The 144,179-nt window shown below is 38.6% G+C and overlaps 1 protein-coding gene across 1 annotated transcript; it reads left to right on the top strand.

The window, feature by feature from the left end:
• The first annotated feature begins 42,716 nt into the window (after positions 1-42,716).
• tafa5l (TAFA chemokine like family member 5, like) lies at positions 42,717-119,394 on the top strand. Its single transcript, XM_022670620.2, has 6 exons — positions 42,717-42,889; positions 44,031-44,797; positions 69,364-69,513; positions 87,874-88,001; positions 113,254-113,297; positions 118,941-119,394. The coding sequence occupies exons 2-5, from the start codon at positions 44,701-44,703 to the stop codon at positions 113,275-113,277; spliced, it is 399 nt and encodes a 132-aa protein (XP_022526341.2). The 5' UTR covers positions 42,717-42,889; positions 44,031-44,700; the 3' UTR covers positions 113,278-113,297; positions 118,941-119,394.
• Positions 119,395-144,179: the final 24,785 nt, after the last annotated feature.

Here is a 144,179-nt window from a genome sequence, read left to right as displayed (position 1 = left end):
CTCTTTCCCTCTCCCCAGTCTACTTTTCCTTTTTCCTCACTTTCTTCCATTTTTCTTTCTCCATCTTTTCTCCATATCCTTCTCTCTCTCTCTTTCTCATTCTCTCCTTCCATGTCTTCTTCACTTTCCCCTTTTCTTATCTTCCTTTCTCTAATCTTACTTCTCTCCCTCTCATTTTGGAACCTCCCACTCTTTTCCTCTCTTTCCATCTCTCTCTTTCACTTCTTCCTTTCTCTCTCCTTCTGTTCCACTGTTCTTTTTCTCTTTCTCTCACTTTTCTTCTTCCCCTTCTTTCTAATCTCCAACTCTCTTATTTTCTTACTTTTTCTTTCTTCTTTTCTCCATCTGTCTCTTCACTCTCCCTTTTCTCCTCTTTCTCTTACTCATCTTGTTTCTCTCCCTTTTTCTTTGTATCCTCATGCTTTCTCCATAATCTCTCTTTCTGTTTTCTTTTCATCTCTCTCTTTCTCCTTTCTGCTTCTTCTTTTCTCTCTGCTTCCTGTTTCCCTTTATTTTTCTTTCTCTTTTTTTCTTTCTGACCTTCAACTCTATTTTTTTCTTCTTCACTCTTTTGCTTTCTTTCCTTCATTCTCCTATTTACTTCCCCCTTTTCTCACCTCATCTTTTCCCATCTCATCTTATTTCTCCCCCTCTCTTTTTCTATTTTCTTTCCATCTATCTCTCTTTCTCTTTCTCCTCCATTTTCCACTCCTTTTTGCTTCTTTCTTTCTCTCTCTCTCCTTCTGTGTCCCCCTTTCTTTTTCCCTTTCACTCACCTGTCTCGCTTCTTTCTATGCCTTTATTTCTAACCTCCAACTCTCTCTCATTTTCTCCATTTTTTCTCCATCATTTCTCTCTCTCTCTCTATCTCTCTCTCTATCTCTCGCTCTCGCTCTGTCTTTCTTTCTCTTCCTTCATGTCCTCTTCACTCCCCTCTTTTGTCATCCTTCTCTATCTATACTTTTTTCCCCTTCCAATATCTTCCTTCCTTTCACCACTTCTTCCTCTTTATCCCATCTGTTTTCCACCTCTTTCTTTTTTTTCCATCCACCCATTCTCCAACCTCTCCTCTTTATCCCTTTTTCTCATGCTCCCTCGCACCCCCCCCTCTCTCTCTCTCTCTCTCTCTCTTTAAGGCTGTTAGATTAGCTCTACTGTTCTTGTCGTCTCTCATTATTTAGTAAGTATTAGAGCTGATGTGATTCTGCCGCACTGCAAACTCTGCTGTGGATCTTCAGCCGGCTCAGTGCTCTCGCTCCTCTCTCTCTCTCGCTCAGTGCTCTCTCGCTCAGTGCTCTCTCGCTCCGGCTCCGGGTGGGTTTGTGCGTGCCGAGAAAAGTGATGCGGTGATCGTGTGAGCGTGTGCACTCGTGTCCATATGAAGAAACATATCAGATCAACACAGCAGATCTAATCGCTCTCCATCTACTCATGCATTCTTCTGCAGCACAGGTTGAACAGGCTTTAAATAACATGGAAAAACAACATTCAACATTCATAACTGCACATTTTAATGCAATTTAATGCACATTCTTTAATATGTATTAATAGCATGACTGGAGTAGGAGTCTATGGGTGAAAAACAACCGATTGTAAAGCTGAGATAGGATGGAAAGTCAATTGGAGCCCATTTAAAAGCTCATGAAGAAGAAAGTCATCACTGGTGTACTGAGGAACAGGTAGACCAGGTAGACCAAGGAAAACCACACAGATATAGCAATCTACTGTTTACAGGAGACTTCATGAACTAAAGTACAGAGGCTTCACCAGAAGATTAAAACCACTAATTAGCAAGATTATTAGAAAAGCCTGGATAAAAAAAGCTGAAATGTTGATCTTTTAAATGATTGAAACCAAAGTTTTTCAAACCTAAACGTCTAGAGCACAAATGAGTGGATTGGCCTTACTGGTCCAGTGCTTTTGTAAGCCATGTTCCTCACCCTCCTGGGTTTGTTATTAATTGCTATTAATGGGAGGAGCTCTGAATGAGTGGGTGGAGTCAGTGGCCTTTTCCAAATTGGGGGAAAAAAACAAATAAAATTAGATTTAAAAAAACTGAAAAAAGAAATCCCAGTACAGATCAGAAGACAAAAGAAATGTTCTGGAACATCCTTACAGTAATTATCTCACTGCGGAGGACTTTAATATTGAAAACACCAGTGTGTGGGTGGACACACACACACACACACACACACACACACACACTACAAAGTCTTCTGTGGATGAGTCATGTTGCAGAGCACTGGACATCCACTGTCCCTCAGGCCAGCACACACACACACACACACACACTGCAGCAAACTTTGCAGAAAGTCTGGTGAGATAACGCACAGTGTCTTATCCGCTGGGGACCGGGGGGAAATTGGACATGATTGGGTTTGTAAATTTATTAAAGACGATTTTCCCTCTGTTTTGAAATGTTTCTCTGTGAGATAGAAAGGGCAGCTCTGTCTCGACCTGTCTCTACCTGCCGTCCGGGGAGCGTATATACGCTCTTTTGGCAGCGGGGATTTTTTATATGGTTGCCCTTTTCAGGGGCTGGACTGTGGTCACTGAACCTGTATTCCTTTTTTTTATTTTTTTCTGATCTGTGTTTATTTTGCTCCTCTTGACAGAGAAGAACTGTACGAAAGAGAAAACAGAACTTCCTGAATTTACTGTTTAAAGCAAAGCAAAGCTGTGAAAATGTACAATATTTTCCCCAAACATAGATTTTTTTTGTTCTTGCTTTTTTATCATACTTCGATTTTTTTTAAGATTAACAAACCTATTTTAATATCAAACAAAACATTCACAGAATACTACATAAAATAAATTGCAATTCCTTTAAATGACCTCCTTGCACACATCTTCACAGTGTGAAAGCACATGTCAAGTTTCTCTGCTGAGAAGTGCAGAAGCTCTGCAGTATTAAAATAGCAATCCGCCAAATACAAAAAGTGCACCTGGCTCTTAAAGGAAATGGTGAGCAAGTGACACACTGATTGATTTATTTCACATTACACCCAAGATTAACCACACCCATGATTGATTAAGAGACTTAGTTCATGCATTTGTGTGTTTTGAGCCGTGCAAGGTGTACTTTTCCAGTCGTTGCGACAGCAAAGACACATCGACACGCCCTAAATCAAGCTGCTGAAATAGGGACCAAAGGTTTTCATGGGGTGTCCTGGTTTTCTTTACATAACTGAAGCAGACTGTGTGTCAGGGTTCGGGAAGGAAGGACGAGGAGAGCGGACGCAAACGCAAGTAAATTTATTAAACAATAAATAAAAGACAAAAATAAAAAAATACACTGGAACGAAACTGAAAACAAGAAACACGGGGAATTTAGAGACGCAACCATAACAGGCTTACAAAGCACAAGAACCGACACGAGGGAAAGAGAGCACGGACTATAAATAATGGAACACACACACGGGAAACAGAAAACACCTGGGGCTAAGGGGCGGAGTCACAAATGAGCACAGGTGAGGGAAAGAAACACTGAGGAACACAGATCACGTGGGAGACACACTCACAGGTACAAGCAGAGACAGGCACAGAAAAGGTAAATAAACACAGAAACACGAGAACAGACAGGGACCATGTGACACTGTGTGTGTTTGTGTAAATGCAAAAAGATAAATATATATATATATACAAAAATCCAAATCCAAAAAAGTCCAAAAACAGGCAAAGAGTCAAAGATACAGATTGACAGGAATAACACTCTTAATAAATCAATGAAGGCAAATAGGCAAGAGACAAAAAAAGAGTTCAACTCATATATTATATATGTATTGCATATATAGTTACCTATTTTAAGCATTTATCTCTTTTATTGTTGATGATTGTGGCTTACAGCCAATGAAAACCCAAAATTTTGGTACTTTTGGCATTGTGACCAGTGTGCTAAATCCTGCTGGAAAATGAAATCTGCATCTCTATAAAAGTTGTCAGCAGCAGAGGGAAGCTGTAAGATATGAAGTGCTGTAAGATTTTGTGGGAAAACAAAACTGCACTGACTTTAGACTTGATAATAAAACACAGTGGATCAACACCAGCAGATGACAGACATGTCTCTGGTGCCTTGATTTCCAAATGAAATGTAAAATATACTGATGGTCATTGATGGACTGTTATTGAGCGAATGAGCTCCAGGTGGGAGTGAAGGCGGAGTCAGAGTCAATAGATTGAAGAAGCTGATCTCAGACCAGTGGAACAAAACTGTGTGTGTATCTGTGTGAGTGTGTGTTGACTCATTATCAGACTGATTTATGATAAACAGATTTGAGTGCTTTGGCAGCGCTGGCAACTGGAAACGATCACGCCAATGAAGCTGCTCTGAGTGTGTAATTGAATTTGAAGACCCTGCCGTGCCATGTTCATGTTTCTGAGTCCAGAAGAGTCTGGACTGGGTGTAGCTGCTGTCGTCCCACTGCTTTAAAAATGTGTGAGTGTGTATTTTTGGTAGATTTAATTATTTATATTTTTTGATCTGTCTTTTTAATTTGACTTTGTTTAGCCGTGGTGGTGGTGGTGGAGGTGGTGGTGTTAGGGGTGTTGAAGCCCCTGAGTGCTGAAGGTCAGGAGGTTAATGAATCTCGGAAGCAGCTGACGGAGGGTTTTAAGGTTGAGCTCTTGCGTTTTGAGTGCTTCATATTGCAGTGCACTCTGATTACCCCCCCCCCCCCAACACCCCCCTCCCTCTTTTCTCATTTATAGTACAGAGCTCAGACATATGCAGGCAGCTGGAAATGTGCTGCATATATCACAGATCATTCATAATATCTTCTTCTTGTGGCCATATTTAGACTTAGAGACCTTACTGAAGCTGCCGTTATCAATGAAGCTGCCATTATAGATGAATATACCCTGATGTTGGGGTTAGTGGTCATTATGGTGGTGATAATGGTAATGGTATTGATGCTGGTGTTGGTGTTGATGGTGTTGGAGGCTTTAAGGAAGTTTATGGAGTTAGTACTGGTGTTGGTGGTGTTAGTGGTCACTGCATTGATAGTGGTGATACTGGTGATATTGTGAATGTTGCTGTGCTGTGATGATGTGTTAGTGTTAAGTTATTGGTTGTTATGGTGTTGATAGTGTTGAGGATGCTAATAGAAGGTTGTGCTAAAGATTGTATTGTTTTTTTTATTTATGATGCTAGTGATGTACAGTAGGTGGTCATGGTGTTGAGAATGCTGGCTGTGTTGTTGGTACTGGTGCTGTTGAGGAAATTGGTGATGTCAAATTTTGAAGGAATTGGTGTTTTCAGTGGTGATGGCAATGGGTTTGAAGTTGCTGGCAGTGTTGATAGTGGTGTTGAGGAAATTGTGAATTTTAAAGGAATTGGTGGTTTCAGTGGTGATGGCAATATTTTTGAAGATGTTGGTGCTGTCAGTTGTGTTTAAAATGCTTACTGCATTGTTGGTACTGGTGGTGTTGAGGAAATTGGTGATGTTAAATTTTGAAGGCATTGGGGGTTTTCATTGGGGTGGTAAGGATGGTGTAATAGATGATGATTATATTGAGGATGTAGGTGCTGTCAGTGGAGACAATGGTTAAGGATGGGATGGTTAAGGATGCTGGCAACATTAATGCTATGGTTGGTGTAGAGGAAATCTATGCTGTCAATAGTGATGATGACTGTGGTGTTAAGGAAAGTGGCAGTGTTGATGGCGTTGGAGGTGTAGAGGAAGTCGGTGCTTGTCAGTGTTGACATTGATGGTGTTGAAGATGCTGGAGGTGTTGATGGCATCAATGATGTTGAGGAAGCTGACAGTGTTGATGGTGTTGGTGGTGTTGCAGAAGCTGGCAGCGTTGATGACGATGGTATTGAGGATACTGGAAGTGTTAATAGCATTAATAATGTGGACGAAGCTGCAGCATTGATGTTGATGGTGTTGAAGAAGCTGGCAGTGTTAATGGCGTTGATATTGTTGAGATAGTCGGAGCTTGTCAGTGTTGAATAGCTTTAGTGGTGTAGAGGAAGTTGTCAGTATTGGTGGTGAAGAGGAAGTTGGTGTTTGTCAGTGTTGAATGGCGTTGGTGGTGAAGAAGAAGTCGGTGCTTGTCAGTGTTGAATGGCGTTAGTGGTGAAGAGGAAGTCGATGTTTGTCAGTGTTGGTGGTGAAGAGGAAGTCGGTGCTTGTCAGTGTTGATGACGTTGGTGGTGTAGAGGAAGTTGTCAGTGTTGGTGGTGTAGAGGAAGTCGGTGTTTGTCAGTGTTGATGGCGTTGGTGGTCTAGAGGAAGTCGGTGTTTGTCAGTGCTGAATGGCGTTGGTTGCAGCTTCACTCAGTTCCGCCACAGTAAAGCGGTTAATCCCATCACGTAAGTCACCAGTGTAAATGAGACGTGGCGGTTTGGGCTGGATTTCGCGGCGCTCTGCTTGCCGCTCTGAGACGTCAGCGGCTGTGGGTGACGCGGGTCGTGTGTATCGCTCACACGCTGGCGGAGGCTGCCGTGTCATGCGCCTGTGAATAGAGTCAGGTTCTCTCTGGCTGTTGCTCTGTATGGTTTATCGCAGCAATCGGCACGTTGCTAGGCAACCCCACACACTTTTCATTTGGTGCCACGGTATTGGTCCTGGCTGTGGCAGATAAGTGTGGGATTTGATCATAGACTCGCTCGACAGACTTCATGCTTTAATTCTCCCCTGCTGTCGATGCGCTGTAATAGTTTTACAGGAGTGTGTAGCTTTGAATAATTAAAGCTGAAGCGTTGGGCTCGTTTGGTTGCACACGACACGTGTGCTGTTGCTGGGAGAAGGCGAGGCTGCGGAGAGCGAGAGGGCCCAGCGGCCAAACCGTGCACATGTAGTATACATGTGTGTGCACCAATTAAGCGTAATATTATGACCACCTCCATTTTTCCCACACAAATCGTCCATTTTTTTGGCTCCATTGATCATAACTCTATAATTCTATAAATCTATTGGTCTTTATTAATGGTCACAGGATTAGGGATGGAACAAAATATCAACATCATCATGATAGATTACCAATATGTGCCGTCAAATATTAATATTTTAATTGATACACAGCCTTCTAAACTCTTCTAAACTTCTAAGACAAACCCCCATATTTACCTGCTGAAGTTACTGCTTCATTACTCCACGTGGTGGTGCTAATCAAATAAATATGGGGTAAACCTGCAGTGAAGAATATTGGTGCACCCATGCTGCTGCACCTAGCCTTAGTGGAAATCTGGAAATCTAAGCTTACTGCAAATAAACTTTAAATTCCCTGCATTTGACTTTAAAATACTTACTTAGATTCACTTAGCTTTATTTAACTTAGTAACCTATCCACCACCACCTCCAGTGGCGAGATCTGGAGAATGAAAATATTGCGATACCACTGTTCCTTACTGGTGTCGCTTAATGCGCCTTATAATTCGGGGCACCTTATAGTGCGAAAAATACGCTATGTAGTTTGATTTTGAACTTCGTGGTGGGTTAAATGTCTTATAATTCAGTCTGACTGATCTACCTGACCACATTTTTTTTTAAATTCCTGGATCAGCCCAGATATATCCTGATATACTGGATCAGATTGGGAAATCCCTTATCTATAATAAAACTCCAGCAACACTGCTGTGTCTAATCCGCTCGTCATATCAGTGCAACACTAATACCTTATACACGACCGTGTCACCATGTACACCACTACAGTGCTGAGAATAAGGACCCACCACCCATATAATTAATAACAATTTAGTGGGCTAACTGGTTGTTAGGACACCCTTTCTCAATCGTGAAATGTTACACTAATAAGTGAGCATAAAAGGGAGCACAGCATTCTAGATTTGATTAGTATCTAAAACAACATTGGCTTGCTTACAGGCTCAAAATAGCCAGAAGAAACACATTTCTTTAGAGACCCATCCGTCCATTGCAAGAAACTCAAAATATCTTACTTTAACTGCTGTTAACTACTCTGTTCGAAGAGCGATAAAAAGAATAAGGCTCTAACAAGAAAGAAAAAAGGATTGGGAGGCCCCGATGCACAACTGTGCAAGAAGATAAACTTGAGACTTTTGAGACTAAAGTGGCCATAATCTTATGGTTGATGGGTGTATGTGTACAGTACATTTTCTTTATTTTCATGACTGATATTTGCATTGTAGATTCTCACTGAAGGCATCAAAACTATGAATGAACACATGTGTGAGTTTTATGTACTTAACAAAAAAAGGTGAAATAACTAAAAAACTGCTTTACACACTCTTGGCATCATTCTCTCAAAAAGCTTCAAAAGGTTGGCCACCTGAAATGAAAAGTTTTCCAACAGTCTTGAAGGAAGGAAGGAGTTCCCAGAGGTGTTTATTAACACTTGTTGCTCCTTTGTCTTCTTCACTCTGTGCTCCAGCTCACCCCAAACCATCTGGATTGGGTTCGGGTCCGGTGACTGTGGAGGTTCAGCTCATTTTTTATTAAGTACATAAAACTCCACATGTGTTCATTCATAGTTTTGATGCTTCAGTGAGAATCTACAATGTAAATATCATGCGTTTGTGCACATGCAGCAGCTTAAGCTGTTGTGTTGTTGCCTTTCCGGTGACTGGCGGTGGCGGCGGCGGAGCTGTCAGCGAGACGCAGCTACGTAAATACGAGCCTGAGTGCTCGGGAGAACTTTCCAGAACAAAAGAAACGCCAGGCTGCAGAAATGCACACAGAGTCGCGCCTCGAGCAAACACAATTACACACTGGAGTCTGCACAGATTACAGCGCTCCAAAACAGGCGGAGGCTCTTGTTTTCTATCTCTCGCCTGTCTAGGTCTCTCTCTCTCTTTCTCTCTTTCTCTCCTGTGGTGAAGCTCCCTTCCCTCGGGATTTACAAATGAGCAGAATGCAAGTGAAATGAGTGTGAAGATAAAAGAGCCCACCGAGGCCGGCCGAGCAGAGGCAGTTTAGGGGGCTCGGTAGCTCAGGTGGAACCACCGGGGAGATAAAGCTGGGCTCTGCTGGGCTACAGAGAGTCAGATCAGGACTCAGAACGAGTCTGAACGAGGAGGATCAGGGTCTTTAAGAGGGCTGTGTGTGTGTGTGTGTGTGTGTGGTGAGGGTGAACAGAAATGTGTGGTGACAAGAAGGCAAGAAGGGTTCTATTTTACGGCTCGAATCCTGTTCATGTTAAGCTTGCCAGCAGCTGCCGGAGCCCTGAGAGAGCACAGTTGGTCTTGCTCTCTCTCTCCGGGTGGGTACAGAACAGTAGATGGTGCTCTCTCTTTCCCCTCATCACTCCTAAAGGGTGATGTGGATCAGCACAAGGCTGCGTCTGTGAGCTGATGTATCAGAGTCGCTGCGCTGCTTTCCTCTGAGCGTTAGCGCACTGTGATGATAATCGCAATGCTACAGCAACAGCAGCAGTTCAAAAAGAGACGGAGGCTAACTTTTACATGTGTCAGAGGAGGCGTGTGCTAGTCTTCTTTACCCTCCTGGTGTTTCGGGGGGCTTTATTATTGGGTATTGGGAGTCCTAAAGAGTGGGTTGTGTAATTGGCCGTGTAAATTGGGGAGAAAATTGTTCATTGCTATCTTAAACCCAACAGTCAACAATCACGCCTTGCATCTTGGAATATGACAAGAACCTCTGTTGTTGGTAGGTACTGTAAGTAGTTGTTTATGGGAGCGTTAAGAGTGTATATGCTGTATACAAATATATATATATATGTATATAAATAAATATATATATATATATATATGTGTGTGTGTGTGTGTGTGGAAGGTGGGTATGTTCCTACAGTTCGTGGAGGGGCCTCATCATTCTCTGAGAGCGAATCACTGGCAATTTTATCTGGATCTCGCTAACACAGTTCCAGCAGTGGCTGATACATTATCTCTCGCCGCACCCTGGAAATGCATCAGATTACATCAGGCTCATGGGAGAGGTACTTTCAGGGCACTGGTCTAGAACCAGTTTTGTGTTTAAAAATTCAACACGTTATTTTCTGCAACAGCTGCATCTTTATTACTGATGCTGCTGATTATGGGCATCACAATTCAGAGGCGGCCATGTTTGGGATTTATCAGGAGAACTGCAATGTAGGTTGGTTGGTGGTATTAACCATTTGGTCTAAATAAAAGAAAGCATCATACAGTTATTCCCAGTGTGAAAAGGTCTACAGTGCTCATGAAATAGTGCTTCTTCAGTGGAAATTAAACTTTATACTTAACTATTGCTTCACTATTCTCATTGGGATGCTCAAATGTTGAAATGTTGATGATTTGAATGATTTTATAACTTTTTTAGAACCCTGCTTTAACCCTTGTGTGGTGTTCATGTTTTTGTTACTCGTTTACTTTGTTACTTGTATTTAATTCAGCAAAAGTAAGCAAATTTACATTAAAATCCTTTACTCATGCTTGCTTCACCTAAATTGCAAGCAATATAAACAAACAGCTTACATGGTTAATATTTACCCTTTACCTTTCTTATGTTACATTTCTTTTAAAAAGTGCTACTCTTTTTTTTTTATTAGTTTTTTAATAAAATGTAAAAGAAAATGAATCAAACTCAAGATATGAGTAGAAAATTTGTTTAGTTTCAAATTTACAAATGAAGCAATGTTTATTAGCCCTTGGTCAAACATACTGTATGTAATATAAATGTGTAGGGGGGAAGAGGGGGGGGGGGTGTACAGTGTGTGTTTATCGAAAATGTGTTTTGATATATGTTTTTCACCAAAAATGAGCCAATGCCAATGAGTTTGAGTTAGAACTCAACACAAGGGTTAAATTTCTTTTCTGCACAACTTTATCTCTGACCTGTCTGGTCAGTTCCTTGGTCTTCGTGATGCTGTTTCTTTACTATAGTGTTCTCTAACAAACTACTGATGTCTTCACAGAACAGCTGTATTTACGTATACTGAGACTAAATTACACACCGTTAATGAACTAATTAATGAACTAATTGCTAAAATTGCTAAATTGCCTTCAGGATCAATAAAGTATCTATCTATCTATCTATCTATCTATCTATCTATCTATCTATCTATCTATCTATCTATCTATCTAATTGAGACTTCTGAAGGCAACTAATTGAACTGGATTTTACTTATGGGTTTTAGATTATCAGAGAGCAGCCAGAGTGAGCAGCAACACTGTTAATCTGGTAAGATTTGAGAATAATTGCAGTAAAGTAAATGTATTGTTATTGCTGTATGTTTGTAAGTCATATTGGGGCCATAATTCAGTCAGTCAAAGTGAATTTTTTCAAAATTTTAGCTCATAAAACATTTTCTGCATTATTATTTTTTTTAAACACACACACTCACACTCACACACCCATATACACACACACACGCAAATTCATTTGGTTGGATACCTCCAGAGTAACAGGAACATGGCATCTTGGCCCAGAAACTCTACAGCTTATGAAAAATGAATGCTGGTCTCTGTACTACCTGTGCTTTAAGAGGAGGACGAGATGATCTGGGGAGGGATCTCCAGGTTGCCGAGGCAAAGCTGCGCCGCTTTTAGAAGAAAAGACTGAGGACATGCTCTCTTCTCCTGGCTCTACTAGTTCTCTTCCTCCTCTTCCTCTCCTCCTCCTCTTCCTCACACTCCCCTTAACGCCTGACAGTCTGACAGTCCGACAGTCCTACACCAGAGCTTCCACATATCACAATTCTCAGACCAGCCTTCGCTCGGTCTGCGTTTTAGAGCACCTGGCAACCGCAAAGGTGCCATAAAAGCACATTACAGGCTCACAAAAGCAGGTATACAGTGTTTTCAGTGGAATATATATGGATATGGATTGTATTAACTCTTAGAACCATACAGATGGATTTTTCATCCAAAATCACACCTTGTGTTCTCAGCTTAATTACTCAGGAATCCTTTCACACATAAACATAATCCATATATGGTCAAAAAGGGCGGAGCTTACTCTTTCTAAAAATAGTAATCACATCCCAGTGCGGTAAAGCTAAATCTACAAGAAACCCATTGAGAAAAAAGTGAACCTAAAAAAGTGAAAAATCTCCTTCCCCAACAAATATTTAATATTTACCTTTAGTGCTTCAAACATATTTATATGATGTTTCAAACCAAATAATAATATCAGTTAAAAAAGTGTGAAACTACCTACTTTACTCAAACTAAAGCTATAGGTATGGTGTGCGCACTACTTTATATAGTTTTTATTTTACTTTTGCAAATTTTTACTAAGTATTTATTTTGCACTAAACATTTTTTTTAATTATTTAGACTAAAAAAAGTTTACATTTTTGTATATATTGTAGTTTTCTTTGTGTGTCCTGATCCTGAAAAAGTACTGAAAGGTATAGGCTGCTCTGAGTGTCAGTTTTTGTTTTGTTAATAAGTTAATCTACATGTATCCTAGTGGTGTGATTATTGATTATCAAGAAAAATAATAATAAAAATAAAAATAATAATTAATAAACCATGCAATGAACTCAAATCATTAATATTCTTATGCTTTCATTCATCTCATAATCACTCTAGTCTAATCTCTAATCTTTATGAAAAGATATCTTAGGTGTAAATATATTTAAAGTCTATACATTCAAAAATAAGTAAATCAGAAAAAAAACAGGCGCTTGGTAAAGTTTTGAGCAAAACACGATCAGTTCCAGGAAAATATAACAATTCTGCTTCCTTTTACATTTTGATGATTATATTTTTGAGCAGCCGTATGGCTTCTGGAGTAAAAGAGATCAGGGCATGTGTCTGTCTGATGTAATTACTGTGTTATAATTGTGTTATAAGACCTGAAAAACACCAAAACAGTCTAGAGTTTAAAGGGTTAATGTTATTAGGGCTGTGTAAACCACGAGCCACAATAAAAGCAGATGCGTCATCCTGAGAGAGAGTTCCTCAAAATCAGGTCATGGTGAAAATGCTGCTGAGTCGCCTGCGCGGAAACAACAAACTCAGTGAAGTCATGCGTGACGTGATGAGATTTCGCGTTGCAGCGCGATGCCGGCGGGCCTATTCAATTAAACTGGATTAAACTAAATTCCAGAGATGAGCCAAAATTCAATTTACAATTCAGATTTGCCCGTGCACTCTTGAGCGGCTTACTGTCGCTAATGAATTGAAATGAACTCGTCTTGCGGATTTTCTGAATGAAGCGGCAAAATGTAACTGTTCCTAACTAACTCAGAACTAACCCAAATCAGGGGAAGCACTGTAAAGTTACAGACTTCGGACAATGAAACTGAAACACCTGGTTTTAGAGCACAGTAATTGATTGTGGTGACGGACAGTTCTGGTGGAAACAGGAGAGTTGAGGTGCACATTGAATTCTGCGTGATTTGATCAGCCGTGGTTTTATGTTTTTTGGATACAATCCGGGTTAGCACCTGAACATCCCTTTCAGACAGCTTCCTCTTACAGCGTCCACAGTTAATCCTGTTGGATGTGGTTGGTTCTTCTTGGTGGTATCTCGCTGACATTACCCTGGATACCGCGGCTCTTGATGCATCACAAAGACTTGCTGTCTTGGTCACAGATGCTCCAGCAAGACGTGCACCAACAATTTGTCCCGTTTTGAACTCTGGTATGTCACCCATAATGTTATAGTGTGCATTGCAATATTTTGAGCGGAAAAAAGCATGAAGTGCTGTCAGATTTTGAAAGAGGAAACTCTTGGTCATTTTTGATTATTTGCATTGCATTAGTGTTGGGTTAGATGGTGGATAAGGGTCTCCACTCAAGAGTTATTGTTAAAAATAAAGTTTAGATAGGATGAAAAAAAGTAATTTATTGTGTATTATAGCTTACAAACATCCTCTGCAACTTTCTTTAAACAATATTTAACATAAACCTACCTCAGGAATATTTGGATACAATGATATTTATATGTCTACAGTTCTGATTTAATTAAATGTTATTCTATTCCTTTAGTACTTTTAACTATATTCTTATCTATTTATTGTTTATTGAACCTTTTTTCATAGTGTTATGTTTGTCAATAGTCTGTGTGTAATGTGTAATTTTTACATGTCATGCATGTGTTGCTCTCACCAAGCCAATTTCATTGTATGGTGTAACATATTAGGCGAAATAAAGTGATTCTGATTCTTATTTTGATGTTTTTTATGTTTATATGTTTATAGACACTCAAATATATAGTTTCAGGTTTCAAGTTTAGGAAATATACAAAAATAAATTAAAACAAACTTTTTGTTGAGAGTTGTTTTACCCTTTTTACCCTTTTATACTGATGAGAGTTACATAGAGTTAATATATAGCTCCAAACAATGTTAAATTAACACATATATAGTAAGTGGGACCATATGTTATCTAAAGATAACATTCCTGGTGAAGAGGTTGAAAAGACCTATTTCTTCTCGGACGTCAGTCGTTAGGTTGCCTGGTTACTGATGCAGGTCCACAGTGGACAAAACAGCAGATGCATGTCAGCTCCCAAACCAGCATTAATCAGCTTCACGAGCTGGAAACCAACCTGGAACACAACATTTAAAGAGGAATTTGATCAGAGCTGGCTGACATATAGATCTATTCCCCGTCCAACCTGTCAATCATTAGGGTTTCTGGTACACTCGCTCACGCTGAGCAGCTGTGTGTGTGTTTGTGTTTATGAGGATATTAATTCTGATAATTTCATAAATACACAGAAGTATTCAGATTCCTGCTACAGTTTCTTTAAGCTGAGCGTCTTAAACATCAGATCCCCAGTCGTCCGGTTCTTCCTCTCAGGGTCACAGCAGGACATGTTTCCAAGCAACAACGCATCTGAATGTGACACGGCCTGATGGAGGAGAGCGATAGCATCATTTTAGTATCTCATTTAAAACATAGATAATGATCAAATGAGGGTATTGTGATTCACACTTATTTTGTTTTTCAGATTTTGATACACGACAAAGATAACCTGAGTAAATATTTGAAAAATATATATATATATATATATATAATTGTAAATAACAATTTCATTTATTATGGAAAACAAACTATCCAAACCAATCTAGCCCTGTGTGAAAAAAATGTTTGCACCCAAAACCTAATATATTGTAACTTGGTTTACCAATAACTGGCAACGAGTCTTTCAAATCGCAAAGAGCACTTCTGTAATTATCAGTTTCTCTGATTTTGCTATTTATAAATATCCGTTTGAGTGAAATGAACATGTTGTTTTATTCTATAAACTACAGACAACATTCCTCCCAAATTCCAAATAAAAATATTCTCATTTAGAGCATTTATTTACAGAAAATGAGAAATGCCTGAAATAACAAAAAAGATGCAGAGCTTTCAGACCTCAAACAATGCAAAGAAAACAAGTTCATATTCATAAAGTTTTAAGAGTTCAGAAATCAATATTTGGTGGTTTTGGTGGTTTTTAATCACAGTTTTAATTTCATGCATCTTGGCATCATGTTCTCCTCCACCAGTCTTACACACTGCTTTTGGATAACTTTATGCTGCTTTACTCCTGGTGCAAAAATTCAAGCAGTTCAGTTTGGTTTGGTTTCATGGTTTGTGATCATCCATCTTCCTCTTGATTATATTCCAGAGGTTTTCAATTTGGTAAAATCAAAGAAACTCATCTAATTTTTAAGTGGTGTATATTGCTATATAAAAAAAACCCACAACCCCTTGAGCTGTGTGGCACATAGTCATGCCAAACATGCAAAAACACAAACCCGTCCAGCTCTCTGCAGCGATTCTCTGCTCCGGCTCCTCGAGACGAGCTGATATTGTTGAGCAAAGTCAGGCAGGAAACCTTTCATTTGTGCATCTACCCTCATCTTCAGCTTCCTTGTCATCATTTCTTGGCCTCTTCAGCTCGTAGCGGACGCCTGCTATTGTGTGCATAGTGCTGACTGAAGCCAGAATTCAATGCATTAGAAGCTCACAGCACTAGCGCAAATTCCTATCGCCGGGAACGATGAAAAGACAGAGTCCGTCTTACATAATACAAAGCATTTTAGTTCTGTTCAATCCTGGAGCCGACAGAAACTAAAGCAGTAACTAAATCTGAGGCTTCTCTTCTACTAAACCCTGACTTGTGAAAGACAGACAGATGTCAAGCCTTAAAACCTTTCAAATGTGTGGATTATTGAAGTAGCTCTACCATAAAAAAAAACATGTGTAATATAAAAATCTAAATTAAAACTAATGAACTAAAAATCTGTATAAAACACTCGTTGACAAGAAAAATCTGTGGTCTGAATAGACAATGCATCTGGCCACAAGAGGGGCTAAAACAGCTTCCCCTGCTTCAATATACTGTATAAAGACTTTCATTAGCTACTTTTGGGTAGTGTACCTCTTGGTGAGAGACTCTGAGAGGTGGCACATCTTTGGAACCAGTTGAACTCTGTTCTTTGGAGTAATGGAAAACAATGATATATAGCCCTTTATAGCCCTATATACAGGGGTTGGACAAGAAAAACTGAAACACCTGTCATCATTTTAACGTGGGATTTTAGGTTTCATGGCTAAATTGGAGCAGCCTGGTGGCCAATCTTCATTAATTGCACATTGCACCAGTAAGAGCAGTAAGAGTGTGAAGGTTCAATTAGCAGGGTAAGAGCACAGTTCTGCTCTAAATATTACAATGCACACTATAACATTATGGGAGACATACCAGAGTTCAAAAGAGGACAAATTGTTGGTGCACGTCTTGCTGGAGCATCTGTGACCAAGACAGCAAGTCTTTGTGATGCATCAAGAGCCACGGTATCCAGGGTAACGTCAGCATACCACCAAGAAGGACCAACCACATCCAACAGGATTAACTGTGGATGCTGTAAGAGGAAGCTGTCTGAAAGGGATGTTCGGGTGCTAACCCGGATTGTATCCAAAAGAACAATCTTTATTTTAGAAGAACACTGAATAAACAAGTGTCTACAAACCTTTAGATGTATTGTGTATTCTTGATATAAAAAAAGATTATATCAACTCCTGTATCATTAATTCATTCAATTTCACAAAGGATTTAAAACCAGCGAACCAAAAATGAGTGCCCCAGTCTGCTACAAAGGAAATAAAAAGCAAAAGCAAATGCAAAAAAAAAAAGACTTATGCATCAACTTTATCAGTCCTAGTGTGCATGTATTCCCTGGAGGACCAGCCTGAGGCATTAATTGCCATTAGACCTTCATTCCTCATTACTTTTTATAATTGCCTGTATATTGAGCTGGGCCAATGCTAAGCTAATCAGCTAATAAAGGTATATGAAATGTGTGCTGATAGAGTGTGTCACTTCCTTCTGCTTGAAATAACTCAATAAGCTGAGGAAATAAATAAATAAATAAATATAAATACAAATAAACACAACATTAACATCACTGGACCTGACAGTGTAGTAGTGGAACATGTGCTTACGTGCCGTTTCCCACGCGCAGCCTGAAGCGTGTCCCTGCTATGTTATGGGCTCAGTGTGTCGAAGCTAATTGCCATGGATGGCATATTTATTGCAGGAGCCACTGGTAATTGTGCTATTTTTAATACTGAGGCGGTTTATTGAGTTTTATTACGGTGTTGACAGCTGGAGAGGCAGGTGTGGAGGCTGTATGAATGAAAGTTACACTTATGCACTTACACACTTTATATTCAACACAATCCACGGTTTACAATTTACATTTTACCCGCCCACACACCACAAGAATTGAGTGGAAGCCACTATCTGGAGTCTATCTGGAGAACTGCACCAATGAGTAAGGAGTATATGCAATAACCCACTCAAATCAAAATTGAACTCATGTTTCAATCACTTCTATGGCCATATGTGTACAAAACCAAGCACCTAGTCATGCAGACTGCTTCTACAAAGTGCTACAATTTCACTACAAATTAGTGAAATTGCAGAGAGTAAAAATATTGCAATGCAAACAACATTATGGGAGACATACCAGAGTTCAAAAGAGGACAAATTGTTGGTGCACGTCTTGCTGGAGCATCTGTGACCAAGACAGCAAGTCTTTGTGATGCATCAAGAGCCACGGTATCCAGGGTAATGTCAGCATACCACCAAGAAGGACCAACCACATCCAACAGGATTAACTGTGGACGCTGTAAGAGGAAGCTGTCTGAAAGGGATGTTCGGGTGCTAACCCGGATTGTATCCAAAAAACATAAAACTACGACTGATCAAATCACGCAGAATTCAATGTGGACCTCAACTCTTATGAGAAAACGACCGTAATCAAGCTTTACTTCTTTACAGAATTGTTTTAACCTTGACTAGGCCACTCCATAACCTTCATTTAGTTTTTTTCTTTAAGACACTCAGAGGTGGACTTGTTTGTGTGATTTGGGTCATTGTCCTGCTGCAGAACCCAACTACGCCTGAGCTTGAGGTCATGAACAGATGGCCAGATAAACAGATAATCTCCAAGATGTTTTATGCAAGATGTAACGAGACACACACCTTCTAAAAAGTTCCACTTTTGTCTCGTCAGTCCTGTAAAGAATATTTACCCAAAGTTCTGGAGATCATCAAGAATAAAGTAAATAGTTGGTTAATGTGAGACGGGTGGTTGTGTTGTTCTATTTTTGGTCAGCAGTGTTTTTTATATTGGAATTCTCCCATGGAAACCAATTTTACCCAACTTTAACTGCGGCGAGTGAGATCCTGCAGTTCTTTAAATGTTGTTCTGGGTTCTTTTGTGACCTCCTGGATGAGTTGGCCATGCCCTTTTGGAGTAATTTCGGTAGGCTGGTAATAATGTTTTGCATCACAATGTTACTAGAGCATTTCTCACATTGTTATGGCTTATGGTTTAGTGTTAAAGTGTTGCAGTGACATTACCAGAACGTTTTTTCAAACATTACATAAAAATGTTCTAAGACCATCCAAAAAAATATATATTTTAAGCTTACGTTACGTTACGTTCAGAAAATGTTCTACTAAACAAAGATTGTTGGCTGGATGCGAATCTGTTAAGACTTTTTTAAGAACCCTTTTCTCTATTCTCTTTATATATTTGACTGTTTTTAATGTGTTCTGTGTCCTGCTGACCTTTTGGAAATGAATATTTAAGTAGCCATTACGGTTGTATTTAATGTCTCGCTCGCCCCGTCCCAGAAGCACAGCGATCTCCACGTCTCGCTCTGCAATTCTGAGAATTACTTCCATCCTTTGATTCTCAATGGAGTCTCTGCTCTGTGTAAAATTAGAGAATCTCAACAATCACAATAACAGCAGGCCAACAAAGGAGAATAAACGCCGGCTCAATCAGCCGTTCAAACAACTGCGGCTGCTGTTATCTGGATCCTTCAGCCGGCTCTTAACCAGGCTTTTTACTCGACATTATTTGGGAAAGATGCTTCATAACAGTGTTGTATAAAAGGGGTAGATCAGTATTATTGTGAATACTGAGAAAAAAGGTCATTTTTATAATCTGATTTTCTTAAGTATTGCTTTTTGAACATTGTTGCAGTCAGGTAAAAAACCTTGTAAACTTGTATAATAAAAAGCATAAAAATATAATTAAGACTTTTTTTCTTCTATGAAGATTCAAACCATTTCTATTTCAATCCATTTTTTCATTAAATGGTGATATATTGTACAGGGCAGGTGCTTTGATTAAATGAATGACTTTGGATAACATGTACACTGTGGTTCTATTCTCTTTTATAATATTTTATAAAAATATTATTAAAAAATACATTAAATAAAGACCAAGTGTCTCAGACTGCCTTCATTGAGTTTATAGCGAAGCCTAAAAGAGCAAAAACATAGATCCCACCTTTCGCAAATTATATATAATATCCAGGAAATCATTTTTAGAGAGAAAGAGAGAGAGAGAGAGAGAGAGAGAGAGAGGGAGTGAGAGAAAGAAACAGAAAGACAGAGAGAGAGAGACAGAAAGAGAGAGGGAGAAAGAGAGAGAAGCAGACTAGGGTTGCCACCTGTCTTGTAAAATACAGAACGTCCTTTATTTATTTGTAATCATATATTTATTTGGTGGGTGTCCCTTATTTTAATTTCTGAAAAGTAGCAACCGTAATGCAGACATAGCATAGTGCTCCAGACACTACACCACAATATATCCGTGCTAGATGTGGTTAGCAGCGCTAGCAGCGCTTAGCGCTACACTGAGAAGCCCTGAGTTGTCTAGTAAGCCAGGGTGCTACCAGCTAGCATTTCATAGCTCCCACATAGCTTGTTTTAACACAGTAAACACGCAGACTACAGTCTGATATACTCACTTCTAAACAGCAAAAGAGCTAGCGCTGCAGTTAGCAGCTAATGCTAATAATACTGCTCCAGCCTTAGTGCTGGAGAAACTTCACTGAAACTCCTGTATAACTCTGTACTTCAGTGGAGTGGCTTTACTGCTCCTTAATACCTGACTGATAGAATTCATACATAAGGAGCATAATGCTGATTTTGAGGACAATTAAAGGTTAAGATTTTAAGTGCACCTTATAATCCAAGAAATACGGTAAAAAGAGTCGTTATGTTCTCCACTGTCTGAGTGATGTGTTTAGAAAGAAAGAGACCGTTAAAGCTGTACTGTTTTCCCTGTAGATTTGATCTCTCTCTCTCTCTCTTTCTTTTCTCTCTCTCTCTCTCTCTCTCTCTCTCTCTCTCTCTCTCTCTCTCTCTCTCTCTCTCTCTCTCTCTCTCTGTGGTCAGCATCTAAACAGTTTGAAGTCTGTCTGTGTTTATTACAGAGTGCAACCAAACCATTTACTCCGAGGGAGCGTCCACAGGGACTATGTATCTATAGTGTGTACAGTGTGTGTGTGTGTGTGTGTGTATACAGTGTGTGTGTGAGGTGGAGACAGCTGCAGTGATGTCGGTGTGTTTCTGTATCTTTTGTTGCATGTTCTTCTCCACTCCACTGAGACTCTCTGCTTTCTTGCCCTTTTCAAATAAACTGGATTCTTTTTTTTTTACAGAACCACATCCAGCACAGGGTTCAGGGGTCTGGGGTTGGTGTGGGGGGGGGGGGGGGGTCGAGCCCTGCCCTGGTCACTGTCTTGGGCTTGGGGTGTTGTTGTCCCTGTGTTATTGTGTAGGTCTTTCACAATAAGTATTTTTGTTTGGACGATATGATGATACGCTCGGAGGAAAGCGCAGCGACTCTGGTGGTTCTGATACATCAGCTCACAGACGCAGCCTTGTGCTGATCCACATCACCCTAGGAGTGATGAGGGGAAAGAAAGAGTGCCATCTACTGTACTGTACCCTCCCAGAGAGAGAGCAAGGCCAATTGTGCTCTCTCATGGCTCTGGTAGCCAATGGCAAGCTGCATAAACAGGATTTGAACCTGTTGGACCACTAGGCACCCTGTCCATCTATAGTTAATATACCTGCTTTATCCATCAGGGTCTGAAGCCTATCCCTTCCAGCTTCAGGCAGAAGCGATTATCATAATAGCGACATATATATATATATATATATATATAAAATAAAAATACAGATAATAAAAAAGCTTCTTAATAGATACAAGCAATAAAAAGTAACATCTTTGTTTGAGAAAAATAAGAATCTGTACAAAAGTTCGCATGTAAACAATTGGTCTTTTTTGGGTTTTCATTGGCTGTAAGCCATAATCATCAACAATAAAAGAAAGAAATAAACGCTTAAAATAGATCATTCTGTTTGTAAAACATCTATATAAGATATTCAGTTCAGAGTTTCACATTTTGAAATTGAATTACTGAAATGACGTAACTTTTGATGTCCTGCACTAAGTGTTTCTGGGTAGTCTCTGGACTCAACGCAGACCTGATATAAATGAAGGAAGTCTTCTATCATATTTTTACTTCTTTTTTTTTTTTACTTTATTCCCTGGAAAATGAGCAGAAAAAGAGGCAAAGAAAGTTTTAAAGCTTTAACGATCAGTTTGCCACAAAAACTCTCTGGCTCTTTTTTTAAAAGGCTCTACCTTTTCCCTCTTTTCCCTCTCGCTGAGAGAATCTGTCCGTTAAACGGCAGCGTGATCAAACGACCAACAGGCCCTCTCTGTTCCATTCTGTCCTCTGTATTTGTCTCATTTTCTTTTCTCTGCTTTTCTCTGCTAGAGCCTTTCAGCTCTCGCTCTGCCTCTCGCTCTCTCGCTCTTTCGCTCTCTCGCTCTCTCTCAGTCTGACAGTAGTGAAGTGCTGATGAGTGGCTAATGGAAGGTTTGAATAAATCACCATGCAGCGCTGCCATCTGCACACACTCTTCTTTTGATTTGGGCCCTGGTCAAATCTCATTATAGAAATCACCAAAGGAGCGCCGGACTTAAACTTCCATCCCGGCTCTGCCTCGACTGTCAGCGCACTCACTCTCTGCCAGAGCAAAGTCGTCCTAATGCCTATTCATGACACACACACACACATACACACACATATACACTCCTTAAGTGTATGATCAAACAGTTAAAAGGCGTTAATATTCATCCGAACAATTCGTTACTAATTAAAAGGCCGTCAGAGATCGTGATGATCATCCGAATCGCTTCGTTTCAGAAGATCAGCACCCTTAAGCCGGGGAGAGAACAGACACGGTCGGATTATGAAAAGATGTGTACGTTCGATAAGCAGCAGGCTAAAGTAAGCTCGCCTGATTCCGTATTGAGGTTAAAAAGTTATTAATGTCAAAATGATTGGCTCTTTAGCACTGACTGTTCTTATCCATTGCCTCAGAGCTCTTTTGCCTCAGAGCTTCTTAGCTTCCCGCTACGCCGTGCAATTTACAGAATGCTCGCTCCTTCCTGTTGAGGTTACAGAGAGTTGAAAGTCAAAAAGCAGTGTAACCCAACAAAAACTTGTCTGAATCCAACTGTAACCCAATGAAAACCTGTCTGAATCCAACTGTAACCCAAAGAAAATCTGTCTGAATCCAACTGTAACCCAACAAAACTCTCTCTGAAACCAACTGTAACCCAACAAAACTCTCTCTGAAACCAACTGTAACCCAATGAAAAACAACAAAAATCTGTCTGAAACCAGTTGTAACCTTACAAAACTCTCTTTGAAACCAACTGTAACCCAATGTAAACCTGTATGAAACTAACTGTAACCCAACAAAAACCTTCTAAAACCAACTGTAACCCAATAAAAATCTGTCTGAAACCAGCTGTAACTCAACGAAAACAACAAAAATCTGTCTGAAACCAATTGTAACCCAATGAAGATCTGTCTTGAACCAACTGTAACTCAATGAAAACTTGACTAAAACCAACTGTAACCCAACAAAAACCTGTCTGAAACCATTGTAGCCCAACAAAACACTATTAACAAACAGGTAAAGGGGGTTAATATTCATCCGAACGATTCGTTACTAATTAAAATGCCGTCAGAGATCGTGATGATCATCCGAATTGCTTCGTTTCAGAAGATCAGCACCCTTAAGCCGGGGAGAGAACAGACACGGTCGGATTATGAAAAGATGTGTACGTTCGATAAGCAGCAGGCTAAAGTAAGCTCGCCTGATTCTGTATTGAGGTTAAAAAGTTATTAATATCAAAATGATTGGCTCTTTAGCACTGACTGTTCTTATCCATTGCCTCAGAGCTCTTTTGCCTCAGAGCTTCTTAGCTTCCCGCTACGCCGGCAATTTACAGAATGCTCGCTCCTTCCTGTTGGGGTTACAGAGAGTTGAAAGTCAAAAAGCAGTGTAACCCAACAAAAACCTGTCTGAATCCAACTGTAACCCAATGAAAACCTGTCTGAATCCAACTGTAACCCAAAGAAAATCTGTCTGAATCCAACTGTAACCCAACAAAACTCTCTCTGAAACCAACTGTAACCCAACAAAACTCTCTCTGAAACCAACTGTAACCCAACGAAAAACAACAAAAATCTGTCTGAAACCAGTTGTAACCTTACAAAACTCTCTTTGAAACCAACTGTAACCCAATGTAAACCTGTATGAAACTAACTGTAACCCAACAAAAACCTTCTAAAACCAACTGTAACCCAATAAAAATCTGTCTGAAACCAGCTGTAACTCAACGAAAACAACAAAAATCTGTCTGAAACCAATTGTAACCCAATGAAGATCTGTCTTGAACCAACTGTAACTCAATGAAAACTTGACTAAAACCAACTGTAACCCAACAAAAACCTGTCTGAAACCATTGTAGCCCAACAAAACACTATTAACAAACAGGTAAAGGGGGTTAATATTCATCCGAACGATTCGTTACTAATTAAAAGGCCGTCAGAGATCGTGATGATCATCCGAATCGCTTCGTTTCAGAAGATCAGCACCCTTAAGCCGGGGAGAGAACAGACACGGTCGGATTATGAAAAGATGTGTACGTTCGATAAGCAGCAGGCTAAAGTAAGCTCGCCTGATTCCGTATTGAGGTTAAAAAGTTATTAATATCAAAATGATTGGCTCTTTAGCACTGACTGTTCTTATCCATTGCCTCAGAGCTCTTTTGCCTCAGAGCTTCTTAGCTTCCCGCTACGCCATGCAATTTACAGAATGCTCGCTCCTTCCTGTTGGGGTTACAGAGAGTTGAGAGTCAAAAAGCAGAAAGCAGTGCATTACCCCATCAGCAGTTAGCAGGGTGCTAAAAGTTCTCCATCACGTCCTCACTTTAGCACTGTACGAGAATTAGCACTTTAACAGTGCCTAAAACCTTGAACTGAACCCAAGTGTAACCCAAGGACGTCCTCTACTCAAATCTAATTCGCAGCACCAAGGTACAAATCTGCACTTCAGCCCAACAAAATACAGTCTGGAGCTTTTACTTTAGCTAAACAGAATATAGTGTGCCCTGACAAAATGTTAATAAAGTCATAACCCAACTGTAACCCAATAAAATCCTGTGTGAACCCAACTGTAGCTCAACAAAAATGTAAAATGGGAGTTTGACTAAATTTCCAGAGCCCAACTGTAGACCAGATTGTAGCTTTACAATTGTGAACGCACCTGCAAATAATTATTATAAAAATGAATTACAGAGGGGTTGTAGTGTACTGAGGCTGAGCTGTGATTATTGGGACGTAACCCCACAAATTAATCCTGGAAATTAATTACACCTATGAACCTGAATCTGACATGATGAATGAGTTGTTGGGTCCGGTTGAGTTGGGTATGAATTAAAGTTTTGATGTAAATCAAACTTTTAGTGGCATCGTTTCCCTTGTAAAATGCTTTCTTTCTTTCTTTTGAAGGGTTTTGTTTGAAGGAATGTGAAGCGTTTGAGTGGCATCAGGGATTAGAGGAAGAGGAGGAAGAGGAGGAGGTGCATGCATAACAAGAAATAAAAAGTGAAAAAAATGTGACTAATCTTGGAAAATGATGATTTCTGTCTAGTCTAAAATATAATAAATATGATAGAAAAGTCAATATTCTGATGATGATCTTTATATTAAAAGTTTTCTTATGAACTCTTACCTCTGGAATCTTCTATTCGCATTATTCTATAGTTATTAAAGCCTGTAGTGCTGTAGTGTCTTGTTTTAAGTAGCCCTTCTTCTTTAAAACGTTAGTTTGGATCAAGTTTCAGACGTGGCGTAAGAAAAGAACAGAACATTGGCTTTCAGTAAATTGCTGGCACCACGAAACTGTTGCATAACAGTCCAAACACTGATCTAAAACACACAGGAGCTCCTCACATTCCTCCTCGCCTGCTGCATTTAATCTTTTAGGTCTTTTCTGCGGTGGAACGAGAACCATCTGCTATTGGATCGAGCACAAAACTGCTCATTTCTATTAAACGCAGAAGATTAAAGAGATCAGAGCCCAAGTTTAGCGAAAGCTCTTTTAATTTCTGGCTTGATGCTCGGCTGCACAGGTAATTGAACATCTCATTACAAGCCTCTCCGTCTCCCGTCTAATTCAGCCTGTGTTTTATCTCGGGCCGAGCGCGCTCAGAGCGAACGCCGCTACACGCCGGCTATTAGCCGAAGCCTGTGTTCTCCGTCCACCTGTCGTGTTTGCGTTAACCTTTCGGATCAAAAACAGCCCAAATCAATATGACAGGTACATTTCACATGACGATCACAGCGATCGCTGTGTGCTGCTGCTGCTGCTGCTGTTGTTTCCTGGTCTGAACTGCAGATCTTCCCATGCTGGAACTCATCAGCTGTTGTGGATGAGTGAGCAAAGCTGTTTCTTTTAATAAGGTCAATCAAAAACTCGAGCTTGAGAAAACAATCCCATGAATACAAAAAAGAGACGCATGGTTCAAGTTTGCTAGATTTTGCTAGTCTTTGCTTTCATTGTTGTGAATTTTCTGTGATTTTTGAGTGGATTTTCTTTGGATTTTTTGTATAATTCACATCTCAAACTTAATTTCTCATATTGTCTCAATATTTAGGTGAAAATTCAATCATTAAAATCATTTTAGGAAATCAAAATGTATCTTTTAAATAGAACGAGATCGCCATGAACTATTCAAAGTGTGGTCCATTGTTCTAAAGCGCTGCCACTATGATTGCAGAAGATCGGAAGATCGCTTGTTCGAATCCCGGTCATGCAGCTTGCCATCAGCTGCCGGAGCCCTGAGAAAGCACAGTTGGCCTTGCTCTCTCTCTCTGGGTGGGTACAGTACAGTAGACGGCGCTCTCTCTTTCCCCTATTCATCACTCCTAGGGTGATGTGGATCAGCACAAGGCTGCGTCTGTGAGCTGATGTATCAGAACCGAGTTGCTGATGCACTTTCCTCCGAGCGTTAGCGCTGTGATGCTACTCAGCAATGCTACAGCATCAGCAGCAGTTCAAAAAGAGGCGGAGTCTGACTTGTGATTTTTGTATGGATTTTCTGTGGATTTTATGTATGATTCTTGTGGTTTTAAAATCTCTTGTTTGCTTGTGCTTGATTTTATGCTTCTGGAATTTTGATTGCAGATTTTATATTTTTGTGTAAAACTTTTGGCACAAAATTAGCTTCATAAAAATCTCCAATACAAAAAAATGTATGTATCATTCTTTATTAATGGAAAATGGTGAATAAAAAATAAATAGTCTTAGTCCTTATCTGTCTCTTTAAATTCAGCCCCCTGAATTCTGCTATATTATAAAAGCTTCTATTATAAATTTCTCTTTCCAGCTCTGTGTTTGAATGTGTTTCTGAGGTTCAGGCTCTGTTATGGAGCTCAGTGGTTGTGGATCCCTGGGGCTCGACGTGCTGCAGATTTCTGTGTTTACGCTGCTCCAACACGTGCCGTCATTATCAACCCCTTCATGAGCTGAGTCAGGTGTGTTATAGCAGGAAAACACAGGAATCTGCAGAGCGAGGGGAGCCCGGCACTGATCTGGAGAAACACTGGAGTAGGCAAAAAACTCAGAGTGTGTGTAGAGGAAGCAACAGCCCTGGAGAAACACTGGGTTAAAAGCTTCGCTCATGGCAAATAAAACAGTGAGCAAAATCGTAGAGAGCTTCCTTTCTAGACTTTTCTTTTTATCTGCGTTTTTAACAAGATTTTTGAGACGAAAAATATTTCCTTTCTGTCCCATTTTCTCCTCAATTTGGAAGGTAAATTACATAATGCACTCATTAGCTCTCCACCTATCACTAGTAACTCTTTAAGGAGCACCAGCAGGGTGAAGACCTGAGCCGGAATTATGTGAGGGGTGCTCCTATAGAGTCTACACTCTGGTGATGTCAACACTATGCAGTGCTATTGGAAAATGGTGTGTACTTTTAAAGACACAGCCTTGGGAGAAAGAGAGTGAGAGAGATAGAAACAGATAAAAGAATAGTAAAAGAAATATAAAGAAAGAGATAAGAGGAACTGAGAAAGAACGGGAAAGAGGGAGAGACAAAGAGAGAGTAGGGGGATTAGAAAGAGGGAAATAGAGAGAAATAAGAGAGAGATAAAGAGACAAAAAAGAAAGAGAGAGAGAGAAAGAAAAAAAAGAAAGAATAGATGAGGGAAAAAGTGAGAAAGAAAGGGAGAGAGAGAGAAAGATCAAAAATGAGAGAGAGAAATAGAGAGCCATGAAGAAGAGATAAACGTATAGTTAGAGAGAGATGAAAAGAGAAAAAAAGAAAGTGGCACACAGAAAATGAGAAAAAGAAACAAAGAGACAGAAAAAGGGACAAAGAGAGAGATAAGATAGAAAGAGAGTAGAAAGAAAGAAAAAAGAGACAGAAGGGTGGTAAGAGAGTGTATATGGGAAAGAGAGAGAGGGGGGGACAAGAGAGATGAGACAGAGAAAGAAAGAGACAGAGAAAAATAAAAAAGAGACAGATGAGCAGTAAGAGAAAGTAAATGAGGGGGAGAGAAAGAAGGTGATAAAAAATGAAAGACAAAGGGAGAGAGAGAGAGACAAAGGGAAAGACAGAATGAAAGAGAGAAAGGGAGAGAGAGGAAAAATGAAAAATAGAGAAATGGAGAGGCAAAAGGGAGAGATAAATATATAGTTAGTGGGAGAAAAAGAGAGATGAAACAAAGAAAGAGACAGAAAGAAAGAGAAAAAGAGAGAGAGAGAGACTAAGACAGATGAGACAGAGAGTAAAATATTTAGACAGAAAGACAGAAAAAGAGGCAAGATTGAATAAAGGAGCGAAAAAGATGGTGAGAGAAAGAAAGAGATGAGAGAAAACAAGAAAGAAGGGAGAGAGAGAAAGAGAGACAAGAGAGGGAGAGAAATAAAGGAAATAAATAAAATAAAGAGAGATAAAGGTAAAGGAACAGAGAGAAAAAGAGAGACGGACAAAAATAGAGGAAGAACAAAGAGACAGAGACAGGGGAGCAAGAAGAGAGTGAATAAATGGAGAGAGAGAAAGAGAAAGTAAGGGAAAGAAAGAGAGAGAGAGAGAGAGAGAGAGAGAGAGGAGCTCAATAGGCCTCAGTGGGCCTTCAAGCAATCATCAGGTCACAATTTCTATTACATTGCATCATTTTTTATTTTATTTTATTTTATATATTTATTAATTTTTTTAGGTAGGTAGTCATGTTTTCACGGTCCCCCTAAAATCCTCCTCTATTCCAGCAGGAAGGTTCTGTTGAGGCTCGGTGGTCCAGAGAGCTGTCCCCACCCCCACCCCCCCCCCCCCCCCTGTGGATGAGAGCTGAGCAGAGGAGGCACTGCATGGCCTCGGGCTTCTTCCAGCAACAAGCAGAGTGAACAAGAGTAAACAAGAGGTACCCGCCACCCGGCCTGCCACCCAGCCAGCCACCCGTCACACTTACCCCCACCCCCCCAATCTGTTCTTTCCTAGTGTTTATACTCGTCCTCCCGGAGACTGGAGAAGAAGAGGAGGGGGTATTCCAGAGATCTCAGCCCTGTCAGATCGTCTCCAGTCAAATCTGAAAATTTGTCGTGATGAAATTTGCGTAAGGAACATCGCTCCTCTTTAGGACCAGCAGGTAAAGTCAATTTACAAAACTCGTCATGATGCAACCGCAGACCAAGAGCTTCAGTGCATAATAATTAGTGTCAATCATTTCACGGCGGAAGGATATTGTGTGTAGAATTGTCGAGAGACCATATGTCCTTACTGATCTGTTTATTAAAAATGATGTGCTGAAAAACTCTAGTTTTTCTTTTTCTTTACTAACTTTAAGAATAAATGTTTGATTTTTAGAGTAGTGCCTCAAATTATCCAAAAAACTAGGCCATGCTCTGCCACTTAGAAGGGCAAGTACTTAAAGTGAACCGTTTAAGACCCTGGAGCCATATTTTAGTGATCTACTATAGCACTGCTCCTATAGAGTCTACACTCTGGTGAAGTCAATAATAAGCAGTGCTAATGGACAATGGAGTTCTACAGTAGCGTGTGGTTTTAAAGAGGCACGATTTTAAGGACACATCCTTAACGTAATTAGGGCGTGTTGGTGTTGGTGTCTTTTCTAATTAGCTTAATTACTCAGGAATCCCTTCACACATAAACATAATCCATATATGGTAAGAAAGGGCGGAGCTTACTCTTTCTAAAAATAGTGATCACATCCCAGTGCGGTAAAGCTAAATCTACAAGAAACCCATTAAAAAAAACTTTTGAAAAAGTGAAAAATCTCCTTCCCCAACCGATATTATTTACCTTTAGTGCTTCAAACATATTTATATGATGTTTCATCAGTAACCAAATAATATCAGTAAATAAAGACTCAAAAGTGTCCACAGAAAAAGTGTGACTAAACTACCTGCTTTACTCAAACTAAAGCTAGGTATGGTGTGCGAGCTACTTTATATGGTTTTTATTTTACTTGCACATTTTTACTAAGTAGTTATTTTCGCACTAAACATTTTTTTTTTATTATTTAGACTAAAAAGTTTACATTTTTGTATATATATATGTTTTTCTTTGTGTGTCCTGATCCTGAAAAAAATACAGAAAGGCATAGGCTGCTCTGAGTGTCAGTTTTTATTAAGTTAATCTACATGTATCCTTGAGGTGTGATTATTGATTATCAAGAAAAATAAATCCACCTGATGCTGTTTCTCCATGTATTTTGTCAAAGTAATAATTAATAATCCATGTAATGAACTCAAATCATCAATATTCTTATGCTTTCATTCATCTCATACAAAAGATACCTTAGGTGTGAATATATTTAAAGACTATACATTCAAAAATAAGTAAAATTTTGAGCAAAACATGATCAGTTCCAGGAAAATATAACAATTCTGCTTCCTTTTAGATTTTAAATGATTATACTTTTGAGCAGCCGTATGGCTTCTGGAGTAAAAGAGATCAGGGCATGAGTCTGTCTGATATAATTACTGTGTTATAAGACCTGAAAGAGGAACTGAAAACAAAAACAAAGAAAACTCAATATATATATATATATATATATTGATATTAATATTTTCCTGGAGTCGTGTGTGTCCAGGCTGAGCTCCATTTAGGAAGCTTTTATTTTTAAGAAGGTTGTGGGATGGCGCTATAAATACACACCGCTCTCCCTCTCTCTGACCTTACACAAGAAGCCATGAATCATCAGATGAAGCCTGAGATTCCAGATTCCAGCCTGTGGCTTCGTTCCTGGACACAAGAGAGAGAGAGAGAGAGAGAGAGAGAGAGAGAGAGAGCGGAACGAGGGCTGAAACATTATTAATAATTATTCTAATAATAATTAGCCAGTTAATGGCTTGAGTAGACAATTATATCTTGATGTATGGACGGCATCCAGACAAAACAAATGTTTGGTATGACCTCCATCTCCTGGAGGAACGGTTCGCGAGCAATGCTAATGCTGCCGATAAGAAATGAAACTAATGGCAACCCATCAGCGTTATGCAAATGAGAGGAAATTGGTGGTGCTTCCTCATTATTAGCCATAATAGCATTCTGATCCATCACAGGACCACTTCCTTTCGGGGTAGGTCGGTCTGATTATTTTTTCGACCACTTTTTTCCAAATTATTTCTACATTATTAAAATCAATATTTTAAGAAGCATTTGAATAGCAGCATGTGCATCCAGCATTAGCATATAAATGTACAGCTTAAAAAAAAAGTTATGTTTGAGTAAAATGAACATTGTTGTTTTATTCTATAAACTACAGACAACATTTCTCCCAATTAAATTCCAAATAAAATTACAGTCATTTAGAGCATTTATTTGTTTGCAGAGAAAATGACCTCAATGACCTTTGCATCTTTCAGACCTCAAATAATGCAAAAAGAACGAAAGAAAGTTCATATTTATAAAAGTTTAAAGAGTTCAGAAATATTTCAATATTTGGTGGAATGACCATGGTGGTTTTTAATCATAGTTTTCAAGTTTTCATGCATCTTGGCATCATGTTCTCCTCCACCTCCACCAGTCTTACACACTGCTTTTGGATAACTTTATATATACCTTTATGCCTGGTTCCAAAGTTCAAGCAGTTCAGTTTGGTGGTTTGATGGCTTGTGATCATCCATCTTCCTCTTGATTATATTCCAGAGGTTTTCAATTTGGTAAAATAAAAAAAATAAAAAAATTAAGTGCTATATATCTCATAGCTTTTACTTGAATTGTTTAAGGTAGTGTCTTCCAAATAGTGATATGTATACACCTGTTAGACTGATAAATCACGTAAAAAATTAAAAGTCTCCTTAAATCATTTGACGTAATCCATTCGTTTTGTAATTTATTCAACTGTATGGAGTATGTTCATTGTTCATTTTTAAGTTCAACGGAAAAAAACACACAAGTACTTAACACTCAAAATGTGGTGAACCTGAACCTTAACTTAATTTAAGTTAAAGTAATAATTAAATCACAAATCATAGAAATCATAAATCACAAGTTTCTGCTTTAGGATTGACGGCTAAATAATAAACCTAGTGTTCAAGAAGATGATGTCACATGCATTGAACTTAAAATAAAAAAAGGCAAATCAGAATGTAAAGTAGTGAAGTATACTCACTGAGCTCACTGATAGGTCTGTTGAGCACAAAGACAGCCAATCAAAATGTGAATTTTGCATATAGAACACACTATGCACTTACCTAAAATTAGGTTCTGTGTAAGTGATTGTTTTTAGGTGATATATGGGAGAATCACGGAAGTCACAGGAGAGGTGGGATGCCTGCATGAATATGCAGTAGTATATTTTCAGGGGGACAGTATATGAACAAAAACCCTGAGAAAAGTACTAAAATAATTTTTAATGAGAAGTTCTAAGTTTAGCTGTGATTGATTTTTGATTAGTGGTGGTGCACTATTCTACTGTGCAGCATTGTTTACACAGATATCCTTATATTCTGCATAATAACAGAAAATCAAAAAGAAACATACTTTTTTTTTTTTTTTAACTGTGACCTCATCACAAAAGTCAATGCCCGAAGTCTGCAAGACAACATCTCTATAAGCCAGAGGCGCTTTGGAAACTTTATTTTTTGGCCTCAAGGTGTTTCTGAAGAACAAGAAGGGGCAGAATCAATGTGTAAGGTTTTAAAATTTAATATCTCAACTTAAAACAACTTTCTGTATCCCTGGGTCAGTTTGAGACATCCCCCGATGCCTCCGCTGCGGGATGTTCACACCTGTCTTCTGATTTGACAGGTCAGACAGTCTGTACTCAGGTGTACCACAAGCTGGAGAATCAGGATCTGCAAAAAAAAAAATAAAAATCACAGATCTCAGTCTGCTTCTGAGACATCCCTGTTGATAAAACACATTTTACGATGATATTTCTTTAAAAACGGCAAGATTTTTACACTTTTTAGAGAGGCTCGCCTCAAACCGTCAGCATGTTTTTGAAAAAAAGTTTTTAGTCAATTTTACAGTGATTTAATGGTTAAAGTTGCCAATTAAAGATTGATTAAAACTTCCAGAAATTCACTGTGAAAAGAAATGATGACATATGACTGTAAAATAAGAAACAATAGTAGTTTACTGTAAAGTAATTACAGAGTTTTACAGCATTTTCAGTACATGTTGTTATAAATGTATTATACATGTATTATAATACTGTAATGTAAATATATAGGGTTTTGAGTTAAAAAAATTAAGCTTTGTCAAATTAACAGAATTGTACTGGATTATAAATTCAGCACAGAGACTCTAAAACTCTTACTGACCAGCCCTTTTTAAAGCCACACTTTTAAATGAAAGAGGCTTCATGAGTTAAAATGATTAAGAAAGTGATGTATTGAACTTTAAACATCTTTTAAAGGGTCTGTGATACATACTTTACCATGGGCTCTTTTGGGCGTAAAATAAAAACATAAAAAAAAACATAAAAAAGCAGATTTTTATTATTCAAAATAGGCTTAAAAGTCTTGAGAACCAAAAAATATAATCCATAACCAGGAAATTAATGAAAATGAGAGAACTATTATTAATATTAAGAATTTTAAAATCTGTCTCGCCCTTGCCCTGTTTTCCCTGTGTTTCTCGTCTCCCCGTGTGTTCCCCAGTAATTTTCCACTCACCTGTGTTCATTTGTAGCTCCGCCCCTCATTAATCAGTCCCCAGGTGTTACCTGTTCCCTTTCCCGCCTAGTGTGTGTATTTAAGCTCCTTTGTCGTCAGTGTTAGTTTGTTGGTTCTTGTGCCTGTATACCTGTATGTCTCGGTGCGTTTCTGTTCTGTTTGTATTCAGTTTATTCGACAAGTTCCTGTTTGGTTCATTGTTTGTTTGTTTTCTGTTCTTTAATAAACATTACTTGCGTGTGCGTCCGCTTTCTTCGTTCGTCCTTTCACGCAGCGTTACAAAATCATGTTTGTAAACTAAATATTTATTATTGAATGGAGAGTTTAATATTTTAATATTCAGAAATCTATTTGCGCTTTCTGTATTTTTCTCAGTTGGCTTTTGGTTTAGATTTGACCCCTTTCTCTTTTTTCGTGGTTATGGATTATACATCTGGTTTTCAAAACTTTTGACCCTATTTTGACGCCATAGATTTGTACCCAATCAACAGTGTTGTGCCAGTTCACAGCTTTTCTGAACTAGTTCGAGTTCAGTTCATTTTACTTTTTTCATGAGATATCCAAAAAAATACTTTTTTTCACACTACAAGCTAGAAATCACTATACGTTCTTTAAACTGCTCATTGTAGACGTTTGCTCATGACACTGCAACTGTGGGTTTCTTACCAGGTGATGAAAATGTTCATAAGGAGAATCGGTGTCTGTCTCCGTGCATCCATTTTTTTTCAATTGCAGCGCTTTCTCTCACTCTCGTCATCGGTCTCTCTCTCTCTCTCTCTCTCTCTCTCTCTCTCTCTCTCTGTATCTCTCTCTCGCCCTCGCGCTCCGTGCTCTCTAGCCAATGTTCATTTACAGGGATGTTCTTTTGAACTCGTTCACACATAAAACTGCCAAACAACCACTGCACTTCAGTTGCTGCAGTATTAAAACTACCAAAGTATTAAAACCAAACAAACAATGAAACAATTTCAGAAAACCTGGCAACTCCTGGCGAACAGTCTACAGTAGGTGAGTAAAAAACAGCCTTACGAAGTTCTAAACTCTCCAATTAGAAGGTTTCTGTACCTGCCTTCTGCCTCAAATCAGTCAAGAATGTGAGTCAGCGAACTGTGAAGCGTATTCCCCCGATTATTCCAGCACCGCTGCACCCGCTGATCCTGGTCTCGGCGATGCCTCCGACCTCTTGACCGCGCCACGCTGCCGGAACTGCACTTTCAGCTGCTGCGTTTGACCTTGCGGCGCAGGGAAACATCATCAATCATATTCCGGCACTGTGGGAGTTTCGGAAACGCGAGGTGGTTTAAATCATGTCTTACAAGCTAAAAACAAGCAGGTCCCTGAAGAATCTGAGAAGTATCTGAAAAGTATCGCACTGTTAAGATAAATCGAACTTTAAGAGCGCGAGTCTCGAGTGATGCTAACGACGAGCTTGGCGCTGCGGCTCTTTAGCTCTTCAGCTCTTCAGCTCCTCATCTCTTCAGCTCTTCAGCTCTGTCGGCACTGTAAATTTCAGTTAATGCATTAACAGGCCGACGCGCGTAATCTGTATATTTGCATGTTCGCTGATTTCTCACCCTGCCCTGTTTTGCATAGCGTCATTAAGTATTTCTTTCACCTGGAAGAAGCTTCTCATTTTCCCCAGCGAATGGATCTTTAATTAGCCGCTTTTAGATAAATCACATTATTCAGCTTCCTCTTTTCCCTCAATAACCAGTTCAGCAAGATTAATGATAGGACGACCATTGTCCACAAAGTACTTCCACTAATCACCGAGAGTGTGATGAAGAAGAGAGCGGGAGACGAGGGGAAAAAAAAAAGACATTAAACAATACAAATCAAACCACATTCTTCAAGCACGCCGCGCGGCGCGGCTCAGGCAGATAGCGCGGAGGGGAAGGAGATGACTCCATTAGCGGCAGAATGAGAATAAGACAATACGGAGCGTATGATGTATGTGTTTCCTCCGGCTGCCGCCTCGGAAAAAAAGAGTTAATTCCTGCTGAAAGAAGCTCTCGACAGAAGCAATTTTACTGTTTTGACAAACACTGTCATTAACGAGCGCCAGATAAGACCAGAAATGATTACCTCCTCCCTAACACTCCAAATCCTCCCGCTCCTACCCCGGCGTCACTAAAACGCACCTTATTGGCTGAATAAAAGCACTCCTGTGACTATCACTTTTTATATCACTCCATATAAAAAGCACTGCATCACTCATCAGGATATCGACCTCAGAACAAAAAACTCTAACTTAAACTCCAAATTCAGCTTTACTAACTTCAGCCTTCATATCCAACAGTGTTTCAGTGAAGATTTACAATAAACAGCAAGAGGTATGATCTATTACGGTACGGGTATGATCTATTACGGGTATGATCTATTACGGGTATGATCTATTAAGGGTATGATCTATTACGGGTATGATCTATTAAGGGTATGATCTATTACGGGTATGATCTATTACGGGTATGATCTATTAAGGGTATGATCTATTACGGGTATGATCTATTACGGGTATGATCTATTAAGGGTATGATCTATTAAGGGTATGATCTATTACGGGTATGATCTATTAAGGGTATGATATATGCCCAAAAATACACTATGATCACAATCAGTGAGAACAGTGTTCATTAGTGAGGTCAGAATGTTGGACGATCATCACCCCACCTTTTCACCACTAAATCATCCCAAGTCATACTACCCACTACTGGATGGAGCACCATCGTTCCAGAGAACACTAGTAAAACTTTACAAAGAGAGGCACAAAGAGTAATTGAATCTTACGGTTATTTAAATAAAGTTTTTGAGAAAATTCTGCATGCAAATTTAAATTTACTAATTTCTACTGAGATATCTTTTTAGTTGGTACAAGGTGAAAAAGAGAAAACGAGAGAAAGAGAATAAGAGAGAGAGCAAGAGAATGAGCGAAAGCAAGAGAGGAAGAATGAGAGAAAGAGAGAGAGAGTTTTCTCACTTTTAACCAGCCTTAATTAGAGAGAATTAGAAAGAAAGAGAGAGAGAGAGAGAGAGAGAGAACCAGAGAGAGTGAAGGATTTTCAGAGAGAGAGAGAAAGATAAAGAGAGAGAGAAAATTAGAGCAAGGCAATGAGAAAGTGTGAGAAAACCAGACAGAGAGTGAATGAAAGACAAAGAGAGAGAGAAAGAGAGAGAGAGATAATGAGAGCTAGACAATGAGTGAGAGTAAACGAATCAGAGAGTGAATGAGAGACAATGAGAGAATTAGAAAGAGAGAGAGAGACAGAATGAATGAGAAAAAGCAAGAGAGAGAGAGAGAGAGAGAGAAAGAATGAGTAAGACAATGAGAGACTGAGAAAACCAGACAGAGAGTGAATGAGAGACAAAGAGAGAGAGAAAGAGAGAGAGAGATAATGAGAACTAGACAATGAGTGAGAGTGAAAGAATCAGAGAGAGTGAATGACAGACAATAAGAGACTTAGAAAGAGAGAGACAGGGAGAGAGAGAGAGACAGAAAGAATGAGAAAGAGCAAGCAAAAGAGACAGAGAGAATGAGTCAGACAACGAGAGAGACTGAGAAAACCAGAGAAAGAGTAAATGAGAGACAAAGAGAAAATGAGAAAGCGAGAGTGACAGAATGGGAGTGAGACAATGAGAAAGAGAGAGAGAGAGAGAGAAAGAGAGAGTGAGAGAGAACGAGGCAATGGGAGAGAGTGAGAGAACCAGAGAGAATAAATTCACCAAGAATTGAGTAACATTTACTTGAATACATGGTTAAATATATTTTGAGTCTTAGTAATTATTATATAATTATAATTAAGAACCGTCCTCTGTTTTGTGATTTTTAAGGAGCTTTCTGTGAGGAGGATCTATGAAGCATGGTGGTGGTTGGCCCAAATAATCTGCTTGTTGCAGTTTCTGGACTGAATTGTTCAAATTTATTTATTAATGTGACTCTGAAGTTTTTATTCCCAATGCAGTGAAGTTTTACACCGCAGAGTCTGATTTTACGAGTCTTTTTCCTTCAGGAAACTTCACTGACGGTATCTGCAGAAGCAGGGAGTCCGGAGAGAGCGTAAAAATGCTGTCAATCACAAAGAAATCACAATTAAACAGAAGAGAGGCCATCTGGCGCAGCGATATGTGAAGCGTTCTTCAGTGAATAGGGAGGGAAATGTGTGCACTCATTACACAAACACTGCCTGGGACTAATAATGGTGTATCATTGATTTCAGCGTGATATAAATCCAGATTAGTGTCGGAATGATCTGATCCGGTCCAGACCTGCTCTGCACTGTCCAACTTTGGGAATTTTGTACATGGGAATTATGTTTTTGGTGGTTTCTGAGGAGTTACATCTGTTACATGATCTTCCCCCCCAGATAAAATCCATTATTCCACACTCCTGAAGGACGTTTTATATAAAAAGCCGATCGTAAAGAAGCGTGCACACTTTATTATCATATTTATAATGGCCAAACACAGATGGCCAATTTAGAATCCTCTTAATCACGAGCAAATTGCTTATTAGATTTAATTGTAAATTGCTTGATCTGTTACGGAGGAGAGTTTCACAGTATCTTCTGTTTAAAGTCGGCTCTGGAGATGAAGCAACTCGGGTCATCTGGGATTTGCAAAATTGCAACACAAAGACAAATAAAAGCTCACTATTGTTGTTTTTTTATTTATTTTCCTCTTCTACTACTTTACATTTTTAATCTTATTTTCTGCTGTATTTTTTTTATGCATAACTCATCCCATAATCTTTTTCTGTAGTTAATTTCTGTGATTTTGCAATCGTTTACTAGCAACCTTTTGCCATTAACCTTTGCTGAAAACGTAAAAAAAAAACTTGTATAACTTATTTAAAATATAAAATAAAATATTTATGGTGCATTAACAGTCTAGTTGTTTTCACTACGGGTGGGACAATATTTGATCATTTTTACTGAGAAAGAATTCACTGCAGTTAATGCTCCACTAGGTAGGATTGAGATTTTGTGCTTGTGGGCTCCCCCTACAGTTGTGATAATAAATGTTTCAGGCTGATTTTAGTCTCTCTTTCTCGTTTTCTGGCTTTCACAGACATATTCGGTCTCTTTCCAGCTTCTGCCAGAGTGTCTGTATGTTGTTAGTTTGTAAAGAATGAACCAGTAGTCCTTGTAGAACTATTTAGAACTAAAGGTCGGAAAGCAGGTCGCAGTTCTCGCGTGCGTTGGTCGCGGCCGCCTCTGAAAACTTACAGAGTCTGGTTTGAGCTCAGAGGAGCTCCGGCACAGACACGAGAGCACCGCTGTTCCTCCTATTACACCTCAATGCAGCGCTGCAGTGAGTTTCAAGCTGTAATTTTACTTCTTTAAAAAGATCATTTAAAAAATTCAAGATAATCCAACCTAGTGCTGCTTTAAAGTTAAACCAGTGCCAGAAGTTCACGCTTACTGTTGCTTGTATTAATGAAAAACAGCAGAAGACTTTCTATTTTACAGTAATGTCCAAAGAAGACTAACTTCTAATGAGTATCCGTCTTCCTCCCGCGTGGCTCTAAAAGCCTAGGTGCTCAGGACGACCCGTGGATCCCGGCAGAAGGCGGTGAACCGGAGCTGCGAGGGCAGAGCGCAGGCCATCTGTGCAGCCAATAAAGCCGCTGTTTGTGGAGCGCACTGTCAGATTTAGCGCCCTACTGATGCCACTCCATCTTCTAAATGACCGTCGTTAAAAACTCCCCGCTCGTACCGCATCATATCAATAATTCAGCGCCCTGACCCCTGGAAGCAGCCTCTTGGCGCTATCCAGCAGCCAGACGGGTGGTCTCTCCAGTCAGGAGCGCCGCGAAAAAGACGGTGGTTCTGACAGACCTAATCATCCAGTCATAACGATAACTCAATTCCGCCGGACGGTGGAACGATGGCCCGGTAAGTCAAGCGACGAAAGCTTAAAGTCAGAGTGAGCGGATGTGCGAAGAGTGAGGAAGACCTCTGGCACGAGAAGCCTAGTGAAAAATCTCTTCAACTGATGGCCAAAACATTTGCACCATAAATCCCCCCCCCCCCCCCTATTCTTAACGGCGGGGCCGGTTTAACGGCAACAGCATTCCTTAACTCGCTTTCTCACTATCTTCTCACTTTTATACTTCTTTAAATGCTTTCCCTCAAGTAGATAATTGCAGGCTTTCAGTTAACAGCTGTGCTGAACTCATCAAGAGTTAATTACTTGAATTTCTTGTCTCATGATAAAGTTAGTTTGAGAGCATCAGTTAAAGTAAAGTAGTGAAGAGGTAGAGTTACAGGTATACAGTGAATAGTGAATATTTGAGTAATGTTCTAATCCAGATTATGAGAAGCAACAGCTACTCAACTAAATAAAGAGAAAAAGTCTTAGGCTAAGAACCAAGAAATGAAAATCGGTTGGTCCGAAAACCTTTTTTAAGTTTCCTCAAGTGCAGTCACCACAAAGACCATCAAAAACATTATGATGAAACTGGCTCTCATCAGGACAACCCCAGGAAAGTAGGAGCAAGAGTTTCCTCTGTTGTACATGATAAGTTCATCAAAGTTACCAGCCTCAGAAACCTCATTTATAGTTTGGATGACTTCAGAGATAATTTAGAATGTAGAAATATATATAGATATATTAAAACATTGAAGAACAAGAAGGTGTGTCCAAAAGTTTGACTTGTACATTACTTATTTAAAGGGTATTTAAATACATTAAGGTTATACTTTTGTCAAATGCTTGCAAGTAAACTTTGGTTACACTTTAAAAAAGAAGGAATATAGTGGGTTTTTTTTTTCAATAAATGCATTACTGTAAGGAATACTGTAAAGTACAATATAGTTCAATTGAATTATTATATTTTTTTAAATGCATGCCCTCAAGTAGATGTTTGCACATTTTCAGAAACTGTATTGAAAACAGACAATACATTATTGGAATTATTTAACTTTCTAAATGGATTGTGAATTGTGAAGTGTAGTTTGGTTGAGGGGGGATTATGGTTTTTTTTTTACCCCTTAGTTCCAGTTAATGCAGTTCATATTTGGTGGAAAAACGCTTGTGGTTTTTAATCACAGTTTTTAATCATGCATCTTGGCATCATGTTCTCCTCCACCAGTCTTACACACTGCTTTTGGATAACTTTATGCTGCTTTACTCCTGGTGCAAAAGTTCAAGCAGTTCAGTTTGGTTTGATGGATTGTGATCATCCATCTTCCTTTTGAGGTTTTTTTAATTTAGTAAAGTCAAAGAAACTCATCATCGCAGCTCTATTGTTATATAAGATCAACAATGGATGGAAGAATACACATTTAAAATCAGTATATTCCAGTTCCAAGTCAGTCTGAACCCAAACACACAAACAACAGCTTTCCTCTTCAGACAAACATTCAGGTTAGCACTGAAGCGTAGGCTGAGAAACATTCCCACCATATGGTGCATCTATGAGCTCATACTGGATTTACTGCCTCAACTGTGAAGAGGAATTAAAGAGGAAGAATTACAGTTACTCACTACGATTCAGCAGAAGGATATTCAGCAGCTGAAATATGTAAAACATGTTGGCTTATCATTTATATAAGAAGAGTTTTACAGTGGGGAGATCCAGGCAACACAAATAAACAATAATAAGCTCAACACACCACATGCTGTCATCATCATCAATCTGCATAAACACATAACACTCAGATACTGTATATGATCATTTACACAGACTGAAATAATGTATTGATTAACTGCAGCTTTGGGGCATCTTTAGAGCTTCCTACTTACATACAGTTTCTAGGTTATTGCTTCCATACCAAAATTTAATATAAAGCTCTGGAATATAATCAAGAGAAAGATGAATAATCACAAGCCATCAAACCATCAAACTGAACTGCTTGAATTTTTGCACCAGGAGTAAAGCAGCATAAAGTTATCCAAAAGCAGTGTGTAAGACTGGTGGAGGAGAACATGATGCCAAGATGCATGAAAACTGTGATTAAAAAACAGGATTATTCCACCAAATATTGATTTCTGAACTCTTAAAACTTTATGAATATGATATATAATATATATATATATATATATAATATAACCCGTAATACTCTAACCCCAAACTGTCCCTTTCTGGATGGATGGATGGATGGATGGATGGATGGATGGATAGATAGATAGATAGATAGATAGATAGATAGATAGATAGATAGATAGATAGATAGATAGATAGATAGATAGATAGATAGATTTCTTTCAAGTACATTTTTTTTGGAATATAGAAAAGTAGATGAAAAAAGAAAATAGAACGAAAAAAAAGATTAAGATGTCCTAACAACCAAAGACAGTAACATAGATAGATAGATAGATAGATATATAGATAGATAGATACATAGATAGATAGATAGATAGATAGATAGATAGATAGATAGATAGATAGATACATAGATAGATAGATAGATAGATAGATAGATAGATAGATAGATAGATAGATAGATAGATAGATAGATAGATAGATAGATAGATAGATAGATACATAGATAGATAGATACATAGATAGATAGATAGATAGATAGATAGATAGATAGATAGATAGATAGATAGATAGATAGATAGATAGATTTTTTTAAAGAAAAATAAGAAAGAAAACAATTAAGATTAACCAAACATTTAACGTCTAAAAAAAAGAAACAAACGAAAATCCAACAGCTTGTTTACAAACTCCCTATTCAAAACGACTGCATTAACATATATATATATATATAAATATATTTAAAATATTACCCACAGTCCTCTAACCCCAAACTGTCCCTTCCAGGTTACGGAAGCAAAGCTCTGATCTGAGAGATACTGTAGATAATTGCCTGCGGAGACGATTTATCTCCCTTTAAAGTGGAGCAAATTTAGTGGAGCACTCCTCTTTTTTTTCTTTTTTTTTTGGGATGGGATGACTTGAAGGAGGAGAGGAGAGGAGAGGAGAGGAGGATCATGTGAGTGAAATGGACTTAATGAGTGTCCAACGCAGGATGGAGGGATGGAGGAGAGTGGAGACGGTGGGCGAGTGACGTTGAGAGAGAGAGAGAGAGAGAGAGAGAGAGAGAGGGAGAGGGAGAGAGAGAGAGAGAAGAAGCAGCAGTCGTGCTTTTTGCTGCTATTCTCACGGTAGTGCTGTAACTGGCAGGAGGAGCTGTCCGCGCGCCGTGGTGCTGAAACCGAAATCCAACGCGTTTTTAAAAGCAAGGTAAGTCGTGCGTATTAACACGTGAAAACGTGCTTTTAAAAAGTTAATTCGTTGCTTATGTGGGCTGTTTGGAGGTTATTTAGATGTCTAGATGATCATGCAGCTTGACGTTCCTGTTGCTGCTCTGCAATGAAGCCGAAGTTGGCATTGCCAGCTTCCTTAAGGGGGGGAATTCTCCATTCCACCTTAAATGGCGCAGCAGTTCCATGGAGCTGCTGCGCCATTTAAGGTGGAATGGAGAATTCCAAAAAGGACGTTTCTGAAAGAGAGAGAGCTAACTTAGTGCATGTGAAAAAAGATCAATCATTTGCATGGTGTGTGACGTAGCATATTGATTACATATATGTATATATATGATTTGCATAACCTTAAAAATTATGCGAAAAGCTTTTTTATTATTTTTATTATTATTTTAATATAGCTTAAAGGTGAGGTTTAACCCCCCCCCCCCCCCCCCCCCCCCAAAACCCCCTAAATCCCACCCCCATCTTTTAAAGCTAAGACTGCAACGACCCTGCAACGTAACCTGGCACTTGTGGTGCCAACATATACATATATATATTTTTTTTATATATATTTTTATTATATATTGCATTCCTTTTGCAAAAGTTACTCTCTCTCTCTCTTCCTGCTACTGTTATATAGGCTAAAAATTTACAGTATAGCATTTACTGTATGTATTATATATTTTGTATATATTTGTACATTTATATACATACATAAATACATTTATACATAATATAAATATGTTTATGATAGCTGTAGTGGTGCAATGCCATAAGATTCATTAGATTTTTCATTTGATTATTAACATACATGATAAGCTTATAATCTTAAAGGAATAAATGAGCTGAAGATGTAAAAGAAAAGCTGTAAAGAAATATATGTGTGAAGAATATATGTAAATATATATATATATATGTGTGTGTGTGTGTGTGTGGGAGCATGTGTGTGTGTGTGGGTGGGTGGTTGAGTTTTGAATGCAGCCAAGCATTAAGAAATGTCGCTCTCTCTCTTTCTCTTTCTCTCTCACTCTCATACGCTCTCACTTGTCCTTCTTTCTTTCTCTTGCTCTCTCTCTCTCTCTCTCTCTCTCTCTCTCTCTCTCTCTCTCTTTCTCTTCATCCTTTCTTTCCCACAGGGTGAACAAACACCTCTTCATCGTCAATATGAGACGAACAGAACGCCACTTATTGAAGGAAACGGAATAAAAACAAGCTCCTTTTTTATCAGTTTCATCCCAAGCTTTCTTTCCGTGCATTCCGAAGCATTTTGGTTGAATACTGTAGTGGATAACCCTGCAGGACCACAGTGCAAGGTGGTGTTTTTTCCAGCTTTACCAGCTTTTCTTTTTGGTATCATTCCTGATGGTGCCATTCCATACAACTGTTCCATATTCAGTACTCAGCTCTGGTGGTGGTGGTCTTCTTATTTGTCCTTTTCTTTTGCATCATTTTCATTGGGTTCAATGGAAAAATGACTAGGGGTTGAGAAGTTAAAAAATAAAATAAAAAATGTTAAATAAGGAGGATAACATCACTACAACTACTGCGTGACCCAGATAACGCCACGTAAGGTTACGAGCACACGTTTAACCCTTCTCTGCCACCTTGTGCCCCCTGGAAATCCTTGGTAACCCCTTGGAAACCACTGGAAACCCTTGGAAACCACTGGAAACCCTTGGAAACCCCTGGAAACCTACCCATGGAAGAAGCGGCAGCTGCAGCATCCGCAGCATCAGCAGCTTCAGCAGCCGCAGCCTCAGCATCCCGCATGCGGGGAGCTCGTTAGTGCGCGGGACCGGCCGCAGGATGCAGTCGGGGACGCGGGCAGTCTGCGCCGGAGGTGGCGCCTCGCTCTGTTGCCTGCTCCTGCTCTGGCTCATCTACACTCACCTGCTCAGAGAAGGTGAGTAAAGCTGGAGGTTCCTGCTTAAAAGCTTGCAAAATGCTTTCTGTAATGATAACTCATACTGGGTACATTGGGTACTTTGGGTTCATTGGTATACAGTTTATCATTGGACGTAAATGAAGCTGATTAGCTGAGATGCACTTTAGTAGCTTGGCTGATTTTTGTAGATTTTGTAGTTCCGTGCTGTGGTGAGTTGTGGTGAAGCTAAGGCATGGTTAGCATGGTGCCCAATGGTGCTAACTTATCTATCTATCTATCTATCTATCTATCTATCTATCTATCTATCTATCTATCTATCTATCTATCTATCTATCTATCTATCTATCTATCTATCTATCTATCTATCTATCTATCTTTTCACTTAGTAATCCTTATACTGACTTTCTACTCAGCTGAGGTAAAGCTTGAGTTAAGCTGTCCATCCTGTCACGTTAAAATATCATGGAATTCAATTTTTTCTTTATAACAGAACAAGAGCAGTTACAATGAACAATTCAACATTTGCAACTCATTAGCTCAACCACATTTTCATCAAATGCCAGTTTTTTTGCTCAATTTCTTCACCCTGTAATGCAACTTACCATGACAGGATGGATGCATGCATGGCTGGAAGATAAATGTGATTTATAAAGTAAATTGAGCTGGAATTTAGCTGGGAAATATATAACAAATATTTTTTTGTGTAGTCTGAAGACTTAATGACGATGCAGTTTGTTTCAAAGTGGAAAAATATGTGTTTTAATCTCAGATTGACTTCCTAAAGTGATTTCTGACACAGTTTGACAAGCTTGTGTCTATGAAACTGGACAAAAGTAGACACTGATACTTAAAAACAGTAGTAAAAGTCATGTTTGGTCTTAATCTGTTTTCTTTGGTCCATATTTTCCCTTTCTGGCAACACTTGAAATCAAAGCATCCTCTACAGAATTGCATCTATAGGACTGGACAACAGATAAAATGTAGAATTAGAGTTAAATTGAAGAGAGCTGACCAATCCAATCCAACCACTGTGCAGCGTCCCCTGTTGATGACATATGATGTGAAGTTTTGACGGTTCCACTAGAACTGGTAGAAATACCGGCTGATTGGCTAAAAACACCATGGTTCTTATAATCCTGAACAAAACTGGTTCAAAACCCAGAGTCCTTTTGGTGGAAAAGTGCTAAGTGAGGTTTCTTAATCTCTAAATCCCCACTTAAAGAGATTAGCTGATGTAGTTTCTATATAAATGGACAAAAGTAGAGATAAAAGGTTAAAAACTGTACTAGAAGTTGTTTTAGTAACACTTTTGGGTATTTGGATGGTCCATAATGTAATTATAGACCTGTGTTCAAAACCTCCAGCAGCACTGCTGTGGCTGTATGGTGGTGCTGTGGGGTCCTGATTATCAAAACTGATCTAAATCTTTTGATTACTTTCCTTTTCTATATTACTGACTAAATGATAATAAATCTGAGGATGAATGAAATTGAATGAGTAATAAAAAGTTAAATTACAATAGAATAAGGTCTGTATTAACGCTCTTATGATGCAGTGTTGAGTGTTAAGTCTATGGGTGCAGGACGTGACTCTTATCTCGTTGATTCACCTGAATACTGACAGACACGTGGTGTCATTCAGCTCAGCTTCGGACTGAAACCACAGCAGGGAAAACAGAGGATATGATAATGTCACGGGGTCTCGCCTCCATCCATTGAATTTCAGTGGGACGTAATACTCGGCTCGGGGTTGTGGGCCATGTCTTAACACACTCGGGGCAGAAACCACAATGCCGAGCGGAGAGTTGCCGGGAGAGACCTGGTGACCTTGTGGTATTGATATGGAAATGCAGAGCAGAATATTGAGAGCAGAATTTGCACCTGCATTCAGAAGCCCCCCGTGCTGAATGTCAGATTGCTGGTAGTGCGAGACTGCAAATCCCAAGCCTCTCTGAAAGGGACACACACACACTCACACACACACGTCCTCATATGGTCATACAGAAGGTCTCTGTGTGTGTGTGTGTGTGTGTGTGTGTGTGTGTGTGTGTGTGTGTTTGTGTGAGTGTGTTTGTGTGTGTATGCTTCTGTGCGCTTGTGCATTCATGCATGTGTGCATATGTGCATGAGCACTCCCTGCCCAGATATGTGTGTGTGTGTGTGTGTGTGTGTGTGCATGCTCGTGTGTGTGTGTGTGTGTGTGTGTGTGTGTGTGTGTGTGTGTGTTTGTGTGAGTCTACACACAGCCTAATAAAAAGCCTGAGAGAATTAGAATCAGGGAAAGTCTCAGAATGGCCTAAAAAAGCCAGTGAAAGCTAGAACTGCATATATATAACTATATATATAACTATATATATATATATATATATATATATATATATATATATATATATATATATATATATATATATATATATAGTATCAGTGTAAATTCTGTACACACCTCAAATTCAGTGTTTTTTTATTATTTTAAAATGTTACGCTACCTCATTCTCCCTGACTCTATTCCACTCTACCAGACTCTATAATACTCTACATCATTCTACCTGACTCTATTTCACTCTACCAGACTCTATAATACTCTACCTCACTCTACCTAACTCTATTTCACTCTACCAGACTCTATACTATACTCTACCTCATTCTACCTAACTCTATTTCACTCTACCAGACTCTATACTACTCTACATCATTCTACCTGACTCTATTTTGCTCTAATTTGCCCTATCTCACTCTATTTCAATCTACCAAACTCAAGAATACTCTACCAGACTCTATAATACTCTACCTCACTCTATACCTGACTCTATTTTGTTATACTTTGCCCTATCTGACTCTATTTCACTCAAAACTCAAGAATTCTCTGCCTCATTCTACCTAACTCTATTTCAATCTACTTTGCTCTATCTGACTCTATTTATTTCTACCAGACTCTATACTATACTCTACCTCATTCAATCTGACTCTATTTTGCCCTATCTGACTCTATTTTACTCTACCAAACTCAATAATACTCTGCCTCATTCTTCCTGACTCTATTTCACTCTACCAGACTCTATAATACTCTACCTCATTCTACCTGACTCTATTTCACTCTACCAGACTCTATAATACTCTACCTCATTCTACCTGACGCTATTTCACTCTGCTTTGCCCATTCTGACTCTATTTTACTCTATCAGACTCTATACTATACTCCACCTCATTCTTCCTGACTCTATTTCATTCTACTTTGCCCCATCTTACTCTGTTTCACTCTACCAAACTCTATAATACTCTACCTCATTCTATCTGACTCTATTTTACTCTACCTGACTCTACTTCACTCTTCTTCACAGAACCTCACTCTGTTTGCCTTTCTTTCACTCTGCCTCGCTCTGCCTCGTAAGCACAGTCTGCAGAGATCTGCAGAAGCGCTCCCTCTTTTGTAGTTTTCTAATAATGCAATTTAATTTTCTTTTATTTATTATTTCATAATAATAAAAGTTGTTATTGTAGCTCTTCTGATTTGTCTTGCTGCCCTGAATTATACTACATTCACTAAGATAAATACTGTTGTCCATTATACTACAAACTTTTAAAACATATTTTAAAGGCAACATCATTTGACAATACCCTGATTTAGTGTCTCACAGAGGAAAAGGTTTGGAATAGTGCTGTATTGTACGTTAGCTGGCTTCACTGTTGGATGAGTAATGGAAGCTTCACCTGTACAGGAGCTAATGAGGCAGTGCTATTAAGCAGTGCAGCGCTGGATGCTGATGAGGACTCATCATATTGTATGTGAGGTTTTTTTGTCTAGCTAATGTGCCAATATGTTCTCTTGCCAGAGAAATATATATATATATATTTTTTCAGTGTTTCTGAAGCAGTCTAACAACTAAAATAATCACGTCTGCATTCTCAATCACGTCTTTAACAATCCGGCCTTGGCAAAGCTCTCACAATAAGCCCTTTTGTGTGTTTGAGAGTAGAAGAGTGGAAATGAATAAACAGATTTAATCACTTCCAACAGTTAACCAAATACACAAGTACCTAAACTCACCTGAGAGCACTATGATGTTCATTTTAAAGGAATACCTTCTTTTATGTGAGACATATGAGTGTATAAAACCATGAGAATGTATGTATTATCTTCAGAAATTCAACTTTCACAAATTTTACTTATTTATATTGTGTGAAAGCAGGATTCACGTAATTTCCGTTAAAGAAAATCAGTCTCCAGCTGTCATTATGAATGTTTTAACCAATAACACTGTGAAAAAAAAGTCGTAGCTGCGCCGTTATGATAGCAATGCGCCAAAGTCAGAGCTCACCTGGCTCTTAAAGTAAATGGCAAAAAGGTAAATGGCACTCTGATTGGTCTAAAGCATGTTACACCCACAAAACACCCATAATTATTTATTAAAAGAATTAATACATTTCTTTTGCACGTTATGAGCCATGATACAAGATACAAGCCAGGTGTACTTTTCCCATGGTTATGATAGCAAAGGCATGAATCAAGCTGCATGGTGCACGGTTAATGAATACGGTAAAATAAGACCCAATGTCTTCATAGGACAAGCCTTCAAGCACCCGATACGTCATCAGAAGCGCTAAAGTTCAGCAACCGAACTGCTGCTACTGCTGGATTACTAGTTAACGTTAGGGCATATTTTATTGTATATCTTAGGAAACGAGGGAGATGGTGCAGAAATTCTTCTAGTTATTATAGTTAATTGCTTAATTCCTTTGTGATGGGGATCTAAAGTTAGCTTTGATTAGCTTTTTTAATTTTTTTTTCCTTCCACCTTAAAAGCTGCGGACCCTACTGTCTTTTGCACTATTTAAGGTGGAACGGAAAAGTTATTACAACTAAAAGGGAAGTTGATTTAACTTTTTTTTTGTATATTTTTGTTATACTGTAAGACGGGATAAATTGAGTTTACTTAACTTTTTTTAAGGCAGCTGGTTTGCTTCATTTTTTTAAGTAATGAGGAATTAAAAAAACTTGAGTTAGCATAAATTAAAACATCAAGTTCATTTAAATTTATTACAACTAAAGGGGAAGTTTACTGATTTATTTGTAAGGTAGCCCAGGGGGCGGAATCACTACACACGGATGGTGAGTGTTGTGGAGAAGCTGTTGGACACACCCTGTATGCAAATAGATTGTGATGGTAGCCAATGGAAAAGAAGCTGTTAATGGCAAAACAGACTAAACTCAGTTATTATAAGTTATAAGTTGGTTCAACTCAAAGATCTCAGTTGGAATATTACAGTATATGTGCCCACAAATTCAGTTCAACCAACTCAAAATAGTAAAATAGTTGAGTATTGGTTAGAAATATCCAATTTTATGTAAAACAGGCTTAAATCACATGTGTCTTCATTACTCTATTGTCTCCAACTAATAGCCATTAGCAGAAGCAGGGAATACTGGTAGTAGCATTGACAGAAATGAACTGTGTCACATTTTAGTGTCCTCCCTCCCTTTTCTAGCACATTCCCGGCACCCAACCGCGCAAATCATCACTCCAACCCGGGCCTTTCCCACCCTAAAACATTATCTGACATGAACTGACTTCAGTGGATCAAAAGCTTAGCCGAGACCCCCGCTGAGACTCAAAGGCAAAAAAAAAAAAAAATTCTGGAACTCATCTATGTGTTGTACACACACACACACACACACATACACACTCACACAATCCCCATGGTTCCACCTCTTCAAAAGTTCACCCACTTGCTCAAAGTGACGTTCCCCCACTCCCGAAATGTCAGAGTGGAATCAGCAACAGGCCCGGCAGCTCCAGCCAAAAAAACACTCATTAACTCTCAGGCACTTTTCATCCGGCGTGAAGGTAATTTCACAGCAGGGCGCCGCGAGTGTTTCGTTTCATAACTCTCTGCGATATTGTTCCACTTCTGTTGTGACTGTGTTAAGCAATTTGCCTCTTTGCCAGGCCAAAAAATACAAAATACAAAATAAAACAATAAATAAAAAAACAAAGGCAGCGTGGATCGTGAGCTGGAGAAAGAAAGTTATCTGCTTCAGTAGTGCAAGAAGAACACAGACTCTATTCTACTCTTTTCTGTTCTGTTTTATTTTTTTACTTTTGCATATAAACAAGGTCGCAGCTGAATAGTTTTAAGACAAGTTGTAGATTTATTCCAGTCTGTTTTTGTGCATTTTTGCACGTGAGTATGATTCATTTGCCGAGTTATACAGCAGTATTTAGATAGATAGACCAGTGATAGCTCCAGAGCTCCAGACTCCAATACCCAGAATGCACCACATACTGACATCTGATCACCTGACGCTTCCTTGAGCACAATCACCGGAATATTTATTTCACCTGTTCACCTCAATATATAATGTATGTCCCTTCACTTCACTTTAAGTCGCTGCCGAGTATTATTTCTGGTTACGTCCGATTTAAGCAATTCGTCTCTTTGCCAGGCCAAAAAATACAAAAATAAAATAATGATAAGAAAACAAAGGCAGCGTGGATCCCGAGCTGGAGAGAGAAAGTTATCTGCTTCAGTAGTGCAAGAAGAACACAAACAGACTGTATAATTTTTTTTTTACTCCGTTCTGCATATAAAGCTGAATTTTAACACAAGCTATGGATTTATTCCAGTCTGTTTTTGTGCATTTTGCACGTGAGTATGATTCATTTGCAGAGTTATACAGCTCCAATACCCAGAATGCACCACACACTGACATGATATCACTAACTTACTTTCTCTCATAACACACCACACCTGGTCATCTGATCACCTGACACAATCACCGGAATATTGATTTCACCTGTTCACCTCAATATACAATGTATGCCCCTTCGCTTCACTTTAAGTCGCAGCCGAGTATTTGTTCTGGTTACGTCCGATTTAAGCAATTTGCCTTTTTGCCAGGCCAAAATAAATAAATAAATAAATAAATAAATAAGAAAACAATAGCACTGTGGATCACGAGCTGGAGAAAGAAAGTTATCAGCTTCAGTAATGCACCACACACTGACATCACTATTTAACTTCCTCCCATGACACTTCTTGGAGCACATTCACAGGAATGATGATGATTTCACCTGTTTAATTCAATATATAATGTATGCCCCTGCACTTCACTCAGTCGCAGTCGAGTATTAGTTATGGTTACGTCCATTTATACAAAGCGTTTCGCTTCTTTTTGTGTATGACCTTTTTGGATGTCTTAACTGCAGTTGTTGCCTTTCCCTATTATACTGCCTGGACTGTTTCACTCTTTCAGTTGTGGAATAAGATCATGGTAATCGTGAATATATCTACACTAATGGGCATGGTGGTCTCGAAATGAGGTGTGTTCAGGTACGTTTCTGCTATGTTGCATATTGGCGTATCTTGGCAACGAAAAACAGGTGAGACACTGACTGAAAAAACCTAGACAGATGTCAACCATCAGATGTTAATTGCTATCTTGGCGATAATTTGTTTTATTTTTTTATTTTTTTTATCTTGGCAGTAAATAGAGTAAATAGTCAACAGCCACATCCCCATTGCACATTCCCAGTGTACATTCTTGCTTGTACTTTTATAAACTTTTACATTTAAAATGAACAGAATGAATGAGTGCAAACGAGCCGTTCAGTTTCCTCTGGTGAGAAGTGTTGGAGATAATCAGGCAGCTGCACCATTAAAATAGTAATCTGCCAAAGTCAGAGTGTGTCTGGCTCTTAAAGTAAATGATAAGTAACGAGCTGATTGGATTCGTTCATGTTTTCGAAAGAATTAGTATATACCTTTTGTTTGTTTTGAGTCGCCAGATCTTCTACTCACTTATCAATTCATGTCCCAACTATCTATCCTTTATCTCCTCCACTCGTTTACTGTGTTCTATTCTATAAGCTCCTCTCTTTGGCTGGATGAAACAGCAGGTTGTTAAGTACAGAAATCATGACTTCAGCTGTACTCCGAGATCAGAGACGACATAATCAATAGGATTGTCCTTTGGCCTCACAGCCAATCATTCACAAGAGTCATTTACAGACCTGCGGAGCTCTCCAAGACTGCCACTCATCACTCTTGTCTCTTTAAGAGGCTTTTAAAAGCTGATATATGTATCTACATATCTTTTTATACATACTTATTATGATTAATGTGTGTAATTAATCTATCTATCTATCTATCTATCTATCTATCTATCTATCTATCTATCTATCTATCTATCTATCTATCTATCTATTCATGACAAAATGCTGCTAATGAGTAGAAGATCTGGGGCTCTATTTTAGTGATCTTTATGCAAGTGGTCTACAGCTTGTTTTACAGTGTGTCAGTGTGTTTTTGCTGTCATAACATCGGGAAAAGTACACATTGGGTAGCTCCAAACCAACAAAAGACATGTGCTGTATTATAGCACACTCTGTCTGTCTGTCTGTCTGTCTGTCTATCTATCTATCTATCTATCTACATTACATTACATTACATTTCATTTGGCAGACGCTTTTGTCCAAAGCGACTTACAATAATGAAGTACAAAAGTAATAGGAATTTAGATAGCCCATTTTTAGATAGGGCTTAAAGGAGGTAGAAGGGAAATAAAGGGATAGAGAAGTGAAGGAGGGGAAGAAGGAAATGGGGTTAGAAGTAGTTAGTGTGTTAGAGGTGTTAGGAGAGTAAGTGCTCTTTGAAGAGCTCTGTCTTCAGGAGTTTATTAAAGATAGTGAGAGATTCTCCTGATCTGGTAGTAGAAGGTAGTTAGTTAGAGGTGTTAGGAGAGTAAGAGCTCTTTGAAGAGCTCTGTCTTCAGGAGTCTCTTAAAGATAGCGAGAGATTCTCCTGATCTGGTAGTAGAAGGTAGTTAGTTAGAGGTGTTAGGAGAGTAAGAGCTCTTTGAAGAGCTCTGTCTTCAGGAGTCTCTTAAAGATAGCGAGAGATTCTCCTGATCTGGTAGTAGAAGGTAGTTAGTTAGAGGTGTTAGGAGAGTAAGAGCTCTTTGAAGAGCTCTGTCTTCAGGAGTTTATTAAAGATAGCGAGAGATTCTCCTGATCTGGTAGTGGAAGGTAGTTAGTTAGAGGTGTTAGGAGAGTAAGAGCTCTTTGAAGAGCTCTGTCTTCAGGAGTTTATTAAAGATAGTGAGAGATTCTCCTGATCTGGTAGTAGAAGGTAGTTAGTTAGAGGTGTTAGGAGAGTAAGTGCTCTTTGAAGAGCTCAGTCTTCAGGAGTTTATTAAAGATAGTGAGAGATTCTCCTGATCTGGTAGTAGAAGGTAGTAAGTTAGAGGTGTTAGGAGAGTAAGTGCTCTTTGAAGAGCTCAGTCTTCAGGAGTTTATTAAAGATAGTGAGAGATTCTCCTGATCTGGTAGTAGAAGGTAGTTAGTTAGAGGTGTTAGGAGAGTAAGTGCTCTTTGAAGAGCTCTGTCTTCAGGAGTTTATTAAAGATAGTGAGAGATTCTCCTGATCTGGTAGTAGAAGGTAGTTAGTTAGAGGTGTTAGGAGAGTAAGTGCTCTTTGAAGAGCTCTGTCTTCAGGAGTTTATTAAAGATAGTGAGAGATTCTCCTGATCTGGTAGTGGAAGGTAGTTTGTTCCACCATTGGGGAACTCTGTATGAGAACAGTCTGGATTTACATTAAGAACAGTCTGGAATTATCTATCTATCCCTATTGTTTTACATCGTGTCAATGTGTCTTTGCTATCATAACGACGGGAAAAGTACATATTGGGAAGCTCAAAACCAACAAAAGGCATGTGCTGTATTAAAACAAAGAGCATCGCAACACACCTTGCATAGAGTGTAAGACCAAGTGTAAGGCTATCTATCTGTCTGTTTGTCTGTCTGTCTGTCCTTCCTGTCTATCTATCTATCTATCTATCTATCTATCTATCTATCTATCTATCTATCTATCTATCTATCTATCTATCTAAATGAAAGTAGCTGTTGAAGAAAGTCCCTGTCTCTCTCTCTCTTTCTCTCTCTCTCTCTCTCTGCTTGTCTTTCTACTCGCTGGAATGAAGAGTGACCCGAGATCAATGTTTTAAAGAGGGAAAATCCGAGCGGCTCCAGATTGAATGGCCCTGATTTCCTTTAACTTTTCCGAGTCTCAGAAATCCTCAGTTCTCCCCTGTTTCTAACTGGGTCTCTAACCCGAAACGCCAGAAGACAAAGAGAGTTTTATTCTAGGAATCCCTTTTTTAATGAAACACTGAGAGAAATCCCTTTTCCACTCGTTATTTTATGTGCGGCTGAGGTCGTCTGTGCGTCTTACTGCCTGTTCCTGTTCAGGGTTCGGTAATTGGGTCTGGATCTCTGCCTAATTGTTACTGGGATTCATTGATGCTAACAACACTGGGAATCTTACCTTCCAGTTGTATGAGGGTTGCCTTGTTTCCATGTTCCAGGCACTTTTGAAAGGCTCAGGATTAGACAGGTTGAACTCTTAGGTGGACCAATTTTGTAGTTGTAAAGATGATGTAGAATTCTTGACCATCCAAGTGGCAGAAATGAACCTTTAGCAGCAACTACATTGTTTAATATTTTCCAACCCTGGATATATAAATATGTACAACCAATCTAGAAAAAGCTGGAATGGTGTGAAAATATAGAAAATAGAACATATATGAGATATTGACAGTAAGACATTTTACCATTTGGTAAAACACACCCTATATTATAAATAATATCATCAAAAAATTCAGAGAATCTGAACAAGGTCGACTTTCAGCATTAGTATTGTATACCACCCTATATACACTACACTTCAATACTACCATTTTTACTTTCCCATACTAACTTATACTTCCCCCATATTAGCTTATTCTACCCTATATTACCTTATACGTCATACTATCATATACTAATATTTCTTTCATATATATATATATACCCCCTTATTACATTAGATTACCCTCTATTATCCATACCTACCATTTACTACCTATATTACCCTAAAGTAATTTATACTCCCTACACTACTCTATACTATCCTATATATTCACAATATTACCATACACTATACTCTCTATAAATCCTACACTACCTTATACTCCCCTATACTGTTTTATACTACCTTAACTGCTCTATACTACCCTATACTATGCACAAGTGTCTAGCAGGTGCTTCTCAATAGTGATTTTTTATTAGTTGGAATGGGCTGTGGCCAGTGACTGGAAACAACTGGAAACGACAATCGATTCATGACACAATTTGTAAGAGGTCGCTATAGACTTTCTAAAATGCAGAATTTTCTGCCAAAACTACACATAATTAGATAATTACACTTTACTTTAGTATGCTTTTACATGTAATTCCTTAATTCTGATGGAAACCAAGCTGGTGAGTCCTCCTCATTGGTGTCCGATTACAATATATTTGACATAAACAATATATTTAGAACAAACAGCTCTTTTTGGATGGTTTGTAAGTTCTGTAAGTGTACAGATATGTGTGGGCCTGGTTTCTGGGTCTCTGAGAGTCGCCCTAAATCCTGCCCCGCCGGCTCCCCCACAAAGCCGGCCATCCGTCAAACAGCCGACAGGAAATCAAAGAGCCTGGCTGAAGGCCTGAGAGCGGCCAGATGGATGAGCTGTCATCACCCGCACCGCTGCCACTTTATTTAACAATACATTTAGAAATGTCACGCTGCCGTCTGCACAGTCAGCCACACACACACACACACACACACACACACGTACTGCTCACCACCATCATACATACCACACACACCACACACCCTGTCATGTCTGCATATGAGCTCATGCATGTGTTCATGCAGAAGCAGGAGATTTGTGAGGGGTCCTAGAATAGAAAACACTACTGTCCTTGGTTTAGTTGAATAATGAGAGTTTGGTATATTATTAATATCTTTATTAATAAGAAAATCCGGCATAATACAAATAGAGCTATAAAATAGGTCAATTCCAAAAGCCTCAAAACTCTTACATAACAGTAAAGTAAAGTGTGTTTACCTGCATTTAATATTCTACTACAAAAATATTTCTGCAGTTATTTTATAATTCTAATGGTCATAAAAACTAGTTTTTTAGATCATTATTATTGTCTGATAATGAGACCTGGATTAGAACCAGTAATCAGATTTCTACTCCTGAGACTCCTGAGACAAGAATAAAAAAAAACAAAAAACAAATATTTACATTTTTTTTGGTTTGGTGTCAGAAATGATATGCTTCTATGACCAATTTGGACGGCTCCCTTATTGGGAAGTCACAATAAGAAAATCAAAGATCACCACCCTGTAGATAAACTGAAGAAACAAAGAAACATTATTACTGTCACTTTGGTTGAGAAGAGCAGAATTAGCCAGCAGACTTCGTCTGAGTGAGGGATCTGCACCTACTGTCTGTAGCAAGTCAGCAGATGATTAGGTTTAGCTTGAAGTAGCTTGTTTGTTTGTGCTTTGCTATTAAGCACAAGCTATTACTTGCAGGTGGTAAAAGCTCAGAATGTACACTGCGTGGCCAGCAACAGCTTATTTGCATAAAATAAACGGCTCATTCTGAAAGTGATGGAAACTGGTAAGTACAGAGCTGATGAGATCTTTATGTTTATGTGAGAGGGATTTCGTGCAAATAATAAAAATATATACCAGTGGAATAATCCACTTTCAAGAATTAAAAATAGGTTAAAAATACAATCAAAAGGTCATATTCTTACAAAATCTTGACAGCAATGTAAAAATGAGATATGACTGATGTTTCAATTAGATTTATAGCTTTTATTGTGTTTCTTTTTTAAATATTTACACAGTGTATGTAATGTATATTTCTGTGTGTGTTTGTGCATTTGTGCAAGAAGACGTGTTGTGTGGGAGGGGTGCTAAAGCACGGCTGTGTGGGTGACTGTGTGTGATATATGTGTTTGTGAGTGTGTGGGAATCTCATGCATGGAAGACTTTATGTGTTATGTGTGTGTGCACAAGTGTGTGTATGTTAGTGTGTGTGTGTATAAAAAAGAGTGAAAGAGTGAGTGAGTGGCAGTCACCCCTACAGTCCATTTGTGTTTGGACGCACACACACACACACACACACACACACTCTGTACAGCAGTGTTGAGGATGTTGGGTATGAATAAAAGATGAGGTGTGGCGTAGCGTCCTCTCTGCATGTATATTGTGTTGTCATTATATAACGCAGGTGAGCTGGAACACACTTTCTTCCAGCAGCGGCGGCTCGCAGCACGGGAGCTCTAATGGTGGACTGTGTCAGGAACGTGGCATCGTGGTGGGGTGGCAGGAAGTGTGTGTGTGTGTGTGTGTGTCTTTGTGTAGGACTCGAGATAATGAATCTCACACTGAACAAAAATCATGCATAAAATTTACTTAAAAAAATTTCCACAACTTTCTGCATTTGCTTTTTTTTTAAAGTATATTTTAATTTCTGATAAATCTAAGTAACTTCAACTCGTTTTTTTAAGACTTAAATGTTACACAGAGTAAATAAGTAAACTTCATTTATTTTTACTGAATCAATCCTTTCTTTTAGTAAACTTGACTTATGACAGAATGGTCCTGTATTTGGCTCCATCCATCTTCCCATCAGTTTTAACACTTTTCAGTTTTTTATTTCTAAAAAAAAGTTGTAAATATCCAATGAATTTCGTTCCCACTTGTTGTTGATTCTTCACAAAAAATCGCAATTTCATATCTTTATGATCGAAGCCTGAAATGTGGCAAAATGTTGAAAGGTTCAAGGGGGCCAAATACTTTTGCAAGGCACTGTAGCTTAAGTCATAAGTAAGTCGCTTTCGATAAGAGCTTAAGCTGGATGTCATAAATGAGATTTTAAATGTTAATAGCAATAAGAGCTGAGTGTGTGGGAGAAACAATTATTATTAATATTAATTATTGTTGTTTATTATTGTCTATTCTTTAATTCTTCTGTTTTGGGGAGCTTAAAAATAGCTTTTTATTTTATTCTATTGTCTTCAATAGAAGAAAAAAGTGTTCCACCTTAAATTCTGCAGCCTCTGCTGTCTGTTGCACCATTTAAGGTGGAACAGGAAAGTTGAGACAAAGTAATCGTGATTTTTTTTTTGTATGCTTGTTGTAAAGAAAATGACCATAAAACATTGAAATGGAGCATTAAAATCTTGTAGAGGTTATCTTAACCTGTTTGCCTCTTAATGCTGGAGTCTTTGGTTCAAGTCCCTACCTGGGGACTGGATGGGGTCTCTGTTCTCTGTAATATTGTATGTATTTGGGTTCCTCTGGGGAATTTGATTTCTTTTTTTTTCCTCATGGAAAAATTAGCTCTGATTTGTGTAAATAAATGATATTGGCGTTTTTTTTCTTGTTGAGAGTACACTGTCCTGCTGCTTCTGCCGCTGGTGTGAGCTGGTTGAGCACTGAGGGTGAAGGAGAGAGAGTGAGTGGAGTGCTGATTGTAAAGCGTCCTTGAGTACAGAGTATGAGAGAAAGCTGCTGTATACGTGTAACTTTCATTCATTCAAGATATACAGAATAAACAGCCAGAGGGTTGTAGGTACTCCCACTCACAGGCTGCTGTATTTACTGCATGAACTGTGCGTGGCTTGAGTTAAGGATTTAACTGATGTTTTTCTAAGGAATGGTCAGGTCATCGTAAAACTCTACTAACCTGAAAAACAGGCAGCACCAATCAAACGAGCCAAAAATCTCCCAAAGAGAAGGAAGCAGAAATGAAATATTTAAATATGCATGGCTGCAAGTGTAGCTTCTTTATTTATTTATTTTACTGAATGAATTGCGTAGCTACATATACCGAAATGGGCATCTAAATGCATGAGAGGATTAAAAAATTATAAAAGAAATAACAATTTTAGAGTTGTTTTGGCCTCCGTCATTTGATAAGCCGTGGTTTTATGTTTTTTGGATACAATCCGGGTTAGCACCCCTTTGAACATCCCTTTCAGACAGCTTCCTCTTACAGCGTCCACAGTTAATCCTGTTGGATGTGGTTGGTGCTTCTTGGTGGTATGCTGACATTACCCTGGATACCGTGGCTCTTGATGCATCACAAAGACTTGCTGTCTTGGTCACAGATGCTCCAGCAAGACGTGCACCAACAATTTGTCCTCTTTTGAACTCTGGTATGTCTCCCATAATGTTATAGTGTGCATTGCAATATTTAGAGCAGAACTGTGCTCTTACCCTGCTAATTGAACCTTCACACTCTTCATGCTCTTACTGGTGCACCAGGATGCTCCAATTTAGCCATGAAACCTAAAATCCCACACTAAAATGATGACAGGTTCAGTTTCATTGTCCAACCCCTGTACATACAGTTAATATATGACTTTATACAGTGTGGAAATTTTTACTTTTGCGGTAGAGTCATTTTAACATGAGTACAAAGTTAAAAAGTTATCCAAAAGCAGTGTGTAAGACTGGTGCAGGAGGAGAACATGATGCCAAGATGCATGAAAACTGTCTGGATCACTGATTCTTTCTGCTATAGTTTATAGTTTTATTCGTGTAGATTTCTGGATTTATGCTCGGCATGATGACGCCCACTACCGTTTTTACCACAGGGCTACAGCATCTGCCGTTTTTTACTGCGGTAACGAACCTGATTGGGCTGATGAAGTGTTCGGTAATGAGCAGGAGAGGCTCTAAACCTGCCGGTGCTTTTTCACTGCCTCTAAAGAGTTGAGGTGGACAACTCTGAGCTTCATCACTTTCAATCAAGTAGGACTAAAACGGAAAGAGAGAGAGAGAGAGAGAGAGAGGAAGAAAGAAGTGAGAGTCCACCATCTGGGGCTGAAGCTTATTGAAGCACTCCTGCTCTCTCTCTCTTTCTCTCTCTCTCTCTCTTTCTCTTCCATTCTTTTACATTTTTTATTTTTCATTTTATTTGTAAATATTTTGTTCTGAATTTCTCCCAAATTTACATGGCCAGTTACCCAACCCACTCATCAGGACTCCTATCCCCTATCACTAGCGATGTCCCTCTCTCGGGGCTCCGATAGCCGATGGCAAGCTACATGAACCGGATTCGAACTAGGATTCAATCTCCTGATCATATAGTGGCAGCGCTCTTTATCCTTAAAAAAACGTTCTTTAATATTCATAGATCCTCAGATGAAAAGGCCCATTGCATGAGGTGTTTCTTGGGGTGTTAGAACAATATACCTGAGAGTATAAAGTTATAAAGTTATACAAAAGCAGTGTGTAAGACTGGTGGAGGAGAACATGATGCCAAGATGCATGAAAACTGTGATTAAAAAACAGAGTTATTGCACCAAATATTGATATATATGTATATATATATATATGTGTGTGTGTGTGTATGTGTGTGTGTGTGTGTGTGTATATTCCCTACATGATCTGAGTGCTCTCGTTGCCCCAGTGCATGTAGATTCCAATCATCTGAAAGAGAGACAAGCCTCCAGTGCTGACGCCACACACACACACACACACACACGCATAAACACACACACACACACACACACACACACAGGAAGCCCTCCTGTCACAGCAATTAACTTCACACACACTGACAGACTGACTGTCATAGCTTTGGGCACATCAGAATCCCTGTCTGTCTGTCTGAATCTCTCTCTCTCTCTCTCTCTCTCTCTCTCTCTCTCTCTCTCTCTCTCTCTCTCTCTTTTTCTCTGTGGGCTTTAAGGCTTATCTCACTCGGCCCATTCATCTGTTTGTTGTTGAAACATGGGAAGGGTATCTGATATCTGATGCTGCAGCTTTCCAGGCAGACACAGCTGGAAAGCACACACACACACACATATACACACACACTTACACACACACACACATATACACACACACTTACACATACACACACAGCAACAGCTGTGCACTGCTGTCTCCCTTCAGGACCATGTTTACATGTTAATGTGCATGCGAATGCGTCTGTTCAGCGCTCCGCCGCGCGCCTTATCGCATCTGCGCATTCGCGTTCTGGCGTGTGAAGGCGTGAGAGTGTGTTTTTGAGTAAACTCAAATGAAACGAGACGAACGGGGGGTCCTCAGTGGAGATAAAAGGCCTTTTAATGCTCTTATCTAAATTGTGAGTGCTGGAGGATTTGGAGGACATGGGCGACGGTGGAGAGGTTCATACTGTCGGAGTCAATGGGAGAAAGAGAGAGAGAGAAAGCGCGAGAGAGAGAGAGAGAGAGAAAGAGAGAGGTGACCTTCAGCTGGTCCTGCAGCCTCACTCTGGTTCCCGTCTTCACTATAATGATGTCTGGTGGGGTTTCTCTCTCTTTCCTCTCCATAAAGACGCCCCCATCAGCGAGGAGGTTAAAACAATTTTAATAGCCTCCTCACAAAAGCTTGTGGCTGGAAAAACGCCATTATCTACGTCTTGTTCACGGCCAGAAGAGGTGGAAACTACGAGTCCTCTCAGCCAATTGTTATGCTCTTTATGGTTATTACCTTTACACATGCTATCATCACACCGTTCACACTGTAAAGCTCCAGAGCCCATGCGTTCGGCCATATAAAGGGTCTCATAGAACAAGGCTTCTCAACTGCTCTCAGTTTAAGACTCACATTTTCTTATCTCATAGTCATTAAGATTGATTTTTTACATCTGTAGTAGAATCCTTTGGTTTCTATGGTCCAAATAAGTTGAGGAGTTGTTTTATTTGGACCGTTTCTACCTCTGTTTGGTTTGTTTTCACACAGGCATTAAAACCTAAAAGCACCAAAATACGCACCAACAAACCACGCAATTGGTTGGTCAGAGCTGTCTGGTGCGTTGGGAGCAAGAAAGTAAATCTAGCAAGAAGATACTGTGTTCCAGCGCAAATATCTGTGCAGTGTGAAGCTGCTTTAACACATAATGCTGAAAATTTTTCGCTGTGCTTTCAAAAACACCGTTTTTAGCAAAGAGTTGTGTGGCTGTGAGCAGTGAACACAGCACAGACTGTGCTCAGTGTGTAAACAGCATGGAGCAGCACAGCGAGCGCTTGTTTATCACTGTGGTCATTAGTATTACCACCTAAAAATAATGAGTTTCTTTGATTTTACCAAACTGAAAAAGATGGATGATCACAAGCCACCAAAGTAAAGGCAGTAGTAAAGGCATAAACGTATCCAAAAGCAGTGTGTAAGACTGGTGGAGGAGAACATGATGCCAAGATGCATGAAAATCGTGATTAAAATCCAGGATTATTTCACCAAATTTTGATTTCTGACTACTACAAAAGCTGTAGTACACCAGATTACAGCATTAGTCCTTGTCTCAGCCATTTTGGTAGCTTTTAACTACTGCTAAAGCTTTAGCACTCTGGATAACAGCATCAGTCATTGCTTTAGTTGGCTGGATTTAGCTTTTAGCCATTACAAAATGTCCAATTCACCAGATTACAGTATTGGTTCTTGGTTCTGTCATTGTGTTAGCTTTTAGCCACTACTAAAGCTTTAGCACTCTGGATAACAGCATCAATCATCGTTTTGCTTGGCTGGTTTTAGCTTTTAACCACTAGTAAAGCTCTAGCGCTCTGAATAACAGCATTGTTCCTGTTATCGCTCACTATTATCCACAGTGCTAGATCTTCAGTAGTGGTTAAAAGCTAACACAATGACCGAAGCAAAGCCCAGCTCTATGATCTGGTTCACTGAAGCTTTTAGCTGATACCAAAGCTCCAGCACTCAGGATAACAGCATTACTCCTTACCTTTGTCCTCTGGTGTTAGCTTTTAGCTGATGCTAAACCTTCAGCACACCAGATAACAGCATTGATCTTTGCTTTGGTTTCGTAGTGTTAGATTTTATCTGCTCCAAAAGCTCCAGAGCGTTGGATAACTGGATCAGTCTATCCTGGATTGCTTTACTTTCAGCCCATTTTGGTTCAATTCCATATTCTCTAGAAGAAGCCAATGCGTTTAGCCTCTACACGGGTAATGGCCTCAGTTTATATACATTTTAAAAAGGTATAAACAATATATTCACACTATAAAGTGCACCTAAAATCCTTTATTTACCCAAAAATCACCTTATGTATGAATTTTACCAGTCAGGTATTAAGCACAAAGAATATATTTTATTCTAGAGTTTAGTTCTTGAGCACTGAGACTCGAGATTGAAGCAGTATTAGCATTAGCTTCTAACCTTGCTAAGCGCTAGTTAGCTCTTTTTGCTGTTCAGAGTTGAGTATATTGACCTGCAGCTTGCTGCTAACCCCGGCTAGCATTGTTGGAACAGCATTAGCATTCCCTGCTAACCGCTTGTAAGCTCTTTCGCCGTTCAGAGGTGAGCATTAACAGCATGTAGCCTGCTCCTAACCCTGGTTAGCACTGCTGGAGCAGCATTAGCATTACCCACCAACCTCGCTAAGTGCACTTTCGCCATTCAGAGGTGAGAATGTTAGACAGTAGCGTGCTGCTAACCCCGGCTAGTACTGCTGGAGAAGCATTAGCATTACCCACCAATTGCTGTATGTGCTAGTTATTTTGTGCTAGTTTGGGAAGCATTAGCATTATTCGCTAATCGTCCTAATTGCTAGTTAGCTCTTTTGCCTTTTAGAGGTGAGTATATCAGTAGCTTACTACTAACCCCGGCTAGCACTGTTGGAACAGCATTAGCATTACCCGCAAACCAAGCTAAGCGTAAGTTACCACTTCAGGTTCAGAGGTGAGTGTATTGGACTTCCTGTTTATCATCTTAAAAGAAGCTAGTGCGAAAAATATGTTACATTTATGTTAACTTTTTTGACATATTTTAAAGGTGTTCTGTCCCTCTAGCCATCTTTTTTTTCTTACAACACATTTACAACAAGAACTTACTGTTCACTTGCTGCCTAATATATATATATATAGATTACTTTTGGCAGATGCTATTGGAAACTCATTATCATTGTTCATTTTTATTCCATTCATCTTTAATTTCTGTTGTTGTTATAACATATACTGTATTTCCACAATTAAAAATTAAGCTTTTTACCTTTTTTTAAACATATTTACCCAAACACAACTAATGCATGTCCAAAACTTTTTTGATGAATAATGTAAAAAAAAAAAATAAATCCCAGAGCAACTTTCCTTATATAAAAAAGCCCCCATCCCATCATGAAATGCTTTGGCTTTTTTATTTGACTCCCAAAAAGCAGAGTAAATTGATGTTCAGCTTTAGGTCTTTCACTCTGCTCCAGCAGAACTGCTTCAGTCAGTATCTCAGCTATCTGTAAAAGTGCAGCTGTCTACATCAACTTACCCTCACCCCCGTCTCACTACAGACGTGTGAAACGTGGCCTAAATCTGCACACAAATAAAATCTTTAATGAAATAATCCCTCCGATTTAACATGACCCATTAGCTTAGCATAGATAAACGTTTGAAACTTGCTATAATGCTATATAAACAAAATGCTAAAAACAGTTTTCCTGGCAAAGTTTGCTCAGCTGACTCATTTGCTGATATTGCCTTGTGTATTATACTTTTATATCATATCCTTTATAATAATTATGTGCATCGTGAATTACATTTATTTCTTTACTTCTTGTGTCCTTGCCGTTCTGTATAAAATGCAATGCTGTGTAAAAACTGACATGCTTTCCTGAAAACTGAAAAGTGCAAATCCATCAAAATTGTACTTGGAACTGAATAAATGCAACCAGTTCAGTTATAGTTGCTTCTCGTGTTTGTGAAGCTGCCCTGTCATCATCACGTATGTGGGCTGCTTCTCTCTATATACTTAACATCTATTGGTTTGTAGAATTTTGTTAATTGGTTATACAAATTTTGTATATATATTGTGCAGTTACTATAGTTGCTTCTCAGTCATGTGGAGTTGTTTTTCGTAGTTTAAAGGGTGGATGAGTGTGATGAGAGTTTCTATAGATGGGACTGTGCGTCGGCCTCAATCAGCCTCTGTGTGAACTGTTGACCAAGCATCAGCAGTTATCCTCTTCATCATCATCATCATCATCATCATCATCATCATCGTCATCATCTGCTGCATTCACTCTGCTGCCTTTGCATTTCAGCAGAGCCTTGAGCAAAAGAGAGAAAGAGAGAGAGAGAGAGAAAAAGAGAGATAGAGAGAGGGGTAAAGGGGGGCCAGAGTGATGAGAATGAGAAAGAGAGAGAGAGAGAAAGTGAGATAGAGAGAGCCAGAAAGAAAGAGAGAGAGAGACAGAGAAATAGAGGAGAGAGGGGTACAGGAGGGCCAGAGTGATGAGAGAGAGAGAGAGAGAGAGAGATAAAGAGAAGGATAGAAAGGGGTAAAGGAGGGACAGAGTGATGAAAGAGAGAAAGAGAGAGAGGAGAGAGGTAAAGGAGGGCCGGAATGATAAGAAAGAAAGAGAGAGAGAAAGAAAGAGAGAGAGAGAAAGAGAGAGAGGGGAGAGAGGTAAAGGAGGGCCAGAGTGATGAGAGAGAAAGAGAGAGAGAGGGAGAGAGAGAGAGAGAGAGAGAGAGAGAGGGATGAATGTAAAATGTGATGAATAGCAATAAGCTCGGCGGCTCTGCAATCAGCCTGTGTTTAAGCGAGGGATGAGGAGTGGCGTGTGAACGGACGCAGTGATTTCTGACGCTGGGTTTGGGCCGCAGGTTGATTAAAGCTGTTAGAATACACCGGGTCACACTGTGGGCTGTGGCCTTCTGCGCGCCGCCGGCTCCTTCTGTCTGCTCTCCGGCTGGAAGCGAGGGATCTGATTGGGGCTTTATTCGCACTGATCAGCCTGAATTACGCTGCCCTTGAGAGTAGCGTCCTCTGAAAGCCAATCTCCAAAGTATGAGTTTTTTTGTTTTTTTTGGGTGATTCATCGCCGCTCTCCGCTCTTCTATTACAGATATAAAAATCTATTTTCATCACACCTCTCTGTTGGCCCTTCAACCGGTATCAGAGAAGATTAATTAATGCTGTAAATCAGCTTTTTTACCACCGTCTTTAATGGCCAGGCCATAGAAAGAGACCCACTCGAGCCCACTCGTCTCCAACACTGAGAAAAGAGACGAGGAGAATCAACTTCGGACAAGAGGCTTTTTAATTCGGGGCTGAATTACGACCCCCCACCCACACCTCGCTGGGATCACTGAATCATTTTAAACTTTTAGTTTCTAATCACCATCAGAAAGCCTTTTTTCTTATTTTAATTTTTTAATGATTTTATTTATTTTGTTTATTTATTATTACCTTTATTTATTTATTTTTATTATTTTTTTATTTTTATTTCATTTATATTTATTTTAATGTTTTACATTTTCATTTTCATTCTTGTTCTTAGTTTTATTATTCATTAAACCACTTCTTATCATTTTTAACATTTTACTTTACTTTTACTATTATTTTACTATTATCTATTTACTTATTTACAAATTTGTTTCCTTTTTTAAAAGTATTTTAGATTTTTTTTGTTTTACATATATATTTTTATTAAATGTTGATTTAAAATTAGTACTTTTTTATTTATTTATTTTTTACTATTTATTTTTTTATTATTTCTAATCTAATTTATTATCAAATGGGTTCAATCCCTTTGATGTTGTAAGTGCTCAGCAACATTGTAAATGAGGGTCACCCTCAATGTTTTTCCTGAGTGAAAATAAAGGTTGATTGATTGATCTATTTATTATTACTTTTACTTATTTTTTTTTATTTTTTTTTGTATTTTTATTTTATTCGTATTTTATTTTAATGTTTTTCATTTTCATTCTTGATCTTGGTTCTATTATTCATTTAATCACTTCTTATCATTTTTAACATTTTACTTTACTTTTACTATTATCTATTTACTTATTATATTATATTTTATACATTTTTTACTTTTTATGTGTCAAATTTTCAAGTTTTCTTTTTTTAAGTATTTTAGATTTTTTTACATATATATTTTTATTAAATGTTGATTTAAAATTAGTACTTCTTTTATTTATTTATTTTTTTTTCACTATTTTTTTTTCTATTTTATATCTTATTCGCAACTCCGCTTACTCTTGAAACTTTATGAATTTTCTCATTTTCTGCAAATAAATGCTCTAAAAGACAATAATCTAATATTTTTTATTGGGAATTTGAGAGAAATGTTGTCTGTAGTTTATAATATAAAACAACAATGTTCTTTTTTTACTCAACATATACCTGTAAATAGCATAAGAAACTGATTTGATGTAAAACGAAAAGAAAAACTAATTCATCCAGCATTAATTGTCTATTCAATTAATAGAATCTATATATATATATATATATAATACTATATAATAAAGGATCTCTTCAGCTTATCTTATTCAGAGACTGCACTGGAAGCGTCGCTTGAGATATCGACACATGCGACCTGTAGCAGCTGCTTGTGTTTAATGGTTTTATTGTGTCACAAATTATTACTGCAGGGCTCACAAACAACAGTTTATAGTCAGCGAGGACAAGATAACCTGCTCATCTCGCTGTATTGTTGCATCGGAGACCCTTTGTTCTGAGCTCCGTGAGTCACTCTTTAATTTTGTTCTTCGCCTCAGGTATTGTCTCTGCATTAGAACGGCACAATATATTGTTAGTTAAGCATTATTGCAATATTAGTCTCTGCAAAACGAGTGCTAAAGTGATAAACTGTGGAGATCTGCATGTAGTGGAAGCTGAGCGAGGTTCCTGTGTGGTGGAGGATGTGATGTTTTAGCAATGTGTTTGTTGTATTTGCCTGAGGGGCTTTTTTATTTGTAGCTGCTTCAGGATGGTGGAATTATAGCCAATGAGAATTTCACTATTACCCTGAAATGCTAAAAAATAAAAAGTCATTTTCATTTCCAGCAACTTTAGTTTTTGAATCAGTTTCTATTCTATAAATGAAAAACAACATTTCTCCCAAATTCCAAATAGAAATATTGTCATTTAGAGCATTTACTTGCAGAACACGAGAAATACCTTAAATAATGCAAAGAAAACAAGTTAATAATTATAAAGTTTTAAGAGTTTAAAATCAATATTTAGTGGAATAACCCTGGTTTTTAATCACATCTTGCTGGTTTTCATGCATCTTGGCATCATGTTCTCCTCCACCAGTCTTACACACTGCTTTTGGATAACTTTATGCTGCTTTACTCCTGGTGCAAAAATTCAAGCAGTTCAGTTTGGTGGTTTGATGGTTTGTGATCATCCATCTTCCTCTTGATTATATTCCAGAGGTTTTTAAAGTTGGTAAAATGAAATAAACTTGTTTTTAAGTGGTCTCTTATTTATGTAATATGTATAAAAATAATATATATATATATATATATATATATATATATATATATATATATATATATATATATATATATATATATTTATACCACAGTTCCATTATCGCTGTTTATTAAAAGATTTAAAGAGTTAAAGAGGGGGAGATATATAGGATATACAATCTGTTTGGTTATAAACACTCTGCCAGTTCTGTTTGTAGCTGTCCTGTTGCTGTTTGGCTTGTAAGCGCTGCATCCTTGCTAGGTTACTTGGTTACCTGTATGTGGCGGAGTAATACATGTAGAGCTTCGGTTAGTTACAGTGCATTACTGGCTGATAATGGTATTTATAGGACACCTCTCAGCCAATCACATTGCAAAACTAAAAAATCGTTAAGTTTACACTGAAATGAATGACACCTCTTTTAAGTTTATGGCTTCTTGAAGTTTCTAACTGCTCATGTATCTTTGTGTGTGTGTGTGTGTGTGTGTGTGTGTGTTTGGTCACTCACAGGTCAGCTGGCGGTTGGCACGTGTGAGATTGTGATGTTGAACAGAGACAGCAGTCAGCCTAAGCGCACCATCGCCAGGCAGACCGCCCGCTGCGCCTGCCGGAGAGGGCAGATCGCGGGCACCACGCGGGCGCGGCCGGCATGTGTGGACGGTGAGTTAAACAGAACAGTGCCTACAGTAACTCACTGAGATCTGCTTCTGCTGTCAGAACCTTCAGAACCACTTAAACCCTTTAGATACCAGACCTTAGGAGTAGCTGTTAGCGTCTGAAGCTAAAAGCTTATTGCTATAAACTAATGTGCATTATTTTTCAAATTTCTTTTGAAAAAGTTCGTTTTTTTTAAGTAAATTTAATTTCAGATAAATTTAAATAACTTCAACTCGGTTTTAAGACTTAAATGTTACACAGAGTAAATAAGTGAACTGAACTTCAGTCAATCCTTTCTTTTAGTAAACTTTACTTCATTTCTGCATACAATATTAGGTAATAAACACAGATACCACAGCAGCACCTTAACAACCACATGGCAACAAGATAGAAACCAACATGGACACCATAGAAACACCTAACAACTTAGTGCTAACAAGCACTAACACTATTGGAACAACCACAGACACCACAGCAGCATGTTAGCAACCACTTAGTGAAACCACAGCAACAACCATGGACACCACAGCAACCATCTAGCAACACATTAGCCATGACTTAGCAACACTATCGCAACTACCACAGCAAAACCTAAGCAACCACATAGCAACAACCACAAATACCATAGCAACCACCTAGCAACACATTAGCAACGACTTAGCACTAAAACTATCAGAACAACCACAGATACTACAGCAACACCTTAGCAATGCCATCACAACAACCACAGATACCACAACAACACCTTAGCAACCACATAGCAACACTATAGCAACCACCATGGACACTGTAGGAGCCACTTTAAATAATAGGGTATTTACAATATAAAACACAAGATTAAAACTATGCTAGTTTACCAGTATAGAGCCATTTTTTGTATGAATGACCAGAATTTTTACATCTTAACAATCAAAATCAACCAATCAGTGCAAACCAAACTCAAACATGTTGATTTAAAATATGAATCAGTATTTAAACGTATTTCAGTTCCGTGCAGTTTGCTATTGATTAAATGCATTTAAATAATAACATGATTATTAAATGTAAAGCGACTTTATTTGCATTTATACTGACTTTTACATGAAGACATAAAGTATCTAATGCATGCATTTTATTCTCACTGGCAAATACTGGCATTCACCCACTTTTACCCACATCACTATCTTCTGTTAGACTTATTCCTGTAAGCATTAATCTCTGAATGAAGATTAAGCCTAGTCTGGGATTAAACCGCACTGTAAACGGAGATTCAGGTCTGAACAGCCCTTTAAATACAGGATTAGGCTTAATCTGTGTCTGAAAAGCCACATTCATTACCCAGTTAAAGCACAGAGCTGCCGAGTCGGGGTTTACAGGGCTTTTGTGAAGCACAGAGAAGCTAAAGCTGTGCAAATCTCTGCGCTCTGTAGTTCAGGACCGTTTAATAAACAGAGTGAAATTTATTAATTATTAATGTCAGCATAAATCAGGATATGAAACGAAGGCAATCTGTTTAACTAAGGAGAACTAAAGGTGAAAGCAATATCAGTGTTATTTAAAAACACAGTTTTCATGCATCTTGTCATCATGTTCTCCACCACCACCAGTCTTACACACTGCTTTTGGATAACTTTATGCTGCTTTACTCCTGGTGAAAAAATTCAAGCAGCAAAAATTCTGATCAACCATCTTCCTCTTGATTATATTCCAGAAGTTTTCAATTTGGTAAAATTAAGAAAAAAACAAATTTTAAGTGTTCTCTTATTTTTTTTTTTCAAAGTTTTAAACTCAATTTTAGGTATAATGGCCCAAAATAAATGGCTGATAATTCGTCCAGTCTACTTTTTTCTATTATGTTCTGGGATCTTTTGTGACCTCCTGGATGAGTTGCCCATGCCCTTTTGGAGTAATTTCGGTAGGTCACTCCTGGGAAGATGATGAATGACTTTTACATTTTTTTATACAATTAAAGTATAATAAATATACACAAAAAAAAAAACACAAAAGTTGTTCTATTTTATCACTCTTTAAATATGCTGATTAATAATAATGTGGCTACAAGTTCACTTTAGTGCACTTTAGCGTAATAATGCTTAGTGTATTTTAATCTACTTTTTTTTACTAGGGTTTATTTGAAAGTGGTACATTGAATTGTTTTAAATTTATTAAATGACAAATTATGAACAAGTTAAGAACTTTAACTTTGTCACAATAATATGGTAAATTGATTTCAAATCCTAATTAAATATCTTAATATCTTATATTTTGGGTCTAGAATGAGTTTTTCTGCTTTTTTCAACCCAATTTCTCCATCTGTTTGAGCGGTCTCTGAGTGAGAAATGATTAATATCACATCTCTCCACGGTTTTGTTGTTTTCCTGAGATAACTGCCACTTCCGGGGGAGTTAATTACGGCACGCTGAGAGGCGGGAAGGTGTAAAACAGGAACGGATAAACAGGAAGACGACAGACAGGACTGATGGTTCTGATGCTCTGATTTCAGTATTATTATTATTATAGTCCTCGCACAGAACAACCAAACCCACACACTCTCAGATTAGACTCCTTTACACACACACACACACACACACATGCTTCACACCCCTCACACCTCAGCCTCACACTCAGCCGAGCTTCTAAAAGTCACTGTCGGATTGTGTTGTGTCTCGTAGCGTCACTTTACTTTGTGCTGAAATTCACTGAAAAGTTACTTTATTTCAGTAATTCAGTTCAAAATGTGAAACTCATATATTATATAGCTGTATTAAAAACACAATGATCTATTTTAAGCATTTATTTACTTTATTGTTAATGATTTTTGTTTATTATAGTGTCTCAGAACATTAGAATATTATATAACACCTCTTTTTGGTTCTTTTGGCAGTATGGGCACTGTGCCAAGTCCTGCTGGAAAATGAAATCCCCATCCGCTGGTGTTGATCCACTGTGTTTTATTATTATTTGTCTAAAGTCTAAAGTCAGTGCAGTTTTGTTTTCCCACAGAATCTTACAGCACTTCATATCTTACAGCTTCCCTCTACTGATGATAACTTTTATGTAGGATTATTTGTGGATTTCATTTTCCAGCAGGACTTGGCACAGTGCCCACACTGCCAAAAGCACCAACTGGTCTCATATTATATTTTAATATTCTAAGACACAGATTTTTGGGTTTTTTTCTGAATCACTATTATACAATTATATTATATTGATATTAAATATATTTACATTAGAGTACAAATATACATGCTTATTCTTCCTGTCTTTTGTAAGTAGCACTCTTCTAGTATATACTTCGCTGGGTATAAAAATATATTTTAATATACTGTGCTACAATTTTTAGCATGTTACAATTTACATTTACTTTCATTGTTTTAATTATTATTAGTAATTTATTTACTTTCTAAAAAGTTACACGATACATTGTCCTTTAAGTGAACTACTGTAACAGTAGTTTTTAACACACTTTGCTAAAAATGTACAAAAGTATATTTGGAATTAAGTATTTTAGAAGTATATTGAATTACATTAAAATGAAAGTGTATTTCATAGTATTTTTTTTTTAAATACGCTATATTGTACTTTTTAAAAAAGTACAATCAAAGTTTACTTTCAAACATTTGATGAAAGCATGATATTAATGTATTTTTAATATATTTTAAATTTTTATACAATTATATTATATCGATATTAAATATATTTACATTAGAGTACAAATATACATGCTTCTTGTTCCTGTCTTTTGTTAGTAGCACATTTCTAGTATATATTTTGTTGGGTATAAAAATATGTTTTAATATACTGTACTACAATTTTTAGCATGTTACAAATTTACTTTCAATTGTTTTAATTATTATTAGTAATTTTATTTACTTTCTAAAAAAGTTACATGATACATTGTCCTTTAAGTGAACTACTGTAACAGCTGTTTTTAACACACTTTGCTAAAAATGTACAAAAGTATAAGTATAAGAATTAAGTATTTTAGAAGTATATTGAATTACATTAAACTGAAAGTGTATTTCATAGTAGTTTATTTTTTTTAAATACGCTATATTGTACTTTTTAATAAGTACGGTCAAAGTTTACTTTCAAACATTTGATGAAAGCATGATATTAATGTATTTTTAATATATTTACATTAGAGTACAAATATACATGCTTCTTGTTCCTGTCTTTTGTAAATAGCACACTTCTAGTATATACTTCGCTGGGTATAAAAATATGTTTTAATATACTGTACTACAATTTTTAGCATGTTACAAATTTACTTTCAATTTTTTTAATTAGTATTAGTAATTTAAATTACTTTCTAAAAAGTGATATGATACATTGTACTTTAAGTGAACTACTGTAACAGTTGTTTTAGCAAACACACTCTGCTAAAATGTACAAAAGTATTTTAGAAGTATACTGAATTACATTAAACTGAAAGTGTATTTCATAGTAGTTTATTTTTTTAAATACACTATATTGTACTTTTTAAAAAGTACGATCAAAGTTTACTTTCAAACATTTGATGAAAGCATGATATTAATGTACTTTTAATATATTTTAAGTAAATACATACATCTGTTAGTATATTTACAGCATGCTTAGACATTTCTCAGTATGTTTTAAATACAATTAAATATATATATATTTTTCACCGTGGTGAGCAGCGAAGTGATGCTGCATTCATTAACCTGTTTACTTTCTGAATGAGTTTGTGTTTTTTTGTGCTGATTTATTTTCAATTCACAATCAACAGAAACCCGGCGCGACGTCATTTGCATATCATGAGTGACAGGGTAAACAATGTTTAATCCGAAACAGCAAATTTCCATGAGACGAAATCAAAACACATCAAGCTGTTGAGACCGAATCATCACAGGAAGTCAGGGAGGCGTTTTCCTGCCTCTGGAATTATAGCTTTTATTTATAGGCACCTGCAATTTCACCAATTAGAAGCATTGTTTATAACTAAACAACTTAATACAAATTACATACAAAACATAACACAGCTCAGGGTACATGCAGGTATTGAGAAGCTTAATTTAAGATTTTCTAAAGCTTTTTAGGATGTTTTAATTCCATTCAGAGACTAAATGAGCACTATTTAAAACACAACGTTAATATTAATAGATAGAGGTGGAATGACATATCGATATTGCGGTATATCATATTGTTTTCAATACTGTATTGATTGTCAAAAACTAAAAAAAAAAAGTATTTCTTATGAATTATTAGCTGACATCTAAAAATGTAAGTCAGACATTGATTCATTTTGTGTTTTGTTTAAACTCTGTAAACTCTGTGTTGTATTGTGAGATTCCCCTTTTCTGATTGGATAAAAATTAAACTTCAAAACACAATATATTGCCTTGCTTAATATTAGCGCATTCAACGAAATAGTAAAATTAAATCAATGAATCTCTAATTAAACAGATTAAACAGTTTTACAGTAATATATGTGTGTTCAGGCTCCAAGTGGTCTGGCAGACTAAGGTACTGCCACTATGATTGAGAGATTGCTGATCACTGATTCGAATCCTGGTCATGCATCTTGCCATCAGCTGCCGGAGCCCTGAGAGAGCACAGTTGGTCTTGTTCTCTCTGGGTGGGTACAGTACAGTAGATGGCGCTTGTCTTTCCCCTTATCAGTCCTAGGGTGACGTGGATCAGTGCAAGGCTGCATCTGTGAGCTGATGTATCAGAACCGAGTCGCTGTGCTTTCCTCCGAGCGTTAGCGCTGTGATGTTACTCGGCAATGCGTGCTAGTCTTCACTGAGTTTATGTTGGGGGGGTTCTAATGACTGGGTTGGGTAATTGGCTTTGTAAATTTGGGAAGAAAATGGATTAAAAAATTGGCATAAAACACTTTACATCAAAAAACATATCAGACTTTTTTATTTGAGTAAAAGAACATTTTATCACATAACCAGAAATTATAACATATTGAATAGCATAGAGCCTCACAGTGAGTCACTCTTTTTCAGTTCTTCAGTTCCTCAGGGCGTTCTTCTCTAGTCTGCTCATGTTCTGTGGACCTATTATCATTATTGCTTAATCCATCATTTGTGTTTAACACGTGAAAAATAGAAGCTTATTCTGAAAGGAGATGTTTTGGAAAATGGACTTTTGTGGAATGATGATATATATAATCATTAGGAGTGAAAAGGGGGGAAAACTATATTTCAGCCGTCAGAGCAACAAAACATAATTAGAAGTGCCAGCATTTGATAAAGAAATATAATGGTCTGAAATTAAGGGTTACGGCGGAGGTCTTCGCCCAGTCTTTCTCTCTCTCTCTCTCTCTCTCTCTCTCTTTCTCTCAGTCTGATCACATGATCAGGGCCATCGCTCGGTCAGACAGGCGTATACTGCCTCCATAACGCCGCTCCTTTAGCTCCTCAGTGAGGACGTTAGCGGCTCTTTGTAACGCCAAGACCAGCGTAATTAACTAAGAGACCAGTATAATTACAGCAGGAGGAAATTGATTTTTATTGGCTTTTACTGCTGTCTTCATGCTCCATTAGGGGAAGGCCATTAAAGCCTGTTGATCACATGGTCTTCTTCTTTAACAACACACACACTTACACACACACACACACACACACTATTCTATACAGTGTCATATGAGGTCAGTGGCATTCAAAATGAGAATATCCTTGTTTCTACTGTACATCTACTGAACATATAGGACACTATCTGTATCTGTTTCTCAATAATACATACATTACTATCCTTCTTTCACCCTGTTCTTCATTGGTCAGGTATTATTTCTGTGGCCGGATCAGACACAGCAGTGCTGCTGGAGTTTTTAAACACTGTGGACCCTATTTTCACTGGATTATAAGGCACACTATCAATAAACATCAATTTTCTGGTCTATTTTCTGGTATACTTTTTGCAACACTAGTAAGGAAGAAGGTTGTCGCTATTTTTGCCTTATAATTCAGCTGGTCTCGTCGTTGGGTAGTGATGGGGGGGGGGGTACTAAGTAAACTAAAGCTAAAACTAAAGTTAAGTGAACAAAACTGTAATTCGTATTTTCTTTAAAGTCAACCGAGCTCCTGATGTTGATCTATACTCTAATTTTCTCTCCTGAGAACTATCCTGTTTATTTGGGTATTTGAGCAAAGCGCTTCCATTAATTTACAGTAAGCTTAGATTTCCAAATGTCCACTAAGGCTTGGTGCAGCAGCATTAGCAATAGCATTAATGACTAACCGCATGCACTAGCTATCGTACTGGAACCCTGAGAGTTCCGGTAAGCCAGGACGATATTAGCTAGCTTGTTTTAACATGGTAAAGTAGCAGGCTACAGTCTGATCTACTCGCCTTTGACTGGTGAAAGAGCTAGCGCTTAGCATGGTTAGCGGCTATTGCTAATATTGCTCCAGCTTTGTGCTGGAGAACTAAACTGAAACTACTGTATAATGCTGTACTTAAGTAGAGTGGCTTTACTGCTCCTTAATACCTGACTGGTAGAATTCATACATAAGATGCATCATTTTTTTAAGTGCGGGAAATAAATGTATTATATATATGTGTGTGTATAGAGATTGGGAGAAATCTCACTAGCGTCTGTCTGTCCACCTGTTTGTTCCGGTCCGTTCGTCCGTCCCGTTTTCCCTCATTCCCCGAGTGTTTTTAGGTAAGGGTTTAGCGTGGCAGATGGTGCCAGGGGACAGATGGCAGACTCAGGGCCATGTCTCAGGGGGTGGGGGGTGTAGGAGGTGGGGGGGCTCTGGAGGGGTGCCTGGTTTTCCTCCAACAGGACTGAGTCAGAAGGCATAGCGGTGGAGGTGTGCAGGAGAGAGAGAGAGAGAGAGAGAGAGAGAGAGAGAGAGAGAGAGAGAGAGAGGGGTAAAAATGAGAATAGGAAACTGTGGGAGGCTAAGAAAAAAAGAGAGACAGGAAATGTGTGAGAGAGACAAAAAAAAGACAGAAAGAGATACAAACATAATATACAGCTCCGGATTTTTTTAAAAAGAGAAAAGAAAGAGGGAAAATGAGACTGAGAGACAGAGAAAAAGAGCGAGAGACAGAAAGAGAGTGGGTCAAACAGGTAGGGGTGGGAGGCAGGGAGAGAAAGAAAGAGAGAGGAAGAAAGATACAGAGAAAGACAGACAGAAAGAGAGAGAGGAAGATAAAGAGAAAGGCAGACAGGAAAAGATAGAGAGATAGAAGGAGAAATGGAGAAAGAGACTGAAAGACAGAAAAAGAGAGATAGACTGAAGTGTGTGAGAGAGAAATAGGGAGAGAGACAGATAGAAAGAGAGAGACAGAAAGTGTGAGAGAGAGAGAGAGAGAGAGAGAGAGAGAGAGAGAGAGAGAGAGACAGAAAGAGAGTGAATCAAACAGGTACGGGTGGGAGGCAGAGAGAGAAAGAAAGAGAGAGGGAGAAAGATACAGAGAAAGACAGACAGGAAAAGATAGAGAGATAGAAAGACAGACAACAAGTGTAAGAGAGAGAGAGAAAGAGACAGATAGAGACAGAGATGGAAAGAGAGAGACAGAAAGTATGAGAGAGAGAACAGAGAGAGAGACAGAGATAGAAAGAGAGACAGAAAGTGTAAGAGAGATAGAAAGAGAGATAAAAAGAAACAAAGTTTGTGTGAGAGAGAAATAGGAACAGAGACAGAGATAGAAAGAGAGACAGAAAGTGTGGGAGAGAGAGATAGAGACAGAGACAGAATGTAAGACAGAGAGAGAGAGAGAGAAAGAGAGAGAGGTATATATAGAGAGAGAGATGAGGTGCTGTGTTCTCACAGAGGTGGATTTAAGAATCTGCTGTGGATAAAGGAGTGAAGCAGGAGATGAGCAGGGAGACGTGGGCGGGGCTATGACTCAGATCTTTCTCAGAGCTCCTGAGATGTTCCTCATGATTGGCTGAGGCTCCAGCGGTGGATCAGGATCAGTGGGAGGGCTTCCCTCCTCTGAGGAGCATTTTTATATTCATGCTGCGTTAGTCTTTTATCCCTGAATGACTTTATTTGCTTTATAAATAAATAAATATTTCTCAATCAGTCTTTTTTTCATTTCATCTCTCAAGATGAAATGTTCTTTAAATTGGTTCTTTTTCAATCACTTTGTAAACTATGTGGAAAAGAGAGGAGACAGAGAAAGAGAGGATGATAGAGAGACAGACAGAAAGAAGGGAATGTAAAAGCGAAATTGATGGTGGGAATCCCAGTCAAAAGTTTCTACAGCCAGTCCGGACAGAAAAAGGACAGGTAAAAATTCGTATCCATTTTTTTTTGTTTGAAAGTAGTTTATTTATTTACAATAGAAAGCTTTTTTTGTTTTTGGACTGATTGTGTCCTTCTGATCCCAAATAGCAAGGATAATTTTTAAATGTTAAAATAGACTACTGTCTCCATATAAGGAAATTGTTTTTTGCAAAAAAAAAAAAAAAAAAAACTTCCTGTAAAAAGATAAATTTTTGTTTTTATACTTGTTTGCTTCTACTAATCTTAAATAACTATATGAAATTAAATAAAATTAGAAATACAAAATTTGATCACAAGCCATTAAACCAAACTGAATTTTTGCACCAGGCAAAAGCAGTGTGTAAGACTGGTGGAGGATAACATGATGCCTAAAGATGCATAAAAAACATTGTGATTAAAATCAGGGATATTACACAAAATATTGATTTCTGAACTCTTAAAACTTTAAATAAATGAATATGAACTTGTTTTCTTTGCATTATTATTTGAGGTCTGAAAGCTCTGCATATTTTTAATCTGTTATTTCAGACATTTCTTATTTTATGCTCATAATTAAATGCTCTAAATGAGAATATTTTTATTTGGAATTTAGGAGAAATGTTCAACAAATGATCAATTATTCAGTTCATTTATTAAATTGAATTTATGTATAAATCCAAAGCTCTTTAGGTGTAAGAAGTAAAGTAAGGGTTGTTAACGGTCAGGTATAAATGAACTGCAGCTGGTTTTGGGATAAGGAAAGGAAAAACGCAGGAAATGAGTCTTTTTTTAAACAGGCAGAATTCTTCTTCCATTTACACGTTTGGAAGTAGAGCACGCTGCCTGTGTTTGCGCCGGAGGCTCGTATCTCCCCGGGAGCTGCACACTAAACGCTAAACTGGCCGGTCCTGCAGCAGCAGGAGCTTCACCTCCGCAGTGCTGGGATGAAGACGAGGTGATGGATCAGAGCCTGCGGTGCATTCTGAAATCTCCACACCCTGCAGTTCCTGTGACATGATTAGAGCTCGCTGAAAACCCGAGGACGACAAGGCGAGCATGTAGTCCATCATATGATAAATCTTATAAAACAGGAAAACCCACGTGACCTGAGCATCTGGCAGAGTAGACAACCAGGCCCGGCAGCAACAATGTGTAACAGTGTGTAATAAGCTATTAATAAAGTATTAATAGCTGTTAGTAGTGTTTTTCACAGCATTGTTTGCACGTGTTGATGTATAATTTCCAGAAAATGTATTTTTAAGCAATATGCATTAAATTATACTTTAGTGTGTTAATAGAAAATGTACTGCTCTGGAAAAAATAAATAAATAAAATAGTGTCATTTAGAGCATTTATTTGCAGAAAATGAAAAAAGACTAAAACAACAACAACAAAAAGATGCAGAGCTTTTAGACCTCAAATAATGCAAAAAAAAAAACTTTATTCATAAAGTTTTAAGAGTTCAGAAATCAATATTTGGTTTTCAATTACAGTTTTTATGCATCTTGGCATCATGTTCTTCTCCTCCACCAGTCTTACACACTGCTTTTGGATAACTTTATGGTGCTTTACTCCTGTTTTAAAAATTTAAGCAGTTCAGCTTTTCATGTTTGATGGTTTGTGATCGTCCATCTTCCTCTTGATTATATTCCAGAGGTTTTTAATTTGGTTAAATCAAAGAAACTCATCATTTTTAAGAGGTCCTTAAGAGCTGTATATGTGTAGTGCCAAATATATACATGTTAAAACATGTTTAAACAAAAATATATAATACAATTCATGGTGTTGCAGCATTTATGTTAGTCAGTAAATTAAAAAAGCTTAAGTTTAAATCCTAGTTTAGGTGCTTCCGCTGTCTGTGGAGTTTCAGTGAAGTTTCTCCAGCACTAAGGCTGGGTGCAGCAGCATTAGCATTAGCTGTTAACTGCAGCACTAGCTCTTTTGCTGTTCAGAGGTGAGCGTATTTGACTGTAGCTTGCATGATTACCATGTTAAAACAAGCTCAACTCAATGGGAAGAACTGGTAGCTCCCTGGGTTACTGGAACGTTTAGGCTTCTTCAGTCTAGCGTTATCGAGAAAGCATTATTTACGCTAGTGCTAATGCTAATGCTGCTGCACCCAGCCTTAATGCTGGAGAAACTTCACTGAAAACTCGCGCTTAGACAAAATATTAGAAATCTAATCTTACTGTCAATAAATGGAAGTGCTTTTCTCACCCAAATAAACAGTTTTCAGGAGAGAAATCTGTGTAGATTAACATTTAGTGCTCATTTTTAAGAATTACAGTTTTGTTTACTTAGGCGCTTCCTCCAGATTTCCTATTAGAAATGGAAACATGGCAAAACCCTTGCTCACTTTAATGTATATATTAATAATCCTTAATAGTGACGCTTAATAAGGCTTATAATTTGGTGCACCTTGCAATATTAGTGTGCCATCTTTTAAAAATAAAACATTCAGCGTTAATTCAACCTTAATATGATGTTGATTCAACTGAATTATATTTCATCACTGTATTCGCCCTGGAACCGGCCCTGCAGATTCTCTCTCTCTCTCTCTCTCTCTCTCTCTAGTGTTTTATAATTGGACGCTGGTAGTTATTTCTCCCGTCTGCCGTCATTTAGTACATATTGTTCCTTAAGGTACAACCGCAGAATAAATAGAACGTTCTCAGGACGTTGCGCTATTCGCTATTCTCATCTGAGACCAGCGATGGGCTGAGCAGAAGCCCCTTAACCGCCACTTAGTGTCTCTCCTGCAGCCGAACAGCGGCGTGTGTTCTAGATGCTTAAGTAAATCAGGCCCGAGGAATCCAGAAATATCCCCTCCACCAGGCGCGGCTTCAAACCGCTGATCTGCGCTCCCCAGGTGGCCTAGATGGAGATGTATTTTAGTCGCAAACCTGTTCAGGGCATGTTCAGGAGAATGTGCTAATTAGGCTGATTTGAGACACCCAGAAGTATTCAGACTCGTCTTCTAATGAGTGAATTTAAGCTATTTTAAGGTCCCGTTACTGAGACTAAAATAACATCACAATATTTAAAGGTATTTTTGCAATAACAATACTCTTGGGCGATATGACAAAACACAGAATTAAAAAAAAAATCTAGAATATTCTACTGCAAAAATTGTATTATTGCATCCAGTATGATATGGCAAACCCCATAACTGAGGTATTAAAAATACAAGAATTTTATCAGATTTGTTTGATGATTTTTATCATTTTCTGAGCTGCAGTAACTTTAAAATTTTCCATACGTATTTTTAAATCTATGTTTTACTTAAATCAAATTAAGAATATCACTAAGTACAGATAAATGTGCAGTAAATGTGCAAATATAAATAAAAACAATAAATCTAATTACAATAACTAAACATTTTAGTTACATTAAAGTTGAATGAACTCTTTTTAAGATTCCATTACTTAAACAATTGAGGTAACAAATTACCTTAATTTTTTTAAAGTTAATTCACTTTAGTCAGGCTAGCTCTTTGCCTTTCAAAGATAAAAGAGTATATCGGACTGTAGTCTATGTGTTAAAATTAGCTACATGGTTTAAACGGCTTACCAGAACACTCAGGGTTCCTCAGTGTGGCACTATTGGGTGGCATTTACTCCCCGCTAGCGTTGCGGTTAGCGTCTATTGCTAATGCTAATGCTGCTGCACCTAGCCTTAGTGCTGGAGAAACTAACTAAAAAACTCACCCTTAGACTGTTAGAAAATTGGATATCTAAACTTACTGTAAATAAACAAAAGCTCTTTACTCACCCAAATAAACAGATTTTAGGAGAGAAATTTGAAAAAATTATTAACATCCAGTGCTCTGTTTACTTTTGCAAGTTTGTGTTTTCTCTTAGGCCACTTGTTCTAGATTCCGGAAGATTTTACATTACATTACATTACATTACATTACATTTGGCAGACGCTTTTGTCCAAAGCAACTTACAATAGTTGAGTACAATGTAAAATAAGTTTAAAGGTAAAACATCTTTGGATAGGGATAAAAGGAGGACAAAGGGGAATAATAGGATAGAGGAGTGAAGGAGAGATAGAAGGAAATGAGGTTAGAAGTAGTTAGTGTGTTAGAGGTGTTAAGAGAGTAAGTGCTCTTTGAAGAGCTCTGTCTTCAGGAGTTTATTAAAGATAGCGAGAGATTCTCCTGATCTGGTAGTGGAAGGTAGTTTGTTCCACCATTGGGGAACTCTGTATGAGAACAGTCTGGATTGCTTTGTGTGAGTGTTTGGCAAAGCGAGGCGACGTTCACTGGAGGAGCGCAGCGGCCGGGAGGTAGCGTAAGCCTTCAGGAGCGAGTGCAGGTAGGAAGGAGCCTGTTCTGTCATCACCTTGTAGGCGATTGTAAGAGCTTTGAATTTGATGCGAGCATCAACTGGTAGCCAATGGAGCTCAATGAGCAGTGGGGTGACATGTGCCCGTTTTGGCTGGTTGAAGACCAGACGTGCTGCTGCGTTCTGGATCATCTGGAGTGGTTTTACTACACAGGCCGGGAGGCCAAAAATATAAAATATTTTAAAATATAAACAATTATATATTAAATACTATTACAATAACTCAACATTTTAAGTGTAATTAACTCAAGTAATTACATTGCTGAAACAATTGATGTAACAAATAAGTTCAAATTGAACTTATTTAGACTAGCTCTTTTGCCTTTCTGAAGGGAGTTACCGGGAGACTCAGGTCTAGCATTATCAGGCGGCATTTACGTCCTTCTAATGCTAATGCTGCTGCACCTAGCCTTAGTGCTGGAGAAACTTAACTAAAAAAACTCACGCTTAGACTATTAGAATATTGGATATCTAAGCTTAATGTAAATGTAAAAAACAGAAACGCACATCCACGTTCGTGTTTACTTTTGGGCCCCTTGTTCTAGTTTCTAGGGAGATTTTTTTCTAATTTCTGGTCATCCGAGGGCCATAATTGCTATGTGGTTGCTATGTTTTAAGTACAATTAAGTTTTTTTTTCACCTCGGATGCCTCGGGATGAGTTGCTAAACTACTATATACTGTACTCTTCTCAGAGCAGTGTTCTGTGACAGGCATTCTCTGCATTTAGAGTAATGGATGCTGTACTGCTGCTTGTTTTAGGACAATAACTCTGCAGCCAAAATGCTTCTGAAGCTTCTAAAGCTCGCAGAAGATTGAAAATAGTTGTCTCAGTTCAGCCATGCATGCTGTATGAGTCTTATAAGAAAAGGCCTGATAATGCTGCTGCACCTAGCCTTAGTGCTGGAGAAATTTAACTAAAAAAACTCACCCTTAGATTATTAGAATATTGGATATCTAAGCTTAATGTAAATACATGGAAACATATGACCCAACCAAATAAACAGTTTTTTAGGAGAGAAATCTGAAAAAATGATTAACACCCAGTGCTAGTTTGACTTTTGATGTTCTGGATTCTGGGAGATTTTATCAGATTTTTTATTGTTTTATATTGTTGTCAAGCTGAGTTGCTAAACTACTATATACTGTACTCTTCTCAGAGCAGTGTCTTAAGACAGGTATTCTCTGCATTTAGAGTAATGGATTGGATGCTGTACTGCTGCTTGTTTTAGGACAATAACTCTGCAGCCAAAATGCTTCTGAAGCTTCTAAAGCTCGCAGAAGATTGAAAATAGTTGTCGCAGTTCAGCCATGCATGCTGTATGAGTCTTGTTCTAAAACACATGTACAGACAGAGATAGAGAGAGAGAGAGAGAGAGAGAGGGAGAAAGAGAGAGAAAGGGAGAAAGAGAGAGAGAGAGAAACACACCGTGTAGTGTGGGCTGGTGTCCAGGGAAAGTCATGTTAACTGTCTGAAATCGCAGAGACAGGACCATCTGTCCTTATCTGGCCCTGGATTTCCCGGCGCTGCCGTGTCGAGGACGGCGTCTGCGCCTGCGGCTCGGCAGAAATGGCGTCTGCGCTGATGGAGGTTAGCTCGCAGGACATTAAGGTTAGAGAACTGTGGCCTCCTCCTTCTTCCTGTCTCTCTCTCTCTCTTTCTCTCACTCTCTCTTCTCGCAGCGTAAATGAGTCAGCAGGATGGGGGGATGAGGTTTTTCCCGAGGCACAAATTACACTTTAAATGATTTTCAGTGAAGAATTTCTGCTTTTATCAGGACTGAGCTCAGTCAGCGCCCACAGAGACTACACTTCCCTAAAGTCAGATCCAATAAGCACAGCTAAAAGCTATAACACAATATAAAAATATACATTAAAAGTCTCAGAGGAGCACAGAATAATATGCTAAGAGTGGCTGTATGAAAGAAAAACGTGTTAGCTTTTGGTTATTTGTGGTTATTCTGCTTCAATTTGATAGCTTCTGGTTAAGCTGATTGGTTCAGGTTTAGCCTGTTAGCTTAAAGTTATGCTGGTTGGTTCAGGTTTAGCCTGGTAGCTTTTAGTTATGGTGGTTTGTTCAGGTTTATCTTGTGAGCTTTTGGTAATGCTGATTGGTTCAGGTTTAGCCTGTTAGCTTAAAGTTATGCTGATTGGTTCAGGTTTATCCTGTTAGCTTTTGGTTTGGTAACTCTCATAGAAACACTGCGCAAAATGCTAAAAGTGGTTGTGTGATGCAAAAATGGACATGGTTTCTTTTGGTTTAGATTGTTAGCTTTTGATTTTATTGTGTTATTCTAGCTATTGCTTATGCTGTTTTATTCAGGTTTAGCCTGTTAGCTTTTGGTTTGGTAAGCCTCATAGGATGCTAAAATGCTAAAACAGCGCAGAAATGTTTGTTAAAATTGGTTGTATGATGTAAAAATGAACATGAGTGAATTGGTAAAACTGTGAATCTGTTAAACTTTAACTTTTACGCTAAAAGTATCCACCCAGCGAGAGCAAGACCAATTGTGCTCTCTCAGGGCTCTGGCAGCTGATGGCAAGCTGCATGAACAGGATTCGAATCAGTCATAATGGCAGCACTTAGCATGCTGGATCATCCAAAGTCACGTTACTTTTTGAAACATCTTTAAAGTGATTTTTATTTGTATTCTTAACTGTTCCTTTACCTTAGAACTGATACCATCACAGATGCTAAGATCCGAACCGCTGCCCTCGTTTTCACCTCTCACGGTTTAGTCTTTATCTCCCGGAATTGCGTGACATTCATGTTCTGTTAAGGATATTTAAAGATCAGATTGCTTCGCTTTGCTCCGCTGTGCTTTGTTGTCTTTCATGACTGGCCCAGTTGTGTTGGTGCTTTTTGAATAGTGTCCCAGTGAGAAAAGCCTGTTTGTTCGATGCGGAGCTGCTTCTGATGGATCTTCTTTCCCATGAGTCTGCAGGGCTCGGACTGCTCCCGCTGTACCGGCTGAGACGGCTTTGTTCTGCGCTCGTTTAAAGACGAGCGTCTTCGTCTCACCGTTTCAGCTTCCTGTCTTACTTTGATGAACGGAAGGCTAAAGCGGCAGCGACAGCGAGAGATCACCCTCACAGTCGTGACAGTCATGCATGAAAGGACTTGTCTGAGATCAATAGACAGGCTGTAAACAAGGTCCTGAAACATATGCTAAAACGTAATGAAAACATACAGACGTTTTCTACACAATCCACTCAGATGGGGGTTGACCAATCTCATTAATAAGCTCTAAAATGGATTTAACAAAATGAAACAAGGTTTAAAAAATGGAAGAAAGCTAAGTAGGCATGCAAACCTGTTAAACCCCAAACACCAGCCGAGAGAATCTGTTCAAATTTCTATGCAGAAGCAAGCATAACAGAACTGTGAAGCTCTGCTGATACTCACTGCACTAAGTTTAGTAACACACTCTTGAGAGGGGTTTCTGGTTAGTGTTGTTAAAGCTCAGCATAAATTTAAGAGGGATATCTCGAGACTCTCGAGAGGGGAATCCGGTTAGTGCTGTTAATATTCTTTGCTCTAATCTCTGAGTCAAACTCTGAGTAAAACTTTCTTTAAAACAACGCTCAAAGTTCAAAAAGTTATTTAAGTAAAGTTAACAGAGTAAATGACGCACATTACTACCCACATCTGATTTTGGTTGTTATGTAGGGGTTTTGCCCTGCAGGGGAATTGAACCGTTGTCTGCCACGTGAAGAGTGGTAGGTGTTCTTATCCACTACCCTACACCAACTGATTCACCAATTCACACGACTTATTAAAGACTTATTCACACAGGATAAAGTAGGTCTGCCCACTTGCTCAGAAGGGTAGTGCATTTGTGGGTCTTTAAAATTGCACCAGAATAAATCCTCCAGTTCCGTGGACAGACTGTGCGAACCCGTGAGTTTTATTCCACCCTGCACGTCTCCAGCGTTTGTTCTGACCCTGCCACCCTGTGAACCACGGCTGAACTGGAGCTGTAGTGCCTAGAGTGCAGGCTTTCCAGAGCCAAGTACAGTCCGGCTGAAAGCTAAGAGCCACAAGCATGTGTGTGAGAATGTGTGTGTTGGAGAGTGTGTATATGTGTGTGTGTGTGGGCTGGACGATTGGATGTGGTTTTCTAGCAGAATAAAGTTGGTGTTTAGGGACAGGAAGAAATTGAGGTTAGGACTGAGAAATAAAGAAAGAAAATTAATTATATATTTTTTTCTCCCACTCAATTTTCTTAGAGCCTGCTAGAGTAGTTAAACAAGACATGTCCTTTTAGCCAACACGTTAGCTATAGCATTTAAGGTGGAAGAGAAGCGTTTTCTCTTCCACCTTAAATTCCACCTTAAATGTGGCAGCTCAACCAGCAGTTCCAAAACAGGCTTTTTCGAATTTTAGTCAGGCTAAACCCAATGTTCCTAGAGCCTCCTAGAGTAGTTAAACAGGATTTGCCTCATTTTACTATATATATATACCTCACTCGAGTTTAGCAATAGTAAGGAACAAGGGTGTCACCATGTTGTTAATCTACAAAGATTTCTCTGCTGAAAAAAATGTTTATTTGGGTGAGTAAAGTGCTTCCATTTATTTACAGTAAGCTTAGATTTCCAATATTTTCAACAGCGCAGTTAGCAGTTAGCAGTTAGCAGCAGCGCTAGCCGTGGTTAGCAGCACTTATTGGTAGTAAATGCTGCATTTACAACTGCCCAACCAAATCACATTGATTGTGAACTAAAACTAGAGTCAGTTTTAACAAGGCTAATAACTGCAGATATGAAAATGCACAAAAAACAGATACTGTAGCTTAATGGGTCATTCAGTCAATGTGTTTCTGTGTGTTTCTGTGTGCAGCGAGGATAGTGAAGAGCAGGCAGTGGTGTGAGATGACCCCGTGTTCAGAGGGAGAGATCTGTGGGCTGCTGTTCAACCACTCCGGCTGGACCTGCACTAAAGGAGGAGGACGGATAAAAACTGTCACGGTAAGATATCTGCTCTCTGCTTCCATTATAAATCCGGCTATCACAGTGTTTACCCTATGTATTTTAAATTTTTTGTGTGTTAAATTTGGGTCTGATTCATTTTTGGGAAAACCCTGGAGTGGATTTTTACTTTCTGGACCTGGACTACTATAGGTGTACTATAGGTTTAAATAGGATCTCCGGTGGATTTGGTGTTTTACAGAGACTCTAAGACTAGCAGAGCTTTCGTTATTAAACATTATGCCATAGTTTTAATAGCAGGGTTAATGATGGTAGGCTATGTGTTCCTTACAGTAAAGTTTAAAACATACAACATTAGTGAAACAGTGTGAAATATTAAATCAAATGCTGGAAATCAAATTTAGCTTTTTTCCTTGGCTTTTTTATCTGATTAATAATCAATTCATTGAAAAACATAACAAACAGATTAACTGAACAGTTATCAGAATAACTGTTAGTCCCTGTCTGTAACTGTGTGTGTGTGCACAGATACAGGGGTTGGACAATGAAACTGAAACAGGTTTCATGGCTAAATTGGAGCAGCCAGGTGTTCAATCTTCATTAATTGCACATTATTGCACCAGTAAGAGCTGTAAGAGTGTGAAGGTTCAATTAGCAGGGTAAGAGCACAGTTCTGCTCTAAATATTACAATGAACACTATAACATTATGGGAGACATACCAGAGTTCAAAAGAGGACAAATTGTTGGTGCACGTCTTGCTGGAGCATCTGTGACCAAGACAGCAAGTCTTTGTGATGCATCAAGAGCCACGGTATCCAGGGTAATGTCAGCATACCACCAAGAAGGACCGACCACATCCAACAGGATTAACTGTGGACGCTGTAAGAGGAAGCTCTCTGAAAGGGATGTTCGGGTGCTAACCCGGATTGTATCCCCCAAAAAAACTCCATAAAACCACGGCTGATCAAATCACGCAGAATGTGTACTCAAAGTGCACCTCAACTCTCCTGTTTCCACCAGAACTGTTTCATTGTCCAACCCCTGTATGTCTGGTTAAAGTGTCCTTCACACTTTATATACTTTGTATACTGTAATTTTCATTAAGCTCACATAAATGACAGCATCATTTATGAAAAAAGAAATTATGAATAATCATAATTGTGATCCATTCAATCAACAAATCATTGCAATTATGCTCTCAGCGGTACTGAGCCGCGGTACTTCACGTCGGTGTTGTAGGATCTAGTTGCAAAAACAGCTTTACAAAACCAAGAGCTCTCCAAAAACCAGACACATCAGAGGCACTGCCGGGGAGCGGAGACGGCCGAGACGAGCCGAGACGAGACGACGGCGTATCAGAGACACTGTGTGTCTGTGATCTCCAGGCCCCGGAGAGTGTTTATTCACAATCAGACATGCCGTGGAGGTGGAGGAGGGCGTGGGTGATTGGGCGTTTGCGGTGCTGGAGGTAGAAGACGAGTGGTTTTTAGGCAGCTGGTGGGGATAACCAACTGGAGGAGGGGACAGGTGGGCAGGTGTGCAGTGATTAGGCGATGAGTCGTCTCTCCGCACTCTCTCTCGTCTCGACTCGTCTCGTCTCGGGGAATCTGTGGGAAAATAGAGTAGAGAAGAGGAGAGGAGAGCTGGTTGTTGAGAGAGTCGGCGAGAGGTTTGATTTGGGAGTCTCTCAGGGACTCTCTGAGTCACTCCAGTCCCCGACAAACTGCCTTTTATCCTCTGTGTTTGCTGTGGCTGGAAGTGAAACAGGTGGAGTCTGGTACTTGTTGGCAGCAGAGGCTCTTCTTTTCTTCTTCTTTTTCCTTCCACTGTGTTCACTATTAACCTTTCAAACTCTACGCTTATTATACATGCATCCATCAGCCAGTTCTTAAATCAGTTTCTCTGATTTTGCTTTTTTTTATAGGTTTATGTTTGAGTAAAATTAATATTTTGTTTTATTCTATAAACTACAGAACAACATTTCTCCCAAATTCCAAATAAAAATATTGTCATTCAGAGCATTTATTTGCAGAAAATGAGAGAAATGGCTGAAATCACAAAAAAAAAAATAATAATGCAACGAAAACAAGTTCTCAAAATATTCATTAAGTTTTAAGATTTAAGAGTTCGACTTTTACGGAGATGTGAATTTTATTTTCCAGCAGGACTTGGCACACTGCCAAAAATGTACACTGCTAAAAATGGACCAATTTGGTAGTTTAATATAACAATCTTATTTTCTGATACACTGATTTTTGGGTAGATCACACTTTTCAATGATATTCTACCATTTTGAGAGGATTTAGAGCATTTATTTGCAGAACATGAGAAATGGCTGAAATAACAAAAATAAAATAATGCAAAGAAAACATGTTCAGAAATCAATATTTGGTGGAATAACTCTGGTGGTTTTTAATCACAGTTTTCAGGCATCTTGGCATCATGTTCTCCTCCACAAGTCTTACACACTGCTTTTGGATAACCTTTTTACTACTGGTGCAAAAATTTAAGCAGTTCAGCTTGGTTGGTTTGATGGCTTGTGATCATCCATCTTCCTCTTGATTATATTCCAGAGGTTTTTAATTTGGTAAAATCAAAGAAACTCATCATTTTTAGTGGTCTCTTATTTATTTTTCTAGAACTGTATATCTCTTTTAGTTGTGAAGAGCCCAAATACAAGCAGTGAGAGCTGTAATTCATTTAGCTGCATAAGCTAGCCTCAACAAATATGGTTTTAATATGAATATAAAAAAAAAACTTCTATCAGACATTCATATCACACTGTGAAATGCTGTCCCAGGGTTTCTGAGCTATATACAAATGATCTTTCACCAGCTGTGAGCTGTGAGGGATGCTGGGAGTTGGGAGTCGTTGCATCGACTGAGCAGAAGTGGTCTGGACTGCTGTGCTCGGCCGACAGGGCTTTAAATGTCACAAGCAAGACCTTATATAATATAAAAAAGTATTTTGTGCTGTCATCTTTAGCTCATCCTGTAAAGTTACCATCCTGAAGATAGATGGTTTTGTTCAGACAATGAATAAAATATATATTCCAACACCAGCAGATAGCAGACATGTCTCTCCAAACCATCACTGATCATCAGTAAATTTTACATTTTATTTAAAGGAAATCAAGGGATCAGAGTCTGGAGGAAGAGTGGAGAGACACACAGTTCAAGCTGCTCGAGGTCTAGTGTGAAGTTTCCTCCATTCAGTGATGGTTTGGATAAAGGGACATGTCTGCTATCTGCTGGTGTTGGTCCACTGTGTTTTTTTTTTATCAAGTCAGTGCAGTCTTGCAGCACTTCATGCTTCTTTCCTCTGCTGACAACTTTAATGGAGATGCGGATTTCATTTTCCAGCAGGACTTGGCACACTGCCCACACTGCTAAAAGTACCAATTGGTCTTATATAATATTCTAATTTTCTAAGACACTGCTTTTTTGTGTTTTCATTGGCTGTAAGCTTCATAATCATCAGCAATAAAATAAATAAACGCTTTAAAATAGATCACTCTGTTTGTAATACATCTATATAATATATGAGTTTCACATTTTGAACCGAATGAATGAAATAAAATAACTTTTCAATGATATTCACATTTTTTAAGATGCACTAGTTACACTGCCTGCTATATTTAGTTTCATTTAATGAAGTATTTTATGTGACTGCTGTCCATGGTCCTGAAATATAGCTGTAGTGAATAGACCAATGTCACTGGTGGACCAGAGCCATGCATATATTTGGGGATACCCTAATCTAACTCTCTGATTTACGCTCATAATGGTCTAATGAGTAAAATCAGGTGGGCCACCATCACTTGGCAATGGGTTACTGATGAAACTGGCCCTCACACAGGCTGCAAATCCCTCTGGAGCATCACGAGATGCTTCGCCAATGTCTATTTAGATGCCACCCACACATGCAGTGCTGTCCCCATTATTCTGCATGACAACAAGCAGGGAGCCACGTTTGTTTAATATGTGTTAGAACTTCCGGCATGGCAACAGACCACTGATATATATATACACAACCACTGTAATGATAATCCTACAGAATGAGAAGTAAAATATACTCAGAAATTTAGAGAATGTGAAAGAAATTGGAAGAAAATGAGAATTAAACACAGCACACTGAGTTGGAGAAACAAGTAGCCCTTTTTATCAAACAGTGACAAGAAAAAGTTTGTGAATTTCATGTTTTTCTGCATAAATTTGCTATAATATGCAATCTGCTATTCATCCAGGAGAAGGGAATTGACAAATATTGTGTCTAAAATGTACACAAGTACACGAGAAGATACACAAAAGTACACAAAATTGTGCATGCTTGTGCAAAATTATATTTTGTTTTAAATTTAGCACTTTTAACCACAGACACAGCTCCTCTTCTTTGGATGGTGGTAGATATTATTACCCTATTTTAAGGCGCACCATCAATGAAGGTCTAATTATAGGTGCACTGGATTCTAAAATGCATTTTAGGCAACAATAGTAAGGAACAACGGTTTTGATTAGCGCTAGTAAAAGCTCCTAGCACTTCATATCACTACACTACACTGTCTGAGTGTTTCAAGTAACCCAGGGCGCTATTAGTTAGCGGTTCATGCCATGCATCTTGTTTTAATATGGTAAACACGCAAGCCACAGTCTGATATACTCACCTGTGAACAGCGAAAGAGGTAGTGCTGTGGTAAGCAGCTAATGCTAATGCTGCTCCAGCCTTGCTGCTGGAGAAACTTCACTCACAGTAGTAGTACTGTGTGTCCACAGTAGTAGTTTCTTTACAGTACAGTTACTTTAAATGCAATACAATTAAAAACTATTTAATATAAATTGACCAGAAATTCAAACTAAATGCAGTAGAAAGAAACTTTTAAAGGTGGGCATTTAAAAATATGGTAAATAGCAGGGAAATAGTTGTAGCACTTTGTCCACGTACTACTGAAATATCTATGGCGCCTTAAATAGCCCAAAGGGCAGGATGTGATACTCACAGAGGCCTTTTTTGAGTGTGCAGAGTGCAGTATTGTACCCAGCCTTGGTAAAGAGTCAGGCCAACAGCTTTTAAAGAGGTTGAGATTGGAGAAAAAGCACAACCTCTCGAACAAATCTATTAGTTTCTTCACCTGTAGCAGGAGTTAATGAACTCGGTGACCTCGTTCAGCTTCTGGAAGTCTTAGCCGAAATGCTGACTTCTATATCGGCTCCGGAATAACAACAATGACTCCGGGCGACAGATCTGTGACTCTTCAATTACCCCCAATTCCAGCATTTACCTTGCTTCTTCTGCAGTGCTCCATATGCTCTCTGCTCTCAGAGATCCTGAAATGTTGCTCTGCTCTAGAAACAGCAGCAGCATTAATCTCTATTAATCTCTTAAACTCATTAAAAATTTAAACTAATCAAAAGTTTCTAATTGTCGATCCTCTAAAAGCTATTCTTTTTTTGCAGAGCTAACTCCACACCTCCAAATGAGTTAGCTTTTTTTACGTCATTTACACACTCCAATTTATGTGATTGATCCTTACGATTGGTTAATTCAGGGCTTCTCCAAGGTGTTGATTGACCTCTATGAGTGGTTCATCATTAAGCAGCTCCACAATTATGCAGTTGTGTCCCCATTCTATCATTATTTAAACCACTACTGTACATTTCACTTTTCTTTTTAATATTCTGAAATCCACCCTCACATATACAGCTCATGACAAAAATACGATACACTTAAAAAACGATGAGTTTCTTTAATATTACCAAATTGAAAACCTCTGGAATATAATCAAGATGAAGATGGATGATCACAAACCATCAAACCACCAAACTGAACTGCTTGAATTTTTGCACCAGGAGTGTAAAGCATAAAGTTATCCAAAAGCAGTGTGTAAGACTGGTGGAGGAGAACATGATGCTAAGGTGCATTAAAAAACCTGTGATTAAAAACCAGAGTTATTCCACCAAATATTGATTATTTTTGAACTCTTAAAACTTCATGAATATGAACTTGTTTTCTTTGCATTATTTGAGGTCTGAAAGCACTGCATCTTTTTTGTTATTTCAGACATGTCTCATTTTCTGTAAATAAATGCTCTAAATGAGAATATTTATTTAAAATTTGGGAGAAATGTTGTCTGTAGTTTATAGAATAAAACAACAATGTTCATTTTACTCAAATATAAACCTATAAATAGCAAAATCAGAGAAACTGATTCAGAAACTGAAGTGCTCTCTCATTTTTGTCCAGAGCTGTATATTAAAAGGATAATGATGATTATGATGATTATGATGATGACGATGTTATATTTTCCAGAGTGCAGGTGTTTATGGTCCATTTTAAGTATTGTCTGTTCCAGCTTCTCTTTCTCTCTCTCTTTCTGGGAGTGTGTTTGTGTGTGTGCACTTGTGTGTGTGTGTGTGTGTGTGTGTGTGAGTTTTGTGTGTGTGTGTGTGTGTGTGTGTGTGGTTTCTGGGAGCCTGCAGCGTTGTGTCTCACAGCCTGTGGCAGCTGCTGGAGATTTTATGCTCATGTTTCCAGCACCACGTAATCCAGCCTGACAGCGCAGAGGAGTGTGTGCAAGTGTAGCTGTGAGTCTGCGAGTGTGTGTGTGAGTGTGTGTGTGTGTGTGTGTCTGCGTGTGTGTGTGTGTGTGTTGATCGTCCGTTCTAATGCTGCTCTTCTAAATGTAATGCCACTCTGACAATAAGTAAGATGCTGCTGAGTTGTGTTGTCTGGGCGAGCTTAACCACCAGAGCTGTGAGAGAGAGAGAGAGAGAGAGAGAGAGAGATACAGAGAGAGATAGACATGGACAGAAACACAGAAAGAAAGAGAGAAATAGCGAGAGACACAGAGATACAGAGAGAGATACAGAAAAAGATAGAGAGAGAGACATAGCGAGAAAGATAAAGAGAGAAACACAGAAAGAGAGAGAAATAGAGAGAGAGATACAGAAAGAAAGAGAGATACAGAGAGACATAGACAGAAAGAGAGAGAGAGTAAGAGAGAGATACAGAGAGAGGTGGTGGGGTATCTGAGGCAGTGTTGTTGTAGCTGGGTGAAGCTGAAGCTGTGAAACGGGGGATGAAGGCATATTAGAGCGAGGTTCGGTCCCCCGAATTTAATCCAGGTCAGACTGAAGAGCATTGATTTGTGCTCTAATGGAGAATAATCTATCTATCTATCTATCTATCTATCTATCTATCTATCTATCTATCTATCTATCTATCTATCTATCTATCTATATATCTATCTATCTATCTATCTATCTATCTATCTATCTATCTATCTCCTGACAAAAGCCGTAGCTTATTTATCTATCAAAACATAGAAGTATATAAGTGCAGTCACTGCAAAGACCATTCAAAACTTTATGGTGAAACTGGCCCTCATCAGGAGGGCCCCAGGAAAGGTAGAGCGAGAGTTTCCTCTGTTGCATAGGATAAGTTAATCAGAGTTACCAGCCTCAGAAACCACAAGCTCCCCAAATAAGAATTTTGGTTAAGTTAATACAGGATTCATTATGTGGTTCTGTATAGTCTGGATTACTTCAGTATTCATTTACAATGTAGCAAAAATATATATTAAATTAATGTCTGTCTGTCTGTCTGTCTGTCTGTGTCTATCTATCTATCTATCTATCTATCTATCTATCTATCTATCTATCTATCTATCTATCTATCTATCTATCTATCTATCTATCTATCTATCTATCTATCTATCTATCTATCTATCTATCTTTGTCCTGAAAAAAGCCGTAGCCTATTTATTAAAGACGATGCTTAATGTTATAAGCCTTTATAAATGTTGGTTTATGTGTGTTTTTATGTCAGTTGCCGTAAAAGGAAATAAATACAGTTGTTACGTAGCTGTCTGTGGTAAACTTCTCCATGGAAATGTAGTGTGTGTGTGTGTGTGTGCATGCCTGCACTGTATGAGTGTTATGTAAAGATGCTTGAGCAGCAGATGCACCACAGAGAGGCACAGCATCCAGAGCAAAAAACACACTGCATTGTGTGCAGTGGGATGCAGTCCAAAGAGTGTGTGTGTGTGTGTGTGTGTGTGTTTGTGTATAGGCTTTTTTCCCTCTTTCTGTGTGGTTCGGTGTGTTTCTGTGAATGTGTGTGTGAGAGAGAAGTACACACACACCTGCACCTGCAACCTTTCTAAATCCAGCCCCCCCAGGGTGTGTATGGGAGGGGTGGAGGCAGAGCCAGGTTCTGACCCTCTAATGGAGTTAGCATATGCAGGATGCTGAAGCTGTGCCAGACATTAATATAGATCAGTCACCGGGGCCCCGAACACGCCGTGCCATTTGTCTTCACTAGTGAACTGCTGAAAGGTTCAAATTTGCTGTATTCTCTGGAGCCGCGTGCCATGGCACCACACACGCCGGAGAGCCTGCGCTGGAGAGCCTGTGCAGTAGAGCCTGTGCAGTAGAGCCTGTGCTGTGCTGGAGAGCCTGCAGGTAGCAGCAGCATGAGGTCCAGAGTGCAAGTTTTGCTTTAGCAGAGCCTGTGCAGTAGAGCCTGTAAAGGAGCCTGTGCAGGAGAACCTATGCTGTAGAGCCTTGGCAGTAAAGCTGGTGTAGTAGAGCCTGTGCTGGAGAGCCTGTGCAGTAAAGCTTGTGCTTGACAGCCTGCGCTGTAGAGCCTGCGCTGTAGAGCCTTGGCAGTAGAGCTGGTGTAGTAGAGCCTGTGTAGTAGAGCCTGTGCTGGAGAGCCTGTGTAGTAGAGCCTGTGCTAGAGAGCCTGCACTGTAGAGCCTTGGCAGTAGAGCTGGTGTAGTAGAGCCTTGGCAGTAGAGCTGGTGTAGTAGAGCCTACGCTGAAGAGCCTGTGCAGTAGAGCCTGTGCTAGAGAGCCTGCGCTGAAGAGCCTGCGCAGTAGAGCCTGTGCTAGAGAGCCTGCACAGTAAAGCCTGTGCTAGAGAGCCTGTGCTGGAGACTCTGTGCAGTAGAGCCTGTGCTGGAGAGCCTGTGCTGGAGAGCCTGTGCTGGAGAACCTGTGCTGGAGAGCCTGCACAGTAGAGCCTGTGCTAGAGAGCCTGCGCTGAAGACTCTGTGCAGTAGAGCCTGTGCTGGAAAGCCTGTGCTGGAGAGCCTGTGCAGTAGAGCCTGTGCAGTAGAGCTTGTGCTGGAGAGTCTGTGCAGTAGAGCCTGTGCTGGAGAACCTGTGCTGGAGTAAACACGACGTAACCGCACGGTCTTCATCCACATGGTTGGGCACGTGCTTGTGAACGCATGTGTTGAAAGCTGCGCACCTCAGTCCAGCACAGTTTTACGGCGCAGATATTTCCAGTTACAGCTGAATTCACGCTTTTAATCCAAAAAAAATACGCTCTTATCATGCTCTTAGCATGCTTTGTTAAGATAGCTTTGTTGAGGTTCTTAGTATTGACACAAAACATCTTATCTTGATCCAAATTCATACAATTTATACAATTTTATGATGTCTATAACCTTGTTTATAATGCTTTATGAATGCATTGTAAAAACATGACATGACATTCATAGAAAGTGGTACCAAACATACTTACTACAGTTCTGCAGCAAAGCGATGCCCTAATAACTGATCACACATCGTGATTATATTACGATTTAGTACTACTCAAAAAATATTATACGTAATGTTCCTGTAATGAATAGGTGCTTTATGAGCTGTTATAAGCCTTCAGAGCTTTAGGTAGGTTTAGTAAGCTCTGTGGTTGATAAGGGCTGTAGATTATTGGAGCAGCTGTAGTCAGAGGTGGGCTGCAGCAGTATGAGTCAGTGGACTGTAGTCAGGATTTGAAGATTTGAGAAATGCTGCTCATAAAAATGTTCAGATATTGAGCAGGTTCAGGCCAAGTTCTGTTCATTATATTTATGGCGGTAAATTGCAGCAGGTGGGCGCAGGTTCTATTCTTAGAACCGGGAGATGGTCTGCGTGTCACTGGGGGATTTGTACTCAGCGGAGAGAATGGAAAGAGGGGGAGGGGCCTGTGAAAGAAAATGCTAAATATAAAAAATGGTTCATTTTCATTTTGTTTACAGCAAAAGGTGGGCACACAAGGTAGAGTTAGGAGTCTTACCCAACAACTATTATTGGAGTTCATACAAGAGAAAAAAGGACGAGAGAGGAAGACTCATCACTCGCATTAGTGACAAATCCTGAGCATCTTGATTGTCCTCTCCTCGCACATAGTTGGCCAATGAGGTTTCAGTATGGGTGGGAAATGGGGGTGCCAACAGTACACAGTATAGCACAGTTAAACAAAGGGCTAAAAAATGTATATGAATAGTCAGGGACAGGCAAGGCCCATAACAGAACAGTTCAAACTGAAAAAACAACATACCAGAGTGAGCAGACAAGGAAGTCATACCCAGTAAGTAGACAATGATGTAGAAGGGCAATGCAAAAGGGTTAGAATATGACAACTAGATTTGATACCAGGCACTGAACTGGGAAAAAAAAACGGAAAAAACAGGGGTATTTATACAGCGGAAGACAGGTGTGTGTAATCTCAGTAATCAGGTGAGCCAGAAGCCAAAAGCATCACGTTATCCAGCATGTTCGGGAGGCTAGATGCAGGTGCATCATGGGAAATGGAGTTTTTAGTGTAACACAGACAGATAGACAACGTTGGGAATCATTAATTGGATTTATTGGTTAGATCTTATAGCAATTTGTTACAGTATTATATTCTTAGTTGTGGTTCATGTTAATGTTTATAAAGCAGGTTCAGTCCAGATTCTTTATGTATTTTATGATATTTCAGGCTGTAAATTGCTGCAGGTGGGTGCAGGATCTTTTCTTAGAGCCGGGGGATGATCAGCATGTCGTGACACCGGGGGGAATTGTATTAGTGGAGAGAGAGAGGAGGGGGCGGGGCCTGTGGGTGGCCTGCGGTGTCTACAGTAGGAGCTCCTCGGAGACGTTAACTCAGCAAAAAGAGGCTGGCGTGAAAACGCTGAGTCACCCTGTCAGGTGTTTGATGGTACCTGCATGAGCAGAGCGTGGGGGGGGGGGGGGGGGGGGGCTGGGAGAGAGAGCGAGGTGTCCTCAGGAGTTACATCTTTATAACGACCCCGACTGAGAGAGTTTACCGTACTGCTCTCTATATCTCTCTCTCTTTCTCTCTCTCTCTGTTCACTATTCTCTCTCTCGCTCTGTAATGCAGTCCATAAATTACTGGACTGAACTCTCTGTTTTAGTTGCTGTTGTCTTCACAGTCCTGAGCACTGAAATGGAAAGATGGAAACAAAACATTGTTCTACTGTTCCATTTTCATTCCAAGCAAGCTGTAGTGCTCCTCAGTCCTGCCAGGTTCACACCAGTCTGCGCGAGAGTTCTCGTGAATTCTCGTGAATTTCTTTTAACTTTGTGCTTTCAAGCACTACATCACATTACATTACTGTATTTTTTAATTTTTTTAAATACATTAAAATGAAAAAAATGTAAACAATACAAGAAAAGATTTTGATTATTTTTCCTTGTAAAAAGAAATCAATAAACAAACGATTGAAAGATTATAAGTCACACTGTATCATAAGGCAAACTATCAATAAATGTCTATTTTCGATTATAAGTCGACACTAGTAAGGAACAAGGGTGTCGCCATGTTTTCCTTCTAATTCAGCTTAGCTAAGCTAAGCAAAGTAAACAAAACTGTAATTCTTTAAAAAATATATAAAACAAACACTGGATGTTAATCTACACAGATTTCTCTCCTAAAATCGGTTTATCTTGGTGAGTAAAGCGCTTCTGAGTAACACTAAGGCTGGGTGCAGCAGCTTTAGCATTAGCTAATTAGAAATTAGCATTAACGTTAGCTAATAAATAATGTTAATGCTGCTCCAGCAGTACTAGCTGGGGTTCGTAGCAGGCTATACACTGGTAATACTCACCTCCGAATAGCAAAAGGGCTAGAGGTTAGTACAGTTAGCGGCTAATGCTAGTAGTCTTCCATCAGTGCTAGCTGGGGTTAGTAGCAGGCTTTTCTTCCAGGATTGCCCAGTATTTGTCTCCATCCACCTTCCTATCAAATCTGACCAACTTCTCTGTCCCTGCTGAAGAAAAAAATCATCCCCACAGCATGATGCTGCCACCACCATGTTTCACAGTGGGGATGTTTTTTTAGTGTTACTTTTCCGCCACACAAAGTGCTTTGTTTTTAGGCCAATATGTTTAACTCTTGGTCTTATCTGACTACAGCACCTTCTTCCAACTTCTTGTTTGCTTGTGTTCCTACATGACTTGTGGTTAAAACTGCAAACTGTACTTCTTATGTCTTTCTTTCAACAATATTTTCCTACTTACACTCTTTTATAAAGGCTAGATTAGTTATTAATTAGTCACATCATATTATGACATATATAGGCCACTTCTTTTTATGTTTTTTACATCAGTGCTATTTTGTCCGGTTAAAATGCATGGTCTGTGCAACTATTTCAGCAGGTGTAAAAACAGTAATTTTACTTGGGTACAGAACAAAACAAACCGCACTAAGACCTGCAAGAGGAAGTGGTCTCAATCTCCAACTCCAAAAGGGTTTGTTTGTGGTGAAAATGTGATCTGGCCTCGCTCCAAACACACCTATCAAATATTATCTTCATATGTGAGCTACATTGCTGTTCAGGTGCAGTTTAACCTGATTTATTACCCACATTTTTAAAAATACAGATATGAAAAAAACACAGTCTCCACTGCTTCGGGACGCTAAGCTCGTTATCACACTGAACTCAATATGTGCACAACTTCAGATAGTGATGTGATTGCACAGAGACTGCACAGGGATTTGCACAGAGACTGCACAGGGTTTTGCACAGAGACTGCACAGGGTTTTGCACAGGGTTTTGCATCCCATTGAAAGTCGAGGTCCCATGAAAAAGTCAGAAGGTCCGGTCCAAAGAAGGCACATGAGAAAGCAGGTGCAGAGATCCAGATCCCTATCAATTTTAATAGACGTGATGTAACACTGGGACACTGTGACTCATAAATTCAGTAGACTAGTCCTCCAGTTCTGAATCTGAATATATCAGGAATATCCTCACGCGTCCTCTGAGCTCAGGGTTCGCCTCGTTCTGGGAGAAGAGAACTGAAATAGACTGAGACAAGAGAATAGAGCTAATCCTGACCTGGCAGGACTGCTGCTGTTATTAAGGCAAGGCGAGGCATCGCATAAACGCTTCACATAAAAGCTAAAACTAAAACTGAGATAAAACTAAGCTTCAGCTTTTACCGTTTCAGTTCAGTCTGCTGAGAAACCAAGCGGAAGAACTGACGTCTGTCCAGTTACCGTACATTTCTCTGCACTTATCCTCTTTTCGTCTTCTTTCTGCCAGTCGCCCTCACTCTCTGACTCTCTGTCACTTTTAGCCACATTATCTCTTCTCTTTTTTACTGTCTCCCTCTATTTCCTCGCTTCCACACCCCTCCTTCCCCCTCTCCCTCTCTCTCTCATCTCTGTGCCTCATTAATGGCAAAGCTCTGTCAGTGCAGAGTCATCATCAGGAACCAGCGGAGAGAGAGAGAGAGAGAGAGAGAGAGAGAGAGAGAGAGAGAGAGAGGGAGAGAAACATCAGGGACTGTAAAAGAGAAAGAGACAGAGAGAGAGAGAGAGAGAGAGAGAGAAATCAGGGACTGTGAAAGAGAGACAGAGAAACATAAGTAACTATAAGAGAGAAAGAGAGAGAGAGACACTGTAAGAGAGAGAGAAACATCAGGGACTGTAAAAGAGAGAGAGACAGAGAGAGAGAAACATGAGGGACTGAAAGAGAGAGAGAGAAAGAGAGAGACAAGGGACTGTAAAAGAGAGAAAGAGTGAGAAAAAGACACCAAGGAATGTGAAAGAGAGAGACATTGTAAGAGACATCAGGGACTGTAAAAGAGAGAAAAAAAGAGAGAAAGAGACAGAAAGAAAGATACAAGGGACTGTGAAAGAGAGACATAGAAACATCAGTAACTGTAAGAGAGAAAGAGAAAGAGAGAAAGAGTGAAAGAGAAAGACATCAATGAATGTGAAAGTGAGAGAGAGACAATAAGAGAGAGACAAGTGACTGTAACAGAAAGAGAGAGAGTGAGCGATAAACACTAGGGAATGTAAAAGAGAGAGTGAGAGAGAAAGTGTGAGACAGAATGAGAGAGAAAGATAGAGACAAGTGACTGTAAAAGACAGAGAGAAAGAGAGCGAGAGGGAAAGAAACACCAGGGACTGTAAAAGAGAGTGAGAGAGAACGATAGAGACCGGGGACTGTAAAAGAGAGCGAGATAGGAAGAAGGAAAGACACCAGGAAACCACTGAATGTAAAAGAGAGAGAGAGAGAGAGAGAGAGTACATAATATCAATGCAGCAGAGACATCCATTGGTATTGTAGCCCACAGAGAGGAAAGAGGGAGAAATGAACGCTAAGCGAGCGGGAGAAGAGAGAAGTGAGAGCGAGAGAAAGAGAAAGAGAGAAAGAGGAGTGAAGGTGGAGTGGTGGAGTGGTGTTGGGGACTGGAGGCAGTGGATTCAGTCGGGCGTTTTATTCTGGACGGCGTGTCTCGCTCAGACTGAGGCTGATCTGACATCCCCTCGCTCGCTCCCTCCCTCCCTCCCTCCCTCCATCCCCCCATCCCCCACGTTCCCGCGCTCGCTTTCCGCTCACGTCTGCCTGCGTTTGCCCACGCGCCGCCCGAGCTGTTAGAGGCCACTAAATATCTGCGGCTCGGGGGAATTGGCAATCCTGCGAGAGTCTGTAGCCTCTCCAGCCTCGCGCTCTGCTCTCTTTTATCGAATGCATTTATGAAGCCAAACACTTTTCACTCGTCGGGTCGGCTGATTTGATTTGCGATTCGAGGGGAGAAGAGATGGATCCATATGCGACTTTTCTCCGGAGCGGGAGGGAAGCTGCAGAGCCTTTCTGTCCTACGTGACTGAAAACCTCATGTTAGAACCAGCCTCTCCGTTCTCTCTGTTTAGCCATGCTAGCAGTGCTAGCGTCCAGCGGTGTTACTCTCCAGATGCTAGTATTGGCTGGCAGTTTGGTTAAAAATGACTTACAGAACAGTTAGACCCATAAATATTTGGACAGTGAGATAATCTTCATGATTTGGGCTCTGCATGCCATCACACTGGATTTAACCCTTGTGTGGTGTTCATATTTTTGTTACTCGTTTACTTTGTTTAAGCAATTTTACATTAAAATGCTTTACACATGCTTGCTTCACCTAAATTGCAAGCAATATAAACAGCTTACATGGTTAATATTTACCCTTTACCTTTCTTATGTTACATTTCTTTCAAAAAGTGCTACTCTTTTTTTATTAGTTTTTTTTTTAAATAAAATGTAAAAGAAAATGAATTAAACTCAAGAAATGAGTAGAAAATTGGTTTAGTTTCAAATTTACAAATGAAGCAATGTTTATTAGCCCTTGGCCAAACATACTGTATGTAATATAAATGTGTAGGGGGGCGGGGGGGTGTAGGGGGGGGTGGGGGGGGTGGGGGGGTGTAGGGGGGAAGAGGGGGGGGGGTACAGTGTGTGTTTATCGAAAATGTGTTTTGATATATGTTTTTCACAAAAAATGAGCCAATGACAATGAGTTTGACTTAGAAAAAATATTTTTTTAGTATCATTTGATGAAAAATGAAAACGGGTCCCACAGACCCGAACACCACACAAGGGTTAAGAAGAAGCTAATGAGATGCAATTAACCCTTACAACTCTACGCACAGATTTTCCGTCCAAAATCACACCTTGTGTTCTCAGCTTAATTACTCAGGATTGCCTTCACGCATCAGCATAAAGCATATATGGTTAGAAAGGGTTGAACTTAATCTTTCTGATAAATAGCATCTAGATCTCAGTGCCATAAAGCAGCTGCAAGAAATCCATTGGGAAAAACACCAAAGTTCCTTCGTTTTTAGTTTTTTCATACAGAGACTTGATTACGCACAGGTGGATTCTATTCATCATCATCAGTCATTTAGGTCAACGTTGGATCATTCAGAGATCATCACTGAGCTTCTGTGAATTTCTAAAAAAAAAAGTTTAAAATCCAATAAATTTAATTCCACTTCACAATTGTGTCCCACTTGTTGTGGATTCTTTACAAAAAATGCAATTTCATATCTTTATGTTTGAAGCCTGAAATGTGGCAACAGGTTATAAAAAAAAAAGGTTCAAGGGGGCCGAATACTTTTGCAAGGCACTGTATGTAAATTGATCATGACGTGTTGCCTCCGAAGAGGGCTTGGGGCTTGGGAACGCCCACATTTGTGGAAGTTGTGAGGTGTGATCTTGTGAGAGAGGATGAACATTGGCCAGCATGCTCATGGTTAGGTGACGTGAATTATGGGAGTTGGAGCACATACACATTCTACCACATGTATTGGCTATTAGTAATCCTAGTTCCTGTTCATTGGCTTCTGGCATGTCAGTGTAGTATTTCCAGTGCTGTGGTCCCTCCTCCTCCTCCTCCTCCTCCTCCTGCATGCTGAATACTGCCTCTGCTGCTGTGATGTTTCATTAGTAAAATCAGACTCTGCTCCTGACTATTCCACAGCTCCCCGCGGTACACAGGACTGGACACATTTGTCGGGTAGATAACTAGTCTACAGAACCGCTGCTGCATTTTAATGTCTAGTTGTAGACTGAATTTTTCTTTAAAAATGGAAAATTTCCATTTAAAAGTGCTGCATAGTCCCAGACTACGCTTAATTCCGTTCTGGAAAACGAAAAAAGCCCATAAATGCAGTAATTAAGGCTCCAACGATGTGGGAATTCTGGACCTGTGCCGATATTCGATATTACACTTTTTCTGCATTGTAGATTAATACTAAATTACAGAGCCTCTAAAGTAACATCATGTTAAAAAAATAATGAAATAATGCATGGCCACAACTTATTAAGGCATGGCAACAAGAACCTAATGCTTGGGAACAAGATATAAGATAATAACTTTAATTAACATATCATTAACTGAAATTATTGAAATTGAAATTATTACTGCTTATTACTTATGATTTATAAGTTTTCAAATTCTGATGAGCTAATGCTAATGATTTCATTGCTGACAACTAATTATCATGTGCAAAAATGTGTTGAATAAACTAATGCTTTGTTCACATCTACTTATCATAAGTTAAAAATATATTAATGAAAGTTATTATGACGTGTTACCACAGGATAATTAAGGCGTGGGAACAAGATAATTAAGGTGTGGCCATGACTTATTAAGGTGTGGGAATGAGTTAATTAAATCATAGCCATTAAGGTGTGGCCACACGTTTCTTTTGTTTAACAGTTAACAAAGCCAGCAGAGACCAGAGTCGCAAAGACCACCAAAAACATTATGATGATGAAACTGGCACTCATCAGGACCGCCTGAAAAAAAGGAAGAGCAGGAGTTTTATGAAGGAAAAGGGAAGTAATGCCAATATATAATAAAATGATAACTTATGGGGAGAGACTAGACATCCGGGTTTGAAGTTTATAACTTAAAAAAATTAAAGCAAATAAATAAAAATGAGCTTAAATCAATACATTAAAAAAAAAGGTGCGGCCAGTGTTGGCCAATTGAATTTGGGTGGCCAGCATCACTTGTTGGTTGCTTTCTGCCAAACAATAAATACAAAAAACACAATAAATACGAAAAATAAAGCAGATAATGATATAATTCCATTATCCAATCATCATTAGCATCCCTAATCCCTAAAAGGAATGTGCAAAGGAATGACATTTTGTTGGCTGGTGTAAAAACACAAAACAAAATGAAGGACAAAATAATGCGAACACTTGAAAACTGCACAGTGGTTTTAAATGGCTAAGTTGACCTGATCTCTACGCCAGAGCTTTATCTCAAAATCCAATTATTTCAAGAGCAGATGCTGTTTTTTGTTACTGCGATGCTTCCTACCCTCGCAATTACGGTTTAATGCGGAGACACAAGTCAGAGCCGGTGGACGCTTTATTAAAAGTATGCACACATAAGCCCTGACAGTGTAAACAGCTGGATGGTGTAATGATGAAATCTAATGCGGGGGGTTCAGCTCTCCGCTAAGCTTTTATACTCTTCACATCAAGTGTTTACAGACTTCGGAGAGTAAAGCTGCTCTTCGCTGGATGAAAGTAGATCAGTAATTACTGAAGTAATTCTCTTCAGGCGACGGCGGATATTTTCTTTTCTAATGCAGGCCTGTGTGACCAAATGAGGCAGAAAAAGGCCTTGGATAAAGTGGCTTTATGCTGATATAGGATGCTCGCTAAGTGGAGGCACATGCTGGCGTCTGTTAACGAAATGTGCAGTTAGCGCCAGGGTTCGTACGGCCATGAAAAACCTGGAAAAGTTATTTCCAGGAATGGATAAGTTTTAGAAAAACAAAAGTAGCCAGAGAGTTTTGGAAAAGTCCAAGAAATTTGGTCTAAAAATCTTTGTGTTTCATTTTATTGATGGAGAAATTTCTGCATATTATAAAAGCAGCCATTGGGGGGCGCTGAGTGGTCCAGCGGTCTAAAGCGCTGTCACTATGATAGAGAGGTCAGCTGCAGGAGCCCTGAGAGAGCACAGTTGTCCAGTACAGTAGATGGTGCTCTCTCTTTCCCCTCATCACTCCTATGTATCAGAACCGAGTCGCTGTGCTTTCCTCCGTAGCGCTGGCGTAGCGCTGTGATGCTACAGCAGTTCAAAAAGAGGCGGAGTCTGACTTCACATGTCACATGTGTCGGAGGAGGCATGTGCTAGTCTTCTTCACCCTCCTTTACACTCGTGATAGGAGGAACCCTAGTGAGTGGGTTGGGTAATTGGCTGAATAAATTTGGGAGAAAGTAGGGGAAAAATGGAAAAAAATTATAAAAAAAAAAAAATTGAAGATCAAGGAAATATTTTTCTTAGAAGTTTTCAATATAAAACGTTTTTCCTTAATTAGTATAATCTACATATAATATAAAAAAATGGATCATCTCACATATTTGCAACCCCCTGAAACAAATGCAAAAACTAAAACAAAATTTCAGTGTTATGTTTCAATTTTATGTGTAAAATTATTGTGTTTTTTATATGTTGGTGTTTTAAAAGTAAGAGTAAAAGTAAAGTATTGAAACCTTAAAAAAAGTTTGAACATGTATTTTTTTTTTGTTTATAAAAAAACGAATGAATTATCCTAATTGAACCATTACCTGTTAGAGGAAAGAAACATCACTGCAGTAAAAAAATAAATATAAAAATATATAAATATATATAATAATTAGCTCTGGAGTTAAATATGCACACCGCTTGTTAGATTTTTTTTTTCAGATATCTCTTGGATAATTAAATATGCGACAGGTCAATATGACCCACGATTACCATTGCTGGTTCTGAGAATTTAACATAATAGGAGGGTTAAACTATAGTTAAAATAATAATAGAGAATTTCTGCATGTTATAAATGCAGTCATTAATAAGATGAGATGAGAAAATAAAAATAAAAAACTGCTTGTTTGGGTCACGTAGCACTGATACTGCATTACTAAACAATTTTACAGCATTATGTTTGTTATAAAATACAATATATTTGTATTTATAATGCAATATGAATGTAGAATTCATAAAAAAGTGTGACCAAAATTATGATGAGTTTTGTGTGATAGCACGTACAGTATATCCTCTTGAGACCCAGTGTCCTCATATGGGGACATTACATTTCTTCTTCTCTGCATAAACTCTTTGGCCTCATATGGAGATACTGCCCGTCCCATCTAGTGGTCACATGACAGCATTACACTCGATTGATTAAAAACAAGGTGTCGGGAATCCCAGTCAAAAGTTTTTACAGCCAGTCTAGACATTCTCAGAAATTCTCATCCAATTTTACATTTAATTTAGTTTTTAGACTAATTGGGTCCTTCTGATCCCAAATGACAATGAATCATTTTTAAATGTTAAAATAATAAATGACTTCCTGTACAAAAACAGAGTTTTTATACTTGTTAGGTCACACTAATCCCAAGTTAAATTAAATTAAAAATGCACACCAAGCAAAAGTGTGGGTCTCAGGAGGATATATAATAAGTGCAGCATTCTCCACCAGCGTTCTGCACTCTCTCTGAACAGGTGAATTAGCGTATTGCGGTTCTGGTAATCGGCATTCAGCGGGAGTTATCTTTACAGAGTGCTGCTCCATCAATCAGAGCTTCATTAGCCGCTCGGACCACCTCTGCTCCTACGGCAGGAGTAATAATTACAGCCGCGGCTCGGCTCGCAGCATCGCAGTAGATAAATCAATCTTTAAATGGTTAATCTGGCCAAGGCGTACGGAGAGGAGCCGCTCTCACACTTGGCTCACAAAACTGCACTTAATTCGCGGTTGCCGTGCCTACAGTTACCGTGGAGATGGACACCGGCATGGGTTGCAAGCGTGCAAGAGTGTTTCTCGGGACTGACACAACCTTCGCTGCGTAGCATTAAAAAGCTGTTCGTATTCAGGTGTAAATTGTTATTAAGAGTGAAATAAAAAGTGAAATAAATACAGAACCAGTCAAAAAATTAGTTTTTTTTTACTATATTGTAAATGTGATCCAGATGTGATATGAAAGAACACATAAGCAAATCTTATCTGGGGAGCTGTTTGTTAACTAGTTGTTTTGAGGCTGGAAACTCTGATGAACTTATCCTGTACAACAGAGGAAACTCTTGCTCTTCCTTTCCTGGGGCGCTCCTGATGAGTGCCAGTTTTATCATAACATTTTTGCTTGTCTTTGCCAGTGCACTTCTTGAAATGTTTCAAATGTTGTATGTTGTATGTCATCTGAGGTAGAGGAGCTACTACAGAATCTAAAACATAAAACATATTCTGGCCACCTAAAAATGACGAGTTTCCTTGATTTAACCAGATTGAAAAGCCTCTGGAATATAATCGAGAGGAAGATGGATGATCACAAGCCATCAAACCACCAAACTGAACTGCTTGAATTTTTGCACCAGGAGTAAAGCAGCATAAAGTTATCCAAAAGCAGTGTGTAAGACTGGTGGAGGAGAACATGATGCCAAGCTGCATGAAAAAAAAACTGTGATTAAAAAACCACCAGGATTATTCCACCAAATATCGATTATTTCTGAACTCTTAAAACTTTATGAATATGAACTTGTTTGTTTTCTTTGCTTTATTTGAGGTCTGAAATTTCTCATTATCTGCAAGTAGTCTGTCTGTAGTTTATAGAATAAAACAACAATGTTCATTTTACTCAAACATAAACCTATAAATAGAAAAATCAGAGAAATTGATTCTGAAACTGAAGTGCTCTCTTCGTTTTTTTCAGAGCTGTATATTCACTAATCAGCTACAGACTAAGACTTGTTGTTGCTCGTTGACACTGCATGTGTCAATCTGGCAACCCGCGTGAGTTTTGCGTCTGGGGCAGAGAACTCTAAATAGTGTTGGAGATTTAAAAAAATGGATTCCTGTACTTATTTTACACATTTGCACTCATTTATAACTGATTATTACTTAAAAAAATAAGGCTCTAGTGTGGGTCCACTGTTAAACTGGTGCTCACTAGTTTCCTTGTCTAAATGCTGAAAAATATCATCATTCCTGCTCTCTTTGTCATGAAAGGCATGATTTAATTGGACTCAATGCAACTGCTGATTCAAGCCAACCTGAGCGTGACCCGATATGACGGCAATTAGAGGATGGATGTTGCTGAGCTGGCAGGAACAGCGATCGACGCATCGATTGAACGGACGCGTCGTTATGCCTCTAATCAGCGCAGATATGACAGAGGCATATTTGCCGCGGCGCGGAGTAAACAGTAAACACTGTCGCGGTTGGAGGACTTTTGATTGGAGCCTCTTCCACCCCCTGCGAAGCCGAACACCTGGAGCCTGCACTTCATTTGCACTAATGAAAGCTAACGCACTCAATTAGCGGAGTACACATTAGCAATCTGGGCCGCTCTGCTAGCGAGGCAGCGCACCTATTCTTCATCTTCCTGCTTCAGACAAGAGCCCAGAGGCATCCGTACTACAATATTAACACACGGCTTCCTGCCGAGCCGAGGAAGCAAGACGGCTGTTTCAGCCAATTGTTTGCAGAAGCAGCTAGCGGTGCGCTACTCGCTACTCGCTACTCCAGTTCTGTCTCTCTCTTTTCCCTCACTCTCAGCAGATCACTCTCTCTCTTTCATAACTTGTTTTCTTTTTCTATTGAATATCATTAAAGTTGAAACTAGTTTTTTTTTGGGTCATAAAAACACATCTGCTTACTTCCCAGATGGGATTTCATTTTTTTTTAAGTTCACTTTATTGCTAAAAGTATTCGCTCATCTGCCTTCAATCAATCAATTAATCAATCAATCAATCAATTAATCAATCAATCCACCTTTATTTTTACTCTGTTAATACATCGAGGGTAACCCTCATTTTTAATGTAGCCGAGCTTACATAAAGTGAATTAAAGGGATTGAAAATTAAATTTAATGATAAAAACAAGCAAAAAATGTAAGATTTAATTATGTAAGAAAAAATAAACTAATTCAAAATGAAAGTATATGCAAACAGGCTAAAATATAGAACAATAAAACAAAGAAATAAATATGTAGAATAATACAATATAAACACAGTTAAATAAATAAAGGACTTAAATAACCACAATTATAAAAAAAGCAAATGATGAAACTAAAATAAATAATAATAATAATAATAATAATAATAATATAAAAATAAAAGGAAGAATATTACTTAAAATAAAATGTAAAAGGCCAAAAGTAAAGGCAGTAAAAAAACAAATAAAAGAATGAAATGAATAAAATAAAATAATAGTGCTAAATGGTTAAACATAAACTTAGATAATAACACATAATATATTACAAATAACACATAATAATTACAAAGAACTAAATTGGTTTGAATATATTTTCTTTTTCTTAATAAATAAAATCATCAATTAAAAAGTGTTTTTTTATATTTACTCAGGTTATATTTGCTTGATATTAATGATTATTTGATCCTCTGAAAAAAGTAAGTATGAAAAAATGCAAAAACGAAAGAAATCAAGAAAGAAGTCTTATAACGAATAATTATGAAATGTGAAGGGGACCCATCATCCTTAGGGATTAATGGTGATTAAAGGTGTACCTTTCTTACCTGCCTGATACCTCAGGTGGCAAAAAACCAAATCTTTATATATATATATATATATATATATATATATATAAAGGGGGTGGTTCTCTTTCTCAGAAAAAGTACGTCTATGATGTATCTGGCTTTAAAAACTCTTATTTTAAGAGTCTATGTGTGTATGTACGTATTTTTATGTCCCTCCCAATCCTCCAGTCCATTCTGCATTAGGAGAACTCACTTACCTTGTTAGCCTTTTAGGCTAATTAGCAGGAACAGTTAATATTACTTCCCCCCGAGCGCCGCTTCAGCGTTTTTTCTCCAGCGCTGGTGTCGACCAATCGATCGCCGGGCAGGCGTGAGGCGGCAGCACTCTATAAAAGCATTTTCCCTTCGAGGCAAACGAGCAGGAGGAAAAAGCTGGCATTTTTGATGCGCTAACATGCCTTTTTTTTTTCGTCTGTTTCATTTACGTCATTTAAAACTCCTTCTGCAAGCTTTTCATATTTTTCCGAATGGAGAGAGAGAAAGAAATATAAAGGCAGAGAAAAAGAGAGAGAGAGAAAATCACATAACCATACACGAACACATATAGCAGTATGTACATTATGTCTATATTTATATATACTATCCTTTAATTTGCCCAAAAAACTACAGTGCGTCCTATAATTTAGTGCTCCTTATGTATGAATTCTACCAGTCAGGTATTAAGGAGCAGTAAAGCCACTCTGCTGAAGTGCAGCGTCATACAGGAGTTATAGTAAAGTTTCTCCAGCACCAAGGATGGAGCAGTATTAGCATTATAAAAGCATTTTATAAACCTTCGAGGCAAACGAGCAGGAGGAAAAAGCTGGCGTTTTGATGCGCTAACATGCTTTATTTTTTTCGTCTGTTTTATTTACGTCATTTAAAACTCCTTCTGCAAGCTTTTCATATCTTTCCGAACAGAGAGAGAGAGAAAGAAAGATAAAGGCAGAGAAAAAGAGAGAGAGACGAAATCAAATCAGAAAGCCGAGGCCTCCTCGCAGGGTTCTCTTGTTTGCTTACTCCGGCCCTTATTTTTTTCTGTTTTGATTTAACGATGCAGCAAGGGTACTTAGCATTTAGATGACATGTTTGAGGAGAGGAGCTATAGATCAGGCTGGCTGCGTGCACTGTTTCACAGATAGCACCCAGAATCCCTGGGCAAGGCGGGCAGACGGCCGGAATACCAACCAACCATCCATCCATTTCACCATCCGTCCATCCGTCTATCCATCCATCCGTCCGCTGGGCCTGCAGGCGCTGCCAAGGCTGCTGTGATTGACAGCGCGCCGAGCCAATCAGCACGGATCTGCTGCCAATAAGTGGCACAGAGGGTCATTGGCATTCCAACGAGTACAATACGTCCAATCGGCTTCGTCGTGCCAACGAGCTAAAGCGCTGAGAGAGAGAGAGTGCAGCGCTGGGATGCTCACAATCTTACACTTGGGGTTTAGATAGAATTTAAAAATGGCCGCTTCATGCTTCATCATATTGTCGAATAACTTCAGCAATCTCTATCTGATACCAAGAAAAAAAAAGTGATTCGTTTTTTAAGGGGTAATTTTCTCTTTTATGGGGTGTTTTTATCCTCTGTGATTTTATTCCCATCCAGAATGACCATGTAAGTTTTTTTCTCAAAAAAATTATCTTCTGTTTTTCTCTGAACTCTTTTCGTGGTCCTCCAGTAATTTTAGTCCCGTCCGGAAGCACATCTCTGAGTTTCATCTCCTCGAGTTTAATAAAATACTGTAGCTTTTGGTGCACGTTTCCATGGTGATCCACGTTAAAAAACACAACAGCGAGTGGAAATGGAGGAGCTACTGTACGCCGTGATGTCATGTGACCGAGAAAGCAAAAAAAAAAACCCTCACTGGTCCTCCTGTTTTTTTTTTTATTGCATTCTGGATGCAAGAGTTTTATCACTGAGTAGAAGAGTGAAATATTTTATATTGTCCACAGGTGTCCCCCTGAGAAACTAATCCGAAGACTAGACATGCCAATTGGCCACTATTGACGCTTATGACCAGTATGATACATATCACTAAAATAGGGCTCTTTGTCCTTTTTACATCCCAGGAATACTACTGCTTTCAGTTTAAAAGAAAAAAATATATATTCCCTGCTAAATCCCTTCTGTGTTTATTCAATTTCTTGTTGCATGAAATTAACAATTGAACATTTCTAACTATTTTTTTCTCTCTCTTTTGTCTTTTAGCCATTGCCAAAGGAGCCATCTTAAAGGACATCAGCTGAGAGGAGGTGAGAGCAGCTCTGTCTCATAACCACATATAAACACATTATAAACTATCAATTAATTTTCAGAAAAATCGACAGTGCGCCTTATAATCCGATACACCTTATATATGAATTCTACCAGTCAGCTTGTAAGGAGCAGTAAAGCCACTCTGCTAAAGTACAGAGTTAAACAGGAGTTACAGTAAAGTTTTTCCAGCACCAAGGATAGAGCAGTATTAGCATTAGCTGCTAACTACATCTCTAGCTCTTTCTTCATTCAGAGGTAAGTATATTGGTGTTTAAAACAAGCTACGTGGGATGAACCACTAGCTGATAGCTCCCTGGCTTACCAGAACACCCTGGCATTTACTAGCGCTAACTGCTGCTGCTAACTGTGGTTAGCACTGTTGAAAATAGTGGAAATCTAAGCTTTCTGTAAATAAACGTAAGAGCTTTACTCACCCAAATTAATGGTTTTTAGAAGAGAAATCTGTGTAGATTAACATCCAGCACTCGTTTGACTTTAAAAGGAAATTATTTTTTTATAGAATTCTAGTTTTGTTTATTAAGGCATTTCCCCCAGGTTTCCCATTAGAAAGGAAACATGGCAACACCCTTGTTCCTTACTATTGTCGCTTAAAATGAACTTCATAGTCTGGTGTGCTTTATGTATGAAAATAGATCAAAAAAATCAATCAAACAGCATATTAGCCCCGCCCACTGCACTGGAAAATGTAAAGCTAATGAGGCAAAATAAATATTATTTTTCCTATCATGTATTTAGTTTCACTGAGCAGGGATGATTTGGGAAATAAAAGAAGGTTTATAAAAGTTACACAGGATAAAAAATAACAATGTTCATACGTTATTTTTATTTTATTTTATTTTATTTACTGTATCTTGTTTGTAAGTGCATTACAGAGAGAAAAAGCAATTTCTTTCATCACTGAAAAATAATTAATGTCTGAAAGAGCAAATTTACACTGTTGTGAACTGTGTACAAGCTGACTACTTTACATTGCATTATCCCATGAAAATGTGAGGGGTGTATTCATGTTAGTGAGTAACTGTATGTGTCCAAAAACGTTTGCATAAGACGTATATCCTCTATTCTCTTTTAGCAGAAGAGTGTATTTTCTCACTGTAGTGGAAAATATAAGCACATCTACAGAGAGCAGCGTAACAGAAGAGCCGAGATAAAGAAAGAGGAAATCTTATCATTTATCCGACCAATTCTGCTCAGGCAGGTCTGATTAAGCTGTCTCAGGAAGGACCCACCTGCTCGGCAGGATTAAAGGGCAGCCGTGGGCCACGGCGACACCGGGGACGTGGAGATGAAGGGAGGAGATGACCGTTTGGGACGTGACCGGCAGCCCCGAAGCCCCGAGCCGCTCGCTGCAGCAGCGGCTGTGTCTCTGTAGTCGCGCCCTTCATCAGCGGAGGGAGGAAGGGAATGAGATGCAGCCATATTTAACAAGATATATTCACGCGCCAGCTGTTGTTTGTCGCCGCTTCTCGCTTCTCGCTGCTCCCTGTGCGAGTGTGTGTCGGATGGGAAGCGGTGTGTGCTCGCTCCGGCGCGAGAGAAGACGGGGTGACGCGAGGACAGAATCGAGCATATGTTTGTGTTCAGCCTTGACGCAATTAGCACCCGTCAGTCAAGGTGCTGCGCGCCCGTTTCCTTCACTTCTTAGTGCGTAAACATGAATTTTAGAGCCTCATCAGGGTGTTTCTTTCACGTGCTTCGATTTATACTATATGTTTTTGTGTTGTTTTTATCATTTTATTATACATTTTTCCCATTTTCTACCCAATTTACGCGGCCAATTACCCAACCCACTCACTAGGACTCCCCCTATCACTAGTGATGCCCCAACACACCAGGAGGGTGAATACTAACACATGCCTCCTCCGATACATGTGAAGCCAGCCACCGCTTCATTACTGAGTAGCATCACAGCGCTAATGCTCGGAGGAAAGCGCAGCGACTCGGTTCTGATACATCAGCTCACAGACGCCCTGTGTTGTGGACATCACCCTAGGAGTGATGTGGGGAGAGAGCGCCATCTACCCACCCGGAGGGAACAGGGCCAATTTTGCTCCCTCTGAGCGCCGGCAGCTTGATGGTAAAGCTGCATAAGCGGGGATTCGAACTGGCGACCTTCCGCTAATAGTGGCAGCGCTTTAGACCTGCCAACATTTAAAGATGTAATTGCGCTATAAACTATTTATTGCTTATTTATTACTGATGTCAACCTGCAAATTAGGAATCACGGCCCCGCCCCGCTTGCAACTGCCCAATGCAGAGCTGTCGAGATATCGCCACAGTGCTGTTAGCCAATCAGATGCGATGCCTTTGCATTTCATGAATATTTACGAGTAAGAGCCGAAATCCTATCATTATTCCCCATCCACTTATACTAGAGACCACTGCTAAATTAATGAAAAAAAAAAACACAAAATGAGTCCTTTAACATTTAAGGCCCTATCGTCTTTGCTATCTTACACCCCGTCAACGAGAACCCTGTCTATTTTCACGCCTTGTGCCCACACTGTTATAATAGCATCAGAGTTTAGAGGAATAAATCTACACTGATGGGCGTCTGATGGGCATCTGTAAGTGAGGTGTGTTCAGGTAAATTTCTGTCTTGTGTTTTTGTCTTGGTGATGGAAAAAACACAGGTGTGGTTAGTGGGTAATGCTAATGATGCTCCAGCAGTGCTAGCCGAGGTTAGCAGCAGGCTACAGTCAACTCAGATCAACTCGCCTCTAAATGGTGAAAGAGCTAGCGCTTAGCGTGGTTAGCGGGTAATGCTAATGCTGCTCCAGTCTTGGTGCTGGAGAAACTTTACTGAAACTGTATAACCTGTATAACTTTGTATGTACTTCAGTGGAGTGGCTTTACTGCTCATTAATACCTGACTGGAATATAAATATACATAAGGAGCAGCGGATTATTATAAGGAACACTGATGATTTTTGGGAAAATTAAAGGATTTTAAGTGCGCCTTATAGTTTGAAAAATACAGTACATCAATCAATACATTTCACATCACTTAGTGATAATGTTATAAGTGATCAGTGTACATAACAGATGGTGATAAAATGAAAAATGTAATCTCCGATTTTTACACAATACAGTAACAGTTTTTACTGTATGTGCTTTAGTTTATAGTTTATCTCAACTCATCTTAAGATGCTTTCACGGCGAGGAGAAGCATAAAAATGCATGAAAAGCATGAAAAGGATGGAAAACGTCAGCTTCAAAAGACAAGACAAAAAAAAATCATTATGGAGTCGTCCCCTGCTCTGGAGTTCTTGACGTTGAGAACACATGATGGTGCACACTGGTGAAAAGCAGCAGCTCACGCTCAAGAGGCAATTAAGTGGAGTTTGACTGGCAGCTGTCTCTCTCTCTGAGGGCCATTAAAAAAAAGCCTAGGCATAAAAATGAGCTTTTAAAAGAGGGTTGCATAAGAGCGGCGACTGCGTGACTCCCTCAAAGCTTACTGCGGTTATTTTATGTGTTTATTTGTGTTTGCGTTTGCTTTGACTTAGTTCACTTTGTGATTTGAGTGCGGTAGCATCGTAAAAACGTAGCTCAGGAGGCGTCGGGATACAAATTAAGGCCGTCAGGTGGGTTGACAATTTCTTGCGTCAATAAAAGAAATTGATGTGGAAAAGAAAATTAGTTCCGGGTGCATTTCTGAGCTGCGCTGGGCCGGGATCAGAGCGCTGTGCTGCGGCTGGGGTGAAGCCTGTGGCGCTGTTATCTGCATTTCCACTGTGTTACAGCCTCGTCGTCCCGAGATTGATTTCTCCGGCCTAGACAGAGAAAGCCACATGAATCACAGGCAATTACAGAGCGTCGGGAAGAAACGGAGGGAAGTCGGGATGTCATAAATATTTATTTGCGAAAGGAGGGCTGGAATTTATGAAATTCTGTTCCAATCTTTGGAAATTATATTTAAGTCTATTAAAGATTCATACAGGCAGCGAAATTCGCGAAATTCCCGCCTTGAATTATTAATTTATGTTGTAAAGCAGGTTATGGAGACTGTTGGTTGCACGCCGTTGACTGTAGCTGAATTATAGATTCTCAAACAGAAGAGGAAGCTTGAATGAGGAGCTGCAGGGATTATGCTTGAGAAAATATAGCTAATTTAGCGTCCGACGACAGAAATCATGGCATGCAGATATAAAAAAAAAATGCATAAAACATTATACATAAAATAAGGCGCACTTTATGTGACTAGTAAGGAACAGGGGTGTCGCCATGTTTTCCTTCTAATTCAGCAGGTCTCGACACTGTTTGTTGGTGGTTAAGTTAAGTAAAGCTAAGCTAAGCAAACAAAACTGTAGTTCTAATAAAAAACGCTTTATTTTAAAAAGGGTGTTAATCTACCTAGATTTCTCTCTTTAAAATGGTTTAAAACGGGTGAGTAAAGTGCTTCTATTTATTTACAGTAAGCTAAGGCTGTAGCATTAGCATTAGCCGCTAACCATTAGCGTGAGCAGTTAGCAGCTAACACTGAGAAACCCTGAGTGCTCTGGTAGGCTAGGGCAGTATTAGCCAGTGGTTTAAATCATGTAACTTGTTTTAATATGGTAAATGTGTAGACTACAGTCCGATATACTCGCATCTGAAAGGTGATGCTAATAATGCTAATGCTGCTGCACCCAGCCTTAGTGCTGGAAAAACTTTACTGAAAACTTACTTTTATAATGCTGTACTTCAGCAGAGTGGCTTTACTGCTCCTTAATACCTGACTGGTAGAATTTATACATAAGGTTCACCAGATTATTATTGGGAAAATTAAAGGATTTTAAGTTCGCCTTATAGTGCAGAAAATGTATCACTTATAAAATGCATTATATATAGTGTTAGCTGGTGCCTCCTTTATAATGCTGTACTTCAGTGGAGTGGCTTTACTTCCTGCTTCTTAATACCTGACTTATAAAATTCATACATAAGATTACACTGGATTATAAGGCACACTGATGATTTGTGGGAAAATTAAAGGATTTTATGTGCACCTTATAGTCCAAAAAATAAAATACATTACTTATAAAATACATTACTAGCGCTTAGTTAGGGATAATGCTAATGCTGCTCCAGTAGTGCTAGCTGGTGGCTCTTTTATAACGCTGTACTTCAGCAAAGTGGTTTTATTTACTGCTCCTTAATACCCGAATGATAGAATTGAAACATAAAGATTTTTTTTATTTTATTTTAAAGGATTTTAAGTGCGAAAAAAAGGTAAAATAATATTTTCAAAGTCAAACGCATGATCCGTTCGTTTAATAGAAGCAAAACCCAAGCTCTCTAACTCCTCCTCCTCTAACTTCTCGACTTTTTTCTACCTACCTTTACTCAGGATTGTTCCCGTATAAAATATGATCTGCAGCCTCGTAATGGAATTTTATTGCGAACCGCATGAAAACAAAATAAGCGAGAAGATCAATGAAAATGCAAATGCGGCGCAGTGAAGGGGGGCAGGAAAAGCGTCCGGCAGAACAGAGCGCTGCATGCTGCCTGTTTCACTAAGTCTGCTTTGATCATGCAGCACAGTGTATTTTCCTCTCATCTTAACACACACATCCTCTTTCTCTCTCTCTGTTTCTCTCTCTCTTTCTTTCTTCTTCTCTTTGTGTGACTTTGTGCAGGTCTATTGACATTCATGGAAACATTGCAGACCAGAAGTCATTCATCAAACCAACACATCCTCTCATCCTGGAGCTAAAACAACAACTCAACTCAACTCAACTCCGCACCAATCAGAATTACAACCAATTGCACCAGTTTCAAATTCAGCCCAACCTCAGCTCAACTTCAACCAACCTCCAACTCCATCCCCAGCCTCAAACTCCAAACTCCAAACCCCAAACCAAACCAGGAACCAGCAGCACCTTCAGGCGATTGGTCATCCTCAGCGAACAGTCGGTGGTCATCGTTGAGTGAACTGGAATGAGGTCGTGATCCAGAACATCTCCACAATCCAGAACCTCCACTTGACTTGAGACGCTCTGGAGATTCGCTTTTGGACTCCATTCGCCTGGATTGCAATTGCAGGACTCGAAACACAAGAAGAAGAAGAAAAAAAGCTCATCCGAAAAGACTTAGAGCGGATGGAAGCTTCATATGTTGATGCTCTAAAGACGCCAAACAAGCTGTTAAATTGGATTGGATTATCCCAGCAGAACATGATCGTGTTCGGGATTTTTACAGAGCTGATGGCTCCAAACAACCTGGACAACGACATAAACCACTAATAAAAAACACAACTCAAAAACACTACTATAAAAAAAAAACGATGATGCCTTGTGATTCATTCTCTCTACAGCATCAGAGGACACAGGACTGAGGACAGATCTGGATGTGAGCTTTGGAGCTTTTGGTACAATTTGCATTGATTGCATTGATTCAAACTGATGAATAAAGACATTTTAGACATTTTAAACCATGAAGGAAAAAATGACTACAAAAAAAACTTTGATTTTGGACTTTTGGCTCGGACTGACTTCATCTTCATTGAGATTTTTGAGTGTACCTCGATTTCCATTTGAATAAAACAACAAAAAAAGAGATAATACAGTACCAACGTCAACACAATTACATAATTACACAATTACATCATTACACAATTACACAATTACTGCCAAAAGAGCTGAAGGCCTGTTTTGTTTCGTTTATTCACATGGAAGTCAATGTATATAAAGTTTTTTTTATTTGTATTTTTTATTTTTTGTTCAACAGAAGAGCGTGGACCATGTAGACTTTATAATATGACCTCTATCCCTCTTTTTCTCTCACTCTCTCTGTTTCTTTATTTTTCTTTCTTTTTCTTTCAGGAACTTTTTGATCGTGTCATTTTTTTAATGTTTAAATTTTTTTATGTTTTTGATCCCTAATTCTTTGTTTTTTTGTTTTTGTTTTCTCTCTTTCATTTTATTAGAGTTAAAAATGGCGCAAATCCAGTCGTCTCCAGCTTTCTTCGCTCCCTTTTTTGCCTTCATTTAATCATTATTTTATTTAATTTTTTCAATTGTCCTACTATCTGCTCCTGTCTACATAGGATGCAGTACATTAATGCTGTTTCTCTATGAATACTCTGCTTATTTTATTATTTTATGGCTGTGAATCCATCTGGCTTTGGACTTTTGGCTTCTTCATTGAGATTTTTGAGTGTACCTCGATTTCCATTTGAATAAAACAACATAAAAAGAGAGATAATACAGTACCAACGTCAACACAATTACATTATAACACAAGTACAGGGGGTGGACAATGAAACTGAAACACCTGTCATCATTTTAGTGTGGAATATTAGGTTTCATGGCTAATTTGGAGCAGCCTGGTGTTCAATCTTCATTAATTACACATTATTGCATCAGTAAGAGCAGTAAGAGTGTGAAGGTTCAATTAGCAGGGTAAGAGCACAGTTCTGCTCTAAATATTGCAATACACACTATAACATTATGGGTGACATAACAGAGTTCAAAAGAGGACAAATTGTTGGTGCACGTCTTGCTGGAGCATCTGTGACCAAGACAGCAAGTCTTTGTGATGCATCAAGAGCCACGGTATCCAGGGTAATGTCAGCATACCACCAAGAAGGACCAACCACATCCAACAGGATTAACTGTGGACGCTGTAAGAGGAAGCTGTCTGAAAGGGATGTTCGGGTGCTAACCCGGATTGTATCTAAAAAACAGAAACCACGGCTGATCAAATCACGCAGAATTCAATGTGCACCTCAACTCTCCTGTTTCCACCAGAACTGTCCGTCACCACAATCAATTATTGTGCTCTAAAACCAGCTGTTTCAGTTTCATTCTCCAACCCCTGTACGTCATTACATGATTACACAGTTACTGCCAAAAGCTAAAAAAGAAAACGGGAAGGCGTAATTACAGCAGCTACAGTACAGTATATAAGTCCTGTTTTGTTTCATTTATTCACATGGAAGTCAATGTACATGTAACGTTTTTTTTTTTTCAACTCTTTCTCTCTCTTTCTCTTTTTCTTTCCTGTTGATGAAAACAGGACCTTTTTGTTCGCATCATTCTTCAGTTTTGATTTTCTTGTTTGTTTGTTTTCTCTGTTTCTTTTTCTTTGAGTTAAAAATGGCGCAGATCCAGTCGTCTCCAGCTTTCTTGGCTCCCTTTTTTTTGCCTTCATTTAATCATTATTTTGTTTGTTTGTTTTTTTTTCAAGTGTCCTACTGTCTGCTACTCTCTGTCTTCATAGGACGCAGTACATTAATGCTGTTTCTCTATGAATACTCTGCTTATTTTATTATTTTAAAGGCCGTGAGTCCATCCGCAGTGACCCTCGAGACGAAGTTCAGAGGCAGATTGATAATAATAATAATAATAATAAAGGACGCGTGTTGGTGCGCCGTTGCTTTGTTAAGCCACATGTGGAAGAGGAGGTCAGATTGCATCATGGTTCTGTTGTCTGAACATCTATTATTATGTAGATTTCTATGCCTCCGGCTTCCGCCGAGCGAGAAACACTTACTTCTGTTAGCTTATTGTTAGCTTGGTGGCCTGGACGGAAAGAAAGAAGGAAGGAAGGAAATAAGGATGAGAAAACGGAGGGGTGTTGTATTTAAGAGTGAATCGAGTAATGGACGGAGAGGATTGTAGCCGGTAAGGACTAACAAGCTTAGATAAAAGGCGAAGAAGAAGAAGAAGAAGAAGCAGAAGAAAATGGCCACTTTCAGTGAACGGTAGGCTAGTAATTTATCAGTCTGGAGGGGTAGGCAGAGCTCCCTCGGTTGTGAATTTTAATGGTGTTTTATGGTTCCTAATAAAGTCTGTTATGCTTCTGGCAAATATGCGGAGCACAACATCTCTCGCTTCCAATTACTGCGAAACTCAAGGAGAGGCCATTGCCATTCATCATGGAGCAGCACTGTTGTTACCCTGAAATAATAACAGGAGAAAACTCCCTCTCTCTCTCTTTCTCTCTCTCTTTCTCTCTATTTCTCTATTTTTTTCCTCCCTCCCTTCCTCACTCATTCTATCACTCTCTCCCCTATCTCTGAAACACACACCGGCCTTGTCTTAAGGTTGAGCTACGCTAAGGAGATGCGACAACTCAATCTGCTCTAAAAAAAAAAAAAAAAAAAACTCCTCCTCGACAGCAGCCGCTTCCATGCAATTACTTACGCGATTATGGTGTAAATTGTCTTCTCGATATCTCATTTATTACCACAATAATATCAGCCCGTATGTTTCTGTTCAAAGAGGTTGAATCAAACAAACATCATTCATTTGTCGGCCCGTTCCATTAAATTCCGAATTGCACGAAAAAAAAGAGCGATTCACAGCATGTCGCCCAACGTTGAGCCCATTCGAGCTCTTTAACAACAGGCTTCCTCAAAAAGCGGCTTCCCTGCTAGGAAATGTGGGTCTGCATTAGAAACTAAACTCTAAAAAATGTTACAAAAAAAAAAGGCGTTTAGAGTAAAATAGGATTAAAAAGTACCAAGAACCCAACAACAGCAAGGCTAATTGTAATGGAAATGTTTACCAAAATCTAAATGTATGCATTACTAACTCAAAACCTAAAAAAAGACCAACTAAAAATTGGGTCAAGGTTTTTTTGTTATAATAGAATACAAGTAAACAGCCACACATGATCTGAATACAAATACAAAGCTCTAAAAATGATACGTTTCTTTGATTTTACTAAATTGAAAACCTCTGGAATATAATCAAGAGGAAGATGGATGATCACAAACCATCAAACCAAGCCAAGCAGAATGCTTGAATTTTTGCACCAGGGGTAAAGCAGCATAAAGTTATCCAAAAGCAGTGTGTAAGACTGGTGGAGGAGAAGAACATGATGCCAAGATGCATGAAAAAAACTTTGATTAAAAGCCAACCAGGATTATTCCACCAAATATTGTTTTCTGAACTCTTAAAACTTTATGACTATTTTTTTTTTTTTTTGGAATTTGGGAGAAATGTTCATTTTACTCAACAAAAAAAAACTATAAAAAGCAAAATCAAAGAAACTGATTCAGATACTGGTCAGAAAGTGGTCTCTTAATTTTTCCAGAGCTTATATATATATATATTATATAGATGTATAAAACACAGAGTCGTCTATTTTAAGTGTTTATTTCTTTTATTGTTGATGATTATGAAGCTTACAGTCAATGAAAACTCCCCAAAAAATCAGTGTGTCAGAAAATTTGAATATTATATAAGACCTCTTTTTGGTACTTTTGGCAATTTGGGCAGTGTGCCAAGTCCTGCTGGAAAATGAAATCCGCATCTCCATAAAAGTTGTCAGCAGAGGGAAGCATGAAATGCTTTGGTATGACTTGATAAAACACAGTGGATCAACACCAGCAGATGACATGTCTTTTTATCCAAACCATCACTGATCATCAGTAAATTTTACATTTCCCACAATTCCCATTGTATTATAGATGAATTCCTGGATCTGAGCATCATTAGGGAGTGGAATGATGGAATCCATGATTTCTACAGTCATTATCTCAACATGGACCGAATTCTCAAGGACACCAATCCATAATCTAAAGAACCAACGTTCTTCTGAAAGTTAATAGAGGTGCTATGCAGTATTAGTAAGCTCGGTAACACTTTCTTTGAATGTCATATCTATAAGACTCTATAAACATACTCATAACACATTATAATGCATTCATAAGTCATTATAAACATATTTCTAAAAATGTGTAATTCATTATAGCCATGTTTATTATGCATTTATGAACTGTGATTATAATGCAGAATTTATCATGACTAAAAAAAGGTTTCAACTTATAAACACACCCTCAATAATCCTATAAATATATTTTTAACAACTCATAAAGTATTCTTGTCTTGAATATACTATTAGTTATAGTCAATTATAATGTATTATAACAGGTCTTTGTGCGCTCTTAGTAAAGTGACAAACTTTCATTGTAGGACTAGATTATAAATGATAGAGATATACTATTTTAACATATATATATATGTTTTTATTTTATCATATATATATAATGGGTTATGCATTATGTTTATAATGCCTTATAAATGCATTATAATATGTTATGAATGTGGTTATAGCGTCTAATAAAGATGACATTCATAGAAAGTGTTACCGTAAGCTCTTCCTAATAAATTGTTCAGTGAGTTTACAGTGGAACACCAATAAGATTCACCTGGAAATCAATCAAGCGCCGCTGCACCCGAGCAGAACATCCTACTGTACTCAGCCTTTTAAAACTGCAGCATCTCACCATTCAGCTCCCTAAATTATCATTTATCAATACTGACAAGCCTCAGGAGAGCGCAGCCCTGTGTTATCCCCACACCACCATCTATCCCCCTGTCATCTGCCTGTCATCTTTATGTACATATTTGCTCACTGTAAGCACAACTCGCTGTTATTGAATCAATAGAGCCGCGACATCAATCCCAGCGCCAGGCAGCGGGTCGCCCCGTGGTTACGGTGGGTTACGGTCAAGGTTTTTTGTTGTAAAAGAATACAAGTAAACAGCCACACATGATCTGAATACAAATACAAACACATGTTCACAGTGTCATATACATATATTTTACCAAATTGAAAACCTCTGGAATATAATCAAGAGGAAGATGGATGATCACAAACCATCAAACCACCAAACTGAACTGCTTGAATTTTTGCACCAGGAGTAAAGCAGCATAAAGTTATCCAAAAGCAGTGTGTAAGACTGGTGGAGGAGAACATGATGCCAAGATGCATGAAATAAAACTGTGATTAAAAACCACCAGTGTTATTCCACCAAATATTGATTTCTGAACTCTTAAAACTTGACTATGAATATAGTCTGCAAGTCTTTCTCATTTTCTGCAAATAAATGCTTTAAATTACGATATTTTTATTTGGAGTTATAGAATAAAACAACAATGTTCATTTTACTCAAACACAAACCTATAAATAGCAAAATCAGAAAAACTGATTCAGAAACTGAAGTGGTCTCTTATTTTTTTTTCCAGAGTTGTATTTAATGTTTAGTTTTTTTCCCCAATTCCAATGAAGTTGGGACGTAAAACATAAAAAAAAAAAAAAAATCGAAATACAATGATTTCCAACTGCTTTTCGTTACAGGAAAAAGAGGTGCTGGGTCTAAATGCAGAGCAAAATTGAAGTTTTTATTTTAATTCAATATGTTTATTTAGGTATATGAATAACTATTCGTTAATTTGATTCATCATTTATATAAATATGCTTTAATATTATTTATATTGGGGTGCTTGAGTAACTTTGTGGAATTGATTCTCCACAGAGAAGACTGGACAATGGGTGGAAAAAAATAAATGTCTCAAAAGATGAGAGGTGTAGAAAAAAGGCGGGAAGGAGAACAAAGGAAATGGCACAATACAAAAGGCGAATACAAACACAAGACAGCTTTCTCAACAAGAAACCAAAGTTAGTACTCTCTTTCTTTCTCTCTCTCTCTCTCTCTCTCTCTTTCTTCACTTTGCTTTAAGAAAAAGAAATTAAATTACTCTTCTTTTTTGCTTTCTTCTCAGATGACCTTTTTTTCTTTTACGTTCTGTTACTCGTCACTCCTTTACAAAGGTGCGACAGAGAAATGCGATTTGAACGGGGTTTATATAGAGTGGTGCACAGGTGCAGCTGATTGCCACTGACCACCGCCGAGGATTCTGGGAATTCTGGGAGTTTCTGGACCCAACTCCACTGATATTTTCCCCTCCATTGCTTAGCTCCTCTGCTGGTGGCCAATGGTGCAGCACTATTCATCACTTTTTTTAAGATATAATCAGTTAATACACTACAAAATAGACAAAATACGTAACTTTCAAACGGATACATTTTGTGGTGGATAAAGTTGTGGTGGTTCTACTTCTAGAAGTGTTACTGCTGAATCACTCTTGTGGTGTTGGTTTGGAGGTTGGATAATTCAATTCATATTCAATTCAATTCAATTTGAATTCAACTTATTGTCATTATACTGGTTGTACAGTAAAACGAAACACTATATATAAGGATAAGGTTCTCCACTATTGAGCAAGCATCCTTTGGAAACCATTTAATAAAATTAAAGATTATCTTGTTGCACTCTAGTCTATATAGTCACAAAGTATAGCATACGTCATATTATATAATTTTATGTATTATATAAATAGATTTTAACAGTGTATATTTGGTTATTCCTAATATTAATCCTAAGGGCAATGATTTTTGTGTTACACTAGAGCGAGGGAGGGGGGGTTATTCCCTGGCATCCCTCCACAAATTGAGCACTGCCTATTTCTGTTGGCCGTTTCATCAGGTACACCTGCCACATAAGTGCAAACCCCAGCAACACTGCTGTGCCTCATAGCCGTGACAAACACAGCACCATGCCATTACTCTGTCAGCGGCACTGCTGCGCTGAGAACGGTTCACCACCCAAATAATACCAGCTCTGCGGTGGTCCTGCAGTGGTCCCATGGGGTAGAGAGTAGCTGATAAGATGTTCTACAGAAGATGGGCTACAGTTAGGTCCGGTAAACCTGTTTTTCTAAAGAAATGACCAGTGATTTTTGGTATAAAAACGAAACTCATTTTCTACTCAGTTTATGAATAATATTCAAGCTTTCCTGTCTGATACCTTTCTCAGTCATTTCGGACTGTGGAGGACATCTCCCAACACTGCATTTTCATTTTGCGGTGTAGTCCTTATTACACTTTGATTGGACCATTGTAGAACCAATCAATGAACTAGTTCTTAAAAAAAAACACTATGCAGCTTTGGCACGGTGCTTAGGATTGTACTTATAAATAATAAGGTGCCGAGTTATTACTAAGGACTTAAAGCATCCCCACAACATGATGCTACCACCCCCAAGCTTCACTGTTGACATATTAAATGAACTATCATATTATTACCGGATTATAAGGTGTCTATTTTCATACACAGAAACCTTATTATAAAATGCTGTAGAGTAAACAATATTGAGAGCACAGCCAACACGGAGTTACTGCAGCATCTCAGAAAATGATGCTTGTTCTTACAGCCTACAACAACACAGAGCCCAAGCAGTTAATCACAATATACAGTATGATCTTCAAGTTTACCTAAGGTAGCCTGGGGATTGAGTAACTACACGCTGATGGCGGGTTTAAAAAAAAAATGGAGGACACACCCAGTATGCAAATAGTTTGTGCCAGAAGCCAGTGGAAAAGAAGCTGACAATGGCAACCGATTAAACTTATTTACTTATTTAAGTTGGTTCAACTTAAAGATCTCAGTTTGAATAGTACAGTATATGTGCCCACAAATTCAGTTAAACTTACTCAAAATAGTTGAGTATTGTTCAGAAATATAACATTTTATGTTAAACAGACTTAAATCATTTGCGATCAAACTACGTATGGGTTTACAGTGTGGTCATGTCTGGACCCAAGTCCTGTTAACCTCTTGAGACCCAGTGTCCTCATATGGGGACATTACATTTCTTCTTCTCTGCATAAACTCTTTGGCCTCATATGGAGATACTGCCCGTCCCATCTAGTGGTCACATGACAGCATTACACTCGATTGATTAAAAACAAGGTGCCGGGAATACCAGTCAAAAGTTTTTACAGCCAGTCTAGACATTCTCAGAAATTCTCATCCAATTTTACATTTGAAACTAGTTTATTTTCTTACTGTAGAAAGCTAAAATTTAGTTTTTAGACTAATTGGGTCCTTCTGATCCCAAATGACAATGAATCATTTTTAAATGTTAAAATAATAAATGACTTCCTGTACAAAAACAGAGTTTTTATACTTGTTAGGTCACACTAATCCCAAGTTAAATTAAATAAAAAATGCACACCAAGCTAAAGTGTGGGTCTCAGGAGGTTAAGCATACTTTAGATGGCAGGGGGGTGGAGCCTGATCCATCGTCCACAACCTCCACTGACTGCGGAGAACACTGCCGTCCACCACATCTCCCAGCACTTAACACTGGTGTGTGTGTGTGGAAGTGGGCTGTGTAATCCTCATGTATATTTCAGGCGAGTGGAGCGCGCTGCCTGTAGAGACCTCCGCATGATGTAGCTGTTAAAGGGCGGCGATGGAAAAACGGGAGGGGTGGTCAGCTCGACACGTGTAGAGGTTTAGTAGGAGGACAGAGAGTGAGTCAGAATTCACCACAGGCATGACTGCTGTGGGATTTATGCCAGGAATACTGGGTTATAACAAATTAATTAAGTCAAATAAATCATTATAAGCTGGAAAAACATGGAAGCTTGTTTTATTGATTTACGCTGAAAATCTCAGCTTAAATAACTGAAAAAATAAGTGAATTTATTTGTTAAAGATCACAATAAAAACAGACAAATATATTCCTTTAACCTGAGATTATAGAGGTTTTCAGCCACTGATGCTGGTTTGAATCCCGGTCATGTAGCTTGCCAATATAGGTGAGTATATTGTATATTGACTGTAGTAGTCTGCATGTTTACGGATTTAAAACAAACTACGATGGCTGAACACCTAGCTAATATCGCCCTGGCTTACCAGAACACTCTTTTTTTTTCAGTTTTTATATTACAGTTTTGTTTACATAGCTTAGCTTTACTTACCTAACGTAAACCACCACCAAGTGGTGAGTCCTGCTGAATAATAAAGACACTTCCTTATAGTGTCTTATAAAATGTGCCATATAATTCAGTGCGCCTTATATATGAAAATAGACCAGAAAATAGACATTCTAGAGATTGTGCACCTTGTAATGTGAAAAAACAGGGTGGTAAATAGTAAAAACACAAGTGAAGCTCCTTCTTCTTCTTCTTCTTCTTCTTCTTCTTCTCAGTAGTAGAGACATAGTAGACTAAGAAATGGAGATTTGGGTAGAGGTTGGGTTGGGGACTTCATAAATATCTTTCTCTCTCTCTCTCTCTTTCTCTCTCTTTCTTTCTTAAGAAAGCCTCAAAGGGATTGCTGACCTATGAGACTACACACTGGCCCATGGGTTTTCTGTGTATATGTGTGTGTGTGTATATATGTGTGTGTGTGTATATATATGTGTGTTTGTGTCAGGAGGCAGCCTATTGCCTCTAAGCGCAAAACATACTACAGAAATCCTCAGTTTCTGCTTGTGTAGAGAATGAGACCGGACACACACCTGAGGGGGAAACAGAGTCGGGGACGTACCGCGGGAATCCGGCCCCGGCGCAGCTTATATCAAATTTATCCTCACATCAAAGACCCTGTTTACAAAACCCTCCATTTCCTCTGTGTTTAAATAATGCAGCAGCAGAGATGAGTCAGTGTTTGTCAGGCTGAATCAGACGCAGAAGAAGACACTCGTCACGCCACCGCATTCACGACGCTACTGTTACAGAGGGGAAAAGAACGAAAGAACGAAATAAATAAAAAGAAAAAAGAAAAGGAAAAACAAACCAGACGAACCAGACGAACCAGATGAACGAGACGAAGCCAAGAAACGCAAACACACGGACCTGTTGAGAACCCACGGGGCGAGTCCTCCAGCGGCATGGCGTCAGTCGCCGGCGAATTCATCAGCGAGAGCACTTTCATTCCATTATTTATGTCGCCCGGCGCTAACTACGCGGGCGCTAACCGGCGTAGCGGCCTAGCCGTGCATCAGGAGCGGGTAGCCTCAGGACATCTCTCAAAACACATTTCTCTGGAAGTGTCGGCGCTGTGTTTAATGTTGTTTGTCCCCTCCAGGGTACGCTGCCGACTTTGTACCGGAATGCCAATTTGGATTGTTTTGTGAGGCTCGATTACTTTTCCCCTCGTCCTCGCCGGTCCCTGCCGGTCCCTTTCTGATGCCAATCTGACGCTGGCCTCAGAGGCCGAGATGAAACAGCGTTCCTCTTTTGATAATAATTTGTCACAATAGCTAGAAAGTAAGCTGTTTGAACAGGTCTTTACTAACACGGCAAATTGGATAAGAGTACAGGATTAAACAGGCTGTGTATGTGTAACTCTGGCTGTGTGCAAGTGTGCTAAAAATGTCCAGAATTACCTAAAAAAGTTTCCTTCCCCAATCTATTCTATTAAATACTAGGGCTGTTTGCAATATTGTATACATTTTTTTATTCATTACCATATTTTTGGCACTATAAAGTGAACTTAAAATCCTTAAATTTTCCCAAAAATCATCAGAGCTCCTTAACATAATCCGGTGCTCCTTATGTATAAATTCTACCAGTCAGGTATTAAGGAGCAATAAAACCACTCTGCTGAAGTACAGAGATATAAGGGTGAGTTTTCAGTGAAGTTTCTCCAGCACTAAGGCTGGAGCAGTATTAGCATTAGCCGCTAATTGCAGCGCTAGCTCTTTCGCCGTTCAGAGGTGAGTATATCGGTCATTGTAGCCTGCGTGTTTACTGTATTATATAATACAGTATAAATAATGTTAAAAATTAAATGAAATCAGTCATTTTTGCTGATTTCATAATGGCCCATTATGTTTTTTGGTTGTTTTTTTTGTTAGGAAGATGAGACAGTATGTTGACTTTTTTTTAAGATTTTATTTATTGATAATATTTTAAAACTTACGTTCCCACTTAGGAACTTACGATTTCTTTCTTTCTTACCGAGAGTTTATTTGTTAATTTATGTTTTAAGAGGGTGTTATTGTGCTATTATATTACAGTATCATTGAATCAGTGACTTAAAGTAAAATGACCTAAAATAAAGTTAATTATTATTGGTCTAGCAACCAATCAACAAGGCTGGCGAAATGCAAAAAAAAAAAAAAAGATTTATTCCTCACATTATTCCTCTAGAGGTCCTTCTGCGATGTCCTCCATGATGACGTTAGATCATAGCAACCTATGCAACCAGACGCTCACATATTACCCCCACGGGTGCCCATTTGTGGGTGTTTCTAAGGACCATCACGCCCATATGTGTTGTGCTCGCATCTAATGGACCCATTCGCCGCGAGAGTGAAACGACTCACATGGATTAACACTATAACTGCATGCTCCATAATAGATTTCTGAGGTCACCTCAGGCTCATTAAATTCAATATGGTCCTACATATTGTATTATAAGAGCGCCTGGCTTCAAGGCCTCCCGCAGACGGGTGAGAAAACGGACGTAAAGCGCGGAGGAATGAAATGGGAGCGCTGCAAACACCAGAAATTGAATTCTCAAGCAGCGCTTCACAGTTCAAAGCCTGCAAGCCCGGCTCTGATCGATAGTAATCATTTGTAATTGCTGTTTCTCCCTCTGTTATTTCCTTTCTGAAGTAAACTATTATACATATGTGCTTTTTAGGGGTTTTATTATTTAATAATGTCCGTTTTGCTCCTGGTTTGATCATGACCGGCTCGCAGCGCAGGCCATTTCTCAGCAGGACATCAGGGTCAATATGTGAGGCTAAAATCCCTTTTCTAATGCAGAACTCCCAGCATCCTTTTCTCCAAATAACAACGTAATGGAGTGGACGGTACATGGCACAGTCTTTTCTGTACTAACAGAGACCTTTTTTAAAGCTGCTCACTGGGTCACACCTAAATAATAGCTGGATAATGACAATAACATACAATTAAATGTAAAACACAGATGCAAACAAACGCAATCATCACCCAAACTAGTGCTGTAATACGTACTTCTGTTGCAAGACACATCCTACAACCGAGAGCCCTCCCAGTAGAACAGAAACTCCAATCAGATTTCAGTCTAACGATTCACAAACTGCCATGTGAAAAAGAATTGAGAAAACAGTGTCGCTCTAACTTACTTGGTTAGATTTAGGTTAAGATTAAAGAGATATAAACATTGTTACAATATACTGTAAGTAGATAGATAGATAGATAGATAGATAGATAGATAGATAGATAGATAGATAGATAGATAGATAGATAGATAGATAGATAGATAGATAGATAGATAGCCAGTTTAGTGTTAAAACTTAAGAAAGTTTAAAGATATCAAGGATGCAAAACAAAGCTGTGTCTATCGCTTTTTAATAATGTTTCCTTTTGACAGTGACGTTAAATGCTGTTTAGCGTCTGTGATTAAAAGCGAAACTTAACGTGAAGCATTGCTTTTTTGTTTTGCGCATACATGTCAGTTACACAGCATGAGTTCAGTTCATACAAATGTCTAATATGGATCACATGAAAAAGATCAAGTGAATCATAAAGTGAGTTCGAATGCCGTATAGCTTCTGTGATTTAAAGTGAAACTTAACGTGAAGCATTGCTGTTTTGTGAATCCATGTCAGTTCACACAAATGTCAGATATGGATTATATGAAAAACGTAATGTGAATCTGAACAGCCTAAAAAATATACATCGGATTTGGTGAGAAAATCTTGGTGATTTGAGCCACTTTTACCTGCTTTAACCTCCAAAGAGTCAGTGAAAATCACTGAGAGGACTTATGCTAACTACTTATGCAGCTACATTTTAGCATTAAAGCAGGACTAAATGTTAAATAATGAAATGGCCAATTCAATCCTGAATTTAATGCCTTTTCTGCACTGACAGAGCCAGTTTACAGCTGGTCACTGAGTTACACCTGAGTTATATCTGGATAATACCAATAAGATGAGGGTTATTAGTGGAAAAATAGGGATTCAAAAAATAAAAAAAATTAGCTTTAGCCATTCTAGTGTTAGAAGTAAAGAAGTTAAGTTTAAAGAAACTAAGTATGCAAGACAAATATATTAGTCTATCAATTAATAATGTTTCCTTTTGACAGTGACGTTAAATGCTGTACATCTTCTGTGATTAAAAGCGAAACTTAACGTGAAGCATTGCTTTTTTGTTTTGCGCATGCATGTCAGTTACATATCATGAACAGTTCACACAAATGTCAGATATGGATCACATGAAAAACGTAATGTGAATCCGAACATGCTTAAAAATCAAGCATTAGATTTTATCACTTTCGCCTGCTTTTACATCCAAAGAGTCAATGAGAATCACTTATGGAGAAGGACTTATGCTAACTACTTGGCCGCTACATTTTAGCATAAATGCTGTTGTTTTTCTCTCCGAGAGACGAACTCTAGCTTAAGTACATTGTTTTTCTCTGAATTTGTAGTGTGAGTTGACACACCTCCGCTCACTTGTGCATCGCCAAATCGTGCGCTTCTGCTGAGAGTGGCTCTCTCACCTGGACACGATTTAAAAAAAAAAAAAAAAAAGTCAACTAGTTTCCATGCCGTTCTGATGTTCTGGATCACTGGTCACTAATCACACTTATAAATCCACTGAGAGGCGTCGGGGGGTGGAGCAGCTGTAGTTCACTGATGCACATCCATCACCCAATCATCTCTCTTCTGCTCGTAGCATCCCTCTCGCTCGGCTCTGCCTCGGGCTAAAGCTCGCCGGACACAGGTGGGCCCGTGTTAGCACTCCGCTACGCTACGCTAACACGAGCGACACGTGCTAATTGATCAAAATGAGGCTGATTTTCATCTCTTTTGGAGGCGTAATTCTCCATAATTCACCCATTCGTTGGCAGCTGTCAAAGTCGCTAACGCCGTGATAGCGGCTACGACCGAGGGGTCAAAACCATTAGCGCGGTGCACAACAGCTGCTTAATAACAGATACAGCGGCGCAGTTATAAATATTGTAGTTATCATAAACACATAAACTGTAGCTGTTCATTTCATACTATAGTTTTATAATGTTTTTGCTCATTTATAAACTAGACTAGTATGAGTGCCCACTTATTCAACCTGCTGTAGACCATAATATAATCAGTACAGATATACAAAAAAGTCTGGAAAAAGTTAAAAGTATAACAAAATATTGATTTCTTTACCCATTTCTCATTTTCTGCAAATAAATCCTCTAAAATTAAATAACAATATTTTTATTTGGGATTTGGGAGAAATTTTCATTTTACTCAAACATAAACCTATAAAGAGCAAAATCAGAGATTCAGAAACTGAAGTGGTCTCTAATTTTTTTTGCAAAGCTGTACATTAAGAAATAATAATGTGTTATTGAGCTCTAAAAAATCCAGAAAAATTCCTAAAAGTAGATAAATAAGAACCAACACAAACACATGAGACAAAAATAAGCCATAATAAGTCACCAAACTATGGATTACTTAGTAATTACCAATAATAAGTAAAAATACTATGAATTACTCATCCACTCTTCATCTCACTGTTTAGTAATGGAAATTGATGATGGAAATTGTACATTATTAAAGATATATTACTGCCAAAAATACATGCAAATATATATCTTTAGGATATATATTTAGCAGATTATTTAAAGGTGAAATTAAAGTGACTTTTATTCAATAAATAGAAAAAACTCAGGTGTAAGTGGGTGGAGCCCTGTTTAATTATATCTAACGTGCCCAACACTGTTAGTGACTACTGTGTTAGCCATTAGCTAAAGATAGATAGATAGATAGATAGATAGATAGATAGATAGATAGATAGATAGATAGATAGATAGATAGATAGATAGATAGATAGATAGATAGATAGTTGCTTTTATTGGTGGAAAATCGCTAATAGTGACTTAGTTAGAAAAATAAAAGCTATAATAGCTACATTTGACTCAAAAGTGCTGTTTTATGAAACTCTTCGCACGTTTAATCCCAACACATTAGCGGCTACCTCGTTAGCCGTACTGTTAGCCATTTAGCCACCTAGCTGCTCTCTGTAACCTTGATTAGCCTTCAATCTCCTCTCATCTACATCTACATACAAAAGCAGAGGTTAATCAGGGTCACGGCACCACCGCAGCTCAATCTGCTCCTGGTCAGATTCTTACCTGTGCTTCTTTCCACCTGACGCAGGTCCTGTATAATGATATGCGCTTTTTTTACTGCGCGTGTTAAAGAGTCCAGACCCGGAGGACAGTCATCAGCCCGGAGTTTCTCCTGCTCTCACAAAGCCAGCCGGCCCATCAGCTAATTATCATGCCCTTCCTGAGCTGAATGAAGCGTATTAGAGCAGGAAAAATGCTAAACAGCGCTTTACTGACACTCTCCAGCACTCGCGCTTTAACACCCTTTGCTCTATTAGTGACCTGAAGGCAGACGGCTCTCGCGCAGCATATTGTGGAGTAGCTCTCGAGCCGGAGCTTTTTTATAAAGACAGCCGGCTTTCACAAACCAGATCCATGTGAACAAATGACTTCTTTTTAAGGGCCACTCCAGCAGTTTTACATCATTTCTATACGCTGCATCTGTATTGTTTGGTCAAGTGCTGTAAAATTAAAATTAAAAATAATAATTTGTAATTTGTGTTCAACTGGCCTTCTGACTCCAAACTTGCTTATATTATACCGTGGGCAACCTCTAAATTCCACATATAAACTAAAATTATATATATATATATATATATATATATATATATATATATATATATATACATATATATATTTTTTATGGCATTTTTTTAAATTATGTAAAAACTTTGTAAACGTTGAATAAATAAAAATAAACACAAAACAGGAAACGCCTGGGACCAGGTAATCAGGGGGAGGAGCTACAAATGAACACAGGGGGTAGCACTGAAGACATGGCCGGACATAAATTTTTCATATTATCTCTATTTTTTCAAACTTTAATATGTAATTAATGCCCTCATGTCTTTTACTTTAATGTCAATGTTCCATTGGAATTTTGATTTTTCTAATTGTTAAAATCAATAAAAAGAGTGCATTTAATTAAATTAATTATTTGATATCTCTGATAAGCTTTGACACCTCAATCAGGATAAATCACACATTTAGGTGAATGTAAAATACCCACAACACAACAACCATAACATAAAATATATATTTTTTAAAACTATGAAGAGTAATATTTACTATTTACTGAAGTACAAGTAAATGCTCAAATGGCAAGCCTTAGAATTAATAGATTTTACTAACTGCTAATAATAATGTCTTTGCTATCCTCTTTGTACTAGTTTATGCTGCCGTTGTTATTGTTTTGTTTTGTTCTGATCTTTGAATCATTTACTTTAGTTGTCTGTCACTTTACCTGTCTGTTTGCAGATGTACGTACTTTGCGAAGTATTGCCAACTGTTCCCTGATCCCTGGTTATTCGACTCTCTCTCTGTTTGCTTCACAGTTCTTGATTCTGTTCTTTCCATGTCTTTCCATTTAGGTTGTTTTCATCTTGTTTGCCCTGTTTACTGGTTTCTACACTAATATTGACCAGTACTTTAAGGGTTAAGGCAAGGTTTACAATACTATTATGTTTATAAATGAAGATATTCATCAATTTCTTAAACTCTGCTTCAAGTATGTTCAGGTTAACGATTTTCTCCTCAGCTTCTCACGCTGAATTTTCTTTAATAATAAATCTTTAAGCAGAAAGAGACACAGAAGAGTAAAATCACTGCTCTTCAGATTCTGTAACACATAATATACAGTAATTACTGTACAGGTCAAGGACCTCTGCACCTCCATCAGTTCACTGGAGAGCTATTATATCTTATACAGCGGTAGAAATGTAATATTTTTACGCTGAAGGTTTCTAACTTGACATATTTGACTCATTTCTTGCCTGATGGTATTCACACTCTCCACAGTTCATCTTTCAGTTTTCTTAAAGTATTGATTTTCTAAATATCAGGCCTCTTCCCTGAGATCATTTCTTAAAACGCAACAGTCTCAAGCTTCACCACGCTGCTTAAACCTCGCAAATACCTCATAAATCTGCGGGTCGATGTGCTGTAATTGGCTTTTTTCGAATGTTTACCTTGTTGACATATGCCCGTCTCTCTCAGTGTAGAGTGGATAGCCACAGCTGGGTGTTTACTGGGTCGGGGATTTCTCGCCTGGCCAACAGGAGGGACCCAAATGTCAGGCAAATGTCAGGAACTCATTTGGAAAGTGATGATGTTGCTGTGGGGGTGAAGGATGTTTGTTTTCTGATGGCTCGATTGCATTACGGCCGAGCTCGGAGGAATAAAACCCTGCGTGGGCTCCTCACGCAGCGTAAAAACCCATTATAAAAGAAGAAACTGTGGAGATATATTAGATAAAAGTATGATTTTCTTCATAATTGTTGGTAAATCATGTGTAATTATCATGTGTTTGATCCGTGTATCCTCACATCACTGTTCCACACCTCCACCATGGCAACAGCACGGCTCACATCCACGCTACCAATCAGCAGGTTGCTTTGGCAAGACGTTGCTCTGGTATGGAAGAGATTTCTTCATTTTTATCTGGAGAGCTCGGTATAATCAAGTAAAATTTATTGTGTTTGCTTAGAAGAGGATATAAAGGTATAAAGAATTTTTATTCAAGGATATCTAAACCCTCTAGCTAAATTTTGAAAAAATGCTAAAAAAAGAAGAAGGGTTACTTTGCGAAGGGCATTGTAGTGATGATGTATACAACAATAAAACAATACAGAAAAACAAACAAAGAAACATGAACTGATGCAAAACGAAACAAAGGAAACACAGACAACATGGAAGTAGCATAAACAAAAAAAAACACGAAACCCGACTGATGCTTACATGTGCAAGAACCGACAAAAGAGAACGGAAAAACACGGAAAATGGGAAACACCTGAGATGTGTTAACGAGGGGGTGGAGCTACAAATGAACAGGTAAAAAGACACAGGTGGAACCACGTGGAAGAACACGGGACGATAAGGTATAAAGGTATAAAGAGTTTCTGTTCCTGTTTTATTAAAGGCTAATTCAACCCCCTGATTTAAGCTGACTTCACCCTCAGCTTAAATTAGAACAAAACAAAATAAATAAATAAATAAATGGGAGTGCAGTGATGTATGGGTTTAGGGGTGGGGCAAGAGCTGGAGCTGATTAAAGTGGCGCATCGTAAAATACATAGCTTTCTATGAATCAAAGTTGTCAGAGTTGTTAAACCTCAAACTGTATATTTTTGCATAGTTCAAATCACAGTAGGTTGTTAATAACTATGAGAAAAGATTGGCAACTCATCTCATTCCCACTAATATAGAGAACTCCAATTTAAATGAGTTATTGCCCTAAAAAAAGCAAATGAACAAAAACTAATGAAGATCTGTGTGTTTTATTGCAAAAAAAAGAAATTCTAAAAGAGAGAAAACGAGACTGAAAGCATAGAATATTAGCATATGGAGTTCAGTTCAACACCCACCCACCTAAATTACACTCTCCCACACACTCGTACACACACACACTCGTACACACACACACACACACACACACAGCATGCACACTTGTTCTTGTATGTTTGTGTAGTGAACCTTCAGGGCCTGGGGTTTCTAGAAAGCTCTGTAGATATGCAGCATTATGCCTGGACGAGCGAGTCGATCCCATTACAGCGCTGTAGCCTGCTGCTAACCCCAGCTAGCACTACTGGAGCACTATTAGCATTAGCTGCTAACCATAATAGCACTAAGCACTAGCTCTAACAGTAAAAAGGATACAGTACTAGTTTCAGTCCCATTATATTTGGCTATAACTAAAGCGTTTTCAGCAAATATAATAAGCAATATAATATCATATAATAATACAGTGATATTACATTGATTGAGAAATTGACTATTGTGAAAGAATCCACAGCTTCATGACCTGTTCAGTATCCCAGCGGCCTGTATCTGAGACAGTTCTTTACCCTGTTTATTCTGGACGGGATGCTGCAGTGCCGCCTGGCAGATGGCGTATGGTAAACAGACGGTGAGCTGGGCGGCTGATATCGAGCAGTTTTACATCATGAACGGAAGCTTCCTGTGATGCATATCTCTGCTTTACTTTCTTTACTTTAGCTTTTTTATCTCACTGTCACTCCTGACAGTGAACGGTATGTGTATTCGATTCTCTACAGACTGTTTCTGTAGCCTGTGCTGTTTATTGTGCCATTTTTTTCATATAATCTGCAGTTATGATTTTGAGATATTTTGGTTTACATGACCACTCAAACAGATAATCATCACTGGTCATAAATCTTTATGACTTTATGAGCTCATTAACATTTTTGCGCATCTTCAAACATGTTCACAGACAAACTTTCTGTAGGATTTTGTAAAACTAAGGGTTTAACAAATAATCCAGCAATAATCAATTAATCAATTAAAATGTGGCATTGTCTCACCATTTTATCATTTTATTTATTTTATTTTATCGTTTTTTTTTCTATTCACTTTTTTATTATGTATTTACAACCCCAAATCAGGAGTCAAGAGTTAGAACAGAATATATGAGTCTATCCAGGATTGCGTAGCTTCTTCTTGATGAGTAATCTGATTTATATTAGATTTATATCTGATGGTTCTTTTGTAATATTTGTATCTTGAAATTGTCTGTTGTCTTATATACATAAACATTTGTAAAACCGATAAAAAGTTGATCAAAAAAAGGAGTCAGAACAGAACAGAAAAATTCAATTTAATTATTTTATTTATTTTATAATTTATTTTACTGCAGACAGTATGAGCTCAAGATATTTTTTTGTTTTGTTTGCTCAACTTTATTTAATTAGTTTAAAAATATTAATTCCTGCAATTCAGGTCTGCCTAACAAATTAGAGAGTCTTTTGGTTGGATTAGGAAAAGCCCTTTAAATCCATGAGCTGTTACTCTTTACGTTTGGAGTAACAGGACTGAAAGTAACAGGAATGAGTTTTTAAGCATAGAGTTAGCTTAATTATATGACAAATAGCTAAATGGCGGCTATAATAATAGCATGAGGACACTGAATGAACACATTATATTGATTTACCCTAAGATGTAAAATAAGATGTAAGAATTAATTTAGGTAACAGGAGGGAGTGTTGAGATTGAGCTCCTTGTTCATAGTTACAATAAAATCAAATATAGAGAATAAAAACTAATGAGGGAACTTACAGTAATTTTGGTCTTCCCATGATCTTCAGAAGAACCATCTGACATCACTTCCTGTTGTAGATGTGACTTCCTGTTGTAGAATGCTCTAGATGTTTCAGATGATCAGGGTAATGTGTTACGGTAACAGGACTGAGTGAAACCCAGGGATACAAAAAAATATATATATTTTTAAAGCAAAGATGGGATTTGGAGACACTTCAACGTAAAAAGAAAATACATCTCTGAAGGATTTTAATAATAATATTTCATGGTAATGTTTATAGTTAGAGAGTGGGGACTGGGGTAACAAATGCTATTTTTTCACTGTTCTAAGTATCTTACTTTTGCAGTTGGGTCAATGTGAAAAAACACTATGCTTAGTAAAATAATAAAATATATTTAAAAGTTATTTTGTTGGCACAGATTCAGTAGAAAATGCTTGTTACTGTCACTGTTACTGTAACAGAGCTTATATGACATTTACAGACCAAACCACACCATTAACGTACATAACTGTTGTTGTACATATATAGAAATATATTTAATTTCATATTCATTCTGAACTCTCAATCCCTCATTGGCTAAGTATGTCTAAGCCTGTCTGTTTGTCCTTAACCTCAGGAGAAAAGCAAGAAAACGACTCAATGGTCACTGTAAGCAATCAGTCAAGAAGTGAAGAAAAGACATTCAGCTTTTCATGAGAAGCACAAAGGGAAAATGATGTGTTTGCTTAGGATTTAAAAACCAGAGAAAAGAAAAGAAAGCGTACAGTAATCAGTTGTTCTTTTCACTTTTCTGCTTCAGAGCGCCATTAACGTTCCCCCTCAGTCATCAGAAATGTCAGGCTCCCTTTCAGTAAAGTCAGGATGACTTCTGCGGCTGAACTGCCGCTTTTTCTTAAGTGCAGGTTACGTTCCAGCAGGTGTGGATCAGCAGCAAGACATTTATAAGCTTTTAAAATGCAATAAGACGTCTATGACAAGTCTCATGTAGTCCTGTCACGCTTACACGCTATTTTTTTTTGCATATGATACATTGTCCCTGAAATTAGTGCAATATATATATATATATATATGGAGGCAGGGAAACCGTGGGTCTGCCCCACACCATGACATGCAGCCCCAGTCTGTCCCAGCTGGTCCACGTTGGACCAGCATAAAGACTGTGTCTCAGCCTTCACTCGAGATGCCCACAGTCACAATATATATGTAAGTGCATTTTCAATGTGCAAACACAATGGGCGATATCATGATTATTAAAATGATTGACGATAATTCGATAATGCAGTTATTGTGATAGGTCTAGTCTCATGTTTGCGAGAGGGCAGTTCTTTCCAATAAGCCTTAATGTTTTTTGAAACAGAAATTAGGCCTAGTTAAGACAATACAGCGTTTTAATAGATATTTTCCATTGAGTTATTATTGTCAAGGTGCCTTTGAAGTTTCCTTTAAATTTTGTAAATATATAAAAAAAAATTATGTAAAGGATAGGAAACTCCTTATCCACCTGCTAAAACAACAGGAATTAACCAGGCTAGCTTTTTTCTATGGAGCTTGAAATCTGACATAAGTATTTGAATTAGCATTTTCTATATTTGTATATAAATATATATATTTTCCAGATTTTACATAAACTTGCATTTTGTTATGGTTTAATACATACATTTATTATATTACCAATGCTTTTTATGAGGTGGTACAATTTGGTTATTCATTTTAGAACCATTCATTCATATCTATCTAACAAATGTTTAAACTCTTGCCTAAATTTCTACTTTTGAGTGTAAATTTCGATCCATTGATCCATGAAATCCAATTCTTAATCCATAGGGTTTAATATGATGTGGTCCACAATCTGCAGCTATAAAAGCTTCAACTCTTCTAGGAAGGCTTTCCACAAAGTTTAGGAGTGTGTTTATGGAATTTTCATTCATGGATTCTTCCAGAAGCACATTTTTGAGGCTAATGTTGGTTCTTCCACACCCAATTCATCAATCCTATCCATGGACCTTTGCCTTGTGCACAGGAAGGGGCCGTCCCTAAATTTTTCCAACAAAGTTTGGAAGCAGGAAATTGTCCAAAATCTTTACTCTGGAATTAAGGGCCCAAACCCAACTTCTGAAACAACCTCAGACCATGATCCCCCCTCTACCAAACTTTACACTTGGCACAACGCAGTCAGACGAGTACCGTTTTCCTGGAATCTGTTTAACACTAACTTGTCCATTTAATTGCCAGAGAGAGAAGACTAATTCAAACATTTAAGAGAACCTTGGTCAAAGGCCAAATCTTGTAAGTATGAAAGTATTAAAATTTCTATTTAATTTGTAGTATAAGTCAACAGACTTGGTTTTAAACCCACTTCTTTCAATGAGCTACTATTGATAAATGATTGAACACAGTGTGTGCAGGAGGTTTTGGAGTGAGTGAGCTGTGAGACGGTTAAACACTGCAGTTTCTCACTGAAACACCAGCAGATATGTTCAGATAGCAGCTCTACAGATCAGAGCAGAAGCTCAGTAAAACTCTGGGAGTGTGAGTTTAGTGTTTATCGCTCGCTCGCCCCGGGGCAGCCGCGCCACGGTTTTACTAACTCCTGCTCAGGGCCTTAATCCCTGACCGGCCAATCAGGGCAAATGCCAAATCGATATGAGCAGGAGGCGGAGAGTCCTGTACCTGACAGCTGTATCATACAGAGATTCAAACCCACAGATCTACAGAGAGACCGGCTCACCATTGTCTATCCTGCTAACTGTAGTGAAATGTGCCTTAAAGAGAGAGAAAGAGAGAGAGAGAGAGAGAGAGAGAGAGAGAGAGAGAAAGAGAGAGCAAGTGAGGGAGAGAGAGAGATAAAGAGAGGTGCTCGCTGTCCCCCAGAGACAGAGCATGACCAGATAGCTCTTTCTCTCTCTCTCTCTCTATCTTTCTCTCTCTCTCTCTCTCTCTCTTTTCTTTCCTCTCTCTCTCCCTTGCTCTCTCTTTCTTTACCTGCATCTCTTTTTCCTCCTTTTCTCTTTCGCTTTCCCAATTTCTCTTTTCCCCTTTCTCTCTCGCTCTCTATCCCTTTCTCCTTATCTCATTTTTCTCCTTTTCTCTTTCTCCTAATTCTCTCTTTCTCTTTCCTTATATCTCTCTTTCATCCTTTTCTCTTTCTCTTTTCCTATTTCTCTGTTCCCCTTTCTCTCTCTCTCTCTCTCTCTTAATTTTTTGAAAAGTTCTTTTTCATTTCCCACACTTCTTTTTTATCTCTCTTTCCTATCTTGTTCTCTTTCCCTCCTTGTTCTTTCCTATCTCTCTCTCTCTTTCTAATCTGTCTCTTTTCTAGCGCTCTCTCTTATTTTCCCCATCTTCTTATCTCCTTCTCACTTTTTTATCCCTGTCCTCCCTACCTCTCTTTGCTATCTCTCTGTATGTTTTTCCTTTCTTCAAGTTCTCCCTCCCTCTTTCCTATCTCACTCTTTTATCTCAGTCTCATTCCTATCTCTCCCTGAATTTCCTCTTTCCCTCAGTTATCTGAGTTTCTTACTCACTTTATCACTATTTGATTTGTCTCTCTATCTTTCTCATAGTCTTTCTTTCTGTACTTGTTTTTCATCATTTTTTTTTCTTTTTGTCCATTCTCTTCTTTCTCATTTCACTATTATTCTATATTTTTCCTCATTTCATCTCTCTTTAGTCTGATTATTTTTGCCTTTTTACCAGTTCATTCTTTCTCTTTATCATATTAAAAATGTTCTGTCTTTTTTTCTCTTTCACTATTTCTCTTTTTTATTCTCTCTCTATTTTCTCTTTATCTTTAGTGTATGTGTGTGTTTGCATAGTATCTAAATGCATTCATTAGAAGGGGTGTCCACAAATATAAAATATGTTCATATTGACCTAAAATAAACTCAGCATTTTTAGAAATGACTCTTCAGTTGTTAAATGTGGAAAGAAGGTCAGTTCAGTTCTGGAACAACTGAGGAGATTGTGAAAGAGAGAGAGAGAGAGAGAAAGAGAATATTCTGCAGTATTTTGGCTTTATTTCAAGCTGCTCTCAGTAGAGCTATGAGAGATGAGGGAGAATTAGGGTGAATCCCATTTCTCCCCTTGGCCCTACCCCTTACCCCTACCCCTTCTTTTCGAGTGTAATCCTTCCCCTT

This window comes from Astyanax mexicanus, chromosome 12 (assembly GCF_023375975.1).
Source record: "Astyanax mexicanus isolate ESR-SI-001 chromosome 12, AstMex3_surface, whole genome shotgun sequence".
NCBI lineage: Eukaryota > Metazoa > Chordata > Actinopteri > Characiformes > Acestrorhamphidae > Astyanax > Astyanax mexicanus.
The sequence above is the reverse complement of the archived record's forward strand: the minus strand, read 5'-3'. Positions and strand labels throughout refer to the sequence as shown.

Excerpts from the sequence above, each read along its gene's own strand:
- tafa5l (XM_022670620.2), top strand. The coding sequence starts at position 44,701 with ATGCAGTCGGGGACGCGGGCAGTCTGCGCCGGAGGTGGCGCCTCGCTC. Across the intron at positions 44,798-69,363 it reads CACTCACCTGCTCAGAGAAG|GTCAGCTGGCGGTTGGCACG; the intron begins GTGAGTAAAGCT and ends GGTCACTCACAG. Across the intron at positions 69,514-87,873 it reads GCGGCCGGCATGTGTGGACG|CGAGGATAGTGAAGAGCAGG; the intron begins GTGAGTTAAACA and ends TTCTGTGTGCAG.